A 141,099-nucleotide genomic window follows, 5' to 3' on the forward strand; every position below is an offset into this window, starting at 1 on the left:
AGAGAGCAGCAAACTACGTAATCCTGAAATCAGAGCAAACAGCCTGGAGGGTGGGCCTGGACCACCGGACCACAAGCACACCCGAGAGAAGAGAGGGACACGACGGGTGAAGTGATGGACATCCGCGCACTAACTGCAGCTCACCCATGGCCCAGGTCGGCTTCCACAGCCAATGAAAATGTGATGAGAAACTGTGACCCTGCTACAGAAAACGGCAGATCTAAATAAAGTGAAGCCAAAGCCTTCATCTCCTTGCTCATGTTGGGTGAACTTTTAATCATTTAAGGTCAACTTCAACCAAGTCGCAGACTCCTGGGTAAGCCTGTCACTGTCCGGCCCAAGTACCTACTGAAGACATTTCCTCCCCCACAAATAAAAATTTAAACAAAATTTCAAAGAAAAGAAAATAAAAGAAAAAATGTGTAAAGAAATACAAATCAAAGAAATTTATTGGTGCTGACAAAAATATATAATACAAAAAACAAAACAAAACACAACACAACACAATGGAAACGGAACCAGAACCAGAACCAGAACCCCTGCCCTGGTGGGCCCTGTGCCGAGCACTGACGGCGAGCCGTCCCGGGAGCCCCTCCGAGCCCTTAATTCATGAGGACCTCCATCTGCACCAGCCTCGCGTTGGTGTCCCCGGACGTCCGGTAGGGGATCATCCCCGCAAAGGTAATCAGGGCGCGAGCTTGACTTCGGAGTTGCTGAGAGAAAGGGGGAGAAAAGAAAGCCAGTTAACTTCTGGGGGGGGGGCACTGTGCTGTGAACAGCCACGAGGGTCTTCCATTTCCTGCCCCTCGGGGCCGGGGCAGACTGCTGACGGGTGGACGGCTCGGCGCTGGGTTAGGAAAGCCCGTCCGCGGGGCCCCGTGCCCAAGCCCTTCTACTGAGCCAAGGACAGATGGGCCCACCAGGCACGCCACCTCGCCTGACACGTGACCAGCGTCTGCCGCAGCCCTGGGCTTCAGACCGCCTGCCCTGCGAGTCCAGGCCTCACCCTCCTGGCTGGTTTCTGTCCACCTCTTCCCAGGGGGTCCACTTCCCAGGGGTCCGCAACACTGAAGAGGACGCTGCAACCGAGGGCGGCCCCAGGTCAGCTAGCGCTCCTCTCCTGCTGCTTCCCTGCTCCTCCCTGACCCAAGGGCTGGTCGTTGTTTCCCAGGCAACATTATGGGATTCTTGGGTTGTTCCAGGAGGGAAAAAGACTTCAACTCAGATGTTTACAGAAACATTAAAAGACGACCTTCACTCTGATTTCTAACTGATAAATTGACTGAGGAGGACAGAAACTCTGGAAAACAGCTTTGTGGCTCTAAACTGAGATTTGTGGGATGCTCACGCCTATAAGAGAAGGAGCCACATCCGAAGAGAAAGGCAGAGTCTACAAACGTCTTTTGGACTGTGACGAGACTTCTCGCAGACCACTCGAGAAGAACACAAAGGCCAGGCCTTCCTAACTGACAAGTAAAGTTAGTATGTCCTAACTACTAAGCAAAAGAAACTTCTACTTTATGAATGCCCATTCAATCTTCTTTCCAAGTGCCCCTTGCTGGCACACTGTGCAAGAACCAGGAGGCGGCTTGCTGGGCAGGCAGCCCGCACACACGAAAACCCACAGGGTGAGTGCAGCTGGTCTCCAAGCAGCTCCCATCAGAGGGGGACAGCAAGCCGGCCAGGCCACCAGCTCCACTCTCTGTGGACCCGTGAGTGGCACCCAGAGGACCAGAACTGCCCCCTCGCCTCCATACTGCACTCTCGGCAGCACGGCCTGGGCTCCCTCCAACACGAACGCAGACCAGACCGCTGCCCAGGCCCCAGCGCAGTGTGCCCGCCACTGGCACGCCTCTTGGCGCTATTTCCGATGCCAGCGGCTGCCTCGGGTGCACACGCGGCCGGGCCCCCCACGTTGGTGCGCCAGCCTGGGCACTGCTGCCTCCGAGGACAAAGGTGAAAACCGCCACCTTCGCTCACTGGGCAGGCAGGTCAACGACAGTGCCTGCAGGGGTCATAGCAGACGGTGCCCATGGGTACCCCCGGAGGAGGAAGATAGGGCTTTCAAAGACCTGGTTTCTTGACAGCCCAGATCAGGCATGGCTGTTAAAAACCGTCCTGAGAGCCTCATCGAAGGGGAAGGGGAAAGGAGTAAGCCGAGGGAAAGGGAACGCTAGAACACGCACGGGTTTAACCGGGTTGACCACCACTGCTCCTGTGCAGCCGAGAGGGCAGTGGCCAGGTGCCCAGACCTGGCTCCTTCCCTGCCACCCAAGGGGCCCACAGAAGCCAGCGCTTCCCGACTCCAGGCCTCAAGATGGGGACGGCAGTGACTGCCCCGTGGGGTCGCTGTGAGGCTCAGCTGAGAGCAGAAACGGGGGTCTACACCGAATTCAGGTGCTGACCCAAAGTCAGTCCTGGTTTGTGAAAGTGCTGGGACTCACGAAATACCCTTGGACTTTAAAATGAGCGGTAAAGTCTCGTGGGGACCCTGCAGACTGGCATTCTGTTCCATTTTGTAAGGGTGACACTGGTGGCCTTGGCACGTCTACTTCTGTCCTGTTTGGAGCTCGAGAAGGACAGCAATCCCATGCACGTGTGGTCCCTGCCGGGAGCTCCCGACACGGAATCTGCCCGGCCGCCGGGCAGCACGGGGACCAGCAGCCTGGGCCACGAGCGCTGGCCTCACGAGGTGCAGTGGGCAGCCACCAGAAAGGTGGCCTCACCGCGGGTCTGGCCCACACTGGGATCTTACAGAGTCGCGGTCCTCAATGACGCGCTGGGGCCTGGACGCCGAGGAGGGACTGGTTCCCTTGAGCCTCTTAAACTGTGTGAACAGGATGTTCATGGTGGCGAGGAGCACTTCTGAGAGGTTGTGCCTGATCTGCACGGAGAGAAACACGTGAAGTCAGGGAGGAGCCAGCCCGGGCCAAGGAAAGATGTGGGCACCGCAGGCAGATGCCGCTCGCCCCCCGCTGCCGGGGGGGCCACAGTCACAAGGAGTAGGTAAGGGCACCGAGGTGTCAAGTGTGAGAGCAAAGCCCGGGCGGCTACTCAGAAGGTCAGGTGCACCACGCTCCTCCCCGGGAGGGGCGAGCCCAAAGCAGGCTGACCACCTGCGACCGGTGCGCAGGCTGGCGGGGTGATGACCAAGCAAAGTGTGGATCTGAATGTCAGAAGGCGGGGACACTCCTGTCTCAGACCCCACCAGACCGTCTCCCCTGGACCCTCACAGCCCTGGCAGCACCTTTGGGAGCACCTACTGGGGTGGGCGCTGGTACACCTGTGCCATGAACGACATGTCCAGAGAACAGGAAACAACAGAACAAGTGGCTGGGGTGATGACAGCAGGTGAGGGGAGGGTGGTGAGGGGCAAGACCTTCTCCACTGGGTAGGCCACTGCCCCCCGCACGTGCGGAAGCTGGCCTTCCTTCTTCCTCTACCACAGGCAGGTGGCTTTATAAAAGGCACTGGCGACTGAGCAAGAGTTTCAAACTGAAATGCTATTAGCGACACATCCGGCTGGCCCTGCGTGTCTGGTTGTAAAGATGACTAGTCCTGCCCCAGCTGCACGCGGGATGGGCAGGAGAGGTGAGGGAGCCCAGCGCTTCTGGGTGCAGGGCCTGGGCATGAAGGCTTTCCGAGCTCTCCCAGCAATTCTGTGTGCAGCTGAGTGCCCGCAGGCCAGATGGGGCAACGGGCTAGACACTCTGCCGAGGGCCAGTGGCTCTGCAGCTGCAGGGCTGGTAACTGGTCCACGGCCACTGCGCCTGCTTCTCCGGACAAAACGGTTCAGAGAGGGGAAGGGAAGTGAACGGGGACACATGCGCTCTTCGCTGAACAGAACTATGTAGGAAGACCACAGGTGAGGACAGGTGGTCAGTGATGCATTAACCCAGACCTCACAGGACCAGTCAGAGACCTGTCTGTCCCACGAGCAGGTCTGATCTCCAAGGAACTCCACTGTCTGAGTTGAGAACCAGGACAGTGACCTGACAAGCACACACACACACGGGAGCACCGGCCCGGGGATGGGAAACTGAACTCGCTTCAGCAAACTCAGTCTGGACGGCCACCGCGCCAGGGCTCTCAGTTACCGGCTGCGGGAAAGCCAACGCTTCTGGTGGAAGCGGGGAAGAGGATTCCATAGCTCAGGAAGCGAAGGACTCACTTCGTCACTGAAATTCCTGAAGGCGGCCACTCTCTCTTCCACACTTTCCTGATTCAGGGGCACCAGCTTCAAGCGGTCAATGATCTGTTTGAGAGAAAAACCCGGTGGCCCCTGTGACCCAGCCTCGCAGCCATTCCATCACCGTGGGCATGTCACAGCCAGCACTGCACCCACTCGTGCCGGGCTTCCCGACAGAAAACCGAGCCAACTTGCTGACTGACCTAATTCCTGCACGCCGCAGGCACCCCGGTGCCGCCCCCTTCGTCCCACGTGACTCCCACGCACCACTGTGAGTTTTCGAGGGCATGCGCTCATCTGCACTTCCCCCGCCCCTCCTGACACTCACGTCGAAGGCTCTGTCCACGTGGCCGCTGTGGTATTCGTCAAAAAAGGTGATCAGGTCCAACAGGAGGTAGAACGTGGAGTCCACACACTTATTGGCACTGATGCCCTGGGCCCTGTACCTGGAAGATGACAGAGGGGTTGGGGGCATGTTGTGTTTCTGTGCAACCTGGAACTCGAGGACAGCGTTTGGAAAGTGTCAGAACCTCTCAAACTCTCTACAGGTGAATTAAGGCGTGAAAATAGCACTTCTTTTTGAAATGGCTGCGCTTTTAACAGCAGGCTTGGTACGAATCCTCCTACAAATGTTTTGTAGGAAGCAATGTTTTCTAGCCTCAGCCACTACCCCTGGGCATGGTTTGCTCTGTGGACATGTGTCACCTGCCGAAGTATGGTCTTCTGCGCTACCCCAGGAAAGCACCCCAACTCCTGGGTCACTTCATTAGGAGCACCATGGAGGGCACAAAGAGGAATGCCTGCCACCTCAGGCCGGGAGCCACACTGAGTCGAGTGTGGTGACTCCGTTGCTCTCAGGAGGAGCTGGATTCTGAATCGCTGGCTACTCCCCCCTAAGAGCCCCCTGTCCTGCCGTCACCAGCTCTGCTCCCAGATGCCTTTGCTAGTGACGGAGGTGAATGCAATGCCTGCAGCCAGACCTGATGTGCGGGATGAGGATGCTGAGGTGTGCCTTCTCCTACCCTCTTTTTTGGGAAAACACCTGAAGTCTGCTGGTAGCGAGTGTTGGTTATGGGGAGGGGAAATAAGAACTCTGGGGGTGCTGGGGGGTCACCAGTGAAGCTGCAGACACACGGGGTGGCCACCGGTGCCCGGCCTTACCGCTCCGCGATGGAGAGGGCCATGTTCTTCAGCCTCTCCTTGTTGGACTGCGGGGCGCTGATCTGGGGGACGACGGGGCTCAGCAGTTTGTTCATCAGCTCCAGCACCTTGTCGGCGTTCTGTTCGACATTTTAAATTCAGGGAGGAGGCACACAGCCAAGAAAAGGAAAAACTAAGCAACCGACACAAGAGGGGACTTTCTGAGGTGATGGACGGAACTGTTCTGTATCTGGGGGGTAGTTACACCCTGATACAGACACTTAATACCTGCACAGCTAGACCTCAATCAAAACATTTAAAACTTTAGTAAGTGAATTACCCTCTTTTTGTTCACTCTTCCCAGCTGATAGGAGAGAACGTCATCGCTCTCAGACTACCCAACCCTCAGCGTCATCGTGCGTTCCTGTGCAGAAACACTCCCGCCAGCTCCCGCGGAGCACCCCGGCTGCCCTCCGACTCCCTTCCACGCTCGGACCCACCAGCGAGTCTGTGGCCACCCGGGAGGTAGGCACCATGGCACTTTCACCAGGAGCTTCGCCATCGAAATGTGGCGGACGCTTATTCTGCTGCCCAGTGAGACGACAGCTCAGGGCCCACAGGGCACACCTGCAACACGCCACTCCTGTTTGGCCAGGGAGCAGTCTGCGGTGGGAAGTCCACCCTCGCAGGGAGAGCGGTACGGCCATGGCACCCCTGGAACATCGTGCACTTCACACCAGAAGGCGACAGATGGATGAAGCGTGGAAGGGCGCGCTTTACCTTGGCAAGGTCGTAAAGCTTTGCTGCCTCCTCGAAGAGTCCTTTATTTTCAGCCACGGAAGCGACTTTGTTGATAATGGGCTTTGTGTCGCTGGTGAACTTATCTATAACCCCAGGCTGAGAAGACAAATTATGGAGGGGGTGGGGGGAGAGGGAGAGATGTTATTTTAGAGGCAGGGAAGCACCTGGGTCTGGAAACTACTGTCACTGAAAACGCTTGCCCAGGGCAGCGCATGCACTTCCTCGGCTCTGGCTTCCTTACAAACGTGAGGGCTCATCAAACGTGCGACGGGGCCGAGGAAACCACACTGGGGAGGGAGACGGCAGCAGAGGAGTCGGCGATGAGACGCTGGGCTTCCTGACTTGGCAGAACGACCCGGGTGTGACTGAAACCAGTGACTTTAACTTTGCCGATGAGCGGGCACCAGGGGGACATCGAAAACTCAGGGAAAACACCTGAGAGATGGTGGATTTGCTTTCTAAGACAGATGGCAAGAGGAACTCAGCGCTCAAATGGTTTGAGTTTTGCATGACATGACAAGTGGAGTTTTGCATGTATGGCAAAGGGTGTCAGGATATTTTTAAAAATTGCCATCATTCAACAGCGCCTGAATGGCCAGGAGGGCATGAGGGGACCCCGGGAACCATGGAAGGGCTGGAGCGGCTCGCGTGACGCCGACTGGCTATTCTGACTCTCATTGGCACAGGACCAGGTTGGGGACCTGCACCCGCCACCCAGGAAGCAGCAGGGATCAGCGAAGGGCAGGAGCTCTGGGGTCGAGAAGAACTGGGTCCACATTCCACTCCCCTTCTTACTAGCTGTGTGATCTTGAGGAAAATAATTAACCTCTCTCGTCTCTGCTTCCTCACTTGGAAAACACAGACAATAAGGATTCCAACCTTCCTGAGTTCTCACGGCAACTAGACAAAAGATACCCGCCATGCACCCGGCACAGCGCCTGGCGATTGTCACTGCTCAACAGACATACATGGCTGCCGTCTCCTCGGCGCAGCCACCAGCCTCCCTTGTAGGCTGGACAGTGTGGGCAGTGTGAGCTCGCAATGAGGCCACTGGGCCCAAGCCGCCATTCGGATACGGGAGGAAAGTGGGGGCACAAGGGTGTGCTCGAGTAGGGTGGGCCACCAGCAGGCACTCGGGTCTCAGGCAGCGGCATCTCAGGGGTCAGGGCAAGGTCCTGAGCCCTTGGAGAATAGAATGCCTTCTGAGACGGGTCCAGCAGGTTGCTAACCTGTCCCTCCAGGAGACTAGGTGCAGCAATCAATTTCTTTTCTCACATATTCCCTGAGCCAAGAATGACAGGTATGTTGCTTTCCTAGCTCAGAAAATGACAGTGAACAGACTACTTTGAATAAAAAAGCTGCCTAATCACCAATTTACATGTTTTAGGGAGAAACAGAAATATGTGTAAGATCAAGGTCATCACATGGGGCTTGTAATTCATTCTTTGTTTTTGAAACCAAGCAGCTTCACTCACATTTGCATCTTTAGCACCCTGAGTTCTAAAACCTAACCACACTCTCTGGACAATTATAAACCCCAACTGCAAACTAACTCATGCCCGGGGGGGTGTTTAACCCACCTTCCTGCTTCCATCACTCTCCAGTTTCCCAAGAATCATGTCGAACTGCGGAGACAAAAGAAGTTTCCTCAATTTACCGCACAAGACATACACACACCCACCACTCTCTTGGGACAAAAGGGGAAGACAGTGGGGGAGGTGAGAGAAGTCTTAGATCAACTAGGGAACAGTGAGTTATTGTCAGAAACCGAAGAAGACTCTACAAATCCCCTGGGTCACAGCCACCCTGACCACACCGCGGGGACCCCGCAGTGTCCCACTAGCCAAGAAGGTGCACGCTGACAATCACGTCGGGGTGGGGTGGGGGGGGACAAGGAAGCTGACACACCTCTCGACTTTCTATCACAAGCTCGCTCACGCAGCGCAAAAACATGTTCTCTCCTTGACTGTCTTTCTCGTCCCTGCAGGGAGGGGACAAAGACACGTGGTTTCCGGGAGGACCTAAGGTCCGAACCAGCTGGAGCAGAGGGTCAAAAGCGAGGTCTACCTGAGGAAGTAGAAGTACTGCAGGGCCTCCCTCGGGTCCGTGGACTCGAACTTGCGGGTGTAGAGCATGAGGAGGCGCACGAAGTTCAGCCGCCGCATGCAGGGCGGGTCGCCGGGCTCATGGCTGACTGCACCATGGGGGACAGAGCTGGTCACCACCACACCGCCTCTCTGGCCCAGGTGGCCAGGAGCTGAGGGGGCGGAGTCCGGAGACCCAGTAGCAGCTGTCCTGCAGCCCGGCCAGCGCCAGGCAGCTCGGACAGCCCCCTCGCCACCCTGTCCTCAGCTTCTTTCCGAGCACAGAGTGGGGACAGCGGCCTTCTGCAGTAAATTACCACATGCTGGTCTTTGAATGGGAAGATGAGACAAGGGACTCCTGGAGTGTGTGCTGGGTGACTGCCACACTAACTGTCAAGGAAGCTGCCGCCACCCCCACCCGCCCCACCGTCTGCCTCCACCACCTCACGCAGACCTGCCCGTGAGGTGACTGGGAGGGACGCTCAGTCACAGCCCGAGTGGGAACCAGGCCTGTGACTCCAGGATGCTTCTCCAGGCCACAGAATGCGCGCCTCGCAGGGCACCGTCGTCCTGGCGGACACTGTCTGCCCCAGTCCCGGCAGGCCACCACTGCCCACTCATACTCACGGAGCTGAGCGCTCTGTCCGGAGGATTTCAGGAGCAGCTTCAGCTCAAAGAGCACCAGGGCCACGTGGACGGCGTGGCAGCGCAGCCGCTCCATGCGGAAGAGGAAGGCGATGGCCGCCTCGAACTGCGCTGTCAGGAACAGCACTTGGAAGTAGAGGAAGGGCTGCTGGTTCACCGTGAAGTGGGACTCGCCTGGGGGAGGAGACGGAGCCCACTCAGAGGGAGTCGGCCCTCGGGCAGCCCAGCCCCGGGCAGGGCCCCGTGCGCCTGCAGGACGCGCTGGGCGGGACACAGGCCTGGACACGGAGAACTGCCCCAGGAACCCGCCCTGGTTCCGTGACCTTCTCTAGACCTCACAACACGACTGGCAAGGAGGGTCCCGTCGTAGAGCCCGAACTGCTTGCATAGGTGGGAGAGAAACAGAGTTCAGGACCTCAAAACGGAATACGAAGGGGGCTACTGATCTCCTTTATGTTGGTAAAGTCACTCCGTAAATAGAGGAATGAAGATTTCAGATGCTTCTGTCCACTGAGATGCGCAGGCACCCAAATTCAACAACTGCTGACCACTGCGTAGCTGGGATCTTTTCTTCCCAGAATTCTTAACCAACAGGGTGGGGGTGCTATTTCCCCCTCACCTGTGCTCAGAGTCCGTGTGCGATTTATGAGGAAGCAGCAGACAGGTCCCTCCCTGAGCAAATGCCAACCAGAGCAGTTCAAAGGAAACAGCTTCCTGTGTGTGACCATAAGTCACATACACAGCTTAAGGCCACGTGGCCTCGACCCAGACGTGAAGTCACGCTGTGCTGTGTTTTGAAGACCCACAGGGTCCTGAAGGAGAGACAGTGGAGGACTTCCCCGGAGGAAAGGGAAGCAGTGACCTCAGGTGAACGAGGGGAAGGCGGTCAAGTTCAGGGCACCTTACCGTAGTCTTCCAACAGCTGCTTCTGGAACTGGGAGAGAGAAAGCCTGTCCTGTGGGGAGCTGGTGCTGTCGTCATCGAAACACACCTGGTTCAACTACACCCCAAGAGAAACACGCACATTGGCACCGAGTCTGTCCTGAGCCAGGTGTGCAGCTGTGGTTACATGACAAACAACGGGGCCAGGACACGGGACACCCACTACCCTGGTGGCCCCCCGACACCATACACGAAGCAGGTAAAGTCTGTGGGCAGGATTCGAGCAGAGGGAGGGACGAAAGCCCTGTACAGGCAAGAAGGAGGCGCCTGCCTTTAGCCACAGGTAGTCCTCGGTTTTGTCAGCCACTTCGCTCTGGTTGTCGGTGACATCACATCTGCCGATGACACAGTACACGGCCCGCTTGTATGGGTCTGTGTTGTTCCTCAGGGCCCTGCGGTAATGCAGCCGGAGCTTGTTCTCTGTAGCTGGGGACAGTCTAAGGCACCAGGGGACAGACAGACACTAGATTCACCACAGATCCTCAGGGCATCTGGAAGCACCCGGCCCAATGAGGCAGCAGAGTTAGAAAGCCTTCCTCCCATAAGGGTAGCGGACACCATCCCGCGCGCACCCTCCTGGTGCCCCGCTTTGATCTGATGGCAGCCGCCGGCCCCCGCTCTGCCTGCCTGCTTCCTGGAGTAGAGGCCTGCAGGGCGGGTCTGTCTCGGCTCCCTCTGGGCCCCCACTCCCTCATCTGTGTGGGAGTGTGTCCCAAATAAACACCTGCCCTGGGGTCTCCCTCTGGGGCAAAGTCAAGGACATTACCCCTCCTTTACCCTGACACAAACCAGACAAGGGTCTATGACCCAACACAATGATTAACATCACTAAGAAAATCGGCCCTGCCTGCTTTTCACACACACGGCTGGGCGCCCGCCATCATTTCTTCTGTGTGATGTGTGTACGTTCCAACTAACTGTTAACCCCAGCCTTCAAGCCACGGGGTGCAGGGCGACGTGTCGGGCTGACCAGAAAGCACTCCATGCTAACGGGGAAAGGGCAGCACAACACAGCGCCATCTGATGGGCACCCTCACGTGCCCGGGGTCGATGAAGCGGGTCGGACCACGCTCCCATGAGAGCCTCTCCCGAGTTGGAACAGGAAGTTCCCCCAGCACGTGAGGGTCAGAATGGGGCTCCTCTTGTAAGGTTTTCAACTGTTATTCTCCGGAGACTCCCACTCACTTCCTCAACTTCATTTTTTCCCAAGTAGAAACTAATTTTGAGCCACGTACAGGGAAAAGAGAGCAATGCTTCCGGAGCGCCACCTGGGTCCCTGTACCTTCTGTCCTCGCTGTTCATATATTCCTGGAACCAGGTTTTNGCGCCATCTGATGGGCACCCTCACGTGCCCGGGGTCGATGGAGCGGGGCGGACCATGCTCCCATGAGAGCCTCTCCCGAGTTGGAACAGAAAGTTCCCCCAGCACGTGAGGGTCAGAATGGGGCTCCTCTTGTAAGGTTTTCAACTGTTATTCTCCGGAGACTCTCACTCACTTCCTCAACTTCATTTTTTCCCAAGTAGAAACTAATTTTGAGCCACGTACAGGGAAAAGAGAGCAATGCTTCCGGAGCGCCACCTGGGTCCCTGTACCTTCTGTCCTCGCTGTTCATATATTCCTGGAACCAGGTTTTAAACTCTCCCAGCTGGTGCTGGGCTAGGTTGACCACTTGGGAAGCGGCAAGCAGGTCTCCGCAGCGCATGCAGTAATAAATCAATGCCCACACAGGATGGCCTTCCACCTCTCCGTCCTAAAAGAGGAAGGACGCGCAAATAAACCCACAAACAAAAGCCCGCGGACGGGTTTCTGATACACCGACCCTCTCCTATACTCACTTAGTATTCACCATGACCCAAAAATGTGCCATTAATGGCCTCCTCCTGCCTGTTTTACAAATGAGAACTGAGGCGCGGGAGCAGTGTTTGTTTAAGGTAACTCGGCAACTGGCAGTCCGGCTCGGAAGTTTTCCCTCTGACCGCCGTGCACCCCACCCAATTCAGAGCCAACCAGTGGCATCTCCACAGAACCCCAGTAGCCTGCTGTAATCACATGACATGTTCTTCCATGACAACTTAGACACGCACTCCTGCAACCCCCCAAAGGCGAGGGCTGAAGACCTTTGCTGACCACAAGAGACTATCAATCTTGAGCTTGTAAAATGTTAATTACCACTGATCAGCCAAAAGGACACCGGCATTTTCATCCAAACACACACTGAGCACCTCTGTTTCGGACACTGTGCTGGGCGCCGGGGATCTGAGAAGGCAGCCCTGTTCCCACGGGCCTGGGACTGGAACCCATCTGTCCCAAGTCTGGCTCTGCCGTCGGTCTCGGCAGCAGGACCGCAGACCTCCTTTCTGTTCCTCCACCTACCCCTGGCAGGACTCTTTCCAAAAGTCAGATCTGATCGTGTCACTTCCTCACTTAAAGCCCCTGGCTGGTGTGGCTCAGTGGACTGAGCACCAGCTTGCAAACCAAAAGGTCACCAGCTCGATTCCTAGCCAGCACACATGCCAGGGTTGCAGGCCAGGTCCCCAGTTGGGGGTGTAAAAGAAGCAACCGACTGATGTTTCTCTCCCTCTCTTCCTCCCTCCCTCCCTCCCTCTTTCTGAAAATAAAACCCTTTGAGCTGCTGACATCCAGAGTGCTTAGCCTGACACTCAAGGCCTTGACCAGCTGGCTGCAAGCCTGCCAAGCCAATACTCTGGTCAACCCTGCTTTTCCAGCACACACGTGAAGCTGGACTCCTGCAGGAAGCCAGCCTCCTACGTACCACCCCCTCTCGGCGGCATGCTGTACACAGTAGGATAAGTGACTGTAAGGTCATTTCCCCAAGTGGGTGGTGACCCGAGAAGGAAGGCCACATCCTAAGCAATTCTTCCACTCCATTCTCACTGTCAGAGCCAATAATCTCAGGAGTCTTCCCTGACCTCGCCTTTCACACCCCCTCCAAATTCTTCCACAAGTCCTACTGGTTCTGTGTTCCAAACAGGTCCAGGACCCAGGGAACCCCCCCACCCCCCCCAAATGCCCACGGAGCTCGGCACCCCTCCCCCGCTGAGCTGAGCAGCACCACCACTGGCGGGACTCCTGCTCCACCGGCCTCCCCCCTCTGCCCCGCACGGCAGTCTCTACACCCAACCTCACTTGACCTGAAGACGCTGGAGGTGTAAGTGACCACACGGAGAAAACTGCCCATACCTGGAGTCCAGGCAAGGGAGCTGGAAGCTTAATGTTCAGGAAACTTCGAACCAACTGGTAAGTCCCAGGCACCCCACCCAGCTGGGCCTGATTCAGATTTCCGAAGACAGTCACGAGGGTGTAATTCTTGTAACTGGAAAAGTGTAAAAGAAAGAAACAAAGGAAGAAAACACATGTCTCTGCTCACACCCACGGCACTGGACGGCGGATTCGCAGGGCAGGAGCTGGACTTCCCCCTGGCACGGAAGAGGGGCCCGCGCACACTCCGTGAAGCAAACCGCAGTGTTCACTCAGTGGGCAGTGGGTCGCTGCAGAGACTGCTCATCCCTGCAGGCGCTCGAAAGAACCCCTGGAGGAACGCAATCGTGGGCTTCGAGTGCACCAGGGCTAATGTGCGGAACAGTAATTGCTCCAGCTCACAGCCTAACGTTCTAGAGGGTTCTTTTCTCTTTGGAAAAATTTCAACCTACAAAAATTTAAAAGAATAGTCCAATGAATGCTCTACTCCCTTGACCTAGATTCACACACTGTTATCATTCATGTGCCTGTTTTCTCGTATTCTCTATCTATAGATACACACACACACACATACACACATATGTATACAGTTGTCTCCTTAAGAATTTAAAAAAGGTTATTAGAAATAGAGAAAGCAGGGACTATTTCACCTGTGAACACCTCACCATGTACCTCCTCCTACCCAATGGCATTGAGGTTGGGTAGGAGGTAAGACACCCTCCTACCCAAGCTCAATGCCATTACGACACCCAGGAACTCCACATTAGTAACTGTCAGCATTGGAGATGGGATCCATCCTCACATTTCTGTTTTAACTGGGGTACAAATGACACAGGGTGATGCTACCCTCAGGGCACAGCCCGAGGACTTGGTATTTGTGAAATGACCACACGGGTCTAGCCAACACCCGCCACCACACACAGTCACAGGACTTTTTTCTTGTGACGAGAACGTCGAAGACCCGCTCTCTCAGCTGCGCTCACACACGCAGGCCCGGCCACTAACTGCGGGCACCGTGCTGCGCGCTCCATCCCAGGACGGACTGACTCGGGAACTGGAAGTTCGTGTGTTTGGTTCCCCCTTTGCCCATTTTGTCCACACCCACCCCCCACTGTCAGTGGATCAGCATCAGCCAAAACACTTTTTTTAGGCAATAAAGAGCTTTATTGGGGTTTGTGCACCCCGGGTGAGGTTCCCTGGTCTGCAGAGTGGGGCCGGGGAAGTCACCAGCCAAAATACTTTGAAATAAAAAGAATAACTTTTGAGGACAGGACGGCCTTAAAGCCAGCTACAAAGCCAAGAAATGGAGCCTGGTACCACTGGGGACGTCGAGCACCGATATTAGCAATCGGGTTTAAGAAAAAAGCAGTCACGAGCAGCCATACGTATGTACCCATTAAAGAAAATCCTATATGGTAAGAAATTCTGACTCGTGTTTTGCTGAACTGTAGCAAATACACACTACTACACCATTAGATTCTTTATGGCCCAAGATCAATACTCTAAACTGATGTTATAAAAATTTAGCCAAAGCCAGATGTATTTTATAAACTCTTTTGTGCCCACGCCACAGGGAATTCCAAATTTCACTTAACAGGAGTGGAGGCAGTGAGTTTGTCTGATGGCGACGTTCTCCCGTAGCTATACATAATTAATTCAGTATTTGGTATAAAAACCTAGTCTCTACTGTCCCAGGTCGGAACCACCTCAGTTACACACAGTAGTTTTACGAGTTCTGAATGAAGTATTATTTTGTCGATCCTGGGCAGCCACACTGCAAGGCCGCTCCGCTGGCAGCTAGCTGCGCAGGCCCAGGGGCCGAGGGCTGAATTCAGCGAGTGTACTCAACGTGGCTCTCCTTCCTGAGCCGGCACAGGGGCTCAGCGCCCCGTCTCTGAGACAAAGAGGGTCTGTTGCACACTCACGACAACCCCCACTGGCCAATTCAGCGCTGGAAGGAGTATCTACAGGGAGGGACGAATGGCACCAACCCTACCAGCAAAGGGGACGATAGTTAGGGCACAAGGGCACAGCCACAACTCCCACAGCAACCAGGTCCAATAAGTGAGGGGGTGGCAGAGAAACCCAGGCACACATCATGGGCACTGGCAGCTGGGAAGGACCCAGATTCACAGGGATCACTGGAACAGAGCCAGAAGGAAAATAAAGGATGGAGGGGCTTTCCTGCGGTTCGAGGGCAGCAAGATTGCCGGGTGTGGGAATTAAAATGCCAGGGAAAGACAGAAGAACCTAAGGAGTAGAGGCTGAACCACGTCAGGGAACAGGATCTTGATTTAAAAGGCCTGATCAGCATGATGCTGCTGTTTGAAGGGATGAGTGTGGAGGAAGAGAAAGAGAAAGAGGAAGAGGAAGAGAGGAGTCAGACAGCGCCCCACTTCCCGTGACTCCGCATCGCCGCAGAACCAGGCCTGGCAGAGAAGTCTTCAGAACAGAGGGGCATCTCTGCGACTCGCTCAGCCTCGTCTACACTGCGCCGGCGACGGGCACTGAGCTTGAGGACGACCTGACACGTGAGACTCGAGGGGCTCCGTGCAGCCGCCGCCTCACCTCTGCTCCAGGTACCCCAGGGCCTGCCTGACCAGCTCCATGCGCACTTCCACGCTGCTGCGGCTCTTCAGGGCGTCCGTCGCCGGTGCCAACAGCACGTCTGTCATTCGTTTCACCATGGCCCACATGTCGGAGATGTTCTGCACAGAAAGGAGACCGCATGGGACAGTGCCGCAGAGCTGCAGCGTCCACCTGGCTCCTTGTGGCACTCGGACCTCGTGGGCAGGTGGGGTATGGGGCGGGGGGAGGTTAATGTGGTCTGAGGCCCCGGTTACGCCCAGCCCAGCGGATGCCCCTCTGCCCCGCACCCGCTGGGCTTCGCCTTCCAACAAGCACCCTGGCCCGAGTCGGGTTTCACGTCAATGATTGCTCCAGGTCTGCACAGTTAAGACCGGGTGGCAGTAACGAGAACACGGAATCTCAGTGGGGCACTCCTTAAGACAGACTGAGCACATTTATAATGGCCCAGTGCTCTCGCAGTGTGAACTCAAGTAGCTGCATTCCGGTCCTTACAAGGTCATTTCAGTTTTTTAAAGGCTTAAAAGTTAAACCTAAATAGTATGCTTTCTCTCCCAGAGACTCTCCAGGGGCCACTGCCCTCACCCCACTTTGGGAGTGTCCCAGCCCCCCATTTTCCTTCCCACTTGGTGCCTTCAAAAGACACCCCTGGTGACAGCCTCCCAGCACAGCACAGGTGTTCCCTCTTGGTCACCACCACGCAGCTGGGACGGCCTCTCCCCAGAGGCCCCCTGGTAGTAAATTCCTCCTTAAAAATGTGTCCTCTGAACCTCTGCAGTTTCCTAAAGTTACGAATCGCACTGATTGGAGAAAAGCAGGTTTACACTTTTTCCAAAGGAAAAGAGAAAATCCTGTTTTTATTGTCCCTCTCAAAAATTAAAACTGTAGAACCACCCGAATGCAACTGTTTCTGGCTAGTGAGATGGTCAGTGAATTCTTACTTTCTCCTTGGATCTGGTGTGTATTGCCTTATATTTTACTATTAACAAAATAATAAAGGTGGATGCACTTTTGGAGGAAAAAAATCTGGGTGTGAGTGCCTGCTCCCTTATATCCTGCTGCCCTCCCCCCACCCTCCTGGCTACCCACCAGCTCACCCATCGCTCTTTACCTCTTCTTCCTGGGGGAGGAGACCTCCCGGGGATAAGAACTGAGAGATGGGAATACACTGAGAGACGGGGAGTCAGAGAGGAATGGAACCAACAGCACATGAAGAACGCTCCTAAAGACCCCACCAGAATCAAGTTCAAGGGGCACACAGGCGTGAAGACCACATCACTGTTACAACCCACTGTCCTTAAAGAGCCAGTCAGTCTGTCGAAGGAGGACACAGGGGAGGGAGGGGCTGAAGCCTGACGGGACTTCAAAGCAAGACCAGCCCAAGAACTCTGGTGGCCAACAGCCGACCTCGGGAAAGCCTTCTGAAGACGCATCAGAAATGCACGCAGAGCACCGCCGTCGGAAGAGCACCCCCAAAGCGTTTACAATAAAACTCCGAGGAGCAGTTAACACCCTACTCCATGGAACAGAGTGTCTCTTCAGCCCATCTCTGCCAAGTCGGCACGCTAATCCCACAGGAGCTTCTGCCCAGACCCCGCTCCTGCCCGGGCAGCCCGGGCCCTACCTTATCATCCAGCTCCGTGGCCGAAGCGCAGAGGTCCACGAGGTTAGGCTGCAGGTGCCCGCTCACAATCTTCTCGTTATAGATATAAATCTGAAATCACAGAACGCAAAGTCAATGGCACATTTCTAGTTGCAGCTCTTCTTTTCAAGACCTCCTAAAGCAGCACTGAAGCCAGTTTCTGCCCAGTGGCCAGCCTTCCCTTCTTCCTGTCCGCGCCACCAGGCAGGCGAAGAAGCCTCCAGCCAGCTCCCTAGTTCTGGGGTTGCAGCACCGACAAACCAATGCTCAGGACTACCCCAGCCTTCCGGACCCCCGAGGAACGGAAGCAGGGGGTCCTGGGTGGCGGGGAATACCACGGGCCTTTCTGTACTCTCTGCCCAGCATGCCCTCAGTCCCTGCCCTCGGTCCCAGTCAAGGACCCAAAGGGGAGATGGACAATGGAAGGGCTCCCATGGATGTTTCCTAAGAACCCAAGGCAAAGAATGGTAACATTTCAGCAAAAGGACGGAATGGGCCCAGGCCCAGGGCCGGTGGGCTGAGTAAAGGAGGGCCAGGTGGCAGGACCCCCCATTGGTGTACATTCCCAGTGCCCCCTTCTCCTTGGCAAATGTTCTCAAGAGAAAGGAACTGTGTGAGGTTTCAGGTGTGGAAAAATCACTATTACTTTGAATTTTATTTTAAAAGAGCTAAAATAATGAGGGTAAAAACCAGTAAGCTCTAGTCGTCACACCCGAGGCCCCTGCTCTACCAGGGACTGAACAGGTGGTGACGGTGGATAAACCAGGCGCCCCGAGCCTCACTTCCGCATTAAACGGGGGTGCTGTCACGCAGCCTCCAGCGGCGTCACACACACGAAATAGAAGTGGGCTTTGAACGGTAAGGTGGTGTTTTTATTCGCTCAGGGCCTTCCCTTTCTTCACAAGGTATGGCATTCAACACGGGACGAAGAGACTCACTTCCACTGGAGGGGACAGCCACGTAAGCAGCTATGTGACACTGTGGTGTCCTCCGTGCTAGAAAATGTTAGCTCTATGAGGGCTTCAACTTCACAGACATGGAAGGTACGTGGTTTCTCTCCTCAGATGCTCATTTATTAGGCTTGAACTCTGGTGGTAGCCGCGGCAATGGGAGGAGTCCTCCACGCCATGGAAGTGAAATTTAAAGTGGATGTAGTTGGGGAGAGATCTTACACTGCAGCATAAGCAAAGCAATGAGGGTGCAGTAGTAAAGCCTGAGGGATTTGGAAGGAGGGGGGCTCGTGTGCAGGAAGCCGATGCTATGGATATAGGTGCCTGGTTAGAAGTGGCAATGGAACATGAGACTTAAAAAAAACCATCTAGAAAGTTCTTCTTAATGAGGAGCGTAAGAGGGATGGAAGCCCGCCACCCTCAATTGAAGAAACAAGGTCATTTTGCAGTCCTGACACTTGGTGTGGGGAAGCGGCAAACTGGAAAAAACCAGACGGGGGACCAGCCCGCTTTACTCAGAAAGTCCGATCCAGGTGGTACTGTCCTCAGGGCCTTTTCAGTCCAATGTCCCTGTGCTCCACCCACACCCGCATGCCTGCAGGGCCACGGTGCCCAGCCGCACCCACCGTCCCCAACAGTGTGAGCTTACCCAGGGCAGCAATAGGAGGTGGTTATGAGTACATGGCACTTACCAAGCAGAAAAGCATGTAGAGAATTTCTCAACAACAAGGGGTGAAGCCGGAGTTCTGAGAACACCATCAGCCTAGAGGGCACTCCAGTTAATAGAGAATGCCATTTGCTAAGCAGTGTGGTTACTGAAGGCCTCACTGTACATGGGTCATTGCCAAATGCAAACCGAGGCGCCTGAGTCAGTGTAGAGGCAGGTTTCAATTACCCTAAACCAAATCGGAGTCGGTGCATTAGGGAATTTGACGGCATTCTCTGGGGGCCTAGGTGATGGAAAATTAACCAGTCCTCTGAATGAAAAGCCAACGGGCTTCCAGGGTCTGACTTTCACAGGAGGGAGGTCTTCGTTTCCTCTTACTCCCCAGAAGGCCCCCGTCGGGTCCCTGGACTCGGCCGTCCCCGCCAGTGCGCTCACCTGCCGGGCGTAGGCCATCTCCGTGCTGTCCAGAGAGCTGCGGCCAGGGGGCGCCCCGTCACTGACGTAGCTGGGCTGTGGGCAGACGCACATTAGGAACCAGTTAAGAGCAACCTTCGGTTGCATGAACGAAGAGTCACACGAACACATGCTTGTCTTTCTTAAATGATTTTATTTACTTATTTTTAGAAAGAGGGGAAGAAAGGAAGAGAGAAAGGGAAAGAAACATGGATTGGTTTCCTCTTGCACGTTCCCTACTGGGGACCTGGCCTGCATTCCAGGCAGGTGCCCAGACTGGGAATCAAACTGGTGACCTTCCAGTGCGCAGGGCGCCGCCCAAACCGTGGCACCATGCCAGTCAGGGCACGTGCTCGTCTTTAACAACGCTGCCAGGAGTCTGTTTCCTGGTCAGACTTCCAGATGACGATTTTAGGGGTTTCAACAGAGAGCGACTTTCTTACCATGAACGTGAGAAGGGGGCAGGCATGGGATTCCATCAACTCAAAGTCACACGGCCGAGGGAACGGAGTTGTAGGCTCACAGCGCTGGATTCGGACATTCCCCGTCTAGAGCCCACACCGAGACAAAAGCCGGTGATTTGTTTCCTGCCTCTGGCGCTGGGGAGCCAGTCTGGGTCGGGCAGCCATTCGACTGTGCTGTGAACATCTGCCAAGTGCCTGCCTGCCATGGGCACAGCTGTGTGACGTCTCCCCAAAGGGATGACGACCAGCCAGGCCGCAGCGCCTGTCCTCAAAGCCCTTACCATCTGCTGGGGATGGTTAGGCTCAAATACACGGAAAAGTTTAGCAGTCTTTTTGTTTCTAAAAGAAAGGCTGAAGCTAATCTTTAGCTAAGCTTACTCCCTGCTGTAAACACATATGGATCAAAATTAGGTGTATCCTACAGGTACGGTCTTACACTTCCAGTATATTAACTGTACTGTAGCAGAAACCACATTTTTTTATGTCTCCATCATTAAAAAAAATAAATCAATGCTCTATTCTTTAAAGTCTAAAACAAAGCAGTTTAAAGTAGGCTTCCTAGGAAACCAGCAGAAGATTGGAGTGAAATTTCCTAGCACTGGCCAGGCTGGTGAAAGACTAGCGTGAGCGTGCACTGGGGGCAGGGCAAAAGGAGAGAGGGGCTGGGGACCGAGAGGTGGGCTGCTAGCCCTCAGGCTCTCGAGAATGGACTGGGCTGGCAGGACGCCTGGGCTCCAGGAGGGCCGGTTTCTCCCTGGCTTTGGTGTGCCGTCCACTCCCTTGGAGCCCCTGGGTCCCGTCAGGTGAGTGAAGGGTGGTCCCAGACGATCTCGAGGGGTCCTCCTCAGCTCTGACTTTCTGCGGCCACTGGTGTTAGAAGTTTGAACGCTTCACTGACCTGGGCGGATGCTGCCGGCCGGCTGGCCAACCCAAAGACCACTCTAAACCCCTCCCTCCCACCTCCACCCACTGCTAGCTTCCTGTCTGGCACACTGAGTTAGATACACATCCAAAGGGCATTCCTATCCAAGACACGGGATTCCGGAAAACCACCAGCTTAAAATAACGGTAACTACACTTACTGAGCACCTACTACGTGCGGAGCCCCACCTAACTGTCCACGTGTCAACTCCGCAACGCTGAGATATGAACTCACACCATGTCGTTTCACAGATGACGACACAGGGCACACCGAGAGCAACCTGCCCAAGGTCACTCCGACAGGAGCCAGTGCAGCCGTGGCCTGAACGGAGGCGGCACCGCACGGACTGCGAGGGCGGCATGGGACGACCTCCCACACAGCCCCAGAGAACAACAGACAGCAGTAGTCAGAAACCCGGCCCCGCCACTCACTAGCTATGTGACCCTGATTTGAGTGTAGCGCTTCCTTTGGGCCTCAGTTTCCTCAGATGTCAAACGGGGCAGGGATGAGATGCGTCTCACAGGTGTGTGATGAAGACTGAACGGGAAGGGAAACAGTTCTCCCAACACTGTTGCGAGAACTAAGCACCAAAGGCTTAGGGTAGCGCCCGACCCTTGGCCAGTAAACGCTGTTACCACTTTTTAAACAAAAAATAAACTACCACGATGAACATGGAAAGGAATCCTGAACTAAATGACAGACAGGTACGGACGCCACAGAAAGGAAACCTAACACATTTGACTTTGTGCCGGCCGAACTCTCGTCCCCTGCTCCCACAACAAACACGCTCTCCTCGTGTGAACGGGAGCCCCGCCAGCTCACTCTCCCCACTGGGCTGCTTCGGAGTGTTCCTGGTAACGCCGCAGCAGGGGCCGCCCTCTGACACAGCCCCCTTCCGGGAGAGAATCGCCACCGAAAGCCATTTTAAAGATCAGAACACCAAGCCTGTTAGTACCAGTAACCGAACCGGGGGAAGCGGAGAGGGGCATGAAAGGGGAATGGCCCTAAAACATCTCTGCAAGGACATAGCTGCTTCAGCTGAATAGATGCAAACAGCCTCGAGAAATATTTTCCAGTACTAAAGACCCAATTTTAAAAATGATCCATTTAAAAAGTAGTTGGTTTTCAGGCTTCCGATTTCCATTTAAATTAATTTTGTTTAATGCTCTTGTTTTCAAAGCGCCTTTCCTTCACTTGCCCTTGGCCTTGCCTCTGCATGGCACACAGAAGGCCAATTGCCCATTGACAGGAAGTGTGTGTGGCCCAGGCTGCTGCTGCGCTGAGCGGCCAGAACATTCCATCTCCGCAGACCTGTGGGTTCCTCTTCACGGGGGGCCAGGTGCCAGAAGCAGGGACCCCGAGACCAGAAAGGCAGGCAAGATGGGGGGCAGGGCCAGAGGAGCCCAGGGGCTAACCCAGGAGTCTAGGATCTGGGGAGAAACAGCGACTCTGGGAGCAGAGCCACACAAAGGTCTTCTCAGAGCAGCCGGGGTTCCCCAAACTTGTTCTCAGAGCGCATCCCAGAACAGGAGGGACGTGGCTGGAGGGCGGCAGGGGAAGCTGCGAGCTTTTACTAAGTGACTGCTTCTGTACAAAGCGTACCCAGGGACGAGTAAACCCTTTCCCCAGGAGGGCGCCTCCTGGTCAGGGAGGAAAGTGTGGGAACTAGGGCCCCTGCATGACAGGAGAAAGAGGGGAGAATATGGCACTACAGAGGAAAGTCTTTAATTTCCGAGTGGGATGTTTCGGCTTTATGGGAGCACAAGGGAACCAAAGCGATTCACCTGCAAAGCTGGCTACAAAACCTGTGCACAGAAACCAGCGCTACCAGAGGGAGAGACAAAGCAAAACGCAGAAAACGCAGGCCATTTATGTGGTGAAACCAGTTACGGCCACTAAGAAATGACAGACGCTTCCATGTACTGACCTAAAAAAGACTCCGAAGTATGTTTTTTAAGAAATGAAGACACAACACCACAGTGAAGGGTCTAATACAGGGAATGAATGGGGCACGTCTGCCTGGAACCAGCTGATGAGAACAGATGTGCGGGAACGCGCCCTGGATGCTGGGGGGACCCTAGGGGCAGGCGCGCTCCTCTGTCGCAGGTTCTTTGCCAGGAGCCTCTTTCTTGCTTCAAAGCAAAAACTTGAAAAGTTATTTAGCGACCTTCCAATTCCTACCATCCTTTAAAAATCATACCTCTGTCTTCAATGATATCCTAAGGAAATTAATTTCCCAAATTGCATTCGTGCCACAGAACCAGCATCTCCTGCATTAAAACTCGCCAGGAACAGGTCTCAGCAACACGTCGCTGCTCCTCTATTATCAGAAGGCGCGGGGGTGGGGTGGGGGTGGGGCAAAACGGTTCAGGAAGCACCGTATCCTAGTTCACTTTAGCTTTCAAAGAAACATCCTTAAGTCTCTCTTTGTATTAAATTATCCTACTTTGGACATTTTCCTTCAAATGTAAGGTCGGCTCAAAATGAGTGGAAGCCTCCGTCCTAATGACTCCGGATTCCAACCACCACCAACTGGGAATAAGATTCCCAGGGACCAGCACTTACAAAGGCGCAGGTCCTTCGCAAAACGATTAAAATGAACTGAACAGTGTGGAGCTCCGCGAACTGCTGGGATGAGCTGAGCCCAGCGCCAGCACTGGGCGAGGCGCTTTCTACTCATCCTACGCTCCCTCCTTCCGCCAGGCCTTGCCAGGCCTTCGAGAGAGGCCTTGACAACAAGGAACCCCGCTGGGAGCCCAGGTCTGCGGGGTGGGGTGGGGTGTGTGTGTGTGTGTGTGTGTGTTTCAAAGTCTGTCCCCGGCCTCCACACTACTCGGGTTCCTGCCCAAATGGAAGTACCCAAATGGTTCCTTCCCATCACTTTGAAGAAAGTTACGTGGACAAAGCTGGTAAAAACACACGATCCCACGCACCCACCAGAAAAGCTGAATATGAAAAGACAAGGCATACCAAGCAAGGCAACGATCTGGGGCCAATGGAATTCTCACACCCTGCTAGTCAGATGGCTCATCGGTACAAGCCCTTTGGCAATGTACTTGGCAGGAGCTACTCAAGCTGAACACATGGGTGCCCTGAGCCAGCTAGTCCCTCTCGGGTGTACCTGACAGAGAAGCAACCACCTGCACTGAAAGAAACACACGAGAATGGCCACCACGGCGTTCGCTCTTCATAAAAGCCCCAGAGCGGGAACCATCCGAACATCCATCAACACCAGAATGCACACACAGACTGCAGTGACACCGTTCGGCCACGGGAATGAACGGCCCGCATCTGCAGTAACGACAGGCAGACCACTGAGCAGAAACAGGAGTACATACTGCGTGACTCCATCCACACATGTTAACGAGCAGGGAGACCAGCCTACGATGTTAGCAGTCCCGACGGCGGCCCCCCGGAGGGAGGTGGTGCGGGCGGCGACGGGACAGGCACACAAGGAGGACTCCTGGGTGCTGGTGATGTCGTTTCTCCACCTGGATGTGTTCCATTTGTGATCACTCACTGAGTTGTGCACTTATGATGGGGCTTTTCTGTGCGCGTTACACTTCAGGAAAAAAGTTCCAAACGACAGCAACAAACGACACAACCCAAGCGGTCCGAGGAATGGCAAGTCCCTGGGGAAAACCACTGCACTGTGCACCAGCTTTGCAGCGAAGCTGCCCGCTCTGCTGGGGGGGCACAACAGAGAGACGCAAAAGTGCGGGTAACTCCCTTCCGAGGGGACTCGAGGTCAAGGAAGAAGAGTCTGCTAAATAGATTGGTCTATTTTTAAGAGAACAATCAAGAAAGAACATCTCATTAGCAGCTTATAATTACTTCCAAATCCCAATACAGACCACAACCCATTAACACCATTTTAAAACACGAAGTTTATAAAACCATGAGGTGTTCTATTATTCACCCAGACTCACGAGACACTGAGGAACATCAGACTGACCAAGGGTTTCACGCGTTGGCTCTTCTTTCCCAGAGGCTCTGACCCGCATCTTTGGTGCCTCTGAGTCGGGGACTGAGGAGCCGTCTCCCAAGACAACTGGCTCCAGCGCCTGCCTGTCTGGGGGCTAACTCGACAGGAAAACCGGTTGTTTAAATCAGAAGTGAATCTGTAGATGTGGGACCAGCGAAGTTATCCCGCAGGCACGACGAGCTGCCCACGCTGCCCCAGACTCCGGCAGCGCCGTGGCCGCGAGGCCCGGGTCTCACGAGCACAGCGCACGTGTCTCCGAGTCTCCGCGGACCTCTCTCCCGTGAGAAAAGAATGCTCGCTAACCACAGAACGACTTCTGGAAAAAAGACTTAGCAGAAGCATTGGTAAAAGTACTTGAAACATCTAACACTGTAATTTTTATAACATTATAATTGTTAATCTGCACCCCTAAATGATCTGAAACTGCTTTAAAAAAATAGTAAAGGATGGCCATTATGGGCCAGTCGCTTTACATGATCACCAATCTTCCCAATAATCTCCTTTCCCCAGTGAGGACACGGAAGGTCTGCAGGGTTAAGTAGCCCAGAGGCAGTCTCAGAACTAGTCCGTGGTGGAGCCAGGACCTGAGGCCAGGGCTGGGCTCTCCCCAGCACCAGAGCAGGAAATGTGTGGGTAGCCACGGCTTCCGGCACAGGGCTGACACCACCAACCAAGCAAGACACTCTTCCAGCTGATCCCAAGGTGCAACTCAAAATCCCTCTCAGGAAATGTCTCTAGAATATATTAAGCGCAAAAAGCAAGATACAGAACAGAGCATACAGTGAGCTAACTTTTGTGTAAGAGGGAGGGGGGATAAGAATGTATAGTCTCATATTCTTGTATCTGCATTAAGACACACTGGAGTCCTGGCTGGTGTGGCTCAGTGGATTGAGAGCTGGCCTGCAAACCAAAGGGTCACTGGTTCTATTCCCAGTAAGGGCACAGGCCTGGGTGGCAAGCCAGATCCTCAGTAGGGGGCGTGCAAGAGGCAACCACATATTGATGTTTCTCTCCCCCTTTCTCCTTCCCTTCCCCTCTCTAAAAATAAATAAATTATTTTTTTAAAAAAAGAGACACAATGGAAATTTGTACAAGAAAGTAGTAACAGTGACTGCCCCTGGGGAGGGGGAAGGGGGAGGGAAGGGGCTTTCAGGGACAGGGCACTTTAATTCTCAAGTCGCAGAAATGCACAGCTGTTTTTTAAAATCGGATTTTTGAGAGGAGAAGACCCTCGACCCAGCACTACTATCCATCACTATATTCTAATGACAGAGACAAACAGTAAGCGGTGTAAAGACATAAAACATACACAACGGTGCGTGGGAGGAAGTGCTAAGAAGAAAAACAGAGCAAGAAAAGGGAGAGAGGAAGTGCCGAGCAGGGAGGGTTGGCTTGGACTGCAGAGAGCAAGCCCTTGGCAGGCCGCAGGGAGATGGCACTGGGGGACCCTCAAGGGAAAAGCTATTTGAGGGAGACGCCATGTGGTTATGTGGGGGAGAGCAACCTGGGCAGAAGCAACAGGGAGCACAGAGAACCCGAGGCAGAAGCAAGCCCGCAGGTTTGCTCAAGGGACCTGTAAGGTGCTGAGGTGGCAGCAGCAGCAAGAGCGATGGGAAGAACAACAAATACAGGGAGCCGCACAGGTGACAAGACCAGCCCGGCAGGGCCTTGCAGGCCACGGAGAAGACGCTAGCTCTCACTGCAAGTGAGACAGGAGGGTCCTGAGCAGAGGAAAGACTCAATATAGCCTGTGTTTTAATAGCGTTACTCTGACCATTGTGTTAAGAGGTTGTACAGGGCAAAGGCAGGGAGCGCAGGGGGTCGGCGACCTCTAAGACGGTCCCTACAATTCCCACCTCCTGGGAGTCTAGCCCTCATGCAGCCCTCTCCCCTTGAGCAGAGGCTGGATTAGTGGTTTAACGACTCTGGATTTCAACAGAGGGGACAGGACATGACTTCCACAACTAAGTCATGCAAAGACTGTGGGCTCCTGCTGCGGGTACTCAGTGCTCCCTTGGATCCTCACTCTTGCCCCAGAGGAAACGAGTTAGGTTGTGAGCAGGACAACCGACTGGGAGACCCAGGTGGCAGAAAACGATGCCCCTGAGCCAAGCGCCAGAGAGGACACGAGGCGTGCCAAGAACCACGTGAGTGAACTCGGGAGTGGATCTGTGCTGGGCTGGGCCTGGAGGCGAGCGTGGCCTCGGCCAGCACCCCGACAGCAGCGTCCAGAGACCCTGAGCAGAACTGCCCAGCTGAGGCAAATACTGGGCTCAGCCACTGTGGTTCGGGGTGACGTGCTGTGTGGCAACAGGTAACTAACACAACCAGCTGGGCTGGTTCAAAAACTAGGGCAAGAGCTGACGGGGTTTGGACGGGAGTGTTAACAGTGGGGGCGCTGAGACGCAGCTGGGTTCTGGGTACGTTTTGAGAGGAGGGTTAAGCTGCATTTACCGGTGTCTGTGAGATGAGGTAGGAAAAGGAGAGGACAGAAACAAATCTGAGGTTTTGGATCTGAGCAAGTGAAAAGCCGCAATGGCCATGTATAAAGATGATAAACTCTGAGGAGAAGGCTGGCGCCAGGAAGGACAGCGGGCAGCTGCTACCTTGACTCAGTCCTGGACGTGTGCAGCTCGGGACTGCCTGAGACATCCCGGCAGAGCCCCGAAGGCCGCTGGGTCAAGGAGGCTGGGCCTGGGGCTGCGGCGTGTGCCTGAGTATTCAGCAGACAGATGGTATTTGGAGCTGCAAGCGCAGACAAGACCAACGGGGCAGTGATTGAGGGGGAAACAGCAGGGCAAAGGCTGGGCCCTGGGACAGTCAAACAGCCAGAGGACAGCTCAGCAAAGGAGGTTGAGCAGCCGCCGCCAGACACGCTGGAGGTGATCCAGGCAGACGGGCGCCAAGAAAGACAGTGGGGGGGGGGGGGGCTGTGCCAGGGTGGCCACAGTCAAGCAGGTAAGCGTTTGTTGACCTCAAATTTTATTAACAGTGGTTTATCTTTTGGACTCGACCTACCTCGCTTTCTTGAGTAAAGTCAAGGGCGTCTTCTCCCGACGCCAGCAGGGTGTGCAGAATGCGCTGTTTCACCTGCTCCCACTCGACCAGCATGGACTCCCGGTGGTACTCCTCGGCCATGCCAAAGGTCTGTCGGGGACGAGCAGGGACAGGGACAGGCGGCCCGAGCGGAAAAACAAAGCACACGGTGTCCTGTAAGCCCCCTGATCGCCCACCCTTCCATATGTACAGGAAAAGCAATTACCTGGAGAAATTACCTCAAGAGGTCACTGGCAGCTGTTCACAACATACTCGATTTCATTAAGTCTCACACATTAGAAAGGTTTAAGAACTGCGGTAAAATACACGTAACAAAGTTCACCATCCCAACCAGGTTCAAGTGTACAGTTCAGTGGGCACCGAGCACACTCACAGCGCTGCGCAGCCGCACCACTGCCGTCTCCAGGGCTCTTTCCACCTCGCAGAACTGAAGCTCTGTCCCCTCTGCACCGTAACGCTCCGGGCCTTCCTCCTCCCAGCCCCTGGCAACCACCGTGCTGCTCCTCCTCTAGGACCCCGACTGCTGGGCTGCCTCCCAGAAGTGGAGTCACATGGTCTGGGTCCTTCTGCCGCAGGCTTATTTCACTTAGTATAATGTCTTCAAGGCTCGTCCACGTTGTAGCGTCTGCAGAACACCCCTCCTTTTTCAGGCTCGATAATAATATTCCACTGTATGCATCTACCATATTGCGCTTGCCCATTTACCCATCCATGGGCGCCGAGCTGCTTCTACATTTTGGTCATTATGAACCGTGGTGCCATGAACATGCGCAAACAGCCATCTCTCCAAGTTCGAGCTTTTGATCCTTAGGGTGCACACCCAGAATGGAACTGCTGGGTCACGTGATACTTCTGTGTTTAACTTCTTGAGGGATTGTTTCCACTGAGGCCGATGATTCTACAATCTCGTCAACAGCACACGAAGTTTCCAATTTCTCTATGATGATTCTACAATCTCATTAACAGTGCAGTTTCCAGTTTCTCTACAACAATTCTACAATCTCACACAGTGCACAGTTTCCAATATCTCTACGACGATTCTACGATCTCATCAACAGTGCACAAAGTTTCCAATTTCTCTATGTCCTCCTCAGTACTCACTACTTTGTTGTTTTTTTGGCTAGCAGCCCTCCTAATGGGTATTCGGTGATATCACACAGCTTCGGTTTGCATTTCCCTGAGGATTAGTGATGTTGAACATCTTTTCACGTTCTGACTAAGACAAATACGGAGTGGGGCAAAAGGAGGTGTACAGCTGCTCGTATGGAAAATAATACAATAACTAATAGACAATAATCCAAGAATAAACTGTTTCATGTACTTACAACTGTAAACCTCCTTTGCCTCCACCCTGTCTATTTTTCAAACCTCTAATATTAGGCTACATAATAAATTTATAGCATGTCAGTTTATTTTCTTTGCGGTGCATGTAATGATGATTTATAAAATCAATGGTATCCTAAGATTTAATAAGCATCTAAGATAAGATAACACAAAAACAAAAGATTTCCCCAGTGTCTTTATTTTATTTTAGAGAAACAGTGATATTTTCATAGGAAGGGGCAAACCAGTAAAAAACAAAAACAAAAACAAAAACCAACAAAACCCCAAAACCCCCAGCCTTCTATGGTTAGGTTTCCTCCCTGCCTACTCAGTCACTTCAGGAACAGCTGAGGAACCTCACCTCTGTCTACGTAACACTCACTCCTAACACTGCAGTTGTTACCGAAACAGAGGCATGCGCTCAGAGGGGGGGAAATGAGAGAAAGAGAAAGAAAGAGAAAAGTAAGGAAGGGAGGAGAGAGGAAGGAAAGATAAACTAAAACCTCTCAGGAGGAAATTAAAGCCACTTACAGAGATATACCGAATCGTGACCATCCTTGGCTTATGATTCTTCAATGGGCAGAGCAGGTTTCCATCAGCTTAATCCCACTTTTCAAAAAGCCATTTCATTTACAATCTGATTACAATTGGATTGGCATCTAATTAGGCAGCACCGAGGGGATGAGTATTAGTAACGCACACTTTATTTTTGGCAACGTAGGTAATTTATGCTGATAACCATACACGGGCGCTTTGGAAACTGTTGGAAAAATCACATACACTCTTCCTACAAATGGGATATTTGACGAAGGACCAATATTTCTTAAAATGTGAAAGAGAGAGACAGCAGACACACAAAAACGATCAGGGAGAGGGGTGCCAGCTTCCAAGTTTGACTCCGGCCCATCTATCAGCGGACCCTTTCTAACCGGTGCCCGAAGACAGAGGGAGACATGCTGACCGGGAACGGTTAAGACAGTGCTCGGCCGGGTTTCCCCAGAGAGCCAGGCGGAATGGACCACTCCCGTCGGTGGGCCTGGACTGGAAAGGCACCTAGAGAAAAATCATTTCCTCTTGCTATGTATTTTGAATGGAGAGAAGTATGTGAGGACCGAAAAGTGGGGGTGGGGGAGGGGACACCCTAGAAAGCGTCCAGAAAGAGTGCACAGGAGAACCACAATTTCTTCTAAAACTCATCCTATTTAGTGGTCGAACCGACTGGCCTCAGCCTGAGCCTCTCCTGGCAAGGGTGAACAGAGGGCTGTGGGGCGGGAGGCCCAGGGTTCGCAGAAATGAGGTGGGGCAGGGTTTCTGAGCTCGCCACAGCAAGCGCGGCACTGGCCAAACTGACACCGATCCAGGACACTACAGTGTCACAAGGATTCTTCTCAAGGACAAGAACGGCAGAGCAGTGAAGGCAACTGAAGAAAACAGACACCATCCAGAGGGACACTCCCGCCAAGGTCGGTGAGGGCAGGCTTCCAGCGTCGTGAGGATCAGGGCGACGGGCGGCGGGGATTAACCTTCCCGTTAATCAGGCTGCCCACCTGTGTGCCAAGAACTCCCGCTGCTGGAGCACAGGAAGTATTCTGAGAACTGGCAGCTTTCTGGGCTCCAATCCTCAGCTGGATCTGAGAAGTGTGCCGGCTACACATTTAGCAACAGCCCCATAACCTGAATGAACAGCTCTGTGGTTCCATTCATCATTAGTGTGCTAAAGAGCTTCAAATAAAAATACATGGCCCAACGTCAAAATTCTCTTCCCTTGACCATGCCACCCCCAGCATATCTTAATTACATTCCAGGTAAGGGAACATCCAACTCGTGGGCTGGTCAGCAATGATCAGCCACCCATCTGCCCTATTCCAGCCTATTCCCTTTAGACCCACGTGGGAACCACAGAATGGCGGGGGAGAATGTGCACTAGAGGAGAGCGTGAGGGAACCGACAGAGCCACCTGACTAAACTAGGAGGAGAGGACAGTGGGGGGTCTGGGGTGAGCTGGGAGGCAGGGGACACTGGGAACAGGAAGGAAAGAAACCCAAGGAAGAGGAAGGGATAACCTGGAAGGGTGTGCGGGGGTTTAAAATGAAAGGAAGACAAGACAAACCACAAAAAATGACGCAGCAGGAGAAAAACTATTAGATGTTAAACTGGAATCTTTCGAGCTATGTGTAGAAATATGGCTCCTTGAACACAGTTAAGGGAAGGCAGGGAGGCAAGTGGGCAACTGAGCTGAGACCAGGTGGGGGCATTCGCACCCCTTTTTCATAAAGGGAGGAGGGCGATGTGCCCTGACTTCACACCCGCTTATTACTGAGCTGTTGCTGGCTTTTAGAGGCTCTGCATATGTTCTGATAATGTTGTTCTGTTTTTGCTGGGAGGCACCAAGTGGGAAAAGATAGGACACATTTGTGGTTTTGCAGCTTGTTTTCTTGGCATTTCAGCAGGACATTGGCAAGTTATTCAAACGTGAAATTAGCACCAAAATGCCAGGAAGCTGCCCCCCTTTGTCTGAAAATGACTCCTGCTCCGTGGCAGTATCCCAGGGTCCCGTCCGGTGACAGGTCTCTCCCCAGGCTGGCGCCCAACACCGGAACATCGCCCTCACGAACACATATGTACACGTTTTGCACTGTGGTGTGTCACTTAAATGTTTTGGCTGGCTGCACATTTAGTCTCAGTACGGCACAATGCTTGGAGACTGCCAACTCCAGAAACACGTTCCACGGGGTAAGTGGATTAATAGGGCTCGGTGGCATTCGACAGCCCTAAGTTAATTTCACCGGTCCTTCCAGCAGGAGAATCAAAGTGGGTAGCTCACTCTAAGTGTGAACAAACAACAACAAAAATCTTTTTAAAAAATATTTTCGAATCGGAATCAAGTGAATTTCTCCATTTCTAGAAATAAGCACTTAGGCCAAAAAACCATAATTAAATTTTAGGAAATTGTACTCTAATAATGAAACATGTCAGTCCTTTGGAACATTTTCTTCTAAGTCAGAGCTGGTAAGCCGCCTGCTGCCCTGTCTCCCATCAGCCCGGTTGAGACAGCCCCACCTGCGTGGGCCGGTGCAATGAAGCACACGGAGAAGCAGCGCTTTTCACCTTATCACATTCTACATAAGTAATACAGAATGTATTTTGCGCCATCTGAGGATTACATAAGTAAACAGCAGAGCAGAGCTCTCCCTGCAGCCCGCTCGCCTCTGCGGACGCGCCGCTGCAGGCAGACTAGTGCGAGCCCTCTGGCCCCCTTCCCGGGGAAAAGTGCCTTTTTAGAATCAGCTCCACACGATCGCTACCCTTCCTCCCGCCTCCCAGAAAGAGTCCAGCGGAAAACCTCTGACTCCGTACTGGGAAGTTCTGGAAAGGCTTGATGTTTTCATCCTTGCCCAAAACAAATGGTGGTAATTCACATGTTATAAAATAAGTTATCTTTGAGTTTCTTGAGGGAATGCCTGTTGCAAAATATTGCCGCACAGGTGACGGTTGTAAGTAACATATAGCACAGGAAAAAGTCGGTACTGCCGTAATAACTGCACTGCGATACAAGGTTACTGCAGGTTACTCCATTTACTGTGGTGATCCCATTATAAGGAATATAAACGTTGAATCATTATGTTGTACACCTGAGACTACTATATTGTACATCGGCTGTAGCACAGAAAGTCAACTTGGGTGATGAAGGAGAAGGGAATTGAGAAAAATGATCAGTGATCATAACTGTCCCTCTGACTTGCTGATTCAACAGAAAGCAAAACACCACTTTTTACTGTGAAACTAAAGAATTGTCTGGACCTTCCAGTTTAAGGTTAATTTATAAATAACCGACCAGTCCAATGTTTCAGATGCACCTGTCACCAAATAAGTACACACGGAGCTACGGGCACGACACCTTCCTCAGAAACAGCCCCTGCAGAGCTCCCCCTGGCGTGCCCCCGCCCAGGTCAGAGCGCTGGGCCTCGAGTGCAGGCTCCAGCGCCCGGACCAGTGCTGCTGGGACACAGCGCTGCCCTCACCCCGGCTGTGCGCCGTCCACATGCAGGCGCGCGTCTTACCCTCTTCCGGGACTCCTCAATGGCAGACAGCAAGGCATTGTCCTTCTCGTTCTTCAGGAAGCCCTGGGGAAGGGGGAGAAATGGCACAGTTCAGGTTCAAATTAACCCTGAAAACATCAAAAAACCCAGAAGGATGTCTTCGACCCCGCCCACCTTCGCTCTCCCCACACTCTCAACTTGGAAGTATCCAAGCCGGTGGTTTTCACAGGTGCCCCCTAGTTTCCTTCAGTCTGGGAGCGCGTGATGACGGTCAGGAGGTAAAGTCCCACGAAGCAGCAGCAGAAAGTCCCATGTCCTCTAAATATGAGATGTGAAGTCAGGACTGCCCTTCAATTCCTAAATGGCCCCCATTCTACGGATGCAGCTTTGGCCCCCCACAGCCAGTCACAGTGCGCTAACCGCTCCCTGTCTACAGACACTCGGACTCTAAACCTTAGTTGACTCAAATGCGAAATGAACACTAAGTGAGATGAGGTCGTCAAGGGCTCCGCCCAACATCCAATGCAAGCAGCTCTATTATTAGGATCAACAAGACACAGGTCTGTTTGCGACATTAAAAAAGACGCCCAGGGTGATCTTGTTGCTGCTCAGTGTCCTCGCTGCTCAAACTGAGGTCTCGGGGAGCAGAGAGGGTCCCTGTCCTGACAGCGTGCTGACAGCCGGCCACAGCTGCAGACAGAGTGGGCGTCAGAGTCACCCACATGCCAACCCCCTGCCCTTCATCCAGGGGTGCAGCTTCTTTCCCACAGCTGGGGCGTGGGGGCCAAGTGGGAACAAGAAAGATGACCTGCCAGTGAACAGGTGAAGATCAAAGTCTCAGTAGAAACAGGAAAGAATTCGAGTTGCCCTCTATGTGAGACCCACCTACACTCTGTAATACAAGGCCTGGTCTTATTTTTCTCCTTGCAGGTGGGATGGGAGGGGCTGTGCCAAGTGCCCGCCCCCTCGCTGGGCTTCCTTTGCTCTTTCCCATCAATGGCCAGCCCATCCCATTTTTTTCTGACTGCGCCCAGATCTACATGTAACCCGCATACACATACGCATAATCAAAACACAAATGCAAACAATAATTAGACACATCTGCTGAAAAGCAACACACTTCTGTAAGAAATAGAATTCTAAAAATTTTCTAAAAAGTGAAATTTCCAGTAGTGGTTAAGAAAGAAAAAGAAGAAAAAAGATACGGCTTTGGGGCAGACTATTTTCTTCCTTAAAGTACTCACTGCCATTATACGCAATTGGGCTTTCTCTATACCATAAACGAAGCCTATAGAATACATAGATTTTGAATTTTTATTTTTCTTCCTTTACTCCTTTCTAAAATAAAATGACAAAATAGACTACAAGTCACATTTAAAAAACAACATACTGGTGACCTATCTTTTGAAAAGAATCTTACAAACAGTAATTTACACAGTCGGAACAGTGCTGGACCCATGTGCCATCTAGTGGCAGTTCGTTTCTTTTCAAGGACACACAAGAAAAAAACGACACATTACAGAATTTAAAAGTTGGGCAAAAAAGCACCTGCCTCAGCCCCAGTTTCCCACAGATCTCTCCCTCGACTTCCCTGTTCCGTGTGTGTCTCCTGCCCTTCCCATTCTTCAGCGAGACTCTCCGTGTCGCATCCCAGGGGACACTTGCAGAGCTCACCAGAAACAGGTTTCCTGCAGAGGTGAGCTGGGCAGGCTGGGAGGTGCCCTCTCTCACTGGGCGGCTCCCTGCCACACAGAGCAGCCTCGGTCGCAGAGGAGGCCCAGCAGCTCGCCTTGTGCTCAGAGATGCTGGTGCAGCTGTGAGCCCCAGAGCCCCTCGTCACTACCACCCCCTCTTCTTGCCATCTGAGTGCTTGACAAGTGCTTTCTAAGTGCTCACAGGCCGCCACCCCACCCTCCAGGGCTGACCTACTCAGTGAAGGACATCCCATAAACACCCACAGGCCTGCCGGTTGACAGAGCTGCCCCGGAAGCCCCCATCGTGCGCTGCTCCTCCCTGCCTGTGTCCTGGAGACACACCTTCCTCTGATTGGCTCCTTGAGTGGGTTCTGGTTTCTCTAACGTGTAATGGCTCCCATGCAGGAAGCACTCTGGGCCAGACACCATCTACGCAATTCGAAGACATCACTGCTGATCTTCTAACCGTTCAAGACAGTACGCGTGGTCGCCCCCACTCGCCCCCGCCCACCTCCACCCCACTCTACAGGAAAGAAACAGGTCTCTGCATTTAACTGACTTGCCCAAGGGCTCCCACCAGAAGAGGCAGAGGCCAAATTCGCACACAGTTCCCTCCAGAGACACATGGTCTCTGATACTCAGGGAACGGCAAACTTCTAACTCAGGAAAATGTCTCTCCTCCCTAAAAGAAGTCCACGAGGGGTGTGAAATACCCTTACGTTTGTGTTCTTCATCAGTTGTCAGTCTCCCTTTACAGGTGATAAACTTGAAGGCTCAGAGAGCACTACCCTTAAATCAGTACGAGTAGGAGCTCACTCACACTCACGGACACGCGATCACACACACCTCGAGTTCCAAGCCTCGCCTTAACCCAATTCCAGGCTGTCTCCACACCGCAAGTGTGTTCTTAGCACAGGTTCGGGCGAGACTTGCTGATGTGATTACTTTGTCAGTTACACAAATGTCTAATCACTGTGTTGTACACCCGATGCTAATATTGGATGTCAACTGCAACTGAGTATTTTTAAATTTTAATTAAAAAAATGGGTTAAACATTTAAGAAGCTGTACCAGATGGTTTTTAAGGCTTCTACCAACACTCAAATGCTGGGGTTGCATATTAAGAACATCATAGTTTGCAAGTTGCAAAGCGCAGACTTAGAATCTGAATTTTCTAACCCCTTTTCCAAGTGGAATAAACAGGTATGTTATACTTGCATAGTTATGCCTTCCCTCCCCAACCTCACATGGCAGGGGAGAATGAGACAATAAATGTCAAGTTCTTGGCGTTCCTTTAGCACGGTTTTTCAAAATGTGGCTCAGAACCCATAACTTGGTCATGAAACCAACTGGCAATTTTTTTAAATAAAATAAAGTCCAACAGAGATATTTGGTTTGGTCACATACTGTTTTGTGGAACTTTTCTTTCAATTATATACACTTACAGGTGTGAATGGGGGGGGTCAGGGTGTAAAATGGGTTTCTTACTATGGGTCACAGATGGAAAAGCCAGAAATTACTGCTGTAGATGTCGACTCTACAGCATTCCAAAATATCGGTGTTTATTGCTATGGAACCATAGACGTCCAGGCAGTATCATCAGCCACGTGCTCCACCTTGAACGGAGGAAGCAGGCTGCCTTGCAACGTACACTGCCGCAGGACAACCCAGCAGGGAACCGCAAGGGGAGCTGATTCTGCTATCAAATGTGCAGCCGACTCTCAGGGACCTGGCCGCCAACCCGGCTTTTCAATGGCCCAGGTTGAGAAAGATGGCCGTGAAGCCACACAGTCATCTTGCACACTCCGGGTTTCAGAACACAGCGGCAGCTAGCTCCTACTGTAGAAAAACAGAACAGGCAAAAGGATGTTTGTTTTTGTAAAACGGCCAAATTCTCTCAGCTTATTTGCTTTCCAAAAGTGAGAACTGTAAGCAGTAATTTACGGTATCTGCGAGAGAAATTTCAGTACCCACTCTGGCGGGGAAGAGAACAGGGCAGAGAAAGGGCAGGCGCCGATGCTTTCCAGCCTTCGCCGCCCGCCTACAGCAAGTGCTTTGTTAGACAGTTACATAAATGGTTTGAATCAGAGAATGCAAAATGCCTGATCATTAAAAAATAAAATGACCTGGCTGGTGTAGCTCAGTGGATTGAGCGTGAGCCTGCGAACCACACGATCGCGGTTCAATTCCCAGTCAGGGCACATGCCTGGGTTGCAGGCCGGTTCCCGGCCTAAAGATAAATAAAGATAAATAAATAAAATCTTTTAAAAATAAAAAAAAAATAAAAAAAAAATAAAAAAAATAAAATGAAAAAAGATACGCTAATTAGTCTGAGGTGCCCCCACAAAGCCAAAGTCAAAGTCTCCACAGCCCCCAAAACCAGAGAGCCATTCCATGTCCGTCCTCTTCAGCCCACCACTGTGAAATCGGAAAGCGCGGCGCTCACAGCAGGTATCAGACACCAGACAAAAACACATGTCGGGGGCAACAAATGTCTCGTATCCCCTCTCATTTAACACACATACTATATACAAAAGAGGAAACCTGTAACCAACGTTCCACATCAAAGTAATATCAACAAATGAGCCCTGGCTGCTGTAGTTCAGTGGATTGAGCGTGAGCCTGTGAACCAAACCGCGGTTTGATTCCCAGTCAAAGCACGTGCCTGGGTTGCAGACCAGTTCCCAGTGCAGGACACACAGGAGAACCATAGATTGATATTTCTCTCCCTCTCTAAAAAAAGATAAATAAATAAAATTTTATTAAAAAAATGAAAGCATTGAGAGTAGAAAATGGTCGTGGTGACGGAAAACGGCCTTGCAAGGGTACAGGCAATAGCTCAGAAGGCAATGAAGATGGAGTAACACATAAGCAGATCAGCAGTAAGCTTAAACAGCAGAATAAGGGAGAGGGTCTGCTCCGAGATGAAACAAGCATTCCAACGAGCACTGCGTTTGTTAGAAGGGAGGACAGGGAGTGGAGAACATGTGACTTCCGTAAAGACTGGAGTGTGACTTAAGACCCAAGATTTTGATTCGGTGCCTTCAGAGGAAAACACCTGCTCCTGCAACCTCTCCCAATGCCTCTTCCCAGTTTCTGAACCATCTCTCCTACAGCCTTCTCTTGGGTGAAATTTTTATGAAAGTGAAACTGCTACTTAAGGAGAAAGTGGAGAAGGAAACAGCAAGATACTGAGCTCAGATGAATGCGCAGAAGCCCTGCCAGGACTCGCAGCCCCGGCTGGTCAGGTGGAGCGGACCTCTTTTCATCAGCCTCATCTGTGGGCCTGCCGGGAGCGGCGCCTCTGGGATTTCTCAGGGGCGAAGACACGTGCATTATCGATAAAACTCGAAAGATGAAGACAGAAATCTTAAAATCGGGGCATTTTCAGGATTTGGGAAACTTTCATATTGTTTGTAGCAGGTTTGGTAACTTTCTTACACCAATGTTTAATGTAATAAAATAAGAACACATAAGAAGTCAGCCTGAATCTCCTTTTGCAAGGAATACAGACTGAATAGCAAATTGGGGCTTTCTTCTCCAATTTAAATATTTACAGTAAGTCTCACTGCTCGTTTTCTGTAAAAATTTTAATATTTTAAATTATTTGTTCACAGAGCGCATTAAAAGATCTCTATATATATCTTCAAAAATTACCCCGGCAGAAAGCAGCACGAAGCTGGCAGGGCTGACGCCGCCAACTGTAACCTATTTTTAACACTGCTGTGTGGCGTCCCACTGTGCAGTTACGCAAAGCCCAGCTGCTCTCATGCAGCAGGGGGCAGCAGACCCCGCGGGCGTGGCGGTGGGTCCCACCGTTTGCCAGCCCCACACATCCATCCGCCGGCAGGCAGCTCGGGAGCCACAGGTGGCAGAGCTTGGCTCTGGAACATGGCGCTGTGTGGGCACCAGGCCATCTGTCACTGCCGGGCTGCACGGGCCCATTCTGTACATGGTTTCTACTACTGGGTTAAACACAGGGTCACACAATTATGTGATGGATTTGGGTCCATTCAGGCAAAACAAATCACTTACTCCCATAACTCAAACTGGTTTATAGGTTGGTCTACAAAGCCTCCCAGATTGAAGAGAAACTCAAAAGCGTGCAGGAAGGCTGATCCTGCACCCAAGAATACACAGCTCCGAGCACTGCCTCCTCCAGGACCTGCCCAGGGCCTTGTGGGCAGGCAGCATTCTGATGTAAGTGTTCTGGCACGCCCTGGTCCCTTTAAGGGCATGCCCACACAGCCACGATACAATGCCATCTCACCTGTGCTTTCTGGAAAAGCCACCGGCCTCTGAGAGAGTCACTCACATGTAAGTCCGTCTAACTGCCTACTGTGGACTCCTCCTTTCTATCATGCCCATCCCATCAAGAACAGAAAGGAGGGACGGAGGGAGGGAGGAAACTATCCTGTAACAAAATCCCAACTTCCAAGATCTTCGTCATTGGTGAAAGAAAGAATCTAAGAGGAAGAACTCCCCCTGGCCAGAAGGAAACGCCCCCTTTGAGAATGGGAACAGTTCCTTCCTGCGGTGCGGGAGGAAGGGGCGGGAGGAAGGGGCGCAGGCACACCCCCCTCGTCAACCCTGTGTGGGCACGTGACTACACTAGATGCCTCTTTCTAGTTCCACACCAAGGCACCAGGCAGCTGCCTTTGGGAAGTAAGGCCGAGGGCTGCAACCCTGGGAGGTCCACTTAAAGCATCTCGTGCTAATGCTGCAAAGCCAGTTCTGTCCCTTTTAGGGGGCCCAGGGTATTCTTATCTGCCACCAGGCCATCTAGGAAAGAGGAGCAAAAGCAAGCCCAGTCGCTAGGAGACTCTGCGGGACAGGAGCGAGTGGTCTAAGGCATGACAGAAACGAGTAAAATAATCAACGGTGGCTGCTTAGGCACCAGTGGGAAGCAGCGCTTTTCAGTACAACTCCCTGTCCTCCTGAACCCAACAAGTACTGAAATAACCTTTCGGGGTTGCGTAAGCAGCTCCCCCTGCTGCTCACCGGGGTCTGGGGAGAGGATGTGATCTGTTCCGCGCATAACCTCACCACTTCCAGAAGAAATGAGGCAGAGCCTGCCCCTCGTGAGAGGGGCTGGGATGCGGACCACGCAGGAGCAGCTGGGCCTCTGCTGGCATTCCATGCTCTTGACTTGTAGAACGGTGTCAGCGGGGGGTAGGGCAGGAACACTCGAAGTCAAGAAAGGGAGAAGGAGGACAGCCAGCCAACTGCTCTCGGACTGCTGAGGTGGCCCGTGGGAGCAAGTGAGGGTGGCAACTCTGAGCACTTCCTCTCCTCCCCACCACCCCTCACCCACTCAGCACACTCGCTGGGGCCAAACTTTGGGGACACCAGAACAGGAAAGATCTGAAAACTTCCCAATCCAGCTGTGCAGGAGGGACGCAGCAGTGTGCTGAAGCCCACTGGGCTTCGAAACGCAGCAGCAGAGCCCGCCCCTCACCTAGAGGCATGAATAGATCTAAAAAGCCTTAATCCCACAGCCACTCTGAGATGGTGGACAGACAAGATCAGCAGGGTACAATAAGGGGCAATAAGAAATGCTTCAATATGTCTTTGGGGAACTGATTTCCATCTTGGAGATGGATTAGCCCAGGTGCAAAGAATTCTGGTACTAAAACCGCACGGCAATATTTAAAAAGTGGAAATTCGTCAATAGTGGCCTTTATCGTGGCCAACACCCCCTCCCACAGCCCCCCAAAACTCACTCTAAAACTACTCATTGAAACAACCCTGTATTATTTTTTAAAGTCAAACAGACCCAGAGACCCCCTGCTTTTGTCAGGTCTAATGTCCCTTCCCTTAGGAAAGGAGCAACAAAGGCAAGACCTGGGGGCTGCAGAAACAACAGAAAGCAGAGGGTGTGTCTCCAAGCCCGGCAGGTTGGGGCTGGGCGGTTTCTGGCAGGCTGGTTTTCCAGAGCTCAGGATGAAGCCTCCAGTCCTATCCAGTGAGCACACAGAGCGCTGTTAGCGCAGGAACCACGTGCCGTGTTGATTCCCCGCCGGCGTCGGTGTCCACTGTGGACACCGGGGGCGGAAACCTTGGCTCCTCCCGCTCTGCAGCACAGCTCGTGCTGACCGGATGGAGCGTGGCTCATCATGGCTGTCACAGGGACAGGCGCTTTGGTTTTCCTGCAGTTTCTTCTAGTCCAGAACTTCCTTTTTATTAAAAATGCATTTATCTGGAGACCAGTAAAGCAAACTAGAGGCCTCTTTTATATCTTCCCATTGTCTTAATGGAATTGTCATGGTTCTCCCCAGGTAACGGTGGCTGGGTGTCATACTCTCTCAAATCTTGAGTTGGGAAGTGTTCTGACCTCACCCCGTCAGAGTGGACTTTCCACTGCCGTACCGTGGGAGGCACCACTCACCACTATCACCGTGGGTACGGGAAACGTGGAACACTGCTGAGCTGGAGTGACAAATACAAGTAACAGGAGGAGAGAGGGCAAGACCATTTTTCAAACAGAAATCACCGGAAACTGACAGGGAGCTCGGACCTCTCACCCAGCCCATCTGAACTAGGGGAGAAGGGGGACCCTGTGCTCTGGGGCCCTCGGCACCTAGAGCAGAAGGACCCTTCGCAATGTTGGGCTCCGCCCCAGTTCAGAGTGGGTGGGGGCTTGGGGGGGGGGGTTGCCCGAGACTGTCCCAGGAGACCTTGCCCTTCATGCCGAGCCAACACATCAGACCTAAGAGCTTGACCTGCAAGATGTATCTTATTTTTTAAACATTGGTTTATGTGATACATTTATAAATGTGTATTATTTACTATAATATAGGCTCAGTAAGTCATTTTTGGCAAGACCTGCTGAAAGCTCAACCCATTGGGTCCATGAGTCACCAGCGAGCCCTCAAAGAGAAAGGGTGGAGCCGGATGCAGAGACAGGCGTGGCACAGGTCAGGAGTCACAGGTCAGGAGTCATAGGTCAGGAGTTGAGGGGGCCTGTGGTGGGGGCAAAAGCAACTGCTTTCCAGATGCATGGCCTTGAGAAAGTTGTTTAACTACAGTAAACTTAACTGCAAGGTGAGCTGACTGCACTACACGAACTCTAAGGCCAGCTCCATAAATTCCAACTCCATGGCAGGTGGGAGTGGTAAGAAATCAGCATTGTCATCGCCACTGTAACTATACTTCACTTCCAAAATTATCTGTATCTTGAACCACAAAATATAATAAACTCTGTTTTTGAAGGCAGCTGACATATATTTTACCTATGAAATAACCAAAGGCCACAAAGAACGAGAACGAAAATCAGAATCAAACACTGACAACTTTTCACAGGCACGCCCGTTTTCATCCTGCCATAGAGGAGGAGCGTACTGCCTTCCGTTTTCTGAATATGCCTCCTACACCGCAGGGACCAAGTTCATACATTTAAAGAAGAAAGAAGGAGGCACAACGCAAGGAATTTCACAAGTGTTGATATAAAATACCTATTTAAGATTTTACTTTATCCATATTTGTCAACAATTTCTTAAAAGCATCAGCTGGAAACTATCCCGCTATAAATGCTAATTAAGTCTTTATTTTAGGAAAATGTCTATCTTCTAAGGAAAGAAAAAGTAACTATAAATCAGCAAGACAGGAAAACGCGTCACATGCGGTCACCTCTGGTCACAGCGCCCGGGCCGCCATTCGCCTCGCGCTCACTGCCATCTCAGTGCCACCGACGTCCTCGCGGGCCGGCCCGCGCACCTGCTTATCATGCGGTGCCACTCACTGCCAGACACTCAAAGGTTTCACATGAATGCATTTTTTTTGGGAGCAGAAAGAAGCAGCCCTGCTCTTTACTACCTGCCAGGCTAAAATTTCACCAGAAAATCCAAGAGCTTCCAACTGAAGAGGCTCAGGAATCCTCCACCAGTCCTGGGAAGGGAGCTTCTTCCCCAGAGCCAAACCTGAGCAGACCGAGGCGGAGGCAAAGCAAACGACAGGCAGCTGCACACCCCCATCTCCCCTGAGTACCTACTAGACAGAAAGCCAGAGAGGGAAAAGACGGCCAGCATCTTCAACCAAATTTTAGTTTAAAAATTTCAAAAGAAGGCTAACACCCTTCATGCCGTCCATGCCCTCATGGCTTATGCACTCAGAGCCGCCGGTGAAATGGAGTTCCCATCTGCTGCCCTCGCTCTCTTATTTCCAAGCGCAAGCCTCCATAATATCGAAGGAAGAAGACTCCCTTTGCATGCATCCGAACAAGTAATACGCTCAGCGTCCCACTCAGGATTAAAAAAATTACATCGAGATCTAGGCTGTTCTGCCTCAAGCATCCGTAAGATTCCTGCAAGCTTTATGAAATCTCCGTAGGATCCTAAACAGGGCTTAGGAAACCAAGACTTCCTAGTTCGATGAACAGCCTGATGTGAAAATCCTCCTCTCTCCTAGTTTGAGAAACATCTATAATTAGAAAGCAGCACTCACTAGTGTGAGGAACAGCTAGTGCAGCCAGACCTGAAAGAACAGCTGGCTTTAGAAATTCGACATCAAGTTAAAAGGTTTTTCCAATATCCCGGTCTGCAAAGATGCAACTCCTGGAACGGCTACGGAAGCTTTCTGAGCAAATTCTTCACGGTAGTTTACTGTAACATACACTTACTTTAAATTCTTCAGGGTTAAGTGCCTTTAAAAAGATAAATACACAAATCAAAATTAAAATTCACTTGTTTCCTCTTACAGCATAAAGGAACAAAGGAATGAGCCAAATCAAATCCAATTCATTTTAAGAATCAAGATTTCTAAGCTTACAATCACAAACAAGAGTTTTCCACAAGTAGCTTAGAAGTCACAACTATTAATTAAACAGAAGGCACTAAAAATTATCCTCATTAATGAGCATGAAAGCCCCAAGCTATTGACCTTTCAGGGAAAAATCTTGCTTTGTTAAGACATTTTTTCTTATATATTTTAATCAGCTATTAAAGACCATGAAAGCGTTTTCTTAAAAAACTAAAATCCAGCAGTTTTCTTTAGGCACAGAAAAGAAACTGACTGTAAAAGACAGTGACAAGAAGCCTGAATCTCTTTAAATACACCATATTTAGATTTCTTTTTTTCTCTCTGAAGTGTCGTTTTCATCTGACTAGTAATAAATTCATACTTCTCAATACCTTAAACTAGCCATGCATAATTAAAAGCATGTGTTAGAATCATTCATAAAACCTGTATTTCAAGTATATTATCTCACAGTTAGTTCCTAACCCATACATTAAAGAAACATGTCCAGGAACCTCTGCATCACACCTCTAACATTTGCTGCATTCAATTTAGTGTTTCTCGTCCATTCAACCAAAGACAAATTCCCACCTCTCACCGCTACAGGAGCAAGAGAAATACCTACTGTAGACAAAAGGATTCCATTTTCTTTCTGGGAAGGTTCTCCACCCTCCTAGAGAACTCTTCCATGCAGTGTGCAAATCCATTTCCGAGTTCTCCAGCGAGAAGGCTCTCGTGGCACCAAACCTGATGTGATGACACGGCCCTGCAGCCGCCTCCAGAACCCGCTCACCTCCGCTGTGAGACAGCTAATTGTTAAAAATGGTGGCTGAGGCACTCTCCATACATTAAATAAGGAGCTCTGATGAAGGCGCTGGCACCCACCCACTTCAGACAAAGGAAGATAATTTGCAACTGTACCAGGCACGGATAATTGAGTCGTCTCCCACACAGGGTCAGTGTTAGAGGTTTCCTCCATCTTTACAACATGCAAACCACAGCTCATTGTCTCATCTCAGAAACCAATTCTTTGCGATGCTGCACTGGGTGGGAGTTTTCAAGCAGCCCTGGTCTTGGGCAAAGCCAGACCTTCAGTCCTCCAGTGCACGGGGGAGGGGGTGGCGGGGAGGGGGCGACCTTCTCACAGCTCCTGTCCCTTCCTTGCGCAGCCCTCCCTTTCTCCCACTGGCCAGCCCCGCAAGTCCTCCCATTGTTAGGAGTACAGAAAGTCCCACACCTCTGAAGGGAGCCGCGTCTTCCCACTAGATGAGCAATTCCCAAGTCCACACTGCGGAGGAAGCCCAGCCCTGAGGTCCAGACCCCACAGTCCCACGACACAGAGACAGTCCTTGAGATGAAAAGCTATACATCACCATCTTTTCTTGCTGTTTTCAAGGGAAGACAATAAGAAGCTGCTTTTTAATGGTGAGGTAAAAGCATTTTCTCTCCCGTGTCACTCAAGGTATTCAAAGTGTTGGAGCCAACACTGACAGTTTTATTGTCCTCCAGAGAATGCTTGCGTGACTTAGAAAGTTTTCATTTCACTTACACAATCACTTTCTTCACACCAAAAATTGGAAATAAACTTAAAGGACTTATGCATACTCTTTTGAGGATGAATTTAAAAAAGAGAATGACTTTAAGAATCATGTCTTTGGTGTTACTGTTTAGTTCTGGTCACATAAAGCCTTATGCTAAAGCATTTCCTGGGAGATAATTCCAAACACCTCTAATAGTACTTTTTCCCTGTAACAAAATAGAAAATGACTGATTCCTTGGTAAAATATCCTACACACACACACACACACACACACACACAGATGCATCTACAATCCCAAAGAAGAATCCGGTTCTAGAAAAGAAAAGAAATTCTACTTTACTTTACGTCAAATAAGAACTGCATTTCACATGCATCTTTAAAAAAAATCCTAAGGAAAGTCCACACTACTCACCACTCGAAGAAGAAGTCTAATAACCACTTAAATCTTTAAGCAAATACCCCTCTGCCCCACCCAAGAGATTTTGTTAAAAAGAAAAATATCAGAATCACAAGGCACAAGTCTGCACAGTTCTCAGGAGAATCAGTACTTTTTCTGTCACACGAGTTAATGCCTCCGCACTTATCCCAACATTTTAAACAAGCCAAGACCCTGTCTTTCGGAGGAAACACAGTGCCACGCTGCCACTCTGTTCACTGGGTGCCTTTCTCTTGATTTCTCTACAAAAGACAGGCAAAGGCAGTCCTACCTGCAGCCCCCAAGCAGAGGGAGTTCAGACCGGCCGGTGCCGCTGGTCACTGCAGCTCTTCCCTACCTTCCGTGTGGGATGAGCTCTGTTAGAACCAGTGCTCAAGTTTTTCCCACTCCAAACGGCCGGAAGTGGGGTGGGGGGAGGGGGAGGGGTAGAAAGAGAGAAGAGAGGAGTCAGAGGAGAGAGAGAAGAAGGAAGAAGGAAGAGAACACCCTGCAAATGTTGATATGACTGAAGCACTGAAGAGCCCAATTAGACGAGACTGCAGGGCCCCTTAATACGGGTGCCTTGCAGCCCCCAGGGCAAGGCTGCTGTGCACGGATGCGGGAGTCAGGCACCAGTTTGAAAGCACAAACTGATGGGAGTAACAGTTTATAGGTTACAGAAGGGTATTTTATTGTTAACGGACTGTACCAAGTTAAGATTTAAGAGGGGGAGAGAAAACATGTAGGCAAGGAATGCTATGATACTTCCCACCCCCCACCCCAGCCACTGCAATTACTCTGATGTGAATTTTTGATGACTTCCGACATCTTGCCTGATTAAAAATCGCTTCAGCTGTCATGTCTGGTTAATGTGAAAAATGCATTTGCTGCACTGTCATGCAGTTTTGTAGCCGCAGATTGTAACCCCAGTTGTGAAGCTGGTCCCTTAACTGAGCAGCAAAAATTTGCACATGCCATGGTGCTAAAATAAATGGTGGCTAAAAGACTTTATACAGCAGCAGGCAGATCCTGCCACTGTAGCCCACAGAACGCGTAGCCCCGACACGCGAGCATCTCAGATGCCTGCGCCCTCGTCCACTCCCTGCACTGGCCTTCCCCCGGAACGGTAAATTCACCATCTTAAAGGTTTGGCTTCTCAGCAGTTAAAAGATTTGATACTGTTGAAATAGCTATTCACATTAATTACAGCTTTGAACAGAAGCGAGGTTATTTGCATCTCAGGAATATACAGCCAATGAAACTGTCAGTGACACAGGGAAATGCAGACCTTTTATTAACATATGCTCAGCTCAATTGTCACTTCTTTGTACAACACTTAGGGGAAAAGATGTGATGTGCAAGCAAGGAATAGTCCCATTCTACCATAATGGTTTTTAAAAGTGTTCTCAGGAAGAGATTTTTTCCCCTCCATGCTTTAACGTATAACCTGAAAATTAAAGACTACATTGAAATACGAACAAGTGTTTTTCACCGTCGCTGAAAGAAATGCAATGCAGCAAACAGCTATGCAATTACAGGGAGGCTAGTGAAGAAGCGAAGATGAAACCTCACGAAGGAACAGGCACCAGATGATTAAAGCCAGGCTAGGCAGGTAGTGGACTGGCATTACGGTGCGGAATGCAAAAGAAAAAGCAAGACAAAGGCTCTTTCATCTTCAAAAACAACATCCCTACGATTGCAACCAGCTGGGTGCAAAACCAACACCTATACACTGCAGAACCCGAAGAACACATGGCACTTGCCAATTTAAAAAAAAAAAAAATATATATATATACATTCCATTCAAATATTAACTTGGCTACTTAGCATCTAGAATTTGGTTACTTAAGGTTCTTATTCATCTATAATCATCAACTTGGTATTTAAAGAAGCAGAACAAGTTAGATTGTATTGCTGGAAAAGAAAAACAACTAATACAATTAATCTGTATTTCCTACAACAGAACTTTTGCCAGTTAAGTGCTCAGAGTTGAGATGTTTGAGACCTTTCTACCTTATAAAAAAAGAGAAAACTATATGAGAGAAAATGAACATAACAATGAAAGAACCTATGTTACCAACACAAAAACCAGCTCGTGATCTCCTTTGTCTTATTCACTGTGATCACACCAAATGCATAATTTGGAGGGGGGTGTGTTGCCAAGCGCTGTAAAGGAGCTTTCTAGTTTTGTTTCTTCCCTGAACTTAAAATTAACCGCACCGGCACTGCCATTTGATGCTGTAGCAGATGTCACAGTCGTTCCAGCGAACGTTCAACAATTCAAGCTTTTTTTGTTCCAGACCCAACACAAGGTACCACTAGCGCTCAGAAACTGCAGAGACAAGGGAGGGAGAAACCACGTGTTGGGAGTAGCTGTGAAACTAACCAGGCTCGGCTTAGCTCCTAACAAAAGACAACTCTGGGGGACCTCTCTCTAAACCAGTCCAATACATGGGATTTGGTCTGGGATCGGATACATGCTGCACGGAGCACAGTGGCTGTGCAGCAACGACAGCCTCTGCCTGGGGATGGAAGGGGAGAGGGAAAAAAGAACGCCAAGACCCCAGGGGGCTTCTGGGCAAACCACGTCACCAACGGTCAAACCTGTCCTCTGGGGGAAACTTGTGAACTCACAGGTGAATGAGAAAACCCCCTTTCATTACTAAGGAAACAAAACAAGAAATATCTCATTGAGTCACTCACTACTAAGATATTTTTCTTCATTAGTACAGCCAACAAAGAAATTAAGGGGATATCTAAGCTAGAAGGAATTATAAACCGCTCAGATTCCCTCGTCCCCCAACCTATGACTAATCCAAGGAAATGAGATTCTGGCTGCAAAGGGCCTCGGAGCACAGGACACTGGGAAGTGTTAACTCACCTGCTGCAGACACCAGATGCCTGAACACGTGTGTGAAGGTCATCTGGAAGGAAATGACCTTACGAAGGAGGTAGCTCTCCAGTTGTTTTACTGAACATAAAGAGGTCCATTCCTAACTATCTGGTAGTCCCTTGTTTCATTTTGTTTGGGCTTTACATGGCCCTAAGCACCAAAAACTAAAGCAAAAAGAAAAGAGAGACAGCTAGTAGACGCCAGCATTCATTAATATATGGAATAAAAACCAGCTTGCTGATACAACAGCAGAGATGACATCTAACCCTCTCTACCAAAGGGGATTAACACCATCTTTTCAAACCGCTCTGTGTACCGTCCCATTCCAAACTGCAGCACAGCTCACCTGCACCTCACACACACTCTGTGAGACATACACTACACAAGATACACACTATGTAGGATATCTAGACACCCACAAGTGCAAAGACACGTGCATCTTACTACCGCAATGACCAAAGTGTATTAAGGCCTCAGTGTACTCGAAAAATCTCCAAATTTCGGGTGAAGGCTTGAATTTTCAAGCCATGTTCCATATAAAATTCCAACAAAGCATGCACTTAGATAGTTTCTTAGAATTCAGTGCAATCTTGCACAGAAAAGTTTCAAGTTTGTCATTTTTATTTTCATCTCTCGACAGATTCTCCCAGTGAGCCCATTCAGGAACTTCCCAGCAAAGTACGGGTGTAAGACCAAAGGGGAAAAAAAAAGTTTTCCTAAAAAAGTAGGAACACTTCCTCCAACCAAAGATATTCAGATTCCAAAGCTGTCAATTGGTCTGAAAAATTTCTGAGCAGGAAGGGAAAAACAGGGAGGGGGGACGATAGTTCCAATTTCCTTGGGCTCACACTTGAAACACGAAGGTGAGGAGGCATTTTTGAAGGTGTGGCTTTAGTAGCCCCTCCCCCCTTTTAACCTGCAATCATTAATAAATAAGATCACAGAACAGAAAAAGGAAGCCATTGAATTCTGTGGTTCAAGTACAATGACAGTACCCATCAGCGAAGTTACGTTCAGGTGAACGACTCTACAGCCCTAAAATGCACTGAGGACAGGCAGGGCTTTCCCCGAAATCACACTTTCACGCTCCACCCCTACCCCCCAGCCCCGTGAGCTCTGTTCCGCCTTCTGCCAGGCTCACTGGGCTGCTGGGAAGACCAAGTAGTATCGCTGGTGGGTTAATGCTTCTAAAAGAGTCAATAAGAGTGAGAGGCCACTCGAGGTTGGGCAGTTACTGTCCCCTGGGCCTGAGCCCTCTGAGGCACAGCGGGGTCCTGGCTGCCTGACAAGCCCACCATCCCCACCATCCTTCTCGGGGGTCCTCTCTCCTCACTGAGAGCTGGCGCCCCTGCCCCATACATCTCTTCCTGCCACAGCTCTCACCTCTACATCAGTGGCTCTGGAAACTTCTGTCTGGAGCTATTCTCTGAGCAATTTCTCATCCCATTTCTCAATGTTTTAGGGGCATTTCCACCTTGATCTCTTGCCAGGACATCAAAAACTGCGAGGAATTCTCAACCTTCAATCTGGTTACTCAACCTGCTTCCTCAGCCCTGACCAACTGCACCACGCCCTCTCCTCGAGGCACTCCTGAACATCCCTCTGCAGCCCACCAAGGGCGGAGGCGGCTCATCCCGCACGCCCCCTGCACATCGCTTCCTCTCTGTTCCCTGGTCCAGGCCGGGTAGCTACAGTGCCTCTGAAGGACACCTCTGCAGGGTTCCTCTCACCGGCCTAGGCAACTTCTGTGTGTCCTCACCCTCCCTCCTTCCTTTTCACATTTACCTGCTCCCAAACCTTCAGCAGCAAGTACTGCCTGCACGCCGCTGCTTGGCAGCTACTCCTTCCGCATTTCATGCCCCGTCCCCGACGGACTTTATTTCTTAGCATATAACCTGCCTTCGGTCAGGTTATTACTCTCACATCCCCATTCACTTCCTGCAAGCTAAACCCATTTGATTTTTCCAGGCCTGTTCGGATCCCGTCTACTGTGGGGGGTCTCTCCCAACCACGCTCACATCCACTCATCATTACCTCCTCCGCCCCTCCGAACTGCCTCGGCGTTTAGAACCTCATGCCATCCCCGTTCAGCTTGCCTGTCACCTCACTGTCTCGGACAACTTAGCCCCATTACAGAAATGTTAGGCTTGGCTCTCCAGGTGCGAGACTGTGAGCTCCCAGGAGACAGTACCCGAGATTCGTATTTGCTCTAATTGTCATCGGTGCCCACCACAGTGCTGTCCTTGAGGGCACTCAAGAAAACCGTTTCTCCAACGCTGATTTTTTATTAAAAAACAATAAAAAGGCCCTACCCCCGGTATACGCAGGTGACTACTTAAAGGGGAGCTAAATATAAATATTACTTGCTCGTCATTTGTTCCTTCCAATCTCTTCAGCTCCCTGAGATAAGTGCAGCCTTAGGCAGCAAGACAAACGCTGACGTGGCTCTTGGCCAGTGTGCAGAGGCACTGAGCCCCTCTTCGTGACTAAGCATCACTACCAACAGGATTCAATTCCCAGCGTCGGCTTCCGTCTCAGCTGCATCTACGGCCAAGGAGCTTCGGGGAAAAGGAGATGGTCCTGGCCCAGAGTCAGGGGCATGGCGGTCAGAGCCAATCTGTCCTGAAACATCAGCTGAGAATGAAACAGCAATCTGCCCATTTTGTCAGTGACATTTCACCTTGAGAACTGTTTTATGTGGGGACCACTGGACTTAGGCAACCAGTAAAAACGAGACAGTTTCTACGTCTTTAGTTAGTAGCAAAACAGATTATGGTCATTCTCTGTTGCTCATACGCAAACTTGTCTACCTAGAGGTCAAAAAACAACAGGGACAAGAAGGCTCTCTCGGCACAGGGAGGCTGAGGAGCTCCTGCCGCCCCCGAGCAGGGCTCTGCCCCTAGTCCGCCATGCACCAAAGAGTGGGAACCTGGTTCAGAGGTGGGCCAGAAACTTAACATGCTGCCACTTCAAACAAGGTTTCAAAAAGTAGTTCCCCAGGAAATGCAGTTACTAATGGGAACAGGCTAAGGGCGGAGAAGAAGCATCTCCAATATTCCTTCAGGGCAGTTCATCACACTGCAGTCCCAGGTTTCAGAACTCGGAATGAGGAGAGCCAGCTCGCCAGTCTGTGCACACGCTCCCTCTCTCTCTCTCTCTCTCTAACACACACACAGAGCATCTATCAAATCTCAATATTTACACAGAGGGAACAAATGATTTTGGCAAGAAACTTTAGGCTATATAAAAAAGTTCTTTTAATAAGACATAAAATAATAAATTGTATGAAGCTTACCTGTCTCATTGCCATAAAATTTCAGGGGCACTTCGTCTCCCTTATGGCATAGATAAGAAAAGAAGGCCCAGAGAAACTTAGATTCTGGCCAAGGTCACTCAGGATCTGGGTTTCCTGCTTACAGAGCTCTTTCAATACATTATGGGACACTATACCCCCTCAAAACTATAAGGGTACGCGCCTGAGCCCAGACCGCACGAAATCTTACATTGTTACACTGTGGCGGGGGTGGGGGGTGAGCACAACGGAACAGCTTCCAGCTAGTTCTTATTACCAGTGTACTTTACATGATAGATGTGATTAGTAGCAGGTTGAGTGTAAATAGGATTCTCTCAAATTCCACTTTAAATTTAGCAGGGAACCTGTTATTTGAAGGAGAACTAAAGCTCAACATAGCCCCAAGATTTCCAAGATGTAAATGCAGTTACCAAGAGTTGGGACTTGCTTCTTGCAGCCAGTCCATCCTGTTGTTCCTATTACTTTAGAGAAAAGACACTAATTTTTATGTATTTTTTTCTGCACTATTTGCTATTCCTGCTATTGGCTGGAAAACACTGATGAGGACAAAAACTGATTTTAAAAAAGACTCCTCTTTAAAGAGAAAAGAATTACTAAAATTACCAAATCCTCAATGATTTAAACGAGGAAAAAACTGTATTCCATTATTTGGTCAGAATTCCAAGCTCACTGACATATAAAACATAGGCTCCTGAAATTTTTCTATGAAGGGAAATTATAGGCAGCGTTCTGTTTTCTCAGTAATCTCTACTATTAAGTTGGATATAGTATTCCTCAAAGCAATAAATAAAATCTGAAATCAAGATATAATAAAATTACATTCAAGGATATAGGCTTAAAAAAAAAGAACCATGGTAAAAATTACATGAGAAATAACAACAGAGAGAATCTGGAATGGAAAACACAGTGCCACCCGCAGGTCTAGGCGAAGGGGCGAGAGGGGCGCGGCCACAGTGCCCAGCGGGAGCCACCGCCCACAGTCCAGACGCCCAGCCAAGGCCGGCGGGTGGGCGGCCTGACCTGTGCCCCAGGAGCTCACGCTGCCCTGCAATAAAGCGCAGGTCAGGCCCTCGCCCCTGCACTGCACCCGTCCGGTCTCCAGCACAGGAACGCGAGGGTCTGCAATTCTAAAACAGTTTTTGAAAATTAGGCTGATTTTTCGATCTGCCTTGCCCATGCAGTTCTTTGCTCTGCCGGCCTTCCAACAGTGACATGGGTGGGTCTTTAAAACAATGGTTCGGTCTGGTCAACGTGCTCCTTACCACCAAGTCCTCCAGCCAACTACTGGGGTGACTAAAGGTGACAAACACGGTCCCAGCTCTGCTACTTCGCCATCTCTTACCCTGACGCCGATCCTGGGCGTGTCAGCCGAATTCCCTCAGGTTAGCCTAAAACTGGGAAAATCTCGTGACGGCGGGGCTATATCATGTTCACTTAGGGCGCTCAACGAAGCATCACACCCAGCGTTAAGTGCTCGACGTGTACTTATCGATTAACCTGTTAAGTTGTTGGGCACTGTTATTCAGAAGCTCCACAAATATCTACACAATTGCAGATTGGTAGCAGCCTTCTCCGACTGTGGCGCTTCTTGGCAAACTGACATTTAGAATTGAATCTGCATGTGCCCGTGTAGCTACCTGCACAGTATTTGAGCCTAATCTAATCACATTCTACCTCGTGCCCCAGAAGGCCACCTATCCATGATTTCTGAGATGCACCTTATGCCTCAGTTCTCTCATCTGTAAGACGGGAAAACGCCACCGGACCTACAGGACAAACACCGCATTTTCAACTGTCCATACAACAGGGCAACTCTGCAAAGAGGAGTCATTTCAAAGGATTTCTGAAACACAGGCTGCACATTGTAATACATGTTTCAAATCTGCAGCCTGATTTAGACATTTCCAAGGAAATACTTATTCTGCCTTTCCGCCTTTTCTCCTGGCATCTGTTGTCACTAGCAGCTAAGGAAGAGTAAAACCTAACGTCATTCACAGCAGACCCCAGGCCCCCAACACTCGCTCACGTGGGCCAGGGGGCGGACAGAAGCACACGAAAAGGTAAACAAAATGAGGATGTGCGGAGCCGAGGAGCAAGGCGGAGAAATTCGGGTTGGTGAAGGAAAAACAACAAGTCCATCTTTCATCTCTCCTGGCTCCTGCTGAAGGCAGACGGTGTATTTAATCTGCTGAGAGACCAGATTTAAGGCTTCCCTTTGGCATGGTCCACCCATGAATTATTAACATTTGCAGAAGCCAAAGCACATCCGCTCACAGCGGCTCACAGAGGATAATGACGATCAACTAATATGGGATTATTAACCCCTCCCCTTCCTTCCCTCTGCCTCCTGCCCTTCTTCATTCCCCTCTGGGGTCCAACCGCTTTTTAGGCAGTGTGTTTTGAGCTATGGTCTTGGTGCCAGTCCATCCTCCATGGTGAAAAAATAATCAATGACCAATTATAAGTCATAAGTTTTTAATACACACAAGTATTAAACATGTATCTTATTGACCGCTGTGTCCTTCATGAAGCAAAGATAAAAACAAGGGTGGTAAAAAGTTCTCTATGGATTCAAACACCTAAATAATAAATATACTACTTTGCCGGCTGAAAGTTCAGGGTTGATGAGTGGGAGGATTAAGATGAAGTGGGCGGACGGCTAGAAAAGCAGGGTTTTCCACGTCAGACTTCTGTAACTGCTTACCTGGCGGCTCTCAAACTGGAGGGCTTGTGAAAACAGATTTGGGGACCCCGTCTCCAGAGAGTTGGATCCGGCAGGTTTAGGGAGAAGCCCGAGAACCTGCATTTCTAACAAGTTCTTAGGTCACGCCGAGGCTGGCCTGGACACCACACTTGGGAACGACTGAGAAAGAACCTCTCTCCGGTGGCCGAAGGGACGGGGGCACGAGGAAGATGGGGCAGGAGACTAACAGCAGCCCGGAGGTAGAAAGCTAATCCAAGGACAGATGAGGTGTGCAGCTCCTCTCCTTTCCAAGCTCCCAAAGAAAAACCGAGGGGCCGAAGGGGTCTGTGATGTGCCTGCAGCTCCCCAATACACCCCAGTCTGTAACCCAGCCCCCCCCCCAGTGCACAAAAATGCACTGGTAGGGCGAACGGTTAACAAATGGTAAAGAACACATATGAAGGAGGGAGCTAGATGACTTTACAAATTCATTCTTAAAACCTGAAACAAAATTAAATATCCTTGGTCATTTTCTTCCCCGTCATCCTCTCTACTTAGGATGTGGCTTTACGAATAATCAACGCCTTTGCTGTGTCCTGTCATAGAAAACTCTCACACACCTTCAACAGCAAGCTGAGTCAGGCACCAAAAGCACAAAAGGAGAACAGAAGCAGAAGCTTTGAGCAAGGGCCAAAGACAAGGAAACACAACTTCAGGGTGCCCATCAGAGAGGCAAACGTGAGCAGATTAGCTAGATGGGGAAACTAAACTCCACTTCCTTGGGGTTTGCAAATGCAGAAAACACAGGTGAGGAGAGCACCTAAGGAGAGAGGCTCACCTCTGGCGGCCTGCAAGGCCAGGCTCCCACAGAACCGCCTCTCCACTGCCCGGTACAGCCTTCCATCTCGTCTGTGCTCGCTCTACACAGCAAGACAGCTTCGGAGGGCACTCGCTCCAGGCTGCAGGAGTCGAGCCACAGCCACGACTGCACAGCTAATACCTGATTGGAAAAAAGGAGGCCCGCTCATGGTAGCAATGGCTGCTCGGATAGCCAGTCTAAAAGGCTGGGAAAGAGGGGGAGGGAAGGTGGGATACAAAGGACAGAAGGAAGGCAAGAGTGAAAGGAAGAAAGGAGAAAAGACAGAGAACAAAAAAAGTGAGGACAGCCAGAAGAAAGGAAGAAAACAGGGAAGGTGAAAGCAGAAAGCAAAAAACTGGCAAAAACAAAAACAAACAGAAAACCTCTCCCCCAATCTGCTCTAAAGCCTGACAGTCGAGTTCACCTAAAGTTTCACGTTTGACTTTGTTCTGCTTTGCTACTTGGCATGTGCTTGGTGGCACAATCGCCCGCTCAGCATAAGCCAGGCTGAAAGGCCCTCCGTGACCAACCTCAGGGCATCCCGAGCCCCTTCGCACAAAGGGCATCTGTAAACTATGTCAGCAGCAGCGAACATCAGCACAGCTTTTTGTCTCGACGTGTATCTGAGATGGAAAAACGAGGTCTGTCCCCACTCAGGTTCCAGGATGACCCCTGTAAGGAGCACCTTCGTCCCTGCAACTGATTTCTGTCCCCAGCAAACCTTTCACATGGACAGGAGTAAACAGAAACGTCGCTTCAAAGAAAACAGGTAAGAAAAGGCCTGAGAAGAGAAAGGACCAAAACATCACGAAACTTTACCAGTGGCAAAAGATCTTAATGTCTTTGCAAAAAATCATAATGTGGAATTCACCCAAGCAGCCCACCCTTGGTGCCTCCCGGAGCCAGTCCTGACGGTAAGAATGCACCTGGGTTCAAGTTCCACCTTAGACAGCAACTCTCTGTCTTGGCCTCAGCTCCTTCCCCTTCTTGTGAAAAGATGGCAACACCCTTTCAACCCATCCATCTCAACACCGTGGTGAGGAACCAGATGGAGATGGACACATGGAAGGATTCCAATCGTGCGCCCCTCACACATCACATAAAATCTCTGGCTTGTTACTTATTTTCCCCTAAATCTCCCAAATTAGGACAAACTCACAGAACTCTCTCAATGACCACTCTTCCAAACGGTCTGAGGGGGACAGTGCAATGATGTAAATGTAGTGGCTGCGTGTGAATCTGCGTGTTTCAGGCCCCTTTCACACCGTGGGAAGGACACCGCACCGTTACCGGGTGAAGAGGAAGGCCATTCATCCACAGACTCGGCCAATCCTGAAGAGTAAGGCCACTGTCACAGTCTGTCTCTAACACATGCCTCACGGACCAACGCCTCGCCTCCCCATTAAAGTAAGTCTGTTTCCCCTGTCACGTCACACAGATGTTCCCCACCTCGTGGACCTGGTCCACACAATCTGGACCAGGTCCGCCCTAAATGGTGGCGGCCCAGCAACTTCGAGGGGCAAGAGACCCGTCGAGCAAGCTCCGTGGAGACAGTTTCCGAGTTCTCTAACTTACACACGTCTGTTTGAGAATTAGGGAGAAACCGCATTCTCCTACTGACGCCATTCCGTTCTCATTCACACCCTCAGAATGCCAAATGCAAAGTCTTCCTGTCACCCAGCCCTTCCATCCTCACTCGTCAAGAGGGAAGACCCGCCCTCCACTCCAGTGAAGAGGTGTCCTGGCTGTGATGAGAGAGGGTGGACGTCTGCTCTGGACGCTGACTGCTTCTCCTCCCACTCTGGGCCCAGCTCCCTCCCAAAGCAGGGCCCTGAACCAGCCCCTCCATGGGACTCTAATCTCGACTTCGTGCTGGGAGTGGCATCAGACACACACCGAGGACCAACCGTGCCCGGCTCTGGCACACCATCACGACTTTTTGGGTCCCTGCCTGGTCTCCCCTGTGAAATTCTGTTGTGTCAGTCTGCAGTTCTTTAAAAGAGCCCGCTGATCCTGAGGGTACCCATTTATGCGACTTCGGGCATCAGCATGCTCTTGCACGCCAGCTCCTCACTTCCACGCTGTCTCCTAGACATGAGCAATTTCGCTGGACAGAGAGATTCTTTCCTGCATTCTGGAGCAAACACAAAGTTGACGGCTTTGTCTGTGCCTTTAAAAACCAAACGCACATAATGCCCTTAGACAGCCAAATCATATTACAAGATGCAAGATTTCAACATTCCGGCACGCTGCCAGACCTTAATGGCCAGGGAGACGCTAAGTAAGGAAATGGGCCTGCATTAAACCTACAAATAAGTCAACAATCGATAGTTCAGGATCACAGTAAAAATTTTATGTGCCCTTTAAATTGCTTCTAGCATCATCCTTCTAACTCGAGCTCAGCTTCAGAAGCAAAACAAAACAAAGATGATCAAGCAAGAAGCCGAACACACCTATTTCCAAAGCACAAAGCCCTGGCATTTCAAAACTAAAGCTGCTCCAGGATTTCACGGAAGTCCTTTGCTGTGTACCTGTAGGGCAGCAAACCCGAGAAATAACAGGCTGAGCTGTAGACAGGAAATTAAACTGACAGCGCAGAAAGCATAAACCTATGGTCGGAGAAAAGCAAGCTTCTGGAGAAGACAAGCGGCTGAAACGGCTTTGGCCTTCCTATAAAACTCGTGTCCCCCAACCCCGCCTCCCCAAACCAGCAGGGGTCTACACCAAGGTTTGAAAAGCATGTTCCATTTTCTCCCCATTCAACATTATTTTATTACTAAGCTTATACAAATAAAAGCAATTCCCACCACATCTGGAGTGGGCTTTCTATTTTTTTATTTTGCTCTAAATGAGCACTTCAATTATACTTCTGTCCTGGCTGTGACGAAGTATACCTCCTTCTATCTCATACCTCCATTACCTTCCTCCTTCAAACAGATCCTGAAAAGTCCCTCCTTCACTAAAAGGCTCTCAATCTATAAATGACATCTATAACCTAGGGGCTCAGGACACAGCACTGAATCCACACCAACAGAACAGGGTTCAAGTCTGGCGCACCTAGCCTCTGAGGCCCAAGTTCGTCGTCAGGGAAATGGGGGTGAACATCGGTATCCGCCCCAGGTGGTTACTGAAAGGACTGAATGAGGAAGCCCAGAAAGTGCTTGGTACAGTGTCTGGACATAATAAATGTTCAGTAAATCTAGCTTTGCCTCTCCAGTTTTAGCCGGCTTAAACCAGAAGACAGGAATTCAAACTGGTCTTCGGTGCCACATTTCACTGTCCCAGCAGGGAGCACTTAACTAAACAAAAGGGGAAGGAGGAGGGAGGAAGGGGGCAAACACAGCCACTTAAACCGGAACCACTCAGAGTGCGTGGAAGGGAAGGAGGACCAGTCTGCAAGGAGTTTGTCCCTGTCTGCAGCAGAGAAGGGCAGAAACTGAGGACAAGCATTTAGAAAGTTTGATAGCAATCTGAGTAATTTTACACAAATTAAACTTAATTTAAAAAACTATTCTTGTACTTTACATATCTTTCATTTCTTTTTTCCTGGTAATTCATTCTTATTCTATTATATAGAAGCATCTCTCAGTTTGACATAAACATGAAAGAAAAAAACAGTTTGAGAAGCACTGATTCCGAAAGCAACGTCTGAGTGAACACCACCCACCACCGACTCCTCTGACGTGAAAATATCAGGCAGTTTGGGACCTCATCACACAACCAAGCGCAACTGCAAACGCCCAGAGCCCTTCAAGGGTCCGCCAGGCCCTGCTCCTTTGGAGACGGGTCCTGCTGAGACAGACCGATGTTGCATTCACCAACCGCGAGAACAAATGTCGGAGACTTTCGGGGTTCCAAAGATGTTACTTTATTGGCCAAGTTTAACCTGCGCAGGGGCGAACTCTCCAAAGTGTCCGGAGACACGGTGCCTGCAGGGCTGCAAATGAGAGTCGCGCCAAACGCTTACAGGCTTAGGGTTTTAAGGAGGCGCGCAAGCAAGCTGGATACAGAAGCAGATGTGGCGGTTAGCGGTTGGCTCAGCAGCACAATAGGGTTACTGATTATTGGTGAGTTAACTCGTGCACTGGCTCGTGCTCCTTTATCTGATTGGTCAGTTGAGCTCGTGCACGGGGGCAAAATTTCCCTTCCTAGTGACTGTCCAGATGGCTATCTGCCTGACTAACCTTTGCTCTTAAACCACACCCTGGAACACACCCTGCTCTTCGGGCGTGTCCCGGAGCCTCTTTGCGTTAGTTAGTAAAATACCTTTTGCTTCCTTGCAGCTATGTTCTGGCTAGTTACCCTTGCCCTCAACAACCGACACGCACTGTGGGTGCGAGAGGCCTAACGGAGACGACAGAGTGAAAAGTGCGGACTTGCCCTTCCGTCCTCCAGGATAATTAGGTGGCGTGTGCATCACTAAGGATCACAGCAGACCATTAGTGATGCAGACCAGGGGCGGCCAGCGACCTGAGCCTGGGGACTTGCTCAACCTCTTGATGTCCGGAGTGCAAGATGGGAGCAAGCACTTGTGCCTGGGGACTTGCTCAACCTCTTGATGTCCGGAGTGCAAGATGGGAGCAAGCACTTGTGAAACAGGAAAACGCTTAAGAAGAAAGCAACATAGACCAGGCCCGAGGGCTCTGCAGCCAGAGAAATTCTAGGCACAGGTCTCGTCCGCAGAGGATGCCGCCCATCCTATCTCCCAGCCGCTTCTCCTGGTCCCCACCAAACCAACCCACCAAAAAGCAAAACCAAGAGTCTGCCCTTTTGGAGCCCTTCTCTCAGATCCTTCTCAGAATGTGGAATTTTAGTGGCAGTGGTGGGAACCTGGGTTCCGAAGTTTTGTAGCTGAGGAGCCACGCTTTGTAACCACCACCAGTGGAAGGAGCCACCTCAGAGACTGCAGGCCTAAAAAGCCTGGATCGAACATTCCAAAACGGAGAGAGAGCACAGGGCGCCCTGGCAAGCAGATCAGAGTGGCGGGGGGTCCAGGGCTGCCGTCTGGGAATAAGAGACTGATTTACAGCAATGCATTCCATGGAGGTTTGGGCCCTTATTTAAACCACCCCCCCTCCGGCATTAAATAGTTCTGCAGGCACAAAGACGCGCCCATTCCTGGATCCTGAAACCAAGCAATTTGAAGATGCCAGACAGAGGGTGACGACAGATGTGGGCAGGTTAAGAGACACCTGGTGAGGGAGGGAGGGAGGATGACTCAGCTCCAGTTCAAAGGTACCAGGGCCTGGCCAATATCTGAAGTGCTCTACTAAATTGTTAGGTAAATACTTTGGCCCTGGGCTTTTCCCAAAAAACTCTCACCGAACCATTGCCAGTTCCTTAGGCTGGTAATTGACACTCCCTCGCTGACTACGGGGCATTAGAAACCTCTGGGAAGACAAAAGGCCTTGTCATTTCCTACTCGCTCTGAACGCTTTCAGCATCCACTTAGTCGCTTGTTGCGAGGGCCCTGCATTCAGGATACGAGTAAATGGACGAGTGAAAACCTGAAATCTCATATCCTTGGTGCACTTAAAAGCAGTTTCCCGCTCCACAGGCAATGCCTTTAACACCCACTTGATTTGCAGGGTTACCACTTTCAATTCCTTTCACAGGAGACTCTCCCGCTGTAGCTGCCGACTCTGGTGCCAGGCCACGTGGCAGCCGCTGCCCTGATCACAAACGGGAAAATTAAGCCATGTCAGTACTCGCCACAGCAGCCAGCACCAGACCACCTCATTACGAACACGGAACAGGGCGGCACGCTGACCTGCCTCTGCAGAGACGACTATTCTTTTCTTCTCACGTGCTCGCTGGCTTTCACCGGCCCTGAGCTTCGCCCTGGGCCAAGACTTAATACCAAGGAGCAGCAGACACATCTGTCAAGTGGGGGTCGCACGGACACTGCGGGTTCACACAAGAGACGGAGCTGGCACGGGGACGGCCTGCACAAGAGCACGGGGCACAGCGGGAGGCATCTTTCCCACGTGCACTGGGCTCTCACAGCCGAATGTACCCAGTGCTCGTCCCGGCACGGGAGTCTCTCTAACAGAACCTGGACTGGGCAGAACTGGACTCATTTGCTAGTGAACCCAAGAGCATTAGCTATAGGCTGTGTTCAGTCTAGAACAGGCAGCTGTTACAAGCTGGGAAAGGGCGAGATTCAAATACCCGTTAAGGTCCTTTAAAACCTCAAAAGAAATGTTACCACAAAGCTCCCTTGGGGGCAAGGAGAACAGAACAGAGGAGTTCGATAAACACACCCCTGCACTAAGACCCTTCACACCACACACGCTATCTCTTTCTATGTGAAAACATTTAAAGAGCAAACCTTCACAGTCCATCAATTCAAAATTCCTAATAACCCGTTTGGCCCTGGTTTACGCGCAGAGAAGTCTGCTCAAGCAGCATCCACAGCAGAAACAACAGGGAAGATGGGCAAGTTCTCCCCACTGAGACCATTTCTCAGAGTTGTTATAAAAATGATCCGTGAGCAAACAGATGCAACTCTTATGAATGACCCTCGTCTCTTCCTTAAATCCACTGCAGCAGCTCTGACAAGACCTCTCCTTGGTGCACATGCTCGGCAGTTTCAGTCTCCAGACACAGGTGACAATGACAACTACATTTCCCCCACTGGGTCAGAACGCACTGTCCCCCAACTGACTGCAGCAAGGGCAAACTTGCTGCGCTTTTCCCCCCACACCAATGTTTTGCCCGAGGTCTTCCTGAGAGCCGGGATTAGCAGGCCCGCTAATCACTCTGGGCAAGTCCGACAAACTGCCACAGGATTTCAGAAACCAGCTCCCACTAAGAACTCGCCAATGCCACAAACACACAATTAGCAAGCAATACAACCACTTTCCTCTTAGCTGGGACACAGTTGCATTTAAGCAGCAGTATCTTAATTCCGAAGATATAAAGGTAAAAGACAAATGATGAAAATAACACCTTAGGTTATATAACAATAAGGGGCTACACAGGCCGTGTGATTCATTTTTACATTTAACCAAAGTCATTCATTTTCTTTTGATAATTTAAAAGATAAGCTAAGTGTGATTTGAACACACTCTACATTTTCACGGCCAAAAACAGGAAAAAGGAAATAACGAGTATCTAATTACAGACACAGTGTGGTACTCAACACGAGGTTCGAGCGAGTCAATCATTACTGCACCATTTAGTCTTACAGGTGATGTATCAGTCTCCCTGACTTTACTTTTCTTATAATTATTTTATTCTCTGCCTAAGACTTCCTTTTCTCAAAAAAATAAAATAAATAAAAGATTTCCGCCCTGGCTGGTGTGGCCCAGTGGATTGAGCGTGGGCCTGCGAACCACACAATCACGGTTCGATTCCCAATCAGGGCACATGCCGGGGTTGCAGGCCAGTTCCTGGTTCTTGGCAGGGGACGCAGGAGAGGCAACCATACATTGATATTTCTCTCTCTCTCTTTCTCCTTCCCTTCCCCTCTAACACAAATACATAAAATCTTTTTTAAAAAAAGATTTCCTTTTCTTGCCCTGGCTGGTGTGGTTCAGTGGATTGAGTGCCACCCTGCGAATCAAAGGGTCACTAGTTTGATTCCCAGTCAGGGCACATGCCTGGGTTGCAGGCCAGGTCCCTGGTTGAAGGCGTGCCTGAGAGGCAACCCCACATTGATGTTTTTCTCCCTCACTTTCCCCTCTCTAAAAATAAATAAATAAAATATTTTTAAAAAGGAAGATTTCTTTTTCTTTTTGTTCACAAAGGACAGATTTCCATCCAGAAATTTAGATAGATTATAAAGACCTTCGGTATAAGATCTCTTTCTCTCTCTCTTTTTTTCTTAAAGGGCTAAATTTTCACTTATCTAAAACTGAGTTAGCTGCTAAATCAATTCCAACAACACATTCTAAATTTCTGTTTACCTTGTGGGGGAACATTCAGAAAGATTTGTTTTTTCTTATACAGTAAAGCCAACATACTAAATTTGGAAGTCATGGGGAGGAGAGATCTGAAAACACTATTGAAGGGGGGGCATCTAAGGAAAGTCTTACAGTGCCAGGCTGCAGTCAGGGTTTGGACATTTCGGGGTCCTACTCGATGCTAAAGGAACATGGTAAGCAGAGGTCCCCCCCCAGAGAACAGAGAAAAAGAAAGGTTAGGCTGTCTGGTTGGCTGAAGTAGAAACACACACACATTAGCTCCTTCTACCTTAGAAGCACCATGATTTAATCCCACTTGTACTTATCCTAGTAACTAGGTATTTAATGCTTTCATAAAGCAGATGTTTTCTGGCTGAAAAATGCTTCAACAGAAGTCCCTCAAACACATTACCATCCTGGATTTAGGGCAGAGCCCTTATAAAAAAGAAAGGAGAGGCACAGTTGGCTGCCACGAGGGGAAACCTGTGAAGCTGGAGGCAGAGATGAGCTCCGTGGCCACAAACCAAGCAATGCCAGGAGCCACCAGGGGCCGGAAGAGGGGTTTTCCCCCAGCGCCTTCGGAGCGAGGATGGCGCTGCCAACACCTGCACCTCCACCTCTGGCCTCCAGAACTCTAAGAGGTAAAGTTCTAATGTTTTAGGCCACTAAGTTGGTGGTAAATCGTTATGGCAGCCCCAGGAATCGAATGCAATAATATTCTTGTATTTTGGTCTAATGCCACTTGGAAATATGTGGGCTAACGCTCAGAAACTGCGGCTTCCATTTTTATGACCAACTCAGCTATTTCGGCACAGCCTCCTTGAAACACACACGAAATCTAATGAAAAAGCCCAGAACACAACTGAACTGTGTTAATCTGTACTTGACTGCTACAGAGCACACATCGGCCATGGTATATTAGGGCTGTTCAGATCTGAATAAAGCCAAGCAATCTGCCCTCAATGTTTTTTCCCAAAGATAGAAGTGAGCATGTGAGTCTCTGTGAGAAGACTTGAACTCACAAGAACCTCACGTCCCTGGGAAGAGAACAGGACAATCGTTCTGGTAACACGTCCTATGAAGAGTTAGAGCTCCTCACCTATTACACAAACGTGCAGTCCTTCTTTATGTTTTCCAGAAAGTAAAATCGATAAATATATTTGAAATTTCTACCAGCATCAGCCATACAGATATTTAAGCATTTTTTTTTTTGACCACAGCAATCTTTTAAGAATGCGTTCTCGGTGATACCAACATCACTGATTATGGTGAAGAAAAAAGTAGCAACAAAAAGCCATATTAATTTCAAGCTCTATTAAAAACAGAATGGAATATAATCAGTGTCTGCCCAACAGAAAAGGACTACCCCTGTATCTCCAGATGTATATATGTGTGTATACATATATATGTATATATATGTATATATATATGTATGTATATGTATGTATATATGGGGAAACGCCTTTTCCAGCTTCTGTGCAAACCATGAATGGCACGGTCTTGGACAGCCCCCATCCGAGAGGCGCCATCGCATCACCTCCCTTTGTGAATGTAGAAACTGATGTGACAAATTCTCTCTGACTGGTACTGGACACGGGATTAGGGTGCACTCCCATCTCAAAACCACACTGGCTGGCAAACAGAAGTTCACACACAAAAATCTGTCAGGCTTATGGTATGTGAATTATATATATCTCAATAAAGCTGTTAATATAAATGAGAAGAAAATGTCCATCAAAAAGTACATCTGGATTTTCTAGGAACAAAAAACCAGAAATTTCCAAATTAATTCTTCTTGGATAACAGAGACATTATGAGAACAATTAAAAGGAAGACAACTCCACGCTGTGGGTGAGCGCTGGCTTCGCTCTTCTTACACCTGACCACCACACAGGAAGTCCGCGAGGACCCCACACGACGGTGAGTACAGGAACTTTAAGCCACACGAGACAGCCAAAAGTTTCCCATCCCTACCGGAACTAGAGCCATCTCAGATCAGGCCTGAGTCTCGGCCCTTTGAAAGTGAAATCTCCTTTCAAACCTGTGTTGGGAAGAAGACGAGGTCCACGGAGGGCAGACTTTGAAACCAGTAAGTCTTTACCTCAGACCCACATGCTCCGTTCTCCATGAGCCCATCACTATCTCAGACTGACCACTTTGCACTTCTGAAGCTATTCCAGAAAAGTCCAGCTGAGAGGTGCAATTCTGAAACGGAAGCGTCCTTCCGCTTGAAGTTCAAAGACTTCCTGGTGGTCGGGAGCAAAACTCTTCGTCGTGCCCATTCCAAATCAAGAAACTCTAAGTGACCAAGCGTGCATTGCTCAAAACAACCGGATGGGCTGTGGAAGGGCAGTGACCATGCACCAAGTAGAAGGTCAGAATGAGTGATTGCCAGGACTCAGTGCACTCAGGAACCTGGCGTTCCTGCTCAAGGCCAAAACTGGAGCACGTCAGTGGGAAGTCATACAGTGCACCACTGAAGGTGGCTGAGTAGTCCATGTGGGGGTTATAAATACGCGAGAAAGCTTCAAAAGCAGCTGGTTTTAAAAATAAAAAAATAAAAATACACAACTTCTTTGATATCTTAAACATCAAAACCCTCAAACAAACAGCCATCTTTCAGCAAGAGCCATTTCTTTCTGTACTACAAAGGGTGCTCCCCAAAATATATGATTACTCAAATTATTTGAGCTCTATCCCATTTACCCACTTATACCCCTGTTATAAGTATTTGTTTACAGAGCATGAGGCAGTAAAAATAGAAGGATGGAAAGGGAACAGCTAAAACTAAAACTTTCTGAAAAAGTTCAGTATACCTGTCATTTTAAGATTACATGGAAATAAGAAGGCATCTATAAGATGACAGGCAAAACGTAATTTAGTACATAAAGTTCAAAAAAAAAAACTGGATCTCCATTCTCTGGGAACATAGCAACAACAGAAAAAATAATGGGTGTCTACAGCTGGTTCAACTCTCAATTTAAAGCACAGAGCTTCAGGTTTCCGAGCTGGAATAAATTCCGAACCGTGGTCCTCGGGCGGATTAAAACAGCTCTCGCACGGGGTAGCGGGGCACAGGGCACTAATCCAAACCGAGCCCGACAGCAGCACAATTAGCCTCTGTTTGTGCTAGGACGTGCCTTTGTAGCGCCCGGGTCCCTCCGACTCAAAGGTGAATCCGTAATAAGAGTGGTGCCCCACTGTCCCTTCACTCCAACACAAAGGCGGTGTTCCAACTCCGCTACAGTGCTGGCAGGCAAACACACACACACACATGCACACACATAGTTTCTGATTAGGTTAGAATAGCAACCAATTGTGCCAGTGGTGTGTTCAGTTAAATGAGACTGGAGTGCTCTATGAGACAATTTCCTGGTGCCGCTAATGCAGCCAAATACTTCCTAGAAATCAATGAGTAGGTTTTAGTAAACAGTACTCTGAGTTTCCCCAGCTCTTTGCCAACCAATGCAAGCAAGATGTAGAACTGTGGAAGACAAACAGTAGAATTATATGAGATCTAGCAAAGAAGGCAGTAGAAACGTACAACTAATGTCTCTGTGCCTTGGAGTAAGCCCAAGGAAGGAAGAGAAGTCGCTCTCACAAGTACAATGATCTAAAAGTGCAGGTCGTCCCTGGCTGGTGTAACTCAGTGGATTGAGCTCGGGCCTGCGAACCACATGATCGTGGTTCGATTCCCAGTCAGGGCACATGCCTGGGTTGCAGGCCAGTTCCCGGTAGGGGACTCAAGAGAGGCAAGCATACATTGATATTTCTCTTCTTCTCTCCTTCCCTTCCCCTCTAATGGTAAATAAATAAAATCTTTAAAAATAAAAATAAAATAAAAAAATAAAAGTGCAGGTCGGCATCGCCTCCTCAAATCCAGCCTCGTGGGCACTCTGCAAATAACCAGGTACTCCCCCACTCAACCTCCAAAGTTGAGCCTTTGTTGAGCCTCCCATTCTCTCAACATCCGAGGAAGAAGAGAATTAACAGCAATCTAGAATCAGCTGTGCTCTGCACACCGGGCAGCGCTTACCTGAATGTCCGTGTCCTTCACGGGCTCGAGAGGCTCGAAGGTGGTGGCCGCGCTCAGGCTCTCCAAGCGCTGGGAGATGTGGGAGATGTCGAGTCCCCGAGACCCAAGGAGAACCGACCTATGTGAGGACACAGGACAGGGAGGGAAGAGTAGGATTAGGACAGCAAGCTTCATATCACACCAGCGAGTATTTTCTATCCAAGATTTCCTACACGCTGCCTAGACACTTTTACATGGTCGCCTTATACCTTTCCATAAAGATGCACCAGCTGAAATAACAGACCCAACATCGCATCTGAGAGGAAGTTCTGACTGTGCCTGAATTAGAGTAAGAGATTTGTCAAGAACGACATGAGAGTGTATCAGTAAAACAACAGGCCAGACTGCTGCAAACATTTTCCAGGAAAGAAGATCAGGAGACCGAAGATATTCTCAATCCTCATTTCATAGATGGGGGACTGAGGTGCAGGAAGGTTAACCAACCAATGTGAAGACTCGGAGACAGGAAAGAAAGAGCAGACCCAGTCGAGCTCTGCTCTCAGCCGCCCGCCTCTCTTTACCCAGGCAAACCCAGGTAACAGAGAACCACGAAACTTTGGTCCAAGCTGTATCCGTTAGCTGCGGAAGCCAGCGCTCCACGGCACCTCTTCCAACACCAATCAGGTGCCACGTACTTCGAGCTCCCAGTCCAATAATACAGGAGGATGCCACCCGACTAATACATGTTTTTGAAGAGAGATGGGAATAACACAGCGAGCTTCATCTCTACCTATCTGAGGCAATGTAACAGTGGAAGAAATGTTTTTAAAAATCACAGTCTTACTGATATCTGGAATACTTTCTGAAAAAAGAAACTCAAGGGATTTAGATTGTTTAGACTGTTGCTTTTGGGTTATGACTTAGCATCTGACAATCCCGCTGACAGAATCTGTGCGCATTCTGAGTAGCTTAGAAGATGCTAGACCACTGGGCAGCAGTAGTAACCCTGACACCTGTGCGTGTGGCACCCAAAACTTCCAATCCTGAGCAGACCGACCAGAGAAGAGAAAGGACCTGCCACGTTTACTCCTGTCCTGCCAAGCACTGCAGAAACCGATGGTGTGCACTCAGAGGGCTCCCCGCTGTAGAACTCTGACTCCTCCAGGTACACGTCCAATGAGCTCCATCCTGGGGCCAGATGATCCCGCCTCTCCCTCCTAACAATCCTTACAGCTAATGCAGGCTCCCTGCCCCGGCTGCTCCTCAGAATCACCCGGGCACCTTTCCTCCCAAGGATTCTGACTGGTGCTGGGTGATGGCCTGGTAACCCCCTCCTTCCCTTTTCACAACAGCTTTCCTGAGGTATAATTCACATACCACACAACTCAGCCATTTAAAAAGCGTAATTCAGTAAGCTTTAGTGTATTCACAGAGTTATGCAACTATCACCACAATCAATTTCAGAACATTTTCATCACCCCCCACCTATCGGCAGTCACTCCCCCTCCCCGGTCCCCCAGGCAAACACCAATCTACTTTCTATCTGTGTAAATGAGCCTTTTCTAAACACTGCGCATAAATGAAATGATACAGTGTGTACTCTTCGGTGACAGGCTTCTTTCAGTGAGCATAATGTCCCCCAGGTCCATCCACATCGAATGGCGTCTCAGTGGTTAACTGTTTTTATTGCCAAATAGTATTCCATTGTACGGATACGCCTCATGTCATCTACCAGCTCATCAGCTGAGGGACATCCGGGTTGTTTCTACTTTTCAGCTCATGTGAATACTGCTGAACACTTGTGTACAAGATTTTGTGTAGACAGTTGTCCTCATCTCTGTTGGGTACACACCCAGGAGTGGAATTGCTGGGCTGTATGGCAATTCTGTATCGAACCTGTTTTCCAAAGCGGCTACAGCACTCTATACCCCACCCATAGGGTATGAGAGTTTCCGCTTTTCCCACATTCTTGTCGATACATGTTACTGCCTATCCTTTTGATTACGGCTCTCTGTGTGTGTGTGCGTGTGTGCACATGTGTGTGCATGAAGTGGTATGTTACTGTGGTTCTGATTCGCATTTCCCTGATGACTGGGATGCTGAGCATCTTTTCATTTGCTTCCTGGAAATGTATCTATCTGCTTTGGAAAAATGTCTACTCTGATCTTTTGCTCACTTTTAAATTGGGCTGTCTTTTTATTTTTGAGTTGTGAGAATTTTTTTTTACATATTCTGGATAAAAGTACCTTCTCAGATGTATAATTTGCAAATATTTTCTCCCATTCTGTGGGTTCTGCTCTTACTTTCTTGATGGAGTCCTTTAAAGCACACAAATTTTTTGTTTTGTTTTGTTTTGTTTTAATCAGTACAGAGGTCTTTTATTCTTGCTTTGGTTTCATACCCAACCAGGCTCTCCCTAACCTAAGGTCAAGGGGATTCACAGTGCGCTTTGTTGTATGAGTTTTAAACTTTTAGCCCTTACACTTAGGTCTGCGTTCCACTCTGGGTTCAGGTATCTGACTCCATCCTCTGTGTGCAGACATCCAACAGCAGGTGTCGAAAAGACACCGAATGGCCGTGGCTCTCTCGTTGGAAATGAGCTGATCACAGACACAGGGGTTTGCTACAGGACTCACAACTCTGTGCACCTCATCTGTGTGTCTGTCCCCACACCAGCACCCTGGGCCTGACAGCTGCCTTTGTAGGAAGGTTTGAAATTGGAGGCATCAGTCCTCCAACTTTCTTCTGCTTTTTAAAATATTGTTTGAGCTACTCTAGGTCCCTCGAATTTCCATATGGATTTTAGGGCCAACTTGTCAATTTCTACAAAACAACACAACGGGTGGGACTTCAACAGGCACTACACTGAATCTACAGACGAACTGGGGGCAGTAACGTGTCGATGGTTCTAAGTCTTTTGCTCTGGGTGGTTGGCAGACAACGGAGTAAGAAGACGCTGTACTATGGAACTATCCAAATGCAATCTGTAGAATGTCATCAACCAAAGTTAGCCCAATAAACTTGAGTTTAAAAAATTAAGTCTTCTGATTCAGGAACATGGGATTTCTTTCACCTGCTTTCCTAAATGAATGAAGGCACTATACACTTTTCTCCAGCGTGCATTTTCACTTACCCTGACAGCACGGGCCGGAGTCATTCCGCGGGCGCACGTGCTCTCATCCCTTCCTGCCCCTGAGAAGTTCTCCACTACACAGACGTTCCACACTGAGCCAACCAGTCCGCTCCGGGGCATGTATGTTTCCAATACCTTCTACTGTAAATAACGAGTGTCCTCGTGCATGCATCATTTTCTAGTTTTGCCAGTGCAGCTTTGGGATAGACCCCGGGAGTAGGGTGGCTGGGTTAAAGGAAAATTCACCAAGTACAGCCACATTCTGTCTCACGGCCACTGTAATTCCACGTGAGTGGTGGGAGTGATGTGATGTGGTGAGTGATGTCCCCAGTGCCCGGTGGTTTTAAGGTGTACCAGTGATGAGGACCCTGGCAGTTAAGGGTGAGCTCTCAGAATTGCCAGAAGAAAAAAGTCACCTCAATGGCTGGAGCAGAAACTGTGCAGAAGCCCCAATTGGGGGGCGGGGCAGGGAGGGAGGACCGACAGCGTGGGTCCCAGAAACCTCCAGCTTCTAAGGGTGGGAAAACCCAGAGGTCTCCCGCCCTCTGCCAAACCCCAATGTCAGTAAACCAAGCAGCTTCTCCTGAGCAAAGAGCCACAGGGGGGAACCAAACACTCCAGTTCCAGGAAAGTAAAAGAAGAGCTGTTCAGGGACCCGCGGGGCGCGGAAAAAACACCCGGGGCTCTGCGTGCCAGTTCCACCTGTCACTGCCTGAAAATCTGAGACACCTCACCTGTCCAAGCACCACTTCTCTGTCAAATGTGGACAGAACTGTCTGCCTCGCCCACCTCTCGGGCTTGTGAAGACCACTGGCCGGAAGAGTGCCTGTAATGATCCTTCAAATCCTGAAGAGTGCCCACAAACATGCGGGAGTCTCAGTGACCAAGCTGGACTGGAATGCTGGCTTGGCCACCTGCTAGCTGACACTCCTCATTTATACAAGGGAGATAACAACACTTATTTCACAGGGTTATTTTAAGAAGAAATTATTATATAAGGCATGTAAAGTGCTTGGCACAGGGCCTCACAAATAATAGTGCTTGAAAAGGTAGCTTAGTAGTATTAGCATGAGCAGAGTTATGATTTGGCGTGTGACTTGGGACAAACAAATGTGCATTGACTTGCTTTGCACGAACACGGAGAACAGTGTGAACGAACAAGCAACTAAGGACATGGCTGCCATGGACTATAAAATGAGGGAGAAGGAGTGGTCGCTGGCTGTTCCCCTGGACATTCTGGGTGGCGTGGCTTCTGGGTTTGAGTGGGAAAACCCAGTGAGGCCTCCCTGACGGGAGAAGGAAGGTACAACTGCTTGCGGGGGGCGTCACAGCTACGGATGACACTCTGCGTCCCAACGTGCAAGGCGCACGTGGGCATCCAATTCATTCCGTCGTTCACACCAGGAGTCAGCGAACTTCTTCCCAAAGGCCGACAGGAACCACTTCAGGCCACCCAGGGGTCACAGGCGCGAGGGCTCGACACTCAGCCCCGCGGCCGTGGCAGCACAGACAGCACATGATGCGCAGGCCGAGCTCCCACGCAGCCCCCGCGGGCTCGTGGGCCACAGCCCACCGACCCCCTGCGAACACCTTTACACAGGTGACGTGTACCCTTCTCCACATGCAAAAGAAATCGGACAATTTAAAAATACTGGACACACAGAAACAAATAGCTGTCAAATCTATTCCCTAAAATGAAAACCCAACAAAGTGCATTGAAACAAATGCATCCAGCACAAAACAATTCAATCTGAAACCTCTAATCTACTTCTAATTAAAATCTTAAAGACAGAATTTTCTTTCAAAATTTCCCTCGTGGAAGAAAGAAATCCCCCACTCAGTCGTCTCTGCTCTCCTCGCCCTGCACCGAAACACTCACAGCACACATCACTGCTCGGCTGTCGAGAGGGTGGAAAAGTACAGCCGTCAGCCCGGGGTCTCTTCTGCAGCACCCGCCCCACCCTATACCCATTCTTCCAACATTCCAACTTCCTCCTCCCTCAAATAATGAATTTAAGGCAGAAAAAGATGAGAAAGAATGGAAATTTACAAGAAAGAGAGCATGACTGTTAACTGTTACCAGGAAAACATTTTCCCTTTTTGCTCTTAATAGGCTGTAAAGCTGATGCAATTGAATTATAACTATAGCAACTCAGCTGGCATCACGGTCCTTCGGCTCCAGCAGCATCCGTGCACCCGAGCACAGAGCCTGCAACTCAAGACCGGCGGGGTGGCGGGGGGGTGCTACAGGCTACAGGGGCAGCGGTGAGGGGCCCGAAGGGAGGGCAAGGTGGCAGTAATGGATGTCCGGGGCGCTGGGGCGCTGGGCGGGCAGCAGCTGGCTGCGGGTGCTTGCAAGGCTGCAGAGCTGACAACTCCTGCCGGGGTTCCTCTGACCCACCTCTACCAGACCAACAGCACCAAAACTAACTAGGACTGTCTTTACAAATAAACTTCTGGGGAGGCCTACAGAAGAATTCCTACAACACAATGCCTCAGAGGAGCAGCCAGAAGATTCAGCTTTCAAGATTAGCTGGAAAAAGAATGTAGCCTTTGTACTCACTCCCCGGACATTTGTTACATGCCCAAAACAATGTACCCATGTCAACGTCAGCACTTCGGCCCTTCTCAAGTTCAATTCTGAACTGGACCATTGTCCACATCTCCCACACAGAATCTCAGTGACTTTCCAGACCCACCAAGGTCACCATTAACGGCACTCCTCGACCTTCCCGTGATCCTTCCATTCCAGCTGAGGGAGGGTGTGCTCTGGGGCCGGCCCTCTGGGCGTCAGGCCTGGCTCCCCACTCACCAGCTGTGTGATCTGAGAACCACTTGCCCTCTCTGAGCCCCAGCCGCTCAGCTGCAATAAGGGGACAACAACCTTAACCCTGGCCGAGAGGCTGAGGCACAGTAAGTAATCAGTACATCATACTTCTTATGGAAAGCAGCAAGGTTTTCTTCCTGCCTTCCAAAATTAGAAGTGCCTTGAGGGAAAGGACCATGTCTAATGAATGGCCGGGGCCCCGGAGCTTGCCCAGGCCTGGCACCGTTGTGGCACCAACGGCCCGTCTCTGCCGTGTGGCAGCCACCAGGTGGCCGGCATCAGCGCCTCTGCAGCCGCACTCCCTGGCGCTCACCCACCTTCCGTGCTGCACTCTCTGGGGGCACGGCGCTGCCAAGGCCTCCGGGAGGCGGCCTACGGATTCGCTGACAGTGAGCAGACCACCATCCCTCACCTGGACGGCTTCTCGCCACTGACCACGCAGCAACTTCTCCCAAGTGCTCTTAAACTCTGCTCATCGCCGAGTGCTCTAACACGGACCTGCGTGGCCCACAGTGACTAATACACACACGGGAGCCATCACAACCCCACAGTCAGTGACCCCAGGCGGGAACCACTGTCCCTGGTTTCTGCATGACAAAACTCTCCATGTCCTCCCCTCCTGGCCACCTTTGCTTGTGACAGGGCTCACAGCTTGGTCAGACGGGCTGGAAAGCCCGGGCAGGGAGACCAAGCGAGGCTGCTGGCCTGCTTACACGACGCTCTGAGTCCAAACCCAAGACAGGAAAGAAGCAACGGATCTTGCCTCCCCACCAGTACTCACGCCTTGACATCTGCTGTCTCCTGGGACGTGCGTGTGAGGGTGCGGGAACGCAGGCGCTCGCCCGCCTGCTGGATCTCCTGCAGGTTCCGCTCCACATGGGGAAGCTCTGAGATGCCCTCGGTCTCGGCGGCAAGCTGCTCGGCTTGCTGCAGGAGCTCACCAAACCCCTCAGTGTCCATCGGAGGCACGGGTCCTACAGCGGGAGGAAAACGGGAAAGACAGGCTTCAACCGCCACCTGAATCCGTTACAAGCTTAACGAAACAACAGGACTTTTTGTAAACAGACAGGAGACAGCTCATCAACAAGGGCTCTTTTCCTGAACAGAGCCTAAGAACGGGCCTGATAGAGAAAACGAACCAGACTATGAAGAAACAGATCATTTCTGTCCAGACTGACAGTCCCAAAACTGTTTTCTGCCACCAGAACAAATGCAAAGGTACTAAGCCACAGACCAGGGCTCCTGCCTCCTCCCCGAGGCTCGAGGCTGACAAGGAAAACGGGAGCGGCGATGGCAACCTCCGGGAGGCTGTAAGAGCGACCACCCTCCACCTCCCATTTCTCCACCTGTCTCGGTAATGACACGCCGCTGCCTGCAGGGTGCTGGGCGATTCATAAGGCCCTCATCTCAGGATCCTCCTGAGCAGACCGGAGAGGCAGCTCCAGGCCATGGAGCTCAGTTCTATGCCCGGAATAGCCCCCACTGCAAAGCAGCTGAACCAAGACCTGAAGAAGGCGGGTCCAGGGACCAACTCCATGTTATTCTCACTACCTGCTCCTCCACTAAAGTAAAAGACAGTCTCTTCAAATTCAGGTCCAAGTCTCCACGCACATGTCGTTTAGCTTACGAGGTGACTCAGAGCAGAGATGTGTGTCTGCTTGTTGTGACACGCAGATATTAGACTTAATTGTAAATGTACCCACTACTTGTAGAAATACAGCAGCTACTAATATAGTGATATACAGGGTGCGGTACAAATAACGCCCCTTCTTTATTACCTAAAAATCTTTTGTTACAAAATCATAAGCACACAATTCTGTAACATATCACACTCAAGCACACCACATGACATTTTAGGTGAAATGTTCAAATTGTGTCCACCATGTGCAAGTCATTCACATACCCTGCCAACCACACTCCATGGTGTCACTTCTGCCGGACCCTGAAAAGAGCAGCTGGCTTCTAGACCACGAACCCAGCAACACCGTGTCTCTCCACCGGTGGACCAAGAAAAGCCCTATGAACAGAGCCAGCATTCCAGAGATGTTTTGTATTTACAAAGACAGAAACACACACTGTACTGCCCTTGTGTAAGCTTCTGGACCAAGACAGTGTTAACCCCTCCCACTACGTAAATCAAGAAGATAAACAGTATCACCATCGTCATTAATTTTTTTTAATCGCTAAAAAGCTAACAAAATTACTCATTTAAAAATAACAAAATTCCTTACATAGCAGCTCTTGGTGATGATACTTCTCCAGTTTGTTTTAAACCCATGGCCTCCACTGCGCCTCTGAGACCGGCTGGTCTAGGCCTGTGGTCACAGCATCCATACCGCACGCGGCTCAGCAAGGATGCGCTGGTTGGTGTTCAAAGGCCACGGTCACCACCATGAATCCACAGCAGGAGGACAAGAACTTGTTCAAGTGAACGTTAAAGAACGTTAACTTTAAAGGCAGGGCCACAGGGTTAAAACAAAAATGGCTCAGCTGGAATCAACGCTGAAACACACTGGTGTTCTTTCTGAAGTGCTGAGCTGGTTTCAGTCTTTAGACAGTCACGCGCACAATAACTCGACCTGCAGTTTCCAGTAATCGTGGCCTTTTCCCCTTCTGTTTTAACCCAGGAAAATCAGACTCCAACTGGCAATCCCCACCTGGGGAGAAGGGCACGGCCGAGAGGGGAAGGTATTCTCCGGACAGAAAGAGGAGTGTTTCTGAGTAACGCTCCTGACTGATGGGGAGAACGCTCCTCCTCAGAAACCTGCAAGGTCAAAGACATTCTACCACCGGAAACACGGTCTCGCACCAGATGGGAAGCTGCCTCCTCCCTGGGGTCTTTTCACTCTAAGACACACTCAGAGGCAGGGCCCCACGTCTCACGTGCCCTACCCACACGGAGGTTCAGAGTGCCGAGCCAGAGTACAACTACTAAAGGCAAACCGCAGCCATGATTTACTCTCCCACGGTCCGATAAACAAGACTTCGTGAAGTTATCCAAAGAACTATTTGACCATAGCAAAAAGAAAGCCTGCATCTCTAAACAGCACCCTAAATTTAATGCCCTGAACTGAGTGTTAACCTTTGCCTACGGAACTGGCTCCTTGGCCTCCTCAGTGTGGAGACGACATTACTCAGCTGCTTCGGCCCAAATCCTTGAAGGCCCAAATCCTTGAAGGCCGACATGACTCACACTCCACCCCCACATCCAACCGGCCAACGGAGCCTTCAAACCCACCTTCAAAATGTACCCCGAACCTGCCTCTGCCCACTACCTCTGCCATGTGAGTCACTGTCACCTCTTCCCTGACCTGCTCACCCCTCACCGCCTACAGTCTGTTCTCTGTTCTCAACCGCACACCCAGTGACCCTTTTCAAGCTGGGCCACACCCCTCCTCTGCTCGAACCTCTTAGGCAGAGCGAAGCTCCGCAGAGGAGGCCCCCACCTCCTCTGACCTCCCAGACTCATCTTGAGCCCTGCGCCCCTTCCTGGCCTGGGCTGCAGCCATGCTGCGGCCCCCCTCGGCCTGCTGACAGACAGGCACGTTCCCACCCTAGGGTCCCTGTAGGCCCTGTCTCCTCTACCTGGATCACTCCTCTCAGACATGCTCAGGACAGTTCCCTATCTCTGTTTCAGCTAAGCTGTCACCTTGCCTTTGATGACAACCTAGAACAAAATACTCAAGGGTGCCACCTGCAAGCACCCCTAGTCCTCCCCCACCCCTCTCACTGTCTGTCACCTCTGCTAAACGCACCTGCGTGAGGACACGGATTTGTCTGTCTGTCTGGTTCACTGATGTCCCCTCAGTGCCAAGAACAGTGCCTGGCACACAGTAGGGAGTCATTTGTTGAATGAACGGGAGGAGTTCTGTTCCTCCGCTTGTGGGTCTGTTCTTTTCAAAGCTTCCTGCACTCCCCTGCCAAATCAGCACCCACTGGCAAGCAAAGACCAGAGCAAAAACATTCCCTTCCGACTACCAACTGACACTTCACATTTCTGAGGCTGCAGAGCATACGGCAGAGGCAGTACAAATGGTGTGATTTCAGATCACGCCCGGTCCAGACTAGCGCTTCCCCTCTGTGTACCCAGACAAAGCCCGGCAGAATTTCAGAACAGCCTGGTTTTCAGGCGGATGGAACTCCAAACACATACAGAAAGAAATTTGCCACATAACTTCAGAGTCGAAAATAAACTTGTTCCACTTCTCTAAGATATATATATATAAATAAAATGGCGTATTCAAGAAATACTGATCTATCCTGCATTATACGTAAATCAACCAATGGAAGTTAAATTACAAAAAAGTTATTAAAGTTTCCAAATCTCTACTTCCATGTAGTCATCACTCCATTTCACTAAAATGTTTTAATCTGTGGTTAATTTTTTATCAATTTAAGGGCAATTTATCCCCTCTGCAAAATACATAACAAATTAGCCATAAAATATAGGGGCCAAGCCAACCAAATATCAATTTTGACCCAAGATACCTCAAATTGATCGTGAAAGTAACCTCACTAGCTCTGACCAACGGAAAGAACTACGAGGGTGGAGGTGGGAGAGGGGTGAAGTGTAAGTTTTGTGTCCCAAAAAATCTGCACAGGACACACGCAGAGACTGGACACCAGCCGTACTGTGGGGAGCTCCAGAGGAGGGAGCCAGGAAGAAGCTGGCCAACTCGTGGAAGTGGGAGGGGAACAGTCAATCAGCAAAACTGGGCTGGATTCAAGAAGGCCAGCGGAGACAGGCTCCCAGCACTAGGAGTCCCCTGTCAGCTGTGACTGAGCCTGAAGCCTCTGGGAACACCCACAGGGGCTTCGAAGAAGCCATCGCAGGGCACCAGGGCCCTGGGCAACGGTGCTCTCTGGCACCACCTGCTGGGCGTCCTACTGAGCCTCCACACACCTCTTCAACCACCAGGGCAACAGAAAGCCTCAAAACACGGGGCAAATTCACCACTGCAGTCCCAGTCCCCTTGCAGGGTGGTGATAAAGGGAGACCTGAGGTGGGGGGAGTGATTTTCTGTTTTTGTGTTTTAATCTGGGTGCCACTTAACAGTGTGTTTGTTCAACTTGAGAAAATCCATTGAGCTAGACTCAAAGGGGAGGGCGATGGGGACGGAGCTGGTCCCCAGAAAGACCAGGTGCTTGGAGGGCTGGGATTTCTGGTCACCAGAAAGAGGCCTGGTGCTTGGAGGTGCTTGGAGGGAGGGATTTCCAGCCCCCCAGACTCTGGGCGGGGAAGAGGGCTGCATATTAAGCTCTATAAAAACTCCTCACCAATGAGATGTGATGTGCTTCTGGGTGGTGGATGCTTCCACATGCTGGAAGGCTGACGCACACGAGTTCCATGGGGACAGAAGCTCCAGCGCTCCGGCCCCTTCCAGGCTCCCCTTATGTGTCTCTTTATTTGGCGGTCCGTGTAGGTCCTCTAGTAAACTGGTAAACACAGGTAAATGTCTCCGAGTTCTGTGTCCTGCTCTAGCCGACTACCTGGACCTCCGATCTGCAGCCAGTAGGCTGGAAGTACAGGTGACGACGTGAACTCGGCGACTGGCTTCGGCGAGCACAGTCTTGCGGGACAGAACCCATGTTTGATGCTGTCTCCGCTTAGTGTTCGCATTGAGTTAAGTTGTAGGACACCCAGCTGGTGTCCAGGGAGTCTGAGCGTGGCTTGCTGTGTGGCAAACCCACACACGTGGTGTCAGAAGCAAGGCAGTGTCGCAGCGGAGGGGTATGAGAGGGCAGGAAGGGTACTGTTCCCTCACAGGAAGACACTCAGCTTCCAGTCAACAGGCTGAGCCGTTCTGGACCATTTTAAATCAGCACACTCACAGAACGGCCCCCCCAGCATTTTGCAGGTGATCTCTTCGTCTCTTAGACACTTATCCTATCATTACCTTATCTTGTTTTCTTTTTTAAATTTTTTATTTATTGATGTTAGAGGGGAGAGAAATATCGAGTTGTTGTTCCACTTATTTATGTATTCACTGGTTGATTCCTGTACGTGCCCTGATGGAACCTGTGACCTTGGTGTACCAGGATCACTGGCTCTCGGACCAACTGAGCACCTGGCCTGGGCTTGTTTCTTTTCCTTTAAAGCATCAGCCGCAAGTAGACTTGCCCAGAGCTTTGTGGATTCCCAAGCTGCAGAACTACTGGGTGCTCTGAAGACCACTGGGTCATCCCAGAAATGGCTGTTACCTGTTTTCCTTACTGAAGCCTATGTCACTTCTAGGATATAGTCCCCACAACTCGCGCCTTAGGGCCACAGAGCTGGCAGAAAACAGAGGGAAGTATGAAAGGGCCTCCTAGCCATCCGTCCTAGACCCGTCTACCAAACTCTCTCCCAGCTTCTAGTCTTTGAGACCAGTCACCTAGGCCAAGGGTCAGCAACCTTCTCGGGGGAGGGGTGACGGTGAGCATGTCGGGCTTCGTGGGCCGGTCCCTAGCTACCCCTCGAGTCTCCCTGAAAGTGGGTAACATGTAAACAAAGGAGGGTGGCTGCCCGCCAGCAAAACTTTGATTATGGCCACTCAAATGTGACTTTCACGTCATACTCACGTGTCGTGAAACAGTCTCCTTTGAATCTTTCCAGTGATTTCTAAAGATGTAACAACTCTTCTGAGCCTCTCTGGCCCCTGGGTTGTAGCTTGCCAAGGGCATCTGAGCCAGACCTGGTGAGCAAATCCCGGCTGCCTGCTCGCCGTGGGCACAGAGCTCCAGAGCTCCCGTCCATCCCCAGGCCTCCGTGGTGACCACAGGAAGAGGGAACGAGCGACACGACAGGCCTGCCATCGTTCCCCTGCTCTCCTGACACTGTTTATTTGAAGAGCGTATTTAGGAGAAGAAGTATGTTTTATAAATGATGAAATCTGCCCAGTACATGCTCTTTTGACCTAACACACAGAATTCTAGATGCACCTCCCGGTCCTTTTCAAGCACAACGCAACATATTAAACCACATGAATTTTTCTTTTTCCTCATCACCCACAATCCAAACACCCCAGTTGTCCAAGAAACACAAAGGCCTGAGAAAGAGATGAAAAATAAAGGCAAGGCCATCTGTTAAAGGAATCTCAAGATTCACCCATCTGCATGAAAAAACACTACTTTCCTGCAGAATTTCAATATATTCCGACAGTACTCATTACCACTCACCGTGAATCTAACTCTATCACACACCCAAACATCACCTGAACCAAACGCACAGTCAGCAGTGCGGTGATTTTTTGGATGTTGCCTGAAAGGGGAATTTCACACACATCCGAGGAAATTAACTTGTCCTGTTATGTTTGCCTTTTTTCTTTAAAATGTACAACTAACAATGTTATCCCTTTTTCAGTTATTCTTAAAAGTTTTAATATGACAACAGAACAAATCCAAAAAGTATTTTAAATAGAATGGGTAAACAGGAGAAGACTGAATTTTGAACCCACAAGCCTGGTTTGTGTCCAGAGGGCCCCTGACCCCTGGGATGAAATCCAGAATCCTCCTCTCAGTCTCAGCTATGAAAAGATGACGATCCCTACCTACTCAAGAGGTCGATGGCACACAAGACAGTGTTTTATAAACTCCACTGATCTATAGCATTGTAAAAGGCTACACTAGCTTTTTCCCAAAGCTGCCAAGTGGTAACATTTTGTCATTTAATTATATCATGTAGGGTTATTATTATAAATCCAAATTTCCACAGTGAAGGTGGGATTTAAAAGAAATGCAGCATTTAATTTCAAGTGGAAATCTTGCCCTCAAACCTTCTTCTTCTTTTCTTAAATTGGTTTTAGAGAGGGAGAGAGGCAGGGAGGGGACGGGGGGTGGAGAGAGAGAAATGTTGCTGTATTGTTCCACTTATTTATACATTCACTGGTTGCTTCTCCTATGTGCCCTAACCAGGGACAGAACCCACCACCCTGGTGTTACCAAGACGACACTCCAACCAACAGTTACCCAGCCGTGGCTGCCTCAAACCTTCTTATTAATTAAACTATAATGGGATAAAGACACAGAGCCGTGTTCAGTATTCAACACCAAAGATTAATGGGTAGAGCCTGACTCGAGATACCAACGACTGGTTTTGCTCTCCTCTCTTCTTTTGAATACATAAACTATGGTTAGATGACAGATTCATTCCACCCTTTACCGTATCTGCCAGTTGTCCATTACAACCACCAAAAAGAAAATTATATCTGGCCAGACACTATTGTTTCAGAGGCTTCTGGGAAGAGAACAATGATTTTTTAAAAATTGTTACTGGATAATTCTTTATAGTCTTGTAAGACAAAAACAAAGTTAGACCTACTGAAATCATTATTCAGAAGGCAGACGTCCGGAGAAAATAAAGAACTGAAATAGATGACCCTAGACAGAAGAGTTTTGAAGACTGGGTGATTCAGCTCTAGTACTGGCCTGGATGATTCTGTGTCTGCCATCAGGAATGCGTAAGTATCGGCTTTCCTGATGCATAAAACACACTTGTATTATTTCAACTCCAACCAGCAAAGGGAAGTAACCTGACATTACACAGAAACAGAAAGTATCCACGTAGGTTATTTCCTGATAAACTCTCAGCTGTCTTGTCCCGCAGAAGCCAGGCCTGGCGTGGAAACCCAATGAACCCCAACCTGGCCTTGCCTCACATCAGCCCCCTGACTTTGGGGCTGGCCCTCCCCCCTCTCTGGACCCCAGTGCCATTGCCAAGGAATATGAGGAGGCTGGCTCGGATATTTCTAAGGGACTGCTCACCATGAAGAATCTACAAACGTGGGATATTTTAATTCGGTCTTTAAACTCATTTAATGTGTCCTCGAAGGAGCAGCTCCATCTTAGTGGTGATGGAAACTATCTGTATACAGAACCTTAGGAGTGACACTCGCCCCATGTCCAACTGGCACACGACAGATCACCAACTCTGCCTCCAAGAGGTCTTTGGCTCTGGCTTTTCTCTCTAAACCAATGATTCTCAACTGGGGGCAAGTTTGCCTCCCAGGGGTCACTGCCAACATGGAGAGACATTTTTGGTTGTCACAACTGAGAGAGAAGGGCTTTGTACTCCTGACATCTAGCGAGTAGAAGTCATAAGCACTGCTAAACATCCTACAATGCACAGCACAGCCTCCACAACAAAGAATTATCCAGCCCCAAATAACAATAGTGCTGAGTTTGAGAAACCCTCCTGTAAACCAAGGAAGGCTTCTTGTCCTAAGGGCCGGGACACCTAGAAATACATGCAACTTTTTAAAATATAACAAAAGCACTATAGCTTTTATTACAGCCTAACAAAAGTCTGAGCCTCCCCCCCCCAAAAAAACCCACTTAAAGCTGCTGTATATACAATATCAGCCCACCTGGGACTGTTACGGTTACACTCACACCCTGGTGGACCACACAGCAATAGGAAAGCTCCAACTATAGCTACATGGAACAACAGGAATAAATTTCAGACATAACGGTGAGCTAAAGCAGCCAGATACCAGAAAAAGGACATACTGCTTGATTCCATTTATATGAATTTTAAAAACAGAAAAAATACTAATCTGTGGTTCTAGACATCAGAACACCAGTTATTTTTGGGAGGCAATAAGGGAGAGTACAATAGAACTTTCTGGGTGTTGTGGACTGAAACGTATCCCGCAAAAATTGTTATGTTGAGCCCTGACTGGTGTAGCTCAGTGGATGAGTGCAGGCCTGCAAACCAAAGAGTCGCAGGTTTGATTCCCAGTCAGGGCACATGCCTGGGATTGTGGGCCAGGTCCCCAGTAGGGGGCATGCGAGGGGCAGCCACACACTGACGCTTTTCTCCCTCTCTTTCTCCCTCCCTTCCCCTCTCTCTAAAAGTAAATAAATAAAATCATTTTTTTAAAGAAACACCAGGGAGCTTGCTTCCTCGCTTCCCCGTCCCCTGCACGGAGGAAAAGATATGAGTGCAGTGCACAGCGAGCGAGATGGTGCCCACCTACGAACCAGGAAGAGAGCCTTCACCAGAACCTGACCACACGGGCACCCTGATCCTGGGCTTCCAGCCTCAAAAACTGTGCGAACCAAACCTCACTGTTTGAGCCAAACTTCTCTGGTTTATTTTGTCACACCAGCCCGAGCTAACACCCCAGGACACTGGAAATGTTCTACATCGCAATATGGGTGGCGGTCACATGAGGGAATAACTACTTAAAAATGTACTGAACTATACACGGATGGTTTGTTCACAGATACTTTTTAGAAGAAACACCACAAAACACAACATTAGCATACCAAGAAACTTAACTTAGCATTACCGCCCAACAGTGGAGGTAAGAATTGGGACATTTCTACTTCTCATTTTATACCCTTCAGTCTGATTTCTTTTCCATGAGTGTGTGACCCTTTCTAACTCTCAGTAACCTGTTCATTTTTAGATCGCTCTAAACTCCCTGCTCCGGAGTGCTTGTTTCACCCCGCCCCTGAATGCTCAGAGACAATGACTGTCAAATCCACACGCCAGCCTGCTCTTGCCACTCACACCATGACTCTGGGTTTGCTACCCTCCCCTGCTCCTCCAGCTCCGCCCCCTGGACTCTCCTGGGTCCCGTCTCCTTCACATCTGTGCATGACCTGGGCTTGTTTATTTACACATGTGCTCCACTCTCCAGCCTCAGAAACCAAACAGATGCAGACACACTTTAGCTATCTAGTTATTGTACTCTACCGAAAACTCAGGAAACCAAATACTATTCAGATGACATGATACCCCTCGCTCTCCAAACTTCCTATCCAAACTCTCATTACCTAAACAGATTTAGATAGCAAGGGATACTTTTATTTTATTTTTTGGTCTTCACCCAAGGGTATGTTTATCGATTTTAGAGAGAGATGAAGGAAGAGAGAAACATCAATGTGAGACAAACATTGACTATTGGTTGTCTCCCCCACAGCCCTCATCAGGGATCGAACAGCATCCTCAGCATGTGCCCTGACTGGGAATGGAACCTGCAAAGCGTTGGGGTAGGGGGCGTGACACTCTAACCCACTGAACCACCCAGTCAGGGCGATACTTGTATTTTTGCAGTGTCTGCATTTACTTTTCTCCCTTTTCCCCAGCTTTCTTGAGATTTAATTGATAACACATGTTCACTCGGAGTTCCCTATCAACCACCTTAGTGGAGATAAAATTAAGTAAGCAGCTGGATGCAGGTTGAGAGGCCCAAACGGGAGATATAAACATGAGATGTTAGCTTAATATACGGCTATTTTAAAACTGAGCCTCGATGAGATCACCATGAAAGAAAATATCCCAAACACAATTGCACAAAGAATAGAGTTGAAAGAAAGAAAAGGTACGATGCCCAAGGACACACTCTCAGGCCTCTCAGAAGGAATACAAATGGCGATCCTTGCTTGCCGAAAGCCATTTTGGTTAGGCAAACACACACCTCCTTCTCACACCTGCAGAGAGGCAAACCCAGACCAGCGACTCGGTCAACGAGTCCTCCACACTTTGACCAAAGACCCCTGCGGTCGGCTCAGTAACTTTGAAAAAGTGACCCCATAATCTCAAGTATTGCCTTTGCAGAAGATGGGGTGGTACGAACCCAGAGAAAGTTCGAGCCACCTCCCAGTTCTCATCACTAGCACCTCCCTGGATGGGGAGGAGCATTCCGAGGGATGCGGTAGGGGAGACTACAGGTCGGGAGAGGCTCAGGGGGTCGTCACGGTCGCCTCCAGACACGGTGCACTTCCCAGGGTCAGGCACACAGCCTGGGCGTGGTGGAGTGCAGTGTGGGGGGCGGCGCCGACCCGGTAGGTGGGCTCGCGGGGGGTGGGGCAGGGGCGTGGCGCGTCGCGCTACGTTGGTGAGTTGGGACAAAGCTCCATCTTCAGAAAGAGGGCAGACAGGAGGCACTCTCCGTACGCAGCCCGACGCTCTACCGGGGCATTTAGACCTGGAGTTGCGTCGCCGGCGTCAGCCGGGCGATCCCGTCTGCCACGAGGCCATCGGGAAGCGTGAGCAGCATGACTCCCGGCGTGGGGACCCAGCTCCGCCCAGCCTCGGAATCCCTGGGTTCAAGGACAAGCGCCGGGGCCCCAAGGACTCTGCCAGAGACAGCCTTACCGAGCAATACAGCGGTCTACACCACCCAGGTCCGGGCTAGAGAACGCGGCTGCTGCTTCTCGCGCCGCTCGCCGGCGCTTCCTGATTGGCCGAGACCGGCCGCTCCCAGGAGCCCCCGCGCAGCGCGCCGCCAAATGAACTTTATGGAGACCCGTGGAGGAAGACAAGGACAAGGGCGGGGCTGGGGGCGGGGCCCGCGTCGGAGCTATCACTCCCGGCAAGCCCGCGGCCACAGCTCTTGACCCTCCACGTGGTTAGAGACGGCGCTGCCAGGAGAAAGTGATTCCACAATTACTTACGTGGATTTCTTAGCCTTTATTGAACGCCACCCTAGTGGCAGGCACTAATCTAGGTGTTGAGGGTACAGCGACAACTACGACAGAAAATATCCCGGCCCTAAGAGAGTTCGCAGGCTAGTGGGGGAAGCAAAATATGATCAATAGCTGCCAGTTTGTAAGGAGGGCTGGGACGAAAAAAGCAGGGTGATGGAAGGAGAGTGCCGATATGATCAGGGAAGGCCTCTGAGGAGGTGACGTCTGAGCTGAAACATTGAATGATAAAGGGTCAGCCTTGCAAAATCTTGGCTTTAGAACATTCCAAGCAGAGGGAACAGAGTGAAGGCTCCACGGGGAAACAAGTTTCGTGTATAAGGAATAGAAGGAAGAGGAGAATGACTGGCAGAGGATGAGCAAGGACAGGTGGGGTAAGACTCATACCTGGCTGAGTTTCTTTATCGTGGACCGACATCATCTTCTTACTTGTAATTTTTCCCACCACTGTTCATCCCCCATCCCCACGCTCTCATTCTCCCCTCCCCCACTGAGACATCCAGTCACCTCTGTACAAAATTCAGTTCAGTTCATATTGGACTTTTTTTTCCTATTGCAATAGTATATTAATGATTAAAATAAGCCCATACTACTTTATTTAGTGCTTAGCTTTGTTTTTCTTAACACTTCACACCAAGGGGGGGTTTCGGGTTCTTTATAAATGATGGGTGCTGATGGACAATATGCATGAGGATGGCCTTTGTCCTAAAGCTATCAGATGCTTATTTAGATCCTGCTGTAGTCAGACAATATCTGAGCTTTTATACATAACCTTACATTCGAGTAGTGTTTTATAATTTTATGTTGCTTTTTTCCTTTAGGTAAAGAATGTTTTTTAATTTCTTTTTTTTTTAAAGATTTTATTTGTCTATTTAGAGAGAGGGAAAGGGAGGGAGAAAGAGAGGGAGAGAAACATCAATGTGTGGTTGCCTCTGAAGTGCCCCCTACTGGGTGCCTGGCCTGCAACCCAGGCATGTGCCCTGACTGGGAATCAAACCAGCAAACCTTTGGTTCGCAGGCCCACGCTCAATCCACTGAGCTACGCCAGCCAGGGTGGTAAAGAAGAATTTTAAGGACAAATACTCATAAACTATTGCCAAATGAAAAATCAGAACATTTGCCTTTTAAAGCTGAATATTTCCACATCATAAAAACCAGCAATTCCACTCCTAGATTCATACCCAAAAGAAACTTTAAAAAAAGATTTTATTTACTTTTAGAAAGAAGGGAAAGGAGAGAAAGGGGGGGGGAAGAAACGTGGATAAGAGAGAAACATGGATTGGTTGCCTCTCCTACACACCCAGACTGGATACAAATGTTCCCTGACTGGGAATCAAACTGGCGCCCCTGCGCTTTGTGGGATGATGACTAACCAACTGACCCACACTGGTCAGGGCCCAAAAGAAACTCTTACACATGTGCACCAGGAAATATGAGTAAGAGTCTTAATAGCACAGTTCACAACAGCAAAACAAAACAATAAATAAATCAAATGTCCATGAACACAAAATAGATAAATTGTAGGTATTATCACAATGAAATATTACACAGCAGTGGAAAATATGTGAGCTAATAGCCACAAAAATAACATGGATGAATCTTAGAAATAATGTTAAAAGGAAAAGGCAAGTACCAGAAGACTATATAGTATAGTATAAACTCAATTTTTCTAATTAACTTAAAAAGCAAGTAAAACCAAACAATGTATTGCTTATTTGTAGATGCATAACTAGAAAACATTGGAATAATAAATGGGGAGTTTAAGATTGTAATTATCGCCCTGGCTGGCGTAGCTCAGTGGATTGAGCGCGGGCCTGCGAACCAGACGATCGCGGTTCGATTCCCAGTCAGGGCACATGCCTGGGTTGCAGGCCAGGTCCCGGCAGGAAACACACCAGAGGCAACCACACATTGATGTTTTCTCTCCCTCTTTCCTTCCCTTTCTCTCTAAAGATAAATAAATAAAATCTTTAAAAAAAAGATTGTAATTATCTNTAACTAGAAAACATTGGAATAATAAATGGGGAGTTTAAGATTGTAATTATCGTCCTGGCTGGTGTAGCTCAGTGGATTGAGCGCGGGCCTGCGAACCAGACGATCACGGTTCGATTCCCAGTCAGGGCACATGCCTGGGTTGCAGGCCAGGTCCCGGCAGGAAACACACCAGAGGCAACCACACATTGATGTTTTCTCTCCCTCTTTCCTTCCCTTTCTCTCTAAAGATAAATAAATAAAATCTTTAAAAAAAAGATTGTAATTATCTCCAGGGGAGAAAAAGGGTCATGGGTAGGACCCCATGAGAAGATGTAAGATCTTGGATATGTTCCACTTCTAGGGGTAGGTAGTTGTTTCATAGGCATTAATTACATTATTATTTGTTATTATATATTATAAATAAATTCTTTTATATGTATAAAATAGTACCTTATACAATTTAAAAATGCCCAAGAGGAGGAAAAGGCAGAACAGTATAACTAGAATTTCAGCAGCGCCAGAACAGCGGTTATTTTGAAAGGCAGGGTTGTTGACTAGGAAGGGAAGTGAGAGAATCTTCTGAGGTCTGTTAATGTTCTCTTTTTTAATCTGGATGCTGGGTGCATGGATGTATCCATTCTTTTAAAACTCCCTGAAGTTCACATTTAAGATTTGTGCACGTTACCACACATATATTATTCATTATACTAAAATGAAAATGTGAACTATTCCCATTCCTACCCTGTGGAATATTAACTATTTTTGCTCTCCAGAACTCACATCACTTCTCCTCCCTCCGCTGTTTGGGCTCTGGAACCTGTACTTCTTTAGTTTTCCCCACAGTCCCCGGCGCGGGGTCCGTGGAAGGAAAGCAAGACATAGTTCTTGAGTGACAGTCAGAATCCGGTTCTGTGACCATCCCTCTCTGGAGCTGCGGCTGCCAGAGATGGGTTCTCCGTGGGCGGCAGCAAATTACATAAAGCTTTGTGAAGTGTGGCTGAGCGATCAGCGGTAGTCCCTCAAAGTCATTAAAAGCTTAAAAAGGAAGCTACTTACTTTGCACTCCAGATGGGCGTGATTTCAGCCACACAAAAGGTGACTTGGCATTGCCGGGCATTGCACGTAGGCTCTCTCTGGAACGCAAGCTGCTGTTAATTAATTGGTCGGCTTCACCAGCAGTCCTGTGCCCGGGATGCTGAGAGCAAATCCGGGCTCAGTGGAGGAATGCTGGGATCGTTTGGGGGAGCAGGCAGGTCGTTGGAGCTCCGAATCACCTAAATTAGCCTAACTAAGAAGGAAGGTTATTATCTAACCTAATGAGAGGTGCGGTGGTAGGATGTCGGCTTGGTCAATTCAGTAGCTCCCAGTCACCAGAGACTCAGATCTTCTTCCCGCCCCTCGGATCTGCTGGCCTCAGGGTGGACACCGTCTTCGGGGAGTAAAGATGGTTCTGGTCGAAGGCGGTAGACGGCTCCGATGCTATAACATGGGTCATCATCTTAGGGTCATTGTCATAGCTCCTGACAGGTGACATTTGAAGATCTCCAGCTGGGATCTGTTCAGGAATAGGCTAAATAAGTACACAAATGCATGAAGACCACAGCAATCATTCGCTGAGTGCTCCCTGCGTGCAATACCCCATACTAGAGTCTACACGGTGTTTCTCATTCAACCCTCACAACGACCCTTTGAACGAGATGTTATTCACAGCCCCATTTTACAGATGCAAGAAATGAGGCTAGAGGGGGTAAGTGGCTTACTTAAAACCATGTGGTAAGCCCAGGAGGGGACGATGATTCAGACATGACTCCAGACCCCACATTAATCCCTGCAGTATCTCATCTCTCCTAACCATAATGACAATAATACCCCCTACACTGTAGAGAGCGCTACAATTTAATGGTGACAAGCATGGCCAAGGCGTAGAGGTGGTAGGTAGAGTTCCCACATACTGCTAAGGGGACTATGAATGTATACAACCACTTTGGAAAAACAGCAATTTCTTTAAAAAGTTAAACTCACAGCTACCCTATGACCCTGCCATTCCACTCACAGGTATTTACCTGCGAGAAATAAAAACCTTCCCACGAAAACCCTTGTACAAAAAAAAAAATGCTCATGGCGGCTGTATTCAGAATAACCCCAACCCAGAAACAACTCAGGTGGCCATCTGCAGGAGGAGGAGTAAAGTCTGGTCTAGCCATACAATGGATCTCTGTTCAGCAACGACAGGGAATGAACTACTGATGAATGGAACTCAAAAGCCACTACGACAACAGGAAGATGTAAAGGGACACCTACTACGTCATTCTGTTCCTATCAAATTCAAGAACAGGCAAAGTTAATCTAGAGCTGGTGGAGGAAGTACGGACTGGGAAGGAAGCCACGGAATTTTTCAGAGTGCCAGAAATAGCCTATACCTTGATCTCTCGTGGCAATGCATATGTGAAAGTTTATTGAGAGGTACACTTAAGACGTGTGCCCTTTCCTGGATGAAATGAATCCCCAATAAAAAGATCGATAATCTTCAAATTAAGAACAGTGGTTTGCATCTAATAATATCACACTTGAACCTTCCAATAACCAGGGGTAGGAAGGGCAGGGCTGATTATCGTCACATAGCCTGTGGGGAGACTGAATTTAGGGAGGATTAAGTGACTTAAGGTGACACAGGACAGTGGGGCGGGGCAGGGCCTGCACACAAGTTTGCTGATGGCAAAGACCAGTGTTCTTAGGCCAAAAAGCCTCAGAGGTGAACTTAGGAGCCTCCTTGGACCGTACTAAGAGCTACCCAGTGAAGTCCTTAGATGGAATTTCCTGCCAGCTCTCCCACTTGGAACTGGAAGGAACCCCACGTTCTCACTAATCAGCATCAGCCGGCTATCAGATGACATTGTGAAGGTGCTAGGCTTGCATAAACATCTGGTTGTTTTATTTGTTATGAAACATACTGACTGTGGAGTGAAAAAAAAACACCCCCCACATCCTATACATCTCTCCATTGCTGCTGTTCAAAAACCGCTTTGCTGACATCTATCCACTCTGTTTATGTCAGAGGGTGTGACTCGTCACTGATGCTGAATTTGCCAAAAAGAAAGTGAATCTGATTGACAGGGTCCCAGGGTTTCTCTCTTCCTTGCACATGTCCCAGATGTTAAAAAAAAAAAAGCTGGAAGGCTTATCTGTGGGTGCAAAGTGTACTGAAGGCACTGGGGGTGGGTGTCGGGGGACGGGGGTATGGCTTTGGTTTCTGTAGAAACTTTGCCTTTAAGAGACCCCATCTTCTTGACTGGTTCCAATTACCCTCTGTTTTCAGTGGCAGCCTTTCAATGGAGCCATCTGCTTTGAGGCCCATCTGTCGGGGTCTCTGCTGTGGTTGATTATTAAACGTATTTGCAGCTGGAGATTCAGGAGAGGGGGGAAAAAACTTCAAATGACAAATGACACACGGAGAATGTCCCCAAGAGGGAAAGCAGAAGACAGAAGCAGACTCCCAGTTATCCCCACTCTTGGAAATCCGAGGACTTAACCCTTCTCTGAAAACCCTGGAGAAAATGGTCAGCAAACAAGTATGGTAATGAGTAAGGGATGGGGTGGCTGTGAGGATTCCCACCGTTCATTCTCGACCCACCCCCACCTTTTTAAAGGCTTTATTTATTTATTTTGAGAGAGAGAGAGAGACATGCCTGCAAGAGAGAAACATTGATCGCAACCCAGGCATGTGCCCTGCCCAGGAATGAACCCACGACCTTTCACCTATGGGGGACAATGACCAACCAATCCGACCACACCAGTCAGGGCTCATCCTCCCTTTTTTTGATGACAATACCTAGAGCGCCCCAGTTCATGATGGGGAGATTACCCCTTTCACATTGCGGTTACTCTTGTAGGGATAGTAATAATCTACCACGAAGTGTTGTTCTAAGAATTAAATTAGTTAATACCTGTTAAGGGCTTAGAGCAGTCTTGTGTATAGTAGGCACTCAGTAAGTGTGAACTGTTCTTATTTCTGGCAAGGCCTGTTGCCACAATACTCTGGAATAAGTAGACTTCTCAGACCCACCAGAACAAAGTTGCCAGGTGCTCCCGACCCCACCCCTAGGCAGCACAGGCCATTGTAATTGAGTCTCTCACCCGGCTGGAAGCCCTGAGGGCAGCTGCGTGGCGCGTTCCCCCCTACATCCACCAGGGAGCGCTCTGTCAGCATTAGTTGTAAAAGATCCTGCAAGACCTGCCCTCCAGGGGGTTCTCAGAATGGAGACTCCAGCCCCCAATTACGCTGGAAGGCAGAGCCTGAATTTCTCAGGTAGAACTGGCACCCCTGCACTTGGACCAAACTGACATAACGGCGTAGCCGGGCAGGGCCAGCTTCTGTGTGAGGCCCTGTCTCCGTGGTCAGTGTTTCTGTAACATCGCTGGACAGGGGACGCATTTCCTGAAACTGCTTATCCTGCCTTGGCTTATTTCACCAGCCAGCAACATTTAGGGAGGACCCATTGCAATCTATTTTCTCAAAAAGGGGTCTCTGCTCCCGGCCTTCCGTGCATCTTCTTGGCTGAGCATCTGTGTGCAGGGCGCTATTCTGGGCTCTGGGAGTGGCCCCCAGCGACATGCCCAGTAAGCAGCAGGACAGGGCTTGCTCCCAGGCCTTCAGAGGCCACATCTGACACTGCCCCCAGAACCATCGATGATTAAGTGCTTGTTTTTATTAAAGCCGTTGTAGGAAATCCCTGTTCGTTTCTTGACACTTATTCTGCTCTGGGGTTGTTTTGAAATCCAGGGTGATTCCTCTCTACCTGCTCCTCACCATTCTCATTTCATCTTTGACTGAAAGAACCTTAAGGTAATGAGCAGAGGAAATGAAATATAGGTCAGATCTCAGCTGTGCCTGTGAAAACAAGATGTGAGATCGCTTTATGGCTTCCTAGGCTGAGTAAAAATGATTGAACAACTTTTACCCTAATTACATGACATTTTTACAGAATGGCTTATAAGTGGTTTCCTTGAAATAATGCCCTTATTTCCAAAGAAAGAGATTTTTAATTAGCAAGTTTGCCTCACCTGACTTGCTTCTTATGTACACACCCTGCTGGGCACTGTCTGCAGGAAGCAAGAATGTTTCCATTAAGAAAGTTCCTGCCCTCGTGGGGGGTGCATCCTGTTAGGGGAGACACACAAAATGTCAAATATAAACACAGGGGGCGTTAGGAAGAGAATGAAGTTGGAAAGTAGGCTGGGGTGAGCTTCTGAGGTGGAGGGGGTGAGTGAAGACCAGAAGGAGGTGAGGAGGGGAGCCACCGACTGCCTCTAAGGCACAGGGAATGGAAGGTGCAAAGGCCCTGAGGCAGAGCATTCTTAATGGTTCTGAGGAACAGGACTAGGCAAATGTAGCTGAAGGGAGGTAGGGCCTTATGAGCCAATGTCAGGACTTTGGCTTCTACTCCAAGAGAAACGATGAGCCGGGGGGTGGGGGTGGGGGGTTGAATCAGAGGAGTGACATGTTCTCCCAGAATGCATCTGGGTGGTGTGTAGAGAACAGACCACAGTTCTGGCTGCACTCCCTTGAATTCCCTCAAAGCTTCTTGAACCATCATCAGTATCACTATTAAATATTATACATATTAATAACAGTTGCGGCTCCTGATTTCTGCCCAAGAGTGACCTCTGAATAACCATCATATCTGGGCCGAGATGGACAGTACGAAGCACAAGCCTGGAAACTGAGTCTCAGGGATATTCGCCATCCTCAAGGTCAGCCAGAACTACAAGTTACCATAGCAACAGGTGACACTCAAGTTCCCAGACCTCCTTGCTGTGAACAGTCTCGGGTGGAGGAGGGGGCCCAACCTTGGGTCTATGACATCACTTTGTTTATTTCTAATGTCAGACAAATTTGGAAAACAGTGTCTTAGTACAAGACATCTTCAGTTTATGGTACCCTAATGTGGAGTAATTATCCTCAAGTGTACTGAAAAATTCTCAAAAAAGTCTTCACCAAATGACCGGAAATGTACTTGGTCAAAAATTATAAAGTCCAAAAGGTGGGAAAGGCTGTGAGCTGAGAACTGCTTTCTAGCATCTGAGGACAACAAGTCTGGGGGTCTTAACCTTTTGATGCAGGTTGGTTGTCACCTGACACTGAATGGGGCGGCGGGGGCGGAGGGAGAAACAGCTTGCAATAAGTAAAATGACCACGAGGTGGCAGTACACACCAAAAATTGAAGTCAAGCTTTTCGCAGATTTGAACAGAAGAGCTGGGATCTACAGCACCTGGAGAGGGAATACTTGGAGTTCTAGGTAACCATATTTCACTAAGGCTGCTGATTTTTTTAAAAAACTGTATCTTGCTTTTGACTGGTCTATGATTCCCCTGACCTTATCTTGGATCTTGATTTTTAAGAAAGCTGTACTAGATAAGTGGATCAATGGATTAAACCAGTTCTCAGTGGGGTGTTATTTTTCTCCCCGGAGAACATTTGGCAATATCTGGAAATATTTTTGGTTGGTACCACTGGGGGAGGGTTGCTGGCATCCAGTAGCTGGAGGTCTGTGATGTTGCCGAACACCCTACAACGCACAGGACAGCACCCACAAAAGGATTTTTCTGACCCAAAGTGTCAGTGGTGCCCAGGTTGAGACACCCTGGATTAAACCAACAAAGTCCTGCTCCTGGTACCTGAAGGCAAGGCTCTTTGGGTCTCACCTCTCTGTAGCCTGGCCCCTGGCTCGGGTCAGGCACAGAGGAATCACTCGGGAACGCTACAGCACAGAGAAGTCACTCGGGAACGCTACAGCCCCGAACTGTAAAAGAATACAGGAAACTAGATCACATCGCTGTCCCCCAAGGAACTGACAGTCTCCGGGGGCTGAAAGCTCAGATGCCTACCTGGCGGGCAAGGTCATGGAGAGGGGTGAAGAGGACCAAAGGAGACCATAATGGGGTGGGGCTGTGACGCGCTGGAGGATGTGGCTCTCTGGGGACTCCCTGCTGCCGTGCAGGACAGTGGGCCCAGTGGGGGGATGCGAAGGGCTGGGGCCAGTCCCTGAAGCAGAATTTGGGGAGGCGGAGGGGAAACAGGTCAGAGCTAGCGTTCCAGACAGAGACACCCCCACCAGGAGTTGAAGGTCGGTCAAGTTCAGCTCTCTGAATTCTGTTGGCGCTGCCCGGTGATTTTTCTCTGTTTGTTCTTCTAAGACGATTTTTAAATTATAGTAAAAGATACATAACATAGATTGTTTACCATTTAAACCAGTTTAAAGGGTACGATTCAGTGGCATTAAGGACACGCACAACGTTGTGGCCACCATCCGTGACCTCATTCACCTGTCAAAGGAAAAAAGTCAGGACACTGGAGGCACATCTAAAGCCCCCCTGGTCCGTTACAGCGGTGGGTGAGCCTCCCCATTTGATCTCGGCAGACTTCAAATTCAAGGTTAATCTGGCAGAAAGCCGCACGGCTTTGGTTACTAATATCGGCCATTTATTGAGCACCTACTGTATGCTGAGCATGGTGTTATTTAGATGTCGTAATCCCATTTGGTGGATGAATAAACTGAGGTGCTGAGAAGCTAAATACTTTGTCCAACGTTACACAGGCAGTAAGGGGCATAATCGGAAATGAAGCCCAGGGCTGGCAGTCTCCATGCCCCAGGCTCTTGCCTCTTAACTTCTCTCTGATGCACGCCAGGAGGTTGTGGAGGACAAAGCCACCACAGGCGGGAGCACTCCAGGGCCCACCACTTGGAGTGCTCCCGGCTGAGCGCAGGTGCCCCTGGCAGGAGGAAAGACACTATCTGCAACTCAGCAAGGATGCTCTTTACTCACTCTGTGAGAAAAGGCGTGTCTGCACGCCTTTGAGAAGAGACAACAAACAAGTGGGGAAACTGAGGCTCCAAGAGCAGAAGGAACTGGTTTGAGGTCAGGCCCTTGAGAGGGTATGGGTCAAGGTTGGGACACTGATTTCCAGATGCCTGTGTCCCTACATGCGCCTCTTAGTCTGAGGACTCCAGAAACTGGGGCTCAGGCTCTGGGGTGGACCATTCAAAGCATCAGCCTGTTCCTGCTCTCTGCTCGCTCAAGAGTCAAAAAGCCCGTGGAAAACTGTCTTGAGTGAAAGAAGGTAATCATTTCACTGAAGATCTAGGCACATCTTGTTCCAGCCCATTGGATATGGGTGCTCCCACGATGACACTGGGACCCTCTCTCCCCGGGTCTTGGCCCTGCTGTCCTCTGTTGATGTCACACTCAGGGGAGTTGTCTCCCTCTGTGGCTTCCAGCAGCTTAGCAGCCCCCACAGACACAGAGCACCCATTGCTCCAGAGTTCTAGCAAATGCCTTACAATTCACTCTGATTGGCCAGGATTTGGTCATGTGACTCTCCCTGCCCGTCACCCTGATTGGCCAGGATTGGGTCCTGGTCTTTGGGGAGGGGCAGAGTCAGCCCCCCAGAGCCACACTGAGTGAGTGGTTGGGGTCATTCTGCGCTCTGGGATGAGGGCCTGTGACCAGAAGATGTACGTAGTAACTTGACTTGTTCATGAAAATGGCACGAGTGATTTCTTTGCAGTTTTCAAATACTAGAAGAACATTTCCTTAATTTTTTTGTGCTTTTCATAATGTAACCGTTACCCATTTCAGGTTTGATCTGCATTGTCCACATTTACTGCCCCGAGGTCTTAAGTCTCGACAACCAGCAAACAGTAAGCCAGGCCCTGTTCCCGTTCGGAGGGTGTAGATACTGCCCCCTCACAAGCTACCAGGGCGGCGTGCCTCCGTGCGGAGTTGGGAGCGGATGCACCACGATGCCCCGTCACCAGGCTCGTACATCAGCGTATCGGTTGTTTGGTGGCAGAATTCTCATCATTTTTCTCAATTGTGTTATTTCTTCTGAATGTCCTCTATGTTATAATTTATGGTAAATAGATGCACTTGTGTGTGTAAATGCACAATTTATTTACACTGCTCGGGGCTTGTTGCCAGCCCAGCACCGGGGAGGTCCCTGGGCCGGAATCCGTGAACAGCCCCCATCACATGGGTCCCTTGCTCCTTAACCCTCTTTGGCTCCACGTTATCGGGAACTGACCAAGGCTCTCTCTCCAACCCCAGGCCTTTTCTCATACTCTTCCTCCGTCAGGGTCGGGGTGGGAGGGCTGGGAGGAGAGTCCAGGGAGCCAAGGTGCACATGCGTGCTCAGGGCAGTTTCCCTGTAGAGGAGCTGGGCTGTGGGGATTTTGCCTCGACTTTTCACTGCCCCCTCTCAGCCCCGTCTCTGGAGCACACAGCGCCCCGTGCCCTGTGACCTTCGGGCTGTGAGGAACCTCACCCGAATGAGGCACCAACTCGGAATCCCTGCCAGGAAAGTGAGTTTCCCAGGCCTAACAGGAGCATGCCCCAAGGGCAGGCAGGAAACAGTTCGTACCCAAACAAAACACCACTCACTTAGGGGTGTGTCTCGCAGGCCCAGGCAAGAAGGGACGTGGCCCAGGACAGGAGGGGAAATGCAGGCCCTGTCCGGTTCTGCCGCAGAGCCTCAGGCCCTGAGGGTGGGCCTGTGATGATACGGAGGAAGCCCCTGGTCCCACCAGCATCTTCTCCAGACATCCTGGTTCCAAGCAGTGAGATTAAGTGAAAGGTCAAGGGTAAAGGTGGGGGACTTTGGGACCAGGTGTGGGCCGTGTCAGGAGCAAGGAAATGCCATAGGGTTGGGTTGCAAGGCCCGCAGGCCTGGATGTGGGGCCCAGAGGAGGGGGGGAAGGAGTAGGATTTCTCTGGGCCTTCTCGTCAGATTGAATCACACATTCTTCCCGAAGCTTCCACACCTCTGTCTGAGCTCGTCTCACCCGAGGCCAGTCCCAGAGTCAGCGTGCAGTGGGGCTGTCCTCCTAGGGGTAGGCGCGTTCAGCAGCTGCATCTAGAAGTGAAAAATAAATGCTTCCCAGCTTTGACAGGGACTTGAAATAAGACCTCCTCCGGCAAAGGCCTTGGATCTTATTTATCTGGTATCGTCCCCCTCTGTGCCCAGCACAATGATTTACATACAGTAGGGGTCCAAGCAGCGCTCCTTGAATCAAATTCAGAGCAGTTCACGATCGCCTACGGATTGTCAGGCACCCCTGCCTAGTCTAGAGGGAAGTGGCACTTACAAAGCACCTGTTCTGTGCCAGAGACTGTGCTAGACACACCTAAGCTCACGACAACCCAACGGAGTGGGCACTAATGTGGTGCCCCTTCCCAGATGGGTCGTGGGAGGCCCAGACCCGCCACAGAACTTGCCTAAGTCGTGGGGCTATGGTTCCCGCCAGGTGGCCTGGCTGCAGAGGTGACACGTTTTCCCCAATTACACCAGGTGTTAACTTCTGGGGTTCGTCAAGGCGTTCTGATGCACGTCAAATGAGAAAAGTACGATTATGATGAAGGTCTCCAACAGACATCCATAACGGTTATGCCCCGCCCACCCTTGGAGGGCAGAGTGAAGATGCTCCTGTTTGTCAGGAGCAGCGGAAACATCGTGTGTCCCCATCTGGGGACAGCTGTGGTTCCCCAGGGCAAGGCGGAGTTGTGAAAGGGCAGCAATCTTGGCGCCCAGAGGCCAGGCCACATCACACACCTGCTGCAGCCCCTCGAGGCCTCGGCCAGAAAAGGTGGCTGAGTCGCCAGCCCGCCCACTCCACTGTGGTTTTCATAGTGTGAGCCCCCCTGCCAGGAGGCTTGGGTCACCCTGGCCACCTGGATTGCTCTCTATGGAAGCCACTTGTCACGTCCTGCATGGCAAGGCCTGCCTGCTTCAGACAGAAGGGAACCGGGCCCCTCCAGGTTCCCCCGGCCACCAGTGCATCAGCCACATGCGCAAGGTTTTGGCTTCAAATACCAATTGGGGCAGAAATACTTCCCGGCAGAAGCTCATTGCATTTTACTAAATGATTCCATGGGACTGTGTCAGCAGGTGCCAGCCCATCTTAGACCAAAGGAGGGAAAGTGGGCGGTGGCTTGGCACCCTCTTCGCCCCGCCAAGTGACTCAGCTGCATACCCAGGTTAGGAAGTCATTCGGATGAATGAAGCACGTGGCCTCTGTCCTGCTCTCCAGTGTACTTGAACTACACCCCTCACCCACCGGCCCAGATACGCTGCCCTTCTATTTCCTGCACACATCAAGCTCTTTCCGGCAGCAGGGCCTTTGCTCACGCTGTCCCAGAGGGAATGCCACTCTGGGACCTCAGTGCCAAGGTCTCTCCACACAGGCTCACCCCCACGGCATCCTCCGTCTTAGCCTTTCTGTTGCTCCTATGCAGTGATTGTCTCTCCCCAGCAGCCTGTAAGCTTCATGCCACCTCACCACTGAGAGAGGCCATTGCTGGTGTATTCAGCAGGTGCAGCATAGATGGGGCACCAATGAATACACACAGTGACACAGATACACAGAGAGGGCAGGAACCAGTTAATTCTAGAAGATGGTAGAGAAAAGGCTCACAAGGGGGGGGAGCCAAGGGCAGGCCAGACAACAGGGAGTGTTCCCCCCACCCCCACTTACTGTGCCAGCCCCCTCCACCTGGCTCCCCTACAGCCCAAGGGGAACCAAGTCCCACCTTCCCAGAACACCATCAGGAACATGGAGCCAGAGTGTATAGATAAGTTTATTATCATTCGGGTATTTCATACAAAAGGAACATAGCAATTGGTTCAGGGGTTATGGAAGAAAAAAAATCACAAAATCCAGGTTTGTACATGTTGCTCTATTTATATCGGGGAGCAGGCTCCCCCTCACGTCATGCACAGCAACTGCACTTGTCTGATGCTCCTTTGCAGACGCAGCCCTGGGCACACTTGGCACAGCCCATGGGGCAGCAGGCACAGCAGCCTGGGGACAGCAGGGGAATGAGAGGTCAGAGATGACTCCACCAGCTCCACCAGGCACCTCCCTGCCCAGCAGCAGGCCTGGCATAGGCTCCCCCCAACCCCAGACACCCCAGGGTTTGTGATGGCATGTGAGGTCCTGGGGCTACTGGTGGCACCTTTGGAAAAGGGCCCACCCCCTAGGAGAAGGGGGCCCTGCTAACTGGAGTCCAGACAAGGCAGGAAGCCTGGTGAGGCAGCGCCAGGGCCTCCGGGGGAATGGAAGGCAGCCCCTAGCCTCCTGGAACCACAAAGTGAACTGGGGGAAGCCCTCAAGATCAGAGCAGGGGGAAAGCCCTGCCACAGCAATGCCCCAGGGGGTCAGGGGAGCTCTGGGCTGGCTCCACAGGAAAGGGCTGCACCAGCAGGTCAGAGAAGCCAAGTTCAAGGGCTTCGAGTGCTCAGGATACTAGAGGGGTCAGAAGGCCACCCTGGGAAACAGGTTCTAGTTCTGGCTCCTCCTCCACACTATGTGGTGTCTTCTCTGGACCTTGGGGTCCTGTTCTAGGATGAGAGGTTAGACTCAGCCTCCTCTAGGGCTCTCTCAGCTGATTCTGATTCAGTTGCTGCGGGAAGCCAGGCAGATTGGCGGACGGTGGGGCGGGGAGGGGGGTGCTGTTAGAGACGCTGGGATGCTGGGATGTTGGTCTGCTGGGGCCTGCCGAGCTAGGGGCTCCCTCCTCTGACTTAGCCCCGCCTCAGGTTCCCAGAGAGGGCCCCTCACTCACTCTTCTTGCAGGAGGTGCATTTGCAGTCTTTGCATTTGCAGGAGCCGGCACAGGTGCAGGAGTCGCCTGCGGGGAGGAGAAAGTGGGCCAGTGAGATGTGTGATGCAGGAGAGACAACAGCCGATCACCAGTTGCTCCCTGCACTCCCCCCTCCCCCCACACCCCTGCAAGGACCCCACACTGGGAGCTCCTGCCCCACTCAGGGCATGTAAAGACAAGCCTCACTTTCTCTCTCTTAGTACCAGGAAGGTAGGCTCCCTCTAAATTTTACCCCAAAGGGAGATCTAGGTTCCAGACACAGCCCCGGTGGACTGGGCCTGGGGCCAGGGTCGAATGTCCTGAACTGGCAACAGGCTATATCCCACCTCCTACCAAGTCCTGGCAGCTGCCAGGCCTGGGCAGAGCACTGGGTCCCAGCCCAGCAGCCCCCTACCCGCTGGTGAACCTGGAGGAGTGCAACCTGAAGCCTGGGTACCCTCAACTCTAAAACAGAGGCAGAGGGAAACCCGAAATGCTCTCAGCGGCTTGGCTAGGAAGGACGCACCAACCAACGACAGGAGTCCCCTGCAGCCATAACTGAACTACTCCCTGCTCCACCCCAAGGACACTGGTCCTATGCCTGGAAAAGGAGCAACCTAAGGGCAGAGCGTGGGCGGGGGGGGCATTCTTACCAGTGGAGCAGGAGCAGTTGGGGTCCATTTCGTTCAGAGTTGAGGCAGGAGTTCCAAAGCAAGAGGAGAAAAGGTAGTCGTGCTCGTCCAAAGCGTGGTGGTGCCTAGGCGCCCGCGGGCTCACTTTATAGCGGGAGAAAGCGGCCGGGCGCAGAGGCCCCGCCCCGCCCTTTGCACCCGGCGGCGCGAAATCCGTGCCGCCCGCAGCGCCCGGGGCTGCGCCGAGCGCACTTGGTCGGGCCGGGCGCACTGTTCCCCTGCAGCCTTCAGCGCCGGGTCACGTGGAGGGGCTTGTGTGGCACACGGTGTTCCAGCTCCCGGCCCTTCCCAATTTTCTGCGTGGGGCAGCAGCCCCTGTTCCGGTCTATTCCGGGAACTCAACCGCTGAGTCCCGGCGATCTTCACCCCTTGCCCGCTAGTCTCCCTCCTCAGGTTCCCCCCACCCCGCCCCCCGGAGCCGTGTGCAAACCCAGTCTTGGGCTCACATCCCTGACTTGGCTGGAGCCCCAACAGTTCTGTACAGGCACCGGTGGTGAACGTGACCTTCAGCCTGTCACTCCCTCCTTCTCCCCCATCCTCCCCACCCCCGCACTGATGTCTGTCCTTGCCTGTTTCTTATTTACAGCAACAGGGACAAGAGGGGTCCCTTTCTCCTTCCTTCCATTCTCCAGGACCAAAGGGGCGAATGGGAATATCGCCTCAGTCCTCCTTTGCCTGAACTTCCCAGGGCCTTTCCTCAGCCTAGAGGGCCACCGCACTCCAGGAGGGAGGTTCCCAAAGCAGGGGGTTTCCCCCGCCCCAGGGAAGGGGTCATTTTAGGCACTAGGCTGACCTGAAACAACAAAGAAAAGTTCTTTCCCTTTCAGTGGTCATGATGAGAGTTACATGTCATTTAATCCGCAGCAGGCTTGGTTAATCACTTTCGCTCTTTAAACCCCGACAACTCTAGAGGGGACCCTAGAATGACACACAAGCACAGGGAGTTCCCAAAGAACCCAGGGTCACGGTGCTGGGACGTGAACCTGGGTCCGATCCCTGTCACTTCCCTAAGGAAGCAGAAAGAGCCTTCCCTTTGGCCAGAGGTATGTCTTCGCCACCTCTCTGATGTGCAACTGAATCCTGGGAATACAAAGTGACACCTACAAAGGGGATGTGTATGTGTATATGCATATGTATACATATGTGTGTGTGTGTATATATATATATATATATATATATGACACTGTGCCTACCTTTTATATTTAGAAGTAAACCCATTCTCATTTTCAGTAGCGGTAAGGAGTTTGCATTTCATATTCACAGAAATATGGATGGTTTAAGAATTGTTAAGTAAACCGCTGGCGCAGGTGGCAGAAGAAATGGCGACTCCTTCGGTGTCTGAAGGAGTGTCTTGCTCAAGCGTTACATGCCCCATGCTGATTCCTCTTTGTGGGACTGAGCCCCGCCTCCTCTGGACCCCCAGCCCGTGCTCCTGTGACGGATGAAACGACCCAGGACCCAGAGCTAGCAGGCCAGGCCAGGTGCATTTGTCTGCCTGGAGAAAAATGTCTCCCATGCGATGAGTGATAGACATAAAGTAATAGCTAATATTAGAGGTTGCTCACAGTGTGCCAGGTTTCGTTCTGAGTTCTTTGCAGGTGTTAAATCAGCCAAGCCCAAGAACCAGATGCTTATTCTGTCCCCTTTGCATGGTGCAGGAGACTGAGCCACAGGTGGGTCGTGACGCCCAGCTACCAGTGCCACGGGTAGGGCTGGGGCTGGCGCTCATGCCAGCCGTCTGCGGCATCATGCCCTCACCTGTCACCCGGTGCTGTGACATCACCTGCGGGGGAAGGACACTGCACACCCGGCCCAGAGCCGGTGGGAAGAGCAGTGGGGAGCAGTCGAGTCCCCATGTGTAGCCTGTGACTTCTCCGGGCTCTGGTTTGCTGTCTCTCAAACCAAGAGTGCAACAGGATGATCTCAAAGGACCGTTCCAGCCCCAAATGACCAGAGGCAGGACTCAACACCCAGAGGCACCTGGTCAGCCACCTGTGGTCGGGGGGCGAGTTGGCTGAGGGTAGGTTCGGACCTCTGACGGCCCGCTGCGTGACGTCGGGCAGGCTGCTTAACCTCCTAGAGGTGCCACAGTCATTCCAGCCCCCGGGCCTTCTCTTTCTCACTGGTTCCCAGGCAGAGCGAATGACAGAAGCAGTGGGAAGGGCTCTGTGTCTGTCCAAACGCTGAGGCCGCGTCCAGTCCCAGGGGGCTTATCGCAGGTCATCCCCACTGCGTCAGCAAGGTTCGAGAGCCACCGACAGCCTCCGTCCCAGAGTAATGCGTCAGAATCGGGAGCCTCTCTTTCTCCAGGAACATGCAGGGGTTGGAAGGGTTCAGGGTTCCCTCCACATGAATGTCAGTGTGGACAGCGACCCTAAAGGCCGCTGTTCATTACACGCTTGTCTGGAGCCTGGCCACCCTCGTTTGTTCCTCACTTAGTGACATATTTCTTTTCAGCAAAGGAGGAAAGGCCTTCTCCCGGCCACATGGCCAGGAAGTGGTGTGGTGGTCTGTGAACCAGGAGGCCTGACGCCAGAGCCCGCACTCTCGGCAGGGGCTGGCTGCTGAACCCTCTCCATACGGGGCACCTGCAAGGCGAGCAGGGGCCTGCCTCTGGGCCACGTGACTTGTCTTTCTCTTTGATTTTACATCAAATAGCAACTCCCTCCACAACCAGCCTGGGGGGACAAACTGTCATCGGTAATTACAAGTCACGCAGGGCCTGTCTAATGAGCACCACCACGCCCTTCGAATGGCAGGGCCCCCCCATCACCCGACATGGGCAGATGGACACAAAGCCCCTCATCTGGAGCCAGTTCTCAAGTGCACGCCCACTTGCCAAGAACGGGCCAGGCAATTGCCCTGGAGTCCTAATCCCTTTGCTGGTGCCAAGTAGCTAAGGGCTGGATTTGGGAGGGGCAGGTATCCATCTGACTCAGATGTGATGCCAACCCACAACTAGGAGCTCTCGGGGCGCGGGGGTGGGGCAGATGTCCTCTCAGAGACCCCAGGCAAGCCAAGAGTTATGGCTGCCCGTGGGGATATCGGGGTGGGGTGTGCATCATTCTGCAAGGCTGTGTGTGCCACACACTGGGGCATCTGTGACTTGTTTCAAGTGCCCAGTGCACACTTCCGGTGAACGTATGTACGGTGTTTATAAACACCTAATTTTCTTATCCGTTCTTCATACATTTATTGCAGTTGTGTGTGTTGAATCTCAGAATGGGTTCTGTGTATTGTCCTTTCAAATTGTCCTTAGTAATTCATTTTATTTGACAAAACTTGATATTCATGAATGTTAGAAACGAAATAATGGCACTCAACCCCAGCGTTTTAGAAGCAAGCCTTCACAGCTGGTGGCCCAAGGCTGTGCCAGTGACAGAAGATGGAGCTCAGCGAAGTCACCCGCTTGCCTTAAGACACTCCATTTGTTGGGGACTGATATTTCCATGCAGAACTCCGCTCTCTGCACTTCTGGTCCAGTGTCCAACCCAGCTCCGGTGGACAAAAAATTTCTCATTTCCAATGCACAGAAAAAGAACCAGAGTCAGAGTAAAGTCAACAACTTGTATTATGCCTGTACATATTTCGTAGAAAAGAGAATGTAGCAAATGGGCCAGGGAGAGTGAAAAAAGATGCAGGTTTGTAGACATTGCTCTGTTTACATCGGGGAGCAGGGTCCCCCCCCACATCACGCACAGCAGCTGCACGTGTCCGATGCTCTTTTGCAGACACAGCCCTGGGCGCACTTGGCACAGCCCATGGGGCAGCAGGTGCAGCAGCCTGGGGGCAGTGGGGGAAATGAGAGGTCAGAGATGACTTCACCAGGCACCTCCCTGCTCAGCAGCAGGCCTGGTGCAAGCCCTGGGCCCTGGAGGGCCCAGAGTACACTTGCTCTGTCGTGAAACAAGTAGTAAGACCTTTGGGGTTTGGGTTGCACCATGAAGAGGTTGTCCTGCCCCTTCTGAGCTCAGGACAGGGCACAGAGCCTGCAGAGACAGTGACGGGGTCCCAGGAGCAAAGGAAGACCAGTTCCCCCAGAACCGTCCACTCATAACCAGCTCCCAGCTCCCTCTCTTGCCTCAGCCCTGCCTTGGGTTTCCTAGAGAAGGCCCCCAACTCACTCTTCTCAAAGGAGGTGCATTTGCAGTCCTTGCCTGTGCAGGAGCTGGGGCAGGTGCAGGGCTCACCACCCGCGAGGAGGAGAAATCTGGGCAGTGAGATGTGTGATGCAGGAGAGGCAGCAGCGATCAACAGTCCCCCCTGCACCTCCCCTTCAGGACCAGCACTGGCAGCTCCTGCCCTACACAGGACAGGTGCAGCCTCCCCCAGCTTCTGCGCCCCAGTGCCAGAGAGTGTGGTGCGCACCCTTGTATTCACCCTGCAGGGATGGTCCCAGCTCCAGATCCAGTTCACTTAGGCTGGGTCCGAGGGTCAGGACCTTTGTCCTGGGTGCAGAAGACACATTGCCCCTGCCTCCAAGCACACAACCTGCTCTCTCTCTGCAGGAGTCCACGTCCTCTCAAGTTCAAAATACTCCCTCCGCTCAACCCAGGGACATGGTCGTGGGGCTGGGAAAATGGTGTCCAAAGTGCCAGAGCCTGGGGTCCTTACCACCTGGGCAGGAGCAGTTGGGGTCCATTTTCATCACAAGTGAGGCAGAGGGTCGAAAGTTGGAGGGGAAGAATCACCTGCTTTAGTTCAGCGCGTGGTGGCGCCCTGGAGCCCGCGTGCTCACTTGATAGCCCTAAGAGGGGCCGGGCGCAAAGGTCTCTCCCCGACCCTGGCTCCCGGTGCTCACTTGATAGCCCTAAGAGGGGCCGGGCGCAAAGGTCTCTCCCCGACCCTGGCTCCCGGCTCGGAGGAATCCGCGCCGCTTGCAGTGCCCTTGGCTGGGCCGGGCGCACCTGGCGCGGGCCGGGCGCATCGTTGCCCTAGTCCTGCTGGGCTACGTGCGCACCGTGCGGGCCGCACCCCTAACGCCTGGTAACGCGAAGGGCTTGTACACCATGTGGCACTCGGGGTCCAGACTCCAGGCCTGACCCTTCCCAGTTTTGCGCAGGGGGCAGTCGAGCGTCCTTGTTACTGAAACCCAGTCCCTGCGACCTTTGACGTCTCTACACCCAGTCCTGGGCCTGTCCTCTGCTTTGGTCCTTCCAGGAGCCTGCGTGTAACTCCCCCGACCCATCCCCGCACTCGTGTCCTTGACTTGGCAGGAAGGGCGGAGAAACCGGAGGGCGCTGTGCGCAGAGGACCGCGTGCAGAGGGCCTCCACCTCCCGCCGGCATTTCCTCTCCCTGTCCCCTGGCCTGGGGCCTTCGACCCCCTTTCTTCCGCACCTCGGAGGGTGACACTGGCCTCCTCTCTTTCCACCCTTCCAATCCGTCTCCACCTGCGGGGATCTGTGGGCGCGTGGACATCCTTGGCAGGAGGCGCTGTTTCCTCCCCACAACCTATTGGTACACCCCACTCCTGGAGGTTCCTACAGCAGGCGCTGCCCCCAAAGAGGGACCACCCTAGGAGATGCGGGGACTTGGCTTTGAAAAGCACAGCAGGAAAAGCGGTTTCCCCTCCGAACCATGACACAGCATTTTAGCAAGTGCTGGGCCAGCCACGTTTCAATCACTTTGCGTCTCTGTATCTGCTCTCCAGCCCTACAAGGGAAATACTTTCATGGATGAGCCCCGTTAGTTAGCTGAAAGGACCTCTTCCACACAGGGACTCTTAAGTTCTTTGTCCAAGGTCACGTCACCGGGAATTCATATACTCGGTGAGATCCAGTCAGGCTCCCAAGGGAAGGGGACGCTCCCAGAGTCGCCAGCCTGTGGCTGAGGTCTGCTGACCTCTCTCCTCTATTCTCTGGAGCTGGTTTAACAACAGCAAGCTGTCAGCACAGCCATGGCAGCAATACGTGAGCCATATAGTTATTTATAATAATCATAGATAACAATTGACAATATAAATAGGTATAATAATAATAAGGTAATTATGTTATAGTATGACAATAAGATCATCTGGCTATCTCCAATGTCTTGCATAAGACAGAGTCTCACTAGCAGTGGTACAATAGTTTGCTTTCCCTAGACATATTCTTAAGAAAAGAGGAATCGTTTCCAAGTCTAAGGTGGTGAAGGCGGCAGAGAAAAATGACAGGTTTCTTTGGGTTTCTGAGGAAATGCCAGGTACCTTCCTCAGGGCTGGATGTTTTTCATGCCCATCACAGTTTGGGGGGAGAGAGAAGGGCTCTGTCTGGTCTGCAGGTCTCGTCTTCACGGGGTCAGTAAGAACAACACAGGACCTGCTGGCCCTGGCTTATGTGCCTAGAGGTAAATACATTCCCTTAGGCTAAGTAGAAGCCTCGTAAAGAAATAAGCTAGTCCTGTAGGCCACTCACCACGTGCCAGGACCCACAGAGTAGGTTCTGCCCACGTATGAATTCCCTCACTCCAATGACTCCCGTGGCTTCATGAGCCCCTTTACAGTGGAGGACACTGAGCCACATAGAGGGTCTGTCACAGGGGTCTAAGTGACACAGGTGGGACAGACGCCCACGCAGGCTGACAGCAGCCTCGTGCCCTCGCCTGCTGCCCTCCACTCCGAGTTCCCGTGGAAGAGGAGGACTCCGAAACCTGGCTCAAGGCATTCGTGGAGAGCGCATGCCAGCTAGCAGTCTGCGTAGCTGTGACGTCTCTGGGCGTCCATGTCCCATCTCTCAAGACAGGGGCACAGTTGGCTCTTCTCAAAAGTCCCTTTGAGTTGTCACTGTGAGGTGCAGAACTTAGCATCCAGTGACATCACGATCAGCGAGCAGTGGCCAGGGTGTGAAGCCACCTGCCGGACAGGCTCGGACCTGTGGCTTCTGAGCTGTGTTATTTTGGGGCAGGTTGCTTAACCACTCTAGAAAATGACACAGTCACGTCAGCGCTTGCACTTCCTCCGTCTCGCTGTCTCCTGTGCGGACGAAATGACACGAAGGGTAGGAAAGGCTTTTATGTCTGTCCCCATGCTGTGGCTCTGTCTTGTCCCAAGGAGCTTATTATAGGCGGTCATCTATAGTGTGCACCAGGTCAGCAAATCTGTAATCCCACCCTTCCGTCCAACCCAGAGCAAGGCTTCTAAACCAAGGAGAAAGGAGTCTCTTCCCACAAACGTCTCTATGGACGGAGAGACCCTGACAGCCACTGTTTATTAACCCGTAGGCTGGGCACTATGATTTATTCCTCACTTAAAGATGCAGTCTCCTTTCTGCAAATGGGGAAACAGAGGTTCAGAGAGTTTCGGTGACTCGTCCGGGCCTGACCACGTGTGGCTGTGAACCAGGAGGCACGACACTGCAGCCGATGCCCTTGGCACAGGCTGGCTTCTGTCATCCCTCTTCACACAGAGGCTTGTGGGCAAGCACAATCCTGACTCCTGGTTCACATGACTTGTCGTTCTCTTTGATTTTACATCAAACAGCAACTCCCTCCACACATAGCAGGTGGAGGGGGAGACTAACCACTGTCATTAATTACAAGTCACTCCCTCCAAGCTGCAGAGCCTCACCTCTCACCATGTGGCTGACAGCAAGGCCTTTCTTTCTCTGGAACCAATTCCCAGGCACGGCCCCTTTTGCTGAGAAAAGCCGACACAGTTCCCTCCAAATCCCTCCAAACTTTGCTGGTTTCAAACAGCCAACAGCTGGATTTTGGAGGAGGGCCGGATTTCAGTTTGCCCAGGGGAGGAACATGGGAAGAAGATTCAGAGCCAAGTTCAAACAGCAAGCTCTCAGGGGGGTAGCAGGTGACCTATCAGTGACCCCGGGCAAGCCAAGAGTGATGGCCCCCTGTGGGGGCATCAGGGGCAGGGCTGCTACAGGTGTTTTCGGTCCCCACGATGGGGGCCTTTAGGAATTGTTTCCAGGGCTCAGTGCACATTTCTGATGAGCCACGTGCTTTATTTTAAAATCTCACATATTATTAGTTATTCTTTATATATTGGCATTGTGCATTGCATCTAAAAATGTGGGCTTTGTATTGTTCTTTTAAGTCATTTCCTAGTAATTATTATTTACCAAGACGAAGGTCTGGAATGAACGGGGGGGGGGGGGGGGAAGAACGTATGCTTCACTACAAGGGTTTTTAAGCCCATGTCAGAACCAAGCAAGTTGAGAGTTGCTTTTCACTCTCTCTAGTTACTTTCAAGCCCTAACTCCAGTGAGGCACTGAGGTTGGTCAGGGAAACCAGCGAGTGAGAATTCTGGATCGAGAAGTTTCTGTGCCTTCAACACTGACATGGCAGCAGAGGGGACCCTGCACCTTCCCAGTGCCCCCAGCGCTTCTCACCGAGGGACCTGGCTTGCCTTAAGCCTGCGGCGAAGTAATAACCCACATCTCTGCACTTCCCATCAATCCTGCCCCCCCAGCCCTGGTGAGCATGCCAAGGAAAACAGAGGCAGAGTAAAGCCAACAACTTTTATTATTATTCACGTATTTCATAGGTAAGAAAAGGGGGAAGATGTAGCAAACGGGTCAGGGTTGCACAAAAAAAATGCAGGTTTGTACACGTTGCTCTATTTACATCGGGGAGCAGGCTCCGGCCCCCACATCACGCACAGCAGCTGCACTTGTCCGATGCTCCTTTGCAGACGCAGCCCTGGGCGCACTTGGCACAGCCCACGGGGCAGCAGGCGCAGCAGCCTGGAGAAGGGGAGGAGGCAGCAGAGATGAGTACGTGGGATAGAAAATTTATAGGAAATCCCATCCTTCCCGACTGAGGCCAGCTCGCCCTGAAGGGCATCCAATGACTGCCCTGTTGAAACTCCCCTCAGAGTGGAATAGAGGGTGGACGAGGGTGTGTTTAAGGAGTAAAAAGGAGGATGCCACTCACTCTTCTTGCAGGAGGTGCATTTGCAGTCTTTGCATTTGCAGGAGCCGGCACAGGTGCAGGAGTCGCCTGCGGGGAGAAAGGCACGTGAGAATGGTCCCTGAGACCTGACCCAGTGAGCGGGCGCTAGGAGCTCAGATTCGCGTCCCTGATCTACAACCAATCAGCTCCGCAGCCGCCTCTCAGTAAGTCAGAGGCCAGCAGAGCGGCCTCGACCAAACGCTTCAGAAAGGGATTGGTACCTTGAAACCCAGCGATTAGAAAGAGCAGGAGGGGCCACAAATCGCTTGTCTAGCTCCAGCCACCACAGATCCCCGGGGTCCCCAAGCCCCGGACCAGGTCCCCTTACCGGTGGCGCAGGAGCAGTTGGGGTCCATGGCGAGCTAAAGCGGTGGCTGGAGTCCGAGGACAGTTGCAAATCAGATCGCTGGGACTTCGAGAAGGCGTGCTGGACCGGAGCGCGCGGCGGGCTTCCTTTATAGCGGGAAGGAGCTGGGGCGAGTGCAAAAGCCCGCCCGGGGCCGGCGCCGCCTGCACACGCCCCGCTCTGAGTCACCGGCGGCGGCGGGGCGCACGGGGCTGTGCACACGGACCTCCGGGCCGCAGTTCATAGAAGCCGCCCTCTTTGCGGGCGACCTCTGGTGCAGGGGGTGCCGGGTGCAGAGACGCGAAAGGGGTTCTAGGCAGCCCGGGCCGTGTGCCGAGCACCCCGCCGCTGACCTTTGGGCAGCTGGTCACGCGCCTCCGCCTCCAGCCCAGTACGGCCAGTATTTGAACTCTAGCGGTTAGGGAGAGCGTGCGAAAGCTAGCCTTGGGGATCCAGCTCGGACAAACAATCCGTTGGGAGTGAGGACAGATTTTAAAACACTGTTTGTACCTGTCAAGGCTTAATAATTGTGTAGCAACATACTAAACCCAGAGGACGGTTGCTGATGACATATCCTATCCATTCTGTACACAGCGATTTGATGCTCAGTGTCAAGTCGTAATCCAGTAATGCGTGAGCTCTCCCTTAACCCTGCATCTACCCTGTGAAGTAAAGACTGTCACTCCCAGTTTTAAAGGAGAGAAAATGAACGTTAAGTGGCTTGCCCAATGTCACAGAGCTAGGGAGTGGCAGAATCCGCTGATTCAATTTAGAGGGCCGGGGGATGCTGAAGGCTACCTAAGGGTAGACATCACCCTCGGACAAGCGCGAATAAAAATCAAGAAGCCACCAGCGCTGTGCTCCCGGAACTCCTGGTCGTGGGGGCAGTGTCACGAGGGCCCAAAGAGAAGTGAAACCAGGGTCATGGCTAGGATGAAGGGTCATGGCTAGGTCTCTGCCTCTCTGGGGCAGAGAGGAGACCCAGTCCAGCGGGGAGGAAGTGGGCTCATTGGCAGGGTCAGGTGGACAGGGCCTTGCCAGTCGGGGGAGGGAAAGGAGCAGAGAAAGCGACTGGGTGGAGAGCTGGCATCATCCTTGCCCGTGTGAAAGGGGAAAACCCCGTGAGAACTTCCTTCCCCCGTGGATGCCAGGAGGGTGCGGATTCCTCACTGGATCACCAGCCATGGAATGCCCAGAGTGCGTCATCGCAGCGGGGGGAGGGGCTCCTGGAAGGTTCCTGGCAGGCTGGGGAACGCTGGCTCTGCGGTGGCAGAGGACAGGCTGTCCCTGCGTTTACTCTAATGTCCTGGGGAAATGTTTTTCATAGCCCAGCTCAAACGTGGCTTCCTGGCTTCCTGAGTCCGTCCTGACCGCCCCCCCCCCCCAACTCAGGGTGCTCTCTCAGGGTGCCTGTAGAATGTGCTGGGAAACATCCTTTTCCTCTCTGGAACTTCCCAGTCTGTAATACATAAGAACTTGGGTGATTCTCGGGGTGCTCTCTGTGTTCCTCCCAGTCCAGTCTGACACTGAAAACTCCAAGAGCCGTCATTGTCCCTGAAAGGTGTCTCCAGCCTCGGGCACAGGGCAAGGCTGTAGTGAGCGCTTCATGAATATTTGTCAAGTGAATTATTGGGGGTAACCCCCTCCAGGGCCTCTCCCTCCCCAGCCTCCACCTTGTATTCGGGGCCGATTGCAAAATGAAAGTAAAACATGTCTTTCACCCCTCTGGGGCTTTGAGTGCTAACTCAGATAAAACCATGAAGCAGGGAGGAAGAGCTGGATGGTTAGAAGGACTAAATTCTAATGGTCACTCTGCTGAGTGGCCTGAGGCCAGTTATATACCGGGGTCCCTCTGAGCCTCAGAATACTTGTCTGTAAAATGGTCAGACTGCACTAGAAATTGGGCTCCCATGCAAACGTCCACTGATTTTAGAGCACGCTTGCCAACCTCTCACTGTTTCCAGCAGGACAGCAAACTCAGAGCAGCGAAGGGCCACTCGCCGGCAGTGGGCCAGTGTGCTGCTCGTATTTACTTGTGCGCACTCGTGTATGCCAAACTCCTGCTTTCTACTCAACCAGGTGCCCATTTGTCCACTCAGTGGAAACAATGCAACTCCATGAAGAGACAACTAGGCTTGTCTTTTTCCCTGAAAGCATTAAATCTAGCCCTGGGTTTGGGCTGCCCGTGTTGGCAGGGAAACCTGCTTCCTGTCTCAGCTGAATCATTTTGACTCTGCAAGGGGACAGATGACCAACCAGCAAAGGCGATGGGGGGCTGGGCCTAGTCTTGCTCATCTTCATGCTGCTAACATAATGGGAACAGAAAGCAGTCAGATCCTTTCTTCCCCGGGGGATCGTGTGACTCTGTGGTCCCCCCCCCCGCCCCCGCCCCGCCAGGTACCATCTCTCTGACCCCAGTTCTTCCTCCTCCCACTGACCCTGCCTTCATTCGGGGGTGTATCATTTACCTCTTGCTGCATAACAAATTACCCCCACACTGAGCAGGTCAAGACAACACTCCCTCATTATCTCTTGTGTTTGTGGGTCAGGAATCCAGATGAGGCTTAGCTGGACCCCGGGCCCTCGGACACAAGGCCAGAGTCAGTCAGGGCTGCAGTCATCTCAAGGGTGACCTGGGACAGGATCTGCTTCCAAGTCTTCTTGTGTGGTTGTTGGCAGGATCAGGGTCCCTCAGGGTACCGAGGCCTGGGCTCCTCACAGGCCCTGGGCTCCTTGCCACGCAGGCCTTGACATGGAGCATCTCACGGCACAAGGGTACACAGGCAAGGGGGTCAGAAAGCGTGCTTCGCACAGAGTGTGCACCAGACCCATGCGGAAGGCATGGTCTTCTGTTCGTGACCCAGCCGAGGAAGGGACATCCCATCCCTTACTCTGTTTGGTAGGAGAAGTCGCTAGGTGCGGGCCCCACTCTGGGGAAGGGATCTCACAGAGCATGGGTGGTGCAGGCTGGGATCGCTCGGGGCCACATTAGGAGTCTGGTTACACGGGCAAAGGCAAAGGTTCGTGGTCCGACTTCAGGCTCTTTGCCTCGATCCTTCTCTCTGCTTCATCTGTTGGTTCTCAGTTTAAAGACCATTTTCTTAGAAAAGACTTCCTGGACCCCAGAGTAGGCTTCATGCTTCTGCTACCAGCAAACGCACCCCTACTCTGGAGCCCTTACTAGTTACTACAGTTACAACCACAGTTACTAGTACTTACGCAGCTCCTAGTTACAAAGCCCATGCATGTCCTGTGCCAGGCTCTCTGGGCTTCCCTTACACCTGTGAATTCACTTGAGCCTTCCATCCACCTTTGAGGTGTGGGCTGTTATTATCCCCATTCTACAGAGGGGAAGCTGAGGCTGAGAGATGTATTATCGCTCAAAGCAACTTGTCCGTAAGGGGCAAACCAGGCAGTCTGGCCCAGTGCCCTTGCACTTAGCCAGTCTGCTGCACCACCCCTCAGGGCAGCTAGTGTGGTTGTGTGTGGCTCTTTGTTTCATCTTTAACTCTCCCCCAGGCTGTGGGCGGTACCCGTTGTGTTCCCTGTCTCAGCTCTGGTGCCTGGCACAGTGCCCAGCTCATGGGGGCTGCTTAATAATGCAGAGGAATGAGGAGAACAGAATCCAGTCGGCAGGGGTAAGCAGGCTCCTCGAAGGGCCAGGCCCGCCTTGAGGAGAGCCAGCCTGGAAAGCCTGCCTCCAGGGAGAAGCCACACCCCCTCCAGCATCAGCCCTCATGAACCTGACCTTGGCTTCCCTCTTGTTCTCAAGCACATCTGCCTGAGGGTCAGAGCACCCCACGGCCTTCTCTGAATCCATCTGTGGCTCCGCACACCAAGTTTGCGTTCCCTCCTGCTGTCCCCCAAAGCCTGTTTCATGATGGATACTCTGTAGCAGACCTTGATAACCTACTGTGGAAATGCGTGCAAGAAGACGGTTGAGCAAACAAAAAGTGCAGTATTCTTCAGGTGCATACTTAAAACATTAGCCCAACAGAAGTGACTGTGGTCTCTTTGTAAAATGTTAACAGGAATAAAGCTCAAGATCCTCTTGATCTTCCCGGAAAAGGCAGAGTTTTTAATTTTCCTTTGCACGTAATCAGCATTATACTCAATGCGCTGTTCTGCACTGCGGTTTTTCCGCTGCATGCTGAGGTGTGGCGGTCTTCCCCCAGCAGTGCTTGGGGCTTCACCCCACTCTTTGTTGGGTGTTCGCTATGACCACTTTTATACTGCCCCATGCAAGGGTGTTTAGCTTATTTTGGGGCTTTTTGTTGATGCAGTGATGGTGCAGTGACCTTCCTGGGCTGGATGGAGTACGTTGTAAAGTTGAGTAACTACAGTTGAAGTGCTCTCCAAAGAGGCTTGTACCAGTGTACATGCCCTCCAGCTGGGGGTGGGGGTTTGGGGAGGGCTTGGGGGGGTTCATCAGCATGCTCCTACCCCTCACTATGAATGAAAAATAACAATCGTTTACCCTTTTGCAAGCTGGTGGGCAAAAGCTTATTTTAATTTGCATTTCCAAAGGTAAAAATGAGACTGAATATTTTTGCCCTCTGTTCTTTGTCGTTTCAAGTTCATTTTCTCATGCGTTGCTTATTTTTAGCCTTTGTGTCATTGTTAAATCGGCTTGTCCGTGTCTTATCAATTCCCAGGAACTATTTCTATATTGCAGATATTGCTCCTTTATCTCTCACATTGTATTAGTCAGCTTGGGCTGCTGTAACAAAAATACCACGTGCAGCGGAAATGTACTTTCTCACAAACCTGGAGGTTGGAAATCGCAGATCAAGGTGCCAGCAGGGTTGGTTTCTGGGGACAGTCCTTCCCCTGATTTTCAGGCAGCCACCACATTGAAACCGAGAGCTCTTGGACATCTCTTCTTAGGGGGACACTGACCCCATTGTATCAAGGCCCCACCGGCATGGCCTCACGTAACCGTAGTCACCTCCTCATAGGTCCTGTCTGCAAATAGTCACACTGGGGTGAGAGCTTCAACCTGAGAATTGGGTGGGGCAGGACGGGGAGGCATGGGGCAGGAGGACAATTCAAGTCACAGCCCGGTCATATCGCAACTCTTTTCTATTACCGTTTAGCTTTGTGTATTTTTAATTTTAAGTCATGGTCAAATGCACACCACATAGAATTGACCTTCTAAAGCACCATTAAGTGTGCAGTTCATCAGGGTTAAGTACATTCAGCTTGTTGTGCGGGCCAGTCTCCAGGACTCTTCATCTTGCAAAGCTGAAACTCTGTCCCCACCAGACGGCTCCCCGTTGGGCCCCGCCCCCACAGCCCCCGGTGACCACCATCCCGTTTCTATCTCCCTGGATTTGAGAGCTCTAGGTCCCTCACAGAAGTGCAGTCATGCAGTGTTTGTCGTTTTAGGACTGACTTATGTCATCAGCACAATGTCCTCGACGTTCATCCACGTCGTGGCCTGTGTACGAATTCCATTCCTTACTTAAATGGCCGAGTGCCCCCCCACTGCGTGGATGTACCGCCTTCTGATACCCGGTTACCCTTCGACGGATTCCTAGATTGCGTCTGCCTTTTGGCTGTTGTGAATAACGCTGCTATGAACATGGGGGTACAAATCTCTCTCTGAGACCCCACTTTCCATTCTTTGGGGTGTGTACCCCGAAGTCGACTTGCTGGAGACTACAGTGATTCTGTTTTTAATTTTTTGAGGAACCCCCATACCGTCTGGTTAGTGGCCGCATTGTTTTGCAAGGATCCCAAGTTCACATCCTTGCCCATAGTTACTATCTGTTTTGTTTTGTTTTTATGTAGTAATCCCCTGCTATGGTCTGAACATCTGTGCCCCGTCTGTGTCTGGGGCCGTTGAGGGGTGCTTTGGTCATCAGGGTGGAGCTCTTCAGTGGGATTAGTGCTCAAATAAAAGAGACCTCACAGAGCCCCCTAGTCCCTGCCACCAGTGAGGACAGACTGAGTCTCCAACCTAGAAGAGGGCCTTCCCCTGACCGCGCTTGCACCCTAATCTCAGACTTCTGGCCTCCAGAACTGTAAGTGTCTATTTTTTATAAGCTACCCAGTCTGTGATAGTTAGTTACAGTAGCCCAACTGGATGCAGACACCATCCTAAGGGGAGTGAGGTGATTTTACATATTTTTTTTCTTTTTTCTTTTAATGCTTTTTGTAACACCAGGCAAGACAGAAGAGAGAAAACAAGCATGGTTAGGTTGGTTTAAAAGCCTAGACTTCAGACAGCCTGGGTGCAAAACCTGGCTCTACCGCATTCGAGCTACGTGATCTGTTAGAAACAAGCAACAGCCCCCAAATGGAGTCATTTATGCTAAGTCCTGCATCATCAATTACTTTACTATGGCTTTGGCTCTCCCAGAAACGGGATCTTAAACCAGTCGGGAATCCCTGGATCCCCGCTAGTTAGGTAATCTGCCTGCCTGATCCCTGACATGCCCTGGGGGAAAGTAACTTGGCAATAATCAACCTGTTTTGTTTTGGTTTTGTCTATTATAACTTTCTCATCCCTTCTGCCTGTAAAAGTCATTTGATGCAACTCCTTGGAGCTCCTTTCTATCTGCTGGATTGGATGCTGCCCAGTTCAAATTGATTTTTTGCTCCAATGAACTCTTATGAATTCATTATACCTCCGTTTATTTTTAATCAGGCCTTACACCAATGACCCTAGGCCCTATTGCCTCATTTATAAAATTGCTATAGTAGTCATACCACTCTTCTCGAGTTTAAGGATCAAGTAAGATAATATACTTAAAGGGAAGGAGTACAAGGTAATCTCAAATGTATTAATCTTTTCTTTTATGTGTTTCATTTTTTTAAATTTTTATTTATTTTTATAGAGGAGAAGGGAGAGAGAAAGAGTGGGAGAGAAACATGGATCTGAGAGAAACACTGACCAGTTGCCTCTCTCATGCCCACAAAGGGGGAGGGGGGTCCCAGCCCATAACCCAGGCGTGTGCCCTAACTGGAAATTGAACCAATGACCTTTCAGCGTGTGGAAGCCTGCCTGGCCCTCTGAGCCACACCAGTGAGGACTTCAGTGGCTCATTTAAAAGAATCATCTCCAAGCCCTGGCTAGGTAGCTCAGTTGTTCAGCATGTTACCCTGACATGCCACCAACCCAGTTGTGGGTTCAATCCCCGGTCAGGGCACATACAAGAATCATCCAACGACTGCACAAATGGTGGAACAACAAATCAGTGTTTCTCTCTCTGCCCCGCTCCTCTCTCTCCCCCTCACCAATCAATCAATAATAAATAAGTAAACAAATAAGAGAATCACCTCCACCCCAAAGTAATAAGCATTTTATTTTTCTTTTCCAAATTCTCTTACAGCTTTGATTTCTGCTTTTTTCGTGTGCTTCGCAGAAGGGTCTCCAACCGTCCCAACACTTTTCACTGACTGGGAAATGCTTTTGCTACTGACTTGATTATCTACTTCTTCCGACTACACAGAGATCTGTTTTGGGTTTTGTTTTCCTTTTTATTGAATTTATTGGGGTGACGCTGGTTAACAAAATTCTACCACGCGTCATCTGTTCACTGTACTGTGTGTTCACCACCCCAAGCCAAGTCTCCGCCCATCGGCCCATCGCCATTCACCCCCTCCCCCTCCCCCTCTTCCCTTTGGACTCTGTGTCCAGCTGATCTATTCCTGAGCGACACCCCTTCCTACAGCCTTAGAAGGAGCAGCACCAGCAAGTTAGAGCAAGCCTTTTTTTGTTTGTTTGTTTCTTTATAAAACTGACCTGGCTTTTCTTGCACTGTTTTTCTAAACTCAGCCTGTTAGGTTAAAAAACAAATCCTGGGGGACTTTTGAACAGACCGTTCCGAAAATCTAAATCTAACTTGGAGGAAGACTGCTGGGAAGCCTTTCTTCCCCGGATTCTGTGTCTCCCTTCCCAGGCAACCCAGGTGCAGCGGGGTGTTCCCTTCCATTCCCACGGGACCACAACCAGGGCCGCTGAAAGCTCCTGTTTCCTGGCTCCCCGTGAAGAAAGGAGGAGCTGAGACAAATCGCCTAATGAGATTTGAAAAGGAGCTGAACACTCCCTCTTGGGGATGTGGGGTATTCAGGGCTGTGACCTAGGAAACGCGGTCGACAGTTTGCCAAGACAGGGGACCCCTGAATTTCCTTCTCATGACTCTGAAGATAGGCTGCTTTGTAGGAGCAACTAGAAAATTCCAGAAACTACAGGCCTTTGATGCTGGGGCGTGGTTTTCACTTCCCCCAACCCCCACTGTTCAGATGCAGACCGGTTGAGAGAGGAAAAGAGACAAACCTCTATGGATCTGCCGCCCGCACCCCCGGTGCNGTTTTGGCCCCCCCCCCCCCCCCCCCCCCCCCCCGCTTTCCCCAGACTTGATCTTGACCTAGCAGGAGGATCAAGGCCCATCTGAAGGTGGGGAGGATGGGCTCTGCACTTCATCTCCACCCAGACAGAAGAGCAGCCAAGTATCAGGGTTTCACTTTTCAACTGGGCAGTTCCCTTGGCTTAAGTACCCCCCTCCCCCACCTCTTCCCCTTTAGGAAGAGACCAGTCCTTGGCTTATTCCATTCATAGGATTTATTGTCACTTGCCAGCAGCTGGCGGGAGTGGGGGATACAGAGCCGAGCCTCCCCACAGGGCGAGGTGGTACGGGCCACCTGTGCTATTTGCACCTGTTTCTCGGAGGGGCGGCCGGTCCGGTCTCACTCGCAGCAGCTGCACTTCTCAGCCTCGGCCTCCGCCCCCTCTCCACCTTTGCACACACAGTCCTTGGCGCATTTCTCGCACTCTGCGGGGCAGCAGGAGCAGCAGCCTGCGGATAGAACAGGGGGTGCCCATCTGAGGACCTCCCCCAACATCTGTTCCCATCAAAAAGGAGCAGGGAAGGAGGGGTTCCAGGAGGCTGGTCTGGTCCCCTTCCTAGACTCACGAACCTGGTTCCACTCAGCATCTGGGGTGTGTCAGCGGCATGCTGGCCTGCCTGCCTGCCTGCAGGACCGGTGTACCCAGCAACTACCCCGCAGTGCATTAGGTGAGTGTAGTAGGTGAGGCAGGATAGTAAGATGCGAGGAAAATTCCCCAGCAAGTGGAACGGGGAAACTGAGACAGACAGCTGAACACACTGGCTGAGCAGTTTACAGGCAGGTGCAGAAGGTCACCAGGGCGCAAAGCCCAGGGTGCCTAGCAACGGGCCAAACTGGTGCCAGACCTCCCCCCCAGGGGGCGTTTGCTCCCCTGGTATGTCGCTGGTCCTGTCATTGAGAACCTCTTTTGATCTTTCCTCCTTAGAGATGACATCTAGGCTTCTGCTGTATTTCAGCTCCAGGCCCCGAAAAGCAGCAAAGCCAGGTGGGCGATGCCAGGACCAGCTGCGATGACTAACGACCCCCTGGCCTGGTGCTGACCAGTGGGTGGGGACTCCGGCCCTGACAAATATTCTACTGAGGTCTCCCTTCAAATCCCTACCTCTGGAAAGCCGAGAAAATCCCTCAAAACAAAGAAGCCAGCGTGCCTTTCGTGGGGCACACACACTCAAATTTCCTTTTCAGGTGAATTTTCTTTATTCTAAACTTGAAGGATTCCCCGAGACTTGCAAACCGGAGAGCAATGAGCAGCGGCAGCTCATCCCAGGCTCACCCCCTGAAGGTATCTCCATGGCCCCCTTTTCTCTGACTTTCCAGGGAGCCGACTGCTTTTCTCTAACCTCTCCAGAGAGCAGAAGCAGTCCCGCCTAGGCTCCCTTGTTGTTTCTTCCATCTTAAGTCTTTCCTTGTTCTGCCCCCCCGCTTTAATAAACATACTCTCAAAGTCACCTGGTCTCGTGTTGTGAAATCTTTCCTGCACAAAGTCAAGACCCCACACACGACAGCTGGCCCTGGGCAGCCCTGCTCCCACCCTGTCCCCTTTCAGGCAACACAGGGGAGTTCCGGATGGTAGGAGGGTCAGGCCAAAAAATCAGTTTGAATTGGGCAGACTGGGGGAGTGCTGGGCCTTATGGAGACAGCATGACAGGGCAGATGACCTTGAAGGATAAACTTGGAGGAGCCGAGATGGTACAGGTGTGGGGGGTGGGGGCAGGAGACCCATGAGACCACCCACCCCTACTCCTACACACCACATAAAAAGAGAGCCTTCCCTCTACAGCCTAGTCCCCTTGCACACCACACTGCTTCTGCTTCTGGGGAGGCCTGCGGGAGATGGATGAAGAGGAATCCACCAAGCCCTGGGAGGGCCCGAGGGATCCAGTGGGCTCCAGAGCCAACCCCCAGCCTCATTAAAGACTTCTCCAGGCACTGGGTTGGTCCAGGGTAACGGTTCTTAGTTCCAGCTGCACATTAGCATCTTCTGGGAATTTCCAAAACATCTTGCCCCAGGCCTCCCGGATCAGTCACTGGGGGTGAGGCTAGGGCGATTGTATCCTAAGGCCTCCCCCTAAGGCCTCCCCCGGTGCTTCCACCCCAGAAAGAGTCAGAAGCAGTGTAATGGGGCTCCTGGGGGTCTCTCCACTTCACGCAGACAGACTGGGGGTGCAGAGAGGGCACAGTGGAGGGAGTCCCCACACTCACTTTTCTTGCAGGAGGTGCATTTGCATCCCTCGCACTTGCAGGAGCCGGCACAGGTGCAGGAACCACCTAGAGAGGGAGAAGCCACAGGGATGGCTCAAGTGAAAAAACTAGCATGGGGACAGGCCTAACGGGATCCCTTTGGAATACAGCCGTGCCTACCCTACAGGAAGGCTCAAAATGGGAAATAAGGGTCCCTTCCCCTCAAATGTCCTTGACGGAAGCCATAGGGCTTCTTTGCTAGTGAGAGGAGCGCCGTGACGCAGCATGGGGGCAGAGGGCTCACCAGTAGGACACGGGCAGGTCTCAGGGTCCATGTTGAGCGGAGATGCCGCTGGAGAGGGTGAACTGACTTCTCCCGGCAACTGGATGCTCTAGAGGCAGCAGGTGATGAGTTTTTTATAGCCCCAGGCGGTGGCGCGCATGCACAGCCGGCCGGCTGCGCGCTCGGTGCCCCCTCTCCATCTGGGCTCCCCGCCCGGCGGAAGCGCGCATTGCAGCAGCAGTGCCCCCTCCCTCCGCCGTGCCCTCCAACGCCCCGCCCTGCCTGCAGCCACCCCACGTCCCACCGTGTGCACAGGGGAGGACAGCCCCGGCTTGAGTGCACACCGCCGTGTGCACCGCTGGGGACGCATCCTGGAGATTGAGGCTTCAGAGCTGGGAGAGCAATCCCCGCTCCTCCCCCTCCCCGCACGGTGATGGGTAGTTTTATATGTCAATTGACTGGGCTACGGGATGACCAGATAGCTGGTGAAACACTATTTCTGAATGTGTCCGTGAGGATGGTTCCAGAAGAGGTTAGCATTTGAATTGATCCGCTGAGTAAAGACTGCTCTCACCAAGGTGAGTGGCCGTCAGCCAATCTATTGAGGGCCTGGAGGATGCGTTTTAACCTCTGTCTGAGCTGAGACACATTTTCTGCCCCAGACGCTGGGACGTGGGCGCGCTCCACTTCCACGCTGTCAGGTTTCAAGCTCTGGCCGAATCGCCCCTTGGCTATCTTGGTTCTCCAGCTTGCGGAGGGCAGACTGTGGGCCTTCTCAGCCTCCGTAGTCATGTGATCAACACCCTATCATAAATATATAACATGTGCTAATATACGTGTATATACACATATATGTATATACGCATGTATGTATACACACGCACTCAGGGTGGAGCAAAAGCATGTTTACAGTTGTGAGTACAAAAGTTTATTCTTGTATTATCATTTATTAATTATCATATTATTTTTCCACGAAACAACCATAAGCCCACTTTTGTCCCACCCTGTATCGATATGTAATGTAGCTCATATCAAGAACCATGTGTATCCTGGTTCTGTGTCTCTGGAGAACCCTACCGCACCCCCACACTCTCGAGTAGCCAGGATTTGGAGGGGTCTGAAAACCACAGGGTCCTTCTGAAACACCCTCCCCCCGCTCTCCACCTGGCTGGGCCCCCCACCTCCAGTTCTCAGCCTCTAGGACCTGCGGCGAGCGTTTCATACAGGTGGGGTGCTCCTGAGCGCCCCTCACCTCCACCTTTACTCCCCTCTGCCCCTCGTCGATTCCCACAACCTGAAAAATTTTTCCGTTCCTTCTGCCTGTGGAGCCCTTCCCACAGACACCCACACAGCCCGCTCCCTTCTTTCTCTGCTTCCAAGCCTTCACTCGACCTTGTTGTCTCCAGGAAGCCCACCACGATCACCCTGTTTAAAACTGCAACACACCCCTCAAACCCCAGGACCCTGACCCCCATATTCTGCTGCCTTTTCTTTTTTCACAGCATATAACACCTCCTTATAAACTCCTTTATTTGTAGAGCTTACGTGCTGCCTGCCTTTCCTGCTAGAACTTAAGCCCCAGGGATCTTTGCTTTTGTCCATGGACACTCTGAAGCACCTAGAATGGTGTTCCGTACACAAGACATTCGGGACATGTTTACCGAATGAATGAACGGCTCTGGAGACGAGTTGACTGGGTTCATCGTCTGACTCCACCACTTACTAGTAATGTAGTAAGTGACCAGGAAGTTGCTCAACATTTCCGAGCCTTCGGTTGCTCAAGAGTCCCCATTCGCTGTTCCTAAACGGGAATAACAGTAGTCCCTACCTTACGGGTTTGCCAGGGGCTTACATGGCCTGGCACTTGGAAAGCTGTCAGAGCAGAGCCCTAACCATGTTGGTTCTTAACCATTTACAGGTGAATCTGAGGACTCTGCAGGGAGCCAGGGATTCCTAGAGCTTCTACCGGACACCCAGCTCCATTGAGGGCCTCAGCTCCATGTGCCCTGAATTGCAGCTGCCTCCGACCCCCTCAGATTCAGAGGGAGGACAGGTAGCAGCACCCCCTTCTCCTGACAGTGACCCTGGGGCAGCTTCCCCTAGCATCAGAGTTCTTGCTCACGCCTCACCTTACTTCAGAGGTTCTCAGCTCCGGGCCATTTCATGCCCTAGGGGACAGTGGGCAAGGTCCGGAAACATTTCAGTTGTCACAACTGTGGGGGGTGGTGATGCTACTGGTACCTAATGGGCAGAGGCCAAGGATGCTGTTAACCATCCTGCACACAGAGGTTAACTTCCCAAAACAAAGGATTATCCACCCCAAATTTCAGTAGTGTGTTAGCGTAAGAAATGTCCAGACCTGTAGAGAATTTTCACAAAAATTTATTTGTGCCAAATAGAGCATATGGCATATGGAAGCGAGATCTCAGCAGACTGGGACAAATGCTTCAGTTGGTAGTGTGTTTTTCTTTATGCCTTTGAGATGAAGGAGGGAAAGTAAGGGAGGTTACGTAAAGGTGGGAGAAAGCAAGGCAGGGATCACATCACCAAACTGCTCCTAGGATATGTCTTTTGAAGGCGATCAGTCTTTAGAAGGAGTGCTCTGAAAAGGGGCATGCCAAAGGTGTGTTGACCTAGATGTACAGGAGCAATGGGCAGGGCTTTCTTAAGGCAAAGACAGGCCTTTTCCTGAAGAGGTTCTATGGCCCTGACTGGGGTGGCTCAGGGGGCTGGGCATCGTCCCGCAAAACCGAAAGGTCATTTCCATTCCCCATCAGGGCAAGTGCCTGGGTCGGGGGTGTTGGGTGGACCTTGCTCCCCCTCTCTTTCTCCCTCCCTTCACCTCTCTCTAAAAGCAGAGAAACAAACAAACAGACAAATAAATAAATAAAATCTTTTTTTAAAAAGTTACATGCCTGGGCTGCGACCACCCACCATGACCTGCCTGCCCAGTTAGGAATTTATGATCAGATCACCCTGTGAGGTGACTTTCCATAGGAGCCCTTTCTCGGTCCACAGTGCTGAGGTTGAGAGACGCTGCTTTGCTGTGTCTTAGAACAACTCCAGGATGCTTTCTGGCAGCGCAGACATGGAGGGAAGAGAGCCGGGAGGATCAGAAAGCCTGCTGTGCACCCCCTGCCTGGGTGCGTCTGTGGGCCTCTGGTTCGTCCTCTGTCACCAGCGCCCAGTCGGGGTTAGTTGGCCCTGCCTGCTTGACAGAGGTGCTTGGGGCTGAAATAGGAGAAGGCAAGCGAGAGCACCTGCCAGGGGAGGTGGATGGTGAGGCTGGGCATGGGGGGCAGGGAAGCCACCCTCTGACCTATTGCAGTCACGTGGCCAAAACTTTCCAAGATACCACGTCAAGGGTTCTGTTCCTTCCTCATCTTCAAAGTAAAGCCGACAATTCAGGTCACACGTGCCTCAGATTCAGAAACACCCAGCTGTAGCTCCCTCCTCCTCGTCTTCATTCTTTCTTTATTGTACACATTTTTGGAAATGTGAAAGTATGCCTACATAATCCTTTCAGATATGAAAATAGAAGCCTACAGGGCACACTGATTTATAAGGGACTTCCCTCCCCCCCCCACATTTATCAGTAGATTATAAATATCTGTCCCTGAAATCAGCTTCATTTCTGCCCTCTTATTTTGGTAGATGCGTCTGACAGTCTGTCGAACCAACCCCCTACTCAGAGACCTCTCTGTAGTTTCCAAACTTCCCCTGCTCTCGTCCGTGCTGCGGCAAACATCTTGGCGGCTTGTGTGCGTATGTCCCTTGGCGATTTTTCCTTAGGAGACAACATTCTTTAAAATAGAATTTCTGGCCCGAAGTGTACATGTATTTATTTCACAAAACAGTGTCTTTTTAAATAAAGGTGAACACATTTGGGGAAATCCAGAAAAACAGCAAGAAGGAAAAATATCTGTGATTTGGACACAACCACCGTCAGCATTTTAGTGGATTTCATTTTCACATTTTGTATTCTCCATGGCTCCTTTTTTCAAAAAAAAAAAAAAAGGCCATGTAACTACTTTGTAACTTCTAATTGGTTAAAGGTTTTACCATGATCATTTCCTGTGCATTTTTAGTGGCCCTGTCATACCCCATCATGGGCCTGGGCCACAGCTTACTCGAACAATTTCACAGACTGAGATTTGAGGTTGTTTCCAGTTTTTCACAATTATAAATACTACTGCAATGAACCTTTTTATGAGTGAGGTTCCCCCCCCATCGCTTGAATTTGTGGTGAATTTCTTAGGATTTCCAGAAGTGAAACTGTTGAGTCATATGGGAAAAAAAGTTTTTAGAGTTCATCGATGTACATTGCCAAATTATTTTAAAAGCCTTATGCCCTGTGAATCTGGGCAGTTTATACATTAAGGCCTCTTACATCTATGGCTTAATCAGCTCTTGGAGAGCTTGTCCTGATTCATCCTCCAAACACTGGAGTCTGAGGGGGCTGGGCCCTTTCTGGGTTGTCTAGGCTCCAAACACAGCCAAACTGAGATGGGAACGACCCCTTAACCCTTACGCAATTCCCAGTGTCTCAGAGTACGCCGGCCTTAGCTGCCTCCGGGCCTGGAGCGCCCCCTGCAGCCCAAATGAGGAACTACCTTTCTCATCCTGAGACCTGGGCCCCTTGCCCACCAAGCCCTCTTCTGGCCTCCATCCAAGTTGGAATGTGTCCGGAGCAGGTGCAGGACACAGCCCAAATCTGTTCGAGGTTTCCATTGTCTTCCTCATGCAGCACAGGAACGCAGCCCATGATGTCTCAGCCTTCCTTTGTGTTTCCTCTGCTTAAGTTTTATCCCTTCAAGGTCACATGTGGCCAGTCTGCTTACTTTTCTCTTTGCTACACCACCCTGCCCCCCATCTTCCCACGTGGTCTTCAAGCTCCTCTCTCAGCTAGCCCTGCCCGAGTTGCGGTGTCGTCTTTGAGTCTCAGCTTCCTCACCTGTAGAATGGCGATAATAATCCCCAACCTGCAGCGTTATTACAAAGAATAGCAATTATACCAATAAGAAGCCTAGCCTTTAGCTCAAGATGGTAGGACTGAAAACCTGCATTCACCTCTCCTTCTTCCTGAAGATCTGTCAGAAGGAACTTTTAAAAGTCAAGGAGGGAAAACAAGAAAAAATAATAAAAGAGCCGAGGATTGGGGTTTGTGGAGGAGAGGCTGTGGCCCGAAGTGAGGGCTGCCCGGCCCTTGCTGGACCCTGATGCCAGATCCAGTTAGATTTGGGCGGGACAAAGATTGCTTCTGGTAAACCCCACTGCCCCCGCCCCTGTGCCCCAGGCATGCAGGTTCTGGAAACAGGCCTGTGCCCTTCTTCAGGCAAACATGCAAGACTGTTCCCCATTATCTGGGTACCCCCATCCCTCCTGCCTGTCCTGTGTGACCCCTTCACACCTGCCACATGGTGAAGAGATCATCCATGTCATCTGGTTGTCCCCGCAATGAGCCTCTTATATACAGAAGTTCCCTTAGAAAACTCTTGATGTAACGGTGGGACTGTCAGCCTCTTTCTTTGGTCTCTTTCCCCGAGAAATTTTACACAACAGCGTGAGAGAGGATGATTTTGACAAGTGTAATGTTTTTCTGGAGTACCAGGATGGGTCAAGTCCCATTTACGGGCCAATGGGAGCAGAGAAAGCCACTGCTCAGCTCAAGCAGTAGAGAAATAAGACGGGGGGGGGGGTTGTTTTTTGTTGGGGGCGGGGGGAGTCAGGCTGGAAAGCAGCAGGTGAAGTAGCTGCAGAAACCAGGATGGTGACCATTGGAAGATGCGGCTGTGGACCTGCCAGGCGGCCCTGGGTTGGCCTCCCGAACTTCTCCTTGTACACCTCTGCCATTTGCCCCCAGGCTGAGGCTGTGAGGTGTTCTGCAAAGAGAGGGAGTCACAGAAAGGGAGTCACCAGTCTGGGAGGGGCCGGGCTGCAGAGGGAGGGTTAGAGAAGGGCCAGCTCCTACCCGGGCACGCTGGAACCATGTCTGCAGGCCCGCAAGCCCAGCCCACACCCACAGCGCCTGCCTTCAGCTTCAAGAAGCAGAAATAGTTCAAGAAAGGGAAAACTTAACAATGAAAATAAAATAAAAAAACTTTAACTCATCAGAGAGATTCAGGAAATTACTCCATTCAAAAAATTAAAATAGCCTTGGCTGGCATGGCTTAGTTGGTAGGAGTGTTGCCCTGTAAACCAAAGGGTCACAGGTTCGATTCCTGGTCAGGGCCCATACCTAGGTTATGGGATTGGCGCCCTGTCAGGGCACATGCTAGAGGCAACTGATTGATGTTTCTCTCTCACACTGATGTTTGTCTCCCTCTCTTTCTCCCTTTCTTCCTCTCTCTGTCTCTAAAAAAAAAAGTCAATGAGCATGTCCTTGGGTGAGGATTAATATTATAACAACAACAACAATAGTAATAATGAAAACAGGCCCTCGCTGGGTAGCTCAGTTGTTAGAGCAAATCTCAGTCCCCAGTCAAAGCATATACAGGAATTGACCAATGGATGCATTAATAAGTGGGGTAGTAAGACCTCCGATATATACATCAGCCATCTGGGGGAGATAACACAAACCTCGGTTTCTCATTACATTGACTGCTGTGAAATGCAGGAACTTGAGTGGACAGCACCCATTTCTTCTAATCCACCTCTGCCCAGTCACCCCATCCTGAAGGTTGACCTGAATAACCAAACTGGGGCAGCTATCACCCTCAGTGTCTTAGCCTCGAGGGTCCCCACCAGATCCACGCTGACCCCCTGTATCTGATTCAATGCCCAAGTCCCTCAAACAGCACCATTAACACCACGAGGTGTTCTGGGCCAACACTATGCCCGAAGAGCCTGGCTAAACCTGGGTTACCCCCAAGCAGACCGTGTATAAGTAGTGTTTTAGGGTGGGAACCCCAGGAAGCACTGGTGGGAGAATGGAGACGTGAGACAGAGCAGGAAGGATGCTGATACGGGGTATGTTGAAGGGCAGGCCACTGCAGTGGGCCACTGGGGGTCAGTGCAGCTGGGGACTCTAGGGGGACGACGGGGTGGACCAGGTCTCAGATTTGTCCCACTGTAAGGGTGAAGATACGGAGGGTATTTATTTTGTCTACTAATTCCTGTTTGTCATTGGTTGAGGGCTGTTCCCAGTGGCCTTGCCCTCCCCAGTCCCCCCAGCATGCCCCCTGCTTGCATCAGGAAAGCTCAGGCAGCAGGGGACAGCCCCCAGGCAGAGATGCAGGAGCCTGCAGGTAGCAGCTGCGTGCAGAAGGGTCGCAGGCTGGCCACCGCTGTCTCAGCCACGGAGTCAGCCCTTCCTGGTCCTTCAGGGTTTCGGTAAAACAGCTCTCTGACCACCAGACAACCGTGAGTAAAAACTTTATTGCTTCAAGCACGTCACAGGAATGTCACTGCCACCTTGTTGGGGCAAATATATAAAAAGTACCATCGTTTCAACTTCTCAGGAAGCCTTTTGTGCAGACGCTTCCCGGGCCTCGCCCTCGGCCAGGCCGGTGCGTCTCAGTGGCAGCAGCTGCACTTGTCCGATGCTCCTTTGCAGATGCAGCCCTGGGCACACTTGGCGCAGCCCGGGGGGCAGCAGGCGCAGCAGCCTGGAAGGGTGGGGAGACGGACAGCTCAGCTTTGGGTCCACGCTGCTGTCTTACCCCTTCCCCTCCCCGCACTTGGAGGAAGTGGGAAAAGAGGAGCCTGCCACAGGCTGCAGCCCAGAGTCACGACCAGCAGCATCCCAGAGTGTGAAGTTGTGGGATGCTGGAGCTGGGAGGGGTCTCAGAGGCCATGCAGAGCCCCTCAGAGGCCCAGAGAAGGGGAGGGGCCTGGCCAAGGTTATTGGACAGTGAGCTGCTGACTCCAGCCCAGTGCTCTCTCCCCTTCACCTCTGGGCAGGCTGGAACTGCCCCCTCAGTTCTCTTCCTACTCTGAACACCTGAAACACTGTGGATGCCCTCATCGCCAGGTGGGCTGCAGCCCTGGGGACCCCAGCTCTCATTTCAGACCACTGTGGGTAAAAGGCATCCAACCCCACCCCTCTCCGGAACCCCGCAGGCTGGAGGGCTAAGGACGGAGGGAACAGAATTTCCCAGCTCCGGGCCGAGGTGCCCTGGTCACCATACTCACTTTTTCGACATGTTTTGCAGTTGCACGTTGTGCATTTGCAGTTGTCTCCACAGAGGCAGACTCCTCCTAGAAGAGAGGACAGAGCCATCACACACGTGAGGGCTGAGGTGGAGCGGGGACCGCTGGGCGTGCTGCAGACCGCCACAGTGGCAGGATTCCCGGCTCTCCCTGGACGGTGCTGGACAGGGGGACGAAGACTCGACCAAGCATCCCTGCAAGTGGTGAGGACCATCCATCCAGTGGTGCCCAGTCACAGTCCACGCAGGGAAACTGAGGTGGCTGCCTCAGCGACCCCCAGAATCCTCGTGAAAATGTAGATTCTTGGGACCAGCATTTGACATGTTCTGAGTCAAAGGTCTTGGTGGGGAAAGGGGGTAGGTATTTTTTAAAAACACCACGTGGTTTTGCTGTTGAATCAGGGCTGAGAACCACAGGAGGAGGCGGACTCCCCCAGGCTCCAGGACTCCCAGGGACCGTGGGAGCCTTTTGTACCTGCCCCTCCTTGTCAAGGTCCCAGGCAACCAGGGAGCCCTGAATGGTTGGGAGGGAAAGCAAAGGACATCAACAAGCCCAGAGTAAGAGCCACAGGCGCTACTGTTTCCACGTCATAACCACCCTTGACACTTTAAAAAATCATCCCACCTAGTGTTTTGAACTTCGAGATGCTGGAAGCTCCTGCCTCTGGCAAGATTTTTGGAACAGACATGTCCTGTTAAGGACCACAGAGGCTCCTTTATACCATGTCTCAAGGCCATAAAACTCAGGATGGCTCTGAACTGTGGCCCCTCCCCTCCTGGCCAACAGGCTTCTGTGATGTTAGACGATGTCACAGACTCGGGAGTCCCCACGCACTGCTAACGACTCCCCGAACCTCGGCAGGTGCTGTATAATTCCTGCACTTTCACGGCTTCCCTGGGAGGTGGGCACGGGGTGGGGGGGTGAGTAATCTAGTTTTCAGGTGAGGAAACGGAGGCCTGGAAATGGTAAATATTAGAAGTGATGGCCGAGATGGACTGAAATCAGGCAGCCAGGCTCTGGGCTTGAGCTCTTGAACCCCTGTCCTGGTTGCTGCCCTTAGGGACCTGCTGCTAGGCAGCGCCCCCCCCCCCCCCAGCAGTCATTCCAGAGCCAGGCTATCCCTTCTAGCAAATCAGGCCAGTAGCCAAAGGAGAGTGGAAGCTACCCCAGGATCTCTAGTCTGGAACCGGCACCACTGGCAGCTCTCACTGTGGGAATAGAAGCGTGAACCAGACACTGGCAGGCTCCCTGGAGGAAGTGGGGCAAGGTCCCGAAGCCCTAGCATGGGCATCCTCACTCACCAGACATGCAGGAGCATTCCCTGGGGTCCATGGTCCAGGTCTCTGGGAGGCTCCAGCACTCTCTCTGCTGAAGGCAGGACGAGTGAGCAGCCACCAGAGGCTGCTTATTTATAGCCGTGTAGCTGCAGGTGCAGGTTCACCCCACCTCTCCCTGGGGCCAGACGCCTTGCACTCGGCCCAGCCAGATACCACGGGCTGGGGGTTGGGGAGAGCAAGCAGAGGAAGGGCACAGGAGAGCAAGAGCAGTATAGTCATTAAAGTGGCTTTTCATTACGAGGTATGCAGGTGACTGTCCCCACCGACCTGCCCACCTGCTAAGGTGTCTGGGCTCCGGGACCAAGCTCTATGGTACCTGCAGGGGGCTCCCACTGGCAGCTGCATCCATTGGGTCTCCCTGGCCTATGCATTCTACTACCTGCCAGTTCTGTTCGCTCCTTCACGGGGGCTGCTCCCGCCCTGGCTAAGGGTGTCATTCTCTCTCCCCCGGTTGGGCAAGAGGGGCCTATCCTAGGTTTTGGGCTGTGGAAGACCCCATGCAGGCCCTCTGCTGGATGTGGATCCCAGTCCCCATGTCTGAGAAGGTCCAAAGTCAGGGCCATGTGCAACCTCTCCTTCCAATCCACGCATGGAGGAGCCAGTATCCATCCCATGCCCACTTGCTTCCTAGGGTTGGCTCAATCTTCCTCCCTGGGTCCCCAAGGGCACATGCACAGCCCATGTGTGTCCCTCTCAGCCTGAGGGGTGGCTGGGGGTGGCTCTTTGCGGGGGGGTGGGTAATCAGAGTCTGGATGTGTGGGCTGGGTGCCTGCCAGAGTGTGTGAGGCCTCTCGCAGTGAGGGAAGAAGCTGGGTGTGGGAAGAAAAGAAACATGGGTCATAGGTCGGGGACTGGGGCCACTGGGCAGATCTGGCACCTCTGTGTTCCAACGTGGGTACCTGAAAATCAGACGTTTGAACTTGGCCATCTGGGTTACCCTGAACTTCACTTTGTCAAGGTAACAGAATAGAACATATTCCATGTACTTGTTAATTTGACTTACAACTTTTAAATCTTTTAGGCAAGTGATATGTGGACCCCAGTTGTACTCTTGTTCGGCCCCTCTAAACATAAGGAGGGGCCTGGGATAGCTTCCGGTGGTCTTCCTCCCCACTCTTCATTCTCTACACGGCCCAGAGATGTATCGCTAAAAGTAGCACAGGCCATGTTGCTCTCTTGTCCCAAACCTTCAGTGGCTCCCCACATCTGTTGAATGAAGCCCTATGTCTTTTTTTAAAGTATATTTTATTGTTTATCCTATTACAGTTTTCCCAATTTTTCCCCTTTATCCCCGCCTCAACCCTGCACCTCCAACCCTCCGGCATTCCCCTCCCCCTTCATTCATGTCCATGGGTTGCACATATAAGTTCTTTGAGTTCTCTGTTTTCTATACCATTTTTGACCCCTCCCCATCTATTTAATGGCTACCAAATATGCTTCTTCTTCCCTGTACCTTTCCCCCCATTCTTCCCTTCCCCTTCCCCACTGATAACACTCCATGTAATCTCCATTTCTCTGATTCTGTTCTTGTTCTATTGTTTGCTTCATTTTTGTTTTCATTGGTTTTCTTTCTTTCCTTTTTTTAGGTTCATTTGTTGATAGTCGTGAGTTTGTTGTCACAAGATTAAAAACAAAGAATCTTAAAAGCAGCAAGAAGAAAGGAGACAGTTACCAAAAAGGAATTCCCATAAGACTGTGAGCTGATTTCTCAAAAGAAACCTTACAGGCAAGAAGGGGCTGGAAAGAAGTATTTGAAGTCATGAAAGGCAAGGACCTACAACCAAGATTGCTCTATCCAGCAAAGCTATCATTTAGAATGGAAAGACAGATAAAGTGCTTCCCAGGTAAGGTCAAGTTAAAGGAGTTCATCATCACCAAGCCATTATTACAGGAAATGTTAAAGGGACTTATCTAAGAAAAGGAAGATAAAAAAATTGAACGGTAAAATGAAGCCCTACATTTTAGCCTTGACTTTCAAGTTCAACTTACCTTTCCAAGCTCATTGCCCACTACTTCTTCTACCTATTCCCCCAGAACCTGAGGGCTCCAGGATCTCTGCAGTTGCCTTGAACTTTCCCAGGGCTATGCTCCTAGCAGGTGTTCATGTTCTCCCTATCACCTTCAGTTCAAATAAATCCTCCCCGTTGACCGAGGCATGTGCTTCAACTCCATCTCTTGGGTAGTGAAAGCGAGAGGAAATTTGGGGGAGATTCAACCAGTCCTCCCGTCCCTACCATAACCCCATTCGTTGACATAGGCAACTGACTACTTTTCAGTCTTAGGCAAAGTGCTTGCCAGATGAGCTTCAGGCTTCCCAGGCCAGCTGCCATCTGTACCCTCTCTCGATGCAGAAATTCTGGAGCTGCCGCTGACCCTACTTTCTCCAGGAAGCTGCCTCTGATTTCTCCCTCTCTTAGCTGGGAGATATCTCTCCCTCTGTGGCCCCTCGGAGACGTGTCTGTACGTTTCTCATGGCATTTACTACCTTCTGTTCTGCTCTGTGTGATTGTGTGTGTTCATGTCACCCCAACCTGGGAGCTGTCAGGAGCAAGATCAGTGTCTGAAGCATTGCTATGTCCACACAATGTTCTGTGCATTGTCTAGAGGATGTTGAATGGATCGGTGAATCCATGAATCAGTCAATGAATCAGTCAGATGGATAGGTGGATGACTGAAGATGTGAATGAGAGAGGGAGCACACCGGTGAACAAATGAATGAGTGAATGAATGCTGAGTGGCAAGTGCATGACTTTCCCACATGTGAATACTGCGGACCTCTGCTGAAAAATGCTGTCACCATTCACAAAGGCAAAAAAAGGGGGGGAGGCCTCCATAACCCGTGGAGATAATCCCTCCCCATTTGTATGTTACTAGGGTCTCCATCACTTACTCCTAAGGACCACCAGGGCCTCAGGCTGACCCATGGAACTGTGGGTCTGAGCTGAGAGTGCCTAGTGTGGAGGAAGGGATCGCAGGGCACTGGGGAGGGCTAGGTAGGGCAATATTGTCGTGATCCCACAGTGGTCCCCGCCAGAAGGGAGTTCACAGTCTAGTAGGGGACCCGGGCACATTCATTCATTCAACAACGTCCAGGGCCAGCACTGTGCTGGGCACTTGGGAGCTGAGGGTGAATAAAAATAGAGCTTGTGGTTCACAAGGTCAGGAGGATGTCTCAGCTCAGGAAACCCACGGCTGGGCTGGGCTGGGCTGCCCTCGGAGTCCAGAGGCTGGAACCACCTTCCTGGGCCTGCATTCCCAGCCCGGTCCCAGCCTGTCTCTTGGCAGGTCGGCTTCCCCCCGCAGCGAGGCTGTGCCGCGTCATCAATAATAATAAGGCCTTGGAAAGTCTGTCCTGAACGAGTGAGCCTAGGGAGAGAGGGCTTTTCCTTTACCCTCGTCAAAGCCTCCTCTCCTCCCTCTTCGCTACCTGCAACTACCTACCTGTGAATTCACTGCCTGTGAGCTACCTTCCCCAATCCCTGTCCAGGAATTGTTTTTTTCCTTTGGACAACTGATGCTCTGATGTTGCTGAACACCCGGACGGAATGATAGCAAGACCCAATTCCCTAGCGTGAAGATATCGCCCAGTTTCGGGGCTGTGCAGGTTGAAACAGTGGTGCATAGAGCAGTCAGGTCCACGCCGAACTGCACCCCGGGCTGACCAGTCGCTTTCACACAGCCCTTCCCCGCATCCGCAGGCCCCTTCCCACTTTGGAGTGTCTTCTCCGTCCCAGCTCCTCATCTCTGCATGGAAAACAAGAGCACACATGCCACCCTAAGCACGTGCAATGGCCGGCGAGTGCAGCTCACATCCACACTGAGAGAATAACTATTTCTTCAGAGACGTGATCCTCAGCTTTCTGGGAGGGTTCCAGGAGCCCTTTAAAATCTGATGGAAACGTTAAACCCTTGACCCGGAAAACAAATGCACAAATACGCAATACTTTCCCACATGGTCAAGGATTTAGTGGCTGTCCTAAATGGTGTTGGCGGCCCCTGCCCCCGGGGTCCCGAGTTAAGGGTCCTTCCATGAAGAAGCAATCTTCCTGCAACAGGTCTTCTGTGGTTATGTCACCGATGATGGGGCTTCTTTGAGCCACTGCACCCTAAATAGCTCCTTCCCCAGCTGTGGCCTCTCCTTTGGGCATAAGTTAGGTGGTTTGGGGGGGCACAGTGGAACAGGTTGTCCCGAGGAAGCAGCGAACGCACCACTGATTACAAAACATGAGGTGACAGGCTTTGCATCTCCTCCCCTTCCCGTAAAAGCTACACACGGGCAGTGCCCACGCCCAGCACTTTCTGCCAGGAAGGAGTTTCTGGGACTCATGGCCTCGGGACGAAGGTGCAGCCATGTGGGGATGGCCCAGACCGGTCCCCGCCGTGACTCCACACCTCGGTCCCTGCTTTGATCTTGGGATGGCCATCCTTTCCCTTGGAACCTTCGTGGCTCCCCAGGAACAGCCTGGGGCCGTTGGCTTTATTGTGCTGGTTTGTAAACCGATCTCTCTCTCTCTAGACCTCAGGGGTCTCAAGAACTGAGGCTGTGCGCACTCGTCTCAGCAGCCCCATGGCCAGGCGCACGGAGTGCCGCCACACGGTGGGCACTTGAGAAACGCTCGTGGGCTGGTGGTGAATAAGTGGCTTAGACAACAGCCTTAGGTCCAGGCTGTCTTCTGTGGCTCTTGTTGAAGAGATTTAGAGAACCTTGTCGCTCACCGTGGGCACTCAAGAGCTTGAGATCTGGAGTCGCGTGGCCTGGGTTCAAATCCAGGCTCTGCTCCTGCTTTGCCACATCACTCGGGGCCAGTGGTTGACCCCTCTGAGTCTCCGTTTACTTATCTGCAATAATAATGGAATTATTCAGAATAATAATTACTTTTCAGAATAATGAAAATGACAACTCTCCAGCACTGTTGTTGTTGGGGGTAAAGGAGAGAAAGCATACTGAGCACTTAGTTTGGAATCTGGCACATAAATATTATGGTTACTGCTATTAATATTGTTATTATTACCTGTGCCTGTTACAACTTGTCAGGTTGGTTCAGCCACAACCATTTGTATGTCTCAGGCTCTGGGACCAGTCCTGGGGTCCTGAGCAGGATGCGTGCATCAGCAGTAAATATTGGGAAGAATTTTAATCTCTGGGTTCCCTGCTTTTAAGCTCAACCTAATATTTTTGGGGTCCCAGGTTCTGGGGAGCATGGGGCCCTGACCTTTCTGACTCCCCCTTGCTGCAGTCTCCATGTGCTTGGAGACAAAATTGACCTCCCACCTGTGAAGCCCTCTTGTGGGGTATTTCTGGCCTCATCTGTAGGGCCGGGTATGAGAGGTGGGTGGACGAAATCGGAGCAGGCAGGGGCTTTGGGGGGCACCAGCTTGAATCCTAGATGGGGGGCACTGGAAGAACGCTGAGAAGTCGTGGGCCAGCTCCTTGTTGTTCATGTGGCAAAGCAGAGGCCCAGGGAAAGACAGTCAATCCCTGACCACTGAGTGTGGGGTGGTAGGGGGATTTGAACCCGGCTCCTCAACCCGCTGCCTACACCCACGCTTTAGGTCCGAGGCACTCACGGCAAAACTGTTTGGCAGTCTGGAGCCTTGCTGCCTTACAGGCTGTTTATTAATTAACTCGACTATTCAAAAGTTCAAACATACTGAAAAGCACAAAGAATGGCATTACCAATGCCACAGTATCCACCACCCAGCATTTGCAGAGGTCAACGCCATCTCATTAGCTTCAATTCTTTTATTTATAAGAAATAAAAAATGAATGAGCTCATGGCCTTAAGTTCTATCTGTGCTTTGGGACTCCCGGTTTACCTCTCCGGGTCGGGCCTCTCTTTTGAACTCTGTACCCACGTTTCTGGCTGCCGCTCCACATTCCACTGGAGTGGATTTCCACTGGGAAGCCAAACAGCCTCTCGACCTGACATACCCCCAGTGGAGCTTCTGCTCCCCGCCTCACCTCCAACCTGGTCCTCACACCTGCAGTCTCGCCTGCCTCCACCACCCACCTGCTCTGAGCCACCACCGTCTGCTGTGGAGGTTCAGCACCCGCCTCCTAAGCGGCTTTCTGAGCCTGCCCCTGTCCTGGATCCATACGCCACACTGTTTTTACTATAAAACTGCTGCGAGGAACATCCCCAGCTGTGTGATGGACATGAGGGTACAAGGCTCACTCATCCTGCGAAGGACGGTGGTGAGGGGGTAGTGGAAAAACTGCTCTCCGAAGACCCTCTAGCGGTCTCCGAGGTCCCCATTTCCCTCCCTTCTCCTCTAGTACTTCCGGAACTCAGACTTGGAGATGTTTGCCCATCCGACAACTGTGAAGGAGTGTAATGGTGTCTCACCGAGGGATAATTTGCGTGTCCCTGCCACCATTAACATCCAGAGCACAAGCCAGAGTCCAGGCGACCTCACGCTGCTGTGGGTGTCTCATCAGCCTTTCGCACTCTATCCAGAGAGACCATAGTGCAGAGGGGTGAACACTGGCACAGACAGCCCCAGACCCTGGCATGTTGGGCTTTGGGGTGAGAGGCTGATCGCGAAGAGCAGGGGCAGTCCCCCCCCCCTTTCCCAGATGCACTATTGACTCCTCCCCTGCTGGGCTCATGAGGTGCTTCCCTCTTTGTGATCCCCATTCTGACAGCTGTGCTGAGGGGGTTTGAAAGATCTTATCATCAAGAAAAGGTTCTGTGGATTTTGATGTGCTGTAGAGTTTTTCGCACACACACACAATTCTGCTTTCTGACCCCCACTTCTACTCATGGAGCCCTGGGAAAGGACCCCACAGCCTGCGAGCAAAGGCAGGTCCCAGCAACGTAGATTGTGAAAATCAGGCCACGGCTAATTAGGATCCACTCTGCTTGGCCCCACCCCCGGCGGAGTGGCGGGCTTCATGGACTCTCCAGGGCTTGCGGCTGCTGGTTAATTACATGGGACTCCAGCTCCGCAGCTATAATTCGGTACCCAATAGGCAAGTGAAACCCTCCGCTTTGCACACGGCCCGCGGGAAGAATGAGTGAGGCGGCAGCTGGCAATTATCCCCAGCAGCAAAGTGGTTGGTCCAGGTTGGCTGGCAGCCCAGATTAGGGCTTTGGAGAGGCGGAAGGAGGTTCAAGATTAGTCGTTGGTCTTTTTCCCTTCTTTTGTTCTTCCTCCCCTTTCTTCCCCTCCTCCCCGGTCTCCTCCTTCTCCTCCCCAGCCCCCAACCCCTTTCCTTTCATCCATCATACAGCACGCCTTCAGGGCTGCCTACGTGCTAGACTTCAGGTTAGCCCTCTGAATGGGATCCATGAGCCAGAGACAGGGCCTGGTCCTCAGGAGCCTGATTTCCAGTAGCAACGCGAGCACGTCCACAGCGATCAGCAGAGGAGAAAGCAAGGGGGTTTCTGTGGGGCACAGGTGCCGGGTGGTGCTTGAATGACCCTGGGAGTGAGCACCCACCTAAACTTTGTGCCCTAGGTGCCTCACCTGACCCCAGTCTCTGCCCTTCACCCTTCACAGTCCAGGTAACTCTGGTGTTGGGCTGGACCTAGGGTTTTCACACTGCATGCTCAAAGTTCCGGGGTGCATGGAGGTGCTGCAGATGGGGTGCTAGGTCCCATGCCACCCCCAGTGGGAGAGAGTAGAAGGGACAGCCCTGAGCTGCACCCTCAGCCTTTATGTCCCCCGAGTCGGCAAAGTTCGTCTGAGGGTTTTGAACTTTATGCCTTTTACATAGAAACCCTTCCTTTTGGCTGTAATGGACCCAGAGCCGGGAGCTCTGGCTTGGCTCTGCCGTACCTCCCAGGAAGGCTTGAAGAAGGAGGAAAGCAGAGCTTCTGGAATTAACACAACTCTAGAACCCCAGAGCTGTAAGGGTGATAATGAAGTCCAAACCTTCTTTGAACCCCAACCCCAGCTACAGATTGGGAGCCCAAGCCCCAAGGGGAGTGCCTTGCCTGTCCCCGGCCAGTGTGGGTCTGCTGGCTGAGGTGAGGGAGTCGTGGAGGAAAACCTCCCAGGACGTTTGCATCCTCCTAGGTGACTGCAGAGTACCCATTGGCAGAGCCACCTGCGTGGGTTAAGCAGCTGCCGAGGGCCCCACATGGTGCCACACGCGTCACCCAGGGGTACTAAGAAGGAGGTTTGGCAGTGTAATTGGGGTGGCGAGGCACCCAGCAAAGAAACCACTGGTGAGCATTGCAGAACAGTGGGCCTGGATGGAGAAAGAGACTAGGGGACCTCGTGAACATGATTCTCCGTCTCTCCCCCCACTCTCTGCCCCTTCTCCTGCGTTTCTTCCCTTTCCTCTCTCCTCCTCCTTCTCTCTCATTTCCCCTTGTTCTTCCCATGTCTCGCTTTTTCTCTTGTGTCTTCTTTTCTCTTCCTTAGACCGAGAAGCCCCGTCTGGGACTCGGGACACCTGAGTCCTCTCCATTCCCTTGCTGGCATCACTCACTCACAGGCTCACTTGTCTGCCCGGGGACTCAGTTTCCCTGAACCATCAAGGAGACGCCCACAGCGAGATGGCCGCTCAGGCCTCTCCCAGCTCTGCTCCAGGTGCTGGTAAAGACAGTGTTTGGGGGGCTGTTGAAGAGGTTCCTATCTCTAAGATTTCTACAGGGGCCATCCCCTTGGCCAGCGTTTTGATCTCGAGCTTCGATATCAAAGCTTTGGTTTCAAGAAACTTCACCACCTGTTCATGGTCTGCAGGTCCTTTTAGGTCTTGTCTCTCCTCCAAAGATGTGAGAGGGAGTTCAGCAGCTCCAGGCCCTGCAGCTGCCCCTCCCCGCCCACGTGCTATCCCAACAGTGGGCCCACCAGACGGCTGACGTTTCCTGCGGGCTGGACATCCGGGGGGGTCTGAGGACTTAGTTCAAACAGGCCCTTCAGGCAGAGCGACCAAGACTCCCTCTCCCACCTGTCGGGGGTTCCACCCAGAACTCCGAACCACAGTGCAGCAGCGTTTCAGTGTGTTGATTTCTCCAGCACAAACACAAAGTTCTCTGGAAATGATTGCCCCCCAGCTCCCATCACTCCATGTTAGGGAGGACAAATCAAAGATAACAGCCTGAGGGTTTTCTAGGGGGGGAGTAATGACCCACTGCCGCCATTTCCTGCGCTGGGAAGGGGTGGGTGACAGGGCTCGCTGCCCCTCTCCGCGCCCGTGGGGTCACTGACCCGATGTCTCTGTGCAGCTCGGGTCTGGGAAGCCCAGCGTGAGAATTAGAACGGGTGGCAACGACAACCCGGGTGGGCATGAAAGCCTCAGTGTGCTGGCATTCCTGGGCCAGCTTCAGGACTGAGGGAGACTCAGATGGACATAGATTTTTTTCCGCCATGGCTTTGAGTCTGTCTCTCTCTAAGGCCTTGGGCAAGCCATTTGACCTCAGTTTCCCTGCCAATAAAATGGGGTTTATAACATACCCTTCTAAGGGTGCCTGTTAAGAATAATTGGCCATGCTCTGACCGATGTAGCTCAGTTGGTTGGGTGTGGTTCGCTTCCCACAAAGCGAAAGGTCACCAGTTCAAGTCCCGGTCAGGGCACTTTCCTGGGTTGCAGGTTCTGTCCCTGATTGGGGCACATACAATAGGCAACCAACCGAAGTTTCTTTCTCACATCATTGTTTCTCTACTTTTCTTTCTCCCTCAATAACAATGTATAAATGAAATCTTTGAAAAAAGGAAAAGAATTGGCCCGTTCTTGTAGGGCACTTTGAAGAAAATTGCTGTGAAGATGTTCCCCTGGCCCTGCAATTTTCCTCGGTGCAAATATCAAACAGATGAGAATGGCCAAAACTCTGGTTCTGGCCCTCCCAGCTGAACCATGCCACCCTGCTCAGCTGGAAGGGAGGAGGGCGGGCGTGGGGGGGGGGTCTGTGAGTGCAGCCTGGGTCTGCCTGGATTAACATTAAAGGCACAGCCCTGCCTTTGATGCCTGCCTGCAACGCTTGTTAATTTTAATAGAAAGCGAGCAGAGGCGGGAAGGTTCTGCCTAGCAGAAGGAAACAAGTCGAGGCCAAGGAGGGTTGGTGCCAACCTAGTTGGGAACTTGTTTGGCTTTGAAGTCCTTGGCCCCAGTGCCGGAGTCACAGGACAACTCCCAGGTGCCAGCAGGGTAAGTGTGGACAGGTGTCTGGGGAAAGTGTGGACCTCAGGCTCTTTGGTTCCCAGCTCAGCCAGGAGCAGGTGGCCCCTGACTCAGTCTGGGACTCAACTTAGGGTCAATAATCCCCCAAGCTGGTGAATTTCCTGGGAAACTTCAAATAGGGGTGTCCAATATAAGTGACCTAAGGGCCAAGTGGTGAATATGTAAGAGTGAAATAAGCTGATGGTAGGTAATAGGGAGTGATGGGGACTGTGGCAAACTGACTAAGCCCCAACTGAATGGTGAGATTTGGAAATGAGGGTCAAATTTTGTCATTTCTTCCGATTTTAGAAGGGAAATTTAAAGCCTGGATTGTCTGTATACATGTGTGTGAAATATTCTCATTTTAAACACTGATAAGAGTTGTTTAGTTGTTTATTATTTTAAAATACTCTCTCCATGGACAACGAATGCACCCATAGGTCAGAGAAGCCCACAGCTTCCTGATTGGCGGCCTCCTGATTTAAAATCCTAAAGCTTCAGGAGCACAGAATCTCTTAAAATTCACCAAGGCCTTCAGAGACTTCAGGCTGACCCTTGGTTGAGAGCATCAGAATGACCCAGTGAGAAATTCTCAAAAACAAGTGCTTTAG

General features: G+C 51.1%; 5 protein-coding genes across 7 annotated transcripts; all 5 read right to left on the minus strand.

Moving 5' to 3' along the window:
* Window positions 1-468: 468 nt before the first annotated feature.
* Window positions 469-85,318, minus strand: NUP93 (nucleoporin 93). Of its 3 annotated transcripts, XM_037041674.1 has the most exons (22): window positions 85,207-85,318; window positions 73,903-74,095; window positions 67,183-67,300; window positions 33,132-33,194; window positions 27,709-27,837; window positions 19,302-19,376; window positions 17,232-17,321; window positions 15,590-15,729; window positions 13,004-13,136; window positions 11,395-11,552; window positions 10,073-10,238; window positions 9,766-9,859; window positions 8,842-9,033; window positions 8,198-8,324; window positions 8,039-8,111; window positions 7,711-7,755; window positions 6,110-6,226; window positions 5,351-5,469; window positions 4,518-4,635; window positions 4,172-4,255; window positions 2,756-2,884; window positions 469-713 (listed from the first exon to the last, which is right to left on the minus strand). In XM_037041674.1, the coding sequence occupies exons 2-22, from the start codon at window positions 74,079-74,081 to the stop codon at window positions 603-605; spliced, it is 2,460 nt and encodes an 819-aa protein (XP_036897569.1). In that variant the 5' UTR covers window positions 74,082-74,095; window positions 85,207-85,318; the 3' UTR covers window positions 469-602. The 3 variants fall into 3 exon arrangements, with proteins under 3 accessions (XP_036897569.1, XP_036897570.1, XP_036897571.1); XM_037041675.1 differs by lacking the exon at window positions 27,709-27,837; XM_037041676.1 differs by lacking the exons at window positions 67,183-67,300; window positions 73,903-74,095; window positions 85,207-85,318 and adding an exon at window positions 45,784-45,937.
* Window positions 85,319-99,123: 13,805 nt separating this feature from the next.
* LOC118983958 (metallothionein-2-like) lies at window positions 99,124-105,495 on the minus strand. Its single transcript, XM_037041679.1, has 4 exons — window positions 105,461-105,495; window positions 104,963-105,036; window positions 104,496-104,621; window positions 99,124-99,240 (listed from the first exon to the last, which is right to left on the minus strand). Exons 1-3 carry the CDS (start codon window positions 105,484-105,486, stop codon window positions 104,530-104,532), a joined length of 192 nt encoding a protein of 63 aa, XP_036897574.1. The 5' UTR covers window positions 105,487-105,495; the 3' UTR covers window positions 99,124-99,240; window positions 104,496-104,529.
* LOC118983957 (metallothionein-2-like) lies at window positions 99,129-100,917 on the minus strand. Its single transcript, XM_037041678.1, has 3 exons — window positions 100,800-100,917; window positions 100,129-100,194; window positions 99,129-99,365 (listed from the first exon to the last, which is right to left on the minus strand). The coding sequence occupies exons 1-3, from the start codon at window positions 100,825-100,827 to the stop codon at window positions 99,274-99,276; spliced, it is 186 nt and encodes a 61-aa protein (XP_036897573.1). The 5' UTR covers window positions 100,828-100,917; the 3' UTR covers window positions 99,129-99,273.
* Window positions 105,496-109,277: 3,782 nt separating the features above from the next.
* Window positions 109,278-110,170, minus strand: LOC118983956 (metallothionein-2). Its single transcript, XM_037041677.1, has 3 exons — window positions 110,053-110,170; window positions 109,707-109,772; window positions 109,278-109,516 (listed from the first exon to the last, which is right to left on the minus strand). The coding sequence occupies exons 1-3, from the start codon at window positions 110,078-110,080 to the stop codon at window positions 109,425-109,427; spliced, it is 186 nt and encodes a 61-aa protein (XP_036897572.1). The 5' UTR covers window positions 110,081-110,170; the 3' UTR covers window positions 109,278-109,424.
* An 18,089-nt stretch (window positions 110,171-128,259) lies between these two features.
* LOC118983959 (metallothionein-4) lies at window positions 128,260-130,530 on the minus strand. The gene is made up of 3 exons (XM_037041680.1): window positions 130,342-130,530; window positions 129,023-129,088; window positions 128,260-128,496 (listed from the first exon to the last, which is right to left on the minus strand). Exons 1-3 carry the CDS (start codon window positions 130,370-130,372, stop codon window positions 128,405-128,407), a joined length of 189 nt encoding a protein of 62 aa, XP_036897575.1. The 5' UTR covers window positions 130,373-130,530; the 3' UTR covers window positions 128,260-128,404.
* Between the last annotated feature and the right edge of the window lie 10,569 nt (window positions 130,531-141,099).

The sequence above is a fragment of the Sturnira hondurensis genome, unplaced genomic scaffold (genome assembly GCF_014824575.4).
Source record: "Sturnira hondurensis isolate 20B ecotype Veracruz unplaced genomic scaffold, ASM1482457v3 Scaffold0003090, whole genome shotgun sequence".
Classification (NCBI taxonomy): domain Eukaryota; kingdom Metazoa; phylum Chordata; class Mammalia; order Chiroptera; family Phyllostomidae; genus Sturnira; species Sturnira hondurensis.

Coding starts and splice junctions, on each gene's coding strand:
- NUP93 (XM_037041674.1), bottom strand. CDS start 74,081: ATGGACACTGAGGGGTTTGGTGAGCTCCTGCAGCAAGCCGAGCAGCTT. Junction 9,034..9,765: donor GCAGCTGTTGGAAGACTACG/GTAAGGTGCCCT, acceptor CTCCTCCCCCAG/GCGAGTCCCACTTCACGGTG. Junction 2,885..4,171: donor TCAGGAATTTCAGTGACGAA/GTGAGTCCTTCG, acceptor CTCTCCGTGCAG/ATCAGGCACAACCTCTCAGA.
- LOC118983957 (XM_037041678.1), bottom strand. CDS start 100,827: ATGGACCCCAACTGCTCCTGCTCCACTG. Junction 100,195..100,799: donor CAACTGCTCCTGCTCCACTG/GTAAGAATGCCC, acceptor TCCTCCCCGCAG/GCGACTCCTGCACCTGTGCC. Junction 99,366..100,128: donor ATGCACCTCCTGCAAGAAGA/GTGAGTGAGGGG, acceptor TGCTGTCCCCAG/GCTGCTGTGCCTGCTGCCCC.
- LOC118983958 (XM_037041679.1), bottom strand. CDS start 105,486: ATGAAAATGGACCCCAACTGCTCCTG. Junction 105,037..105,460: donor ATGGACCCCAACTGCTCCTG/CCCAGGTGGTAA, acceptor ATTTCTCCTCCT/CGCGGGTGGTGAGCCCTGCA. Junction 104,622..104,962: donor ATGCACCTCCTTTGAGAAGA/GTGAGTTGGGGG, acceptor CACTGCCCCCAG/GCTGCTGCACCTGCTGCCCC.
- LOC118983956 (XM_037041677.1), bottom strand. CDS start 110,080: ATGGACCCCAACTGCTCCTGCGCCACCG. Junction 109,773..110,052: donor CAACTGCTCCTGCGCCACCG/GTAAGGGGACCT, acceptor TTCTCCCCGCAG/GCGACTCCTGCACCTGTGCC. Junction 109,517..109,706: donor ATGCACCTCCTGCAAGAAGA/GTGAGTGGCATC, acceptor CCCCTTCTCCAG/GCTGCTGCGCCTGCTGCCCC.
- LOC118983959 (XM_037041680.1), bottom strand. CDS start 130,372: ATGGACCCCAGGGAATGCTCCTGCATGTCTG. Junction 129,089..130,341: donor GGAATGCTCCTGCATGTCTG/GTGAGTGAGGAT, acceptor CCTCTCTTCTAG/GAGGAGTCTGCCTCTGTGGA. Junction 128,497..129,022: donor CTGCAAAACATGTCGAAAAA/GTGAGTATGGTG, acceptor CCACCCTTCCAG/GCTGCTGCGCCTGCTGCCCC.